The sequence below is a fragment of the Rattus rattus genome, chromosome 5 (genome assembly GCF_011064425.1).
Source record: "Rattus rattus isolate New Zealand chromosome 5, Rrattus_CSIRO_v1, whole genome shotgun sequence".
Lineage (NCBI taxonomy): Eukaryota > Metazoa > Chordata > Mammalia > Rodentia > Muridae > Rattus > Rattus rattus.
In genome coordinates, this window is record NC_046158.1 from 52579222 (window position 1) to 52723400 (window position 144179).

Below are 144179 nucleotides of genomic sequence, written 5' to 3' on the forward strand. Positions count from 1 at the left end.
AATGGGGCATCTACAGAGAGGTGGAACTGCTGAACAGAACCCCGCCCTCGTCAGAGCAAACATATTAGAGTACTCACAATGAGCTGCTGATACCCACATCTGACTCTTCAGGACACCGTGGGATTGAATTTTACGTGTTCGTGTCCGTGCTGGGGAGGTAGCTCAGTGGGTAGAATAAGCCTCGTGCTGCGTAATTGAGGGAGCTTCTCGCTAAAGACTGGAGTTCAGATTCTTGTCACCCACATAAGAGCAGAGCAGCTATGGTAAACTGTTGTAATCCCAGCACTTGGGAGGCAGAGAAAGGGAACCCCTGGGGCATGCTGGGTAGCTAAACTAACAAGAATCAGCGAGCTCTGGGATTTCACTTTAAAAAATAAAGTGGACAGTGGAGGAAAACCCCTAAGGACAACTCTTGGCTTTGGCATGCACATTTGCCAACACACAGGTACATACACACACACACACACACACACACACACACACACACACACACACACACACTCGCACACACGCACACACACATGCACATACACACACACACACACACACACACACACACACACACACACTGTATACCCATAACACAAAGACTATTCACATAAAAAGAAGAAAGTGAACGCCCAGTGTAGCATGTGCTGCTGGTCTAACCCCATACTTCTGCTCTGGCCATCCTTGTGAGCAACACTGAGATAAAAACCTTTTTAGAACGTGCTATACCGCTTTAATTTTTTCCTCTAAGACAAAACTCCCCTATTTATAAATGCCCATAACACTGTCCGTAAGCTTTATGTGTGCGCGGTACCAGTGCTTGTGCTCAGAGCCTTGCATCTGCTGGGCACACACTACTACTGTGCTTTATCACCAAGCCCAAGATGCCGTTTTTATATCAAATGTCACACTGCACCGTGATTGCTACGCCATGTCTTCTCTGGCTACGTACAAGCACATCTGACTCATATACCTGAGGATCCAAGGGCGTAGGAAATGCTATACTCAAAGTTAGTAGAGTGACTGAATAATGCATCCCATGGAGAAAGACGGGAGATACATACCCTGCTATTTAAATCATTTATATTTCTATTTCGTTGTCTTTGAATCACGTATGGAAGTACGAAGAAGACTCGGTGATGGTGACATAACTCTGTACTCTCTGTTCTAGATAATATGCAAAGATAGTAAAATGCTGGACGGGTTTATCCATTTTTAATTCAGGAGATTGGCAACATGGCTGCCTTTGAGGTTTTGCAGAGGAAAGGGGATGTATAATTTAATATATCTTCTGTAGAATTTCCCCCTTCTCCCTGATGGAAAAAATATGCAGTTTTTACTTATTTATCTGTAACCGTGGGTGGGCTCTATTTTTTCAGCTGACTCTTCCTATCTGGATTTAGGGTCTAAATTGGGGCTTGGTCCAAGGTTAGCTGAAGCACTGGATGAGACAGCTTTGGCTTGTGTTTCAGTAACTATTGATTCTGGGACGGCGCCAGGTCTCCAGGGACTGGAAAGATTCCCTATCTGAGGCTACTTGGCTACAGAAACCCTTCCTCCAGGCCGTGCCAACTAAAACACAGTGGGAATAAGTGTTGTGTGGCAACCGGGTATAAACACAACAGTTGGAATGCTTCAGAAAGAAGCCTGGATTTCCTGGGTAAGTGTATTCAATGTTAAAACAACAATAACAGTGTTAAAAACACATTTGGGGATTGTTAGAGTGCCTTGCCCACTGATTCTCAGTATTATTCTTAGTGGCTTATTGGATGCACTGATGTCTCTGAGAACGGGTTCGTTAGGGCCTGTGCCAGGAGGCTACAGAGACACAAGCAAGATAAAACGGAAACCTGAATTAAGACAAGGCCTCAAATAAGGTGTCTACGAAGCCTACTGAACCTGTGCCTTAGCTTTTAAATTAGGAGATACTGGGAGGGGGCTTTGACTTTTAATGCTAAACCCTGGGTTTGAATAAAGCATACCTCTAAGTCCGAGGGCAGAGGCTCTCACAATGTTTTCTACCTAAGGACTACCCGAATGGACAGAGGTATAGCACATGGTTGATCCCTCACTCCTAAATAACTATGTCCAAATTCTAAGCCAGTCACAATGACTTAGGCCTGTCACCCCAACCCTTCAGAGACAGATGCAGGTGTTGTACCCTTGTAAAAGGAGACACCCCTGTGTGCTGCAGGAAAGGCCTCTATGAAAAAAACACAGAGGGTACAGGCCCAGATGTGTCTGTGACTAAGAAAAGTGGAGAAGACAATGAAAGAGCCTTCCACTGACGGTTTCACTAGGACTGATGGTTTAAGGACAAACCACTGACTCTCGTATCTTGCTGTAACAGGTGGAGAAAATGAATTGCCTGTGTTTAGTCTCCCTCTGACTTCTCTGCACGCAAGAAGGGGGTGTTTGTACATAGAGAATGTAATGTTTGACAATGGCTGGATCAAAGACTGGGTACACCAAAGAAAAAATTAAAAGGTAAAGTTCTATGACCACGGAGGAGGTTGGGACAAAGGTCAGTGGGTTAGCCTAGTCTCACTTGATCTAGCCTTGTAAAAAACACTCCTGTGAGTTTGTATACTGCCATGGCTCCAAGCCCCCCTCAATATCCTAGCGTCACACTGACTGTCTCCTGGTGCCTGGTGACTCTGCCTCCTCCCTGAGACCCTGCTAGGATCTCTTTCAGGTTCTAGAAAGCCTGGGAATTGCACTAACATGACATGCACAGCTATGGCACACCCGAGCTGCTGCTTCATCTGAAAATGCTTTACTGGATTCTAAGTCTCTCCCTAGCAACCAACCCTTGATACAAGAAGAGAAGAAAATGAGGATGGAGTCCCTGAAAACTAGTAGAGAAGGACCAGCTGCTCTCAGAGACATCACAAGGGTCAGACCATGATAGAAGACAAAGCCAGCACAGCTGTGCGTCCTGTTGGTGCCGCAGGGGCTCAAACGAGCCTCCAAAGCAAGGTTGCAAACAACTCTGTTTCCGTCTTTGCTGGGAGTAGGGCAGGTAGCTAGTATGATAACCACTTTACCGCTCAGAGGACCTCACTTTGATCCCAACAAGATTACTCAAAGACATATATATATATATATATATATATATATATATATATATATATATATATATAAAATTGTGTGCCACAGTTATAGCTATTTACATATAATGAGTCATAAACCCAGAAAGTTAAATACCTTAGTCAAAGGCTTGTAACTAATAAGGAACACAACCAGGAGGCAAGCTCAAACTCAAGTATATCTGTCTCCCACACTGTTCTCTTATGTACTCGTCCTCCAGCCCTCAGTAGGGAGATTGACCACATATAGATCAGAACTCACTTGTATCTGACAGCAGCACATGTGTGTCACCCGTGGCCCAAATGTTCACTCACCTGAAATCTTTTGACCAAGTCAAGGTACCTCAAGTGTAGCTCAGATCATGTAGCCGTAAACACTGACGGGTGATTTTCCATATTCTGTAAGGCTTTGATGCCAAGAGCATCAATGAATATTTACGCTGAGTGTCCATTGCAAGTAGAGTAGAAGATGGACCATGTCACCCACTGGCATTTTGAGTGGTTTTTATATTAGAAATAAGATAGGGACCCATGTCCTCTGTTGTCAAGCAATGTCCTTAAAAGATTAGGTACTGTTCTTACTCTGACGGTTGATTTAAAGGAGAGTTTCCAGGTATGGTTCAGACACAAATAAAATTAAATAAAATTTCCCTGCATCACCTGCTGTCTCTACGAGTTAGGATACTCTTAACCCTGTGCCTGTGTTTAACCCAGTCCACTCTATTTGGTAAACGCCAATGCTCTCAAACATTCTGCCTTCTAGAAATCAATGTAAATATGATTCTACCAACATCTACCAGGATAATAAGATCTGAAAGGTTATAATGGTTCCAGACATGCTATGAACAATAGCTATAAATGTGACTCGGTGATTGATTTGACCAATCACAATGAGATTCCTGGGGAAAATGAGCTATTTAATTTCCTTGTGTACTCCAGTCTGTTCTAAAGCATCTTTAGTTTGGGGTTGGCTCGGACCCATTGTGTGATACTCTATGTGTTGTCAGAGCCTGCAAAAGAAAAAAAAAAAAAAAAGAACTCAATTTCATCGCTGCTTCCATTTCCCTCCCAATTCCCAACCACAGCAAGGACCTCAGTCTTTAATTTGCACATGTCAGCTTTGAACATGCATCGAATACTTCCCCAGGCCTGGGAGCACAACGGCCTACAAATTGAGTGTCCTAATGCAAGAGAAACTTACTTCCTCCTATTTCTGGAATCCAGAAGTTCAAAGATGCAAGGTGCTGGCACAGTTGGTTCCCTCTGAGGCCCTGTGCTTCTCCCTTAGCTTCTGGTAGCTCTAATGTCGCCTTTCTTAAGACATATCCCTCTCAACAAACCACACACGACTCTAGAGATAGAAGAGTATAACAGTTGTCAATATATGTATCACCCAGTTTCAGAAATAGTACATGCCAAAAAACTTACACATACCCCCGATAGGCCTTGCCCTAATCTCATATTCCTTTCTTCTTTATGAACAAAACAATGTAGGCCTCTGTTTCATGAAGCCAACATTTAAATGGAGGAAATGATGGATAATGACCAATGGAAGCTGAGAAAAGAAATATCAGATCAGGAAGGTACTATGCAATAGCTTGAAATATGATGTCATGGCAGACAGAAACAGAATGGCTGTTGGGATGGAAAGACCATGGAGGGTTTCTGGAAAGTGAGATACCAGGGAAAGGAGAGGGTTTAGGGATGTGAAATGAGGAGGAAAACCATTCTAGAGTAAGACAGGAGAAAGTTCAAAGGTCCTCAGGCAAGAAAAGCTATGAAATCGAGGTAGCCAGAACTTTGTAATGGATGTGAGAGTAGGTGACAGAAACAGGCTTTCCGAACTGGAGGATGACATGAGGCTTTGTTCTCAGAGTGTGAGGCAGAACCAGATGCTCACCAGGAAGTCAAATGACCTCACATATGTCAAAAGCTGCTGTGTGGAGAAAGAGGCGGTGCTGATGAGAAAGGCTGTGATGGGGACTAGAAGCTATAAGTGGAGATGGGCCCAGAGCTGAAGTGTTCTTTAGAGGGTCTACAAAGCTAACTCAGGTGTTCGTGTGTGTGTGTGTGTGTGTGTGTGTGTGTGTACTTGTTTGCATCCTCTGTAGAACAGTATGGAATCCTAACTGCTGGGCCATCTTTATGGCACCTTCGAATGAAGATTTTAAAATACACTTGCTTTATAAGTCTTTGTTATAAAAAAAAACAAAAGCAGCCCCATCCCTCACTGTAAGAGTCAACTTTGCATTAGCCAAGATCTCTTCTCTAGTTGGTAAATCTTTCATGACACCTTTTCCCTTTGCTTTCTGCTTATTGAACAGACTGTTCCTCACAGTGTGATTTTAGCATTGGCTGTGTGGATGAGCCGAGATGTCTGCTGCAGCCATCGTTCCTCAGATGCTGTCTACTGTATGCTTTAAGGCAGGGTATCTCACTTGGCCTGCGGCTCACCAAATTGGCTAAGCTGGCTGGGCAGCGAGACCAAGGATCCCCCCACCTCAGCCTCCCTAAAGATGGAGTTACAACGTGCATCACCATGCCAAGGCTCTTCTGTCTTCTTTTAAACATGGGCTTACACAGCACATTGACTGAGCTATGTCTCCCCCACCCCTACACACACACATGATTTATTCTAGATTCTTTTATTCGCCTATAAAATAGAAAGAACTAAAGTCACCTTATGGAATTCTATTCAGTTTTAGAACGAGATGATATATGTAAACCACCTATCCTACTGCTTGGCACACAGCGGCCACTAGGTAAATGTAATATTCTTTGACTTGTCCACCCAGGGGCTAAATTCCAAAACCCACGAAGGACCAAACTCCAAGAACTGACTTACGATCTGAGAAAGCCTCTTTTAAAATATCTCGGGCTTCGTTGCTTAAATTAATTCCAAACTTTTTAAAGCTATTAAGAGGCAATGGATGATTTGACTCAGCTATGTAACGTGAGGCTGTGTAATTAAACGTATATATCCTGAAATTAATTTTACATTCGCTTTTATAACACAGTTCACTTATATAGAATAACACATGGCTCTTGATTAAACAGCAGGCTGCCATTCAATCAAACAGCTCAAGAAAGACCATAAAACGTGAAAATGCCGCATCAGCATCAAAATACGGTTGTGGGATTTTAATATGCACTTCCTTTCTCTTACCTGGGTAACATAAAAATGGATGAGAAAATATTAAGAAAATGCGAGCATTAAGCAGATCACATTCCTGCTTAAATGTTATGGGGTCGTCTAGATTTATGGTAAATAAGACAAGAGAAATTTAGAGATTTGTCTTTCAAAGTAAGATTGTTAGGGCCGAGATAATTTTGGCTTCAAATTTTCAATTATGAAAATATAAAAAAAAACTTTTACAGGCATTTGAGTTTATTATTTTCCATATTTCTTCTTTTATCTTCAAAATAAAATCTACTGAACTTTATGATAGAAACATTTTCTGAATCTCAGCTACAAATAACCCACATTCTTGCACAGTTACAGGCGTAGGGAAAAGACTGTTTACAGATCCAAAAGATAACCAATTTCAAAGCTCCGGTCCAAATTGGAAAGTTCTAGTGCGTAGGCTTCAGATAGCTTAATTATTACTAAGCCATGTAAGCAATGATGACCCTTACCTTGTGAACACCACTTAAACAAGGGCCCTAACAGCTTACAACAGTCACCTGGTGTCATTTCACTAATACTATTAAATGACAGTCATCGGGCTATTTGTTAAGCAGTCCTTTTTCTTTTCTTTTTTTTTTTTTTTTTTTTTTTTTCAGAGCTGGGGACCGAACCCAGGGCCTTGCGCTTGCTAGGCAAGCGCTCTACCACTGAGCTAAATCCCAACCCCAAGCAGTCCTTTTAATGATCTGTGTTATCCTCCGCTAAGTGTACCCCTTCCCTTAACATTTCTGAAGCTGCATTTGTCTTTATAACGCACGGAAATAGAAGGACCAGGAGAAGGGCATAGTAGACTGCTATGTGTGACCCAGATTTCCTGTTCTGAGTGAAGGTGTCATTCTCAAAGTTGTCATGAGTCTTGTCTATTGACAACTCAGACCTGAGGTGCTTCTGGGGATTTGCCTTTGACTAAAAGGAAGCTGCCTTGCACAGGGTGGCATGATCTTCACATCTAAGCCTGGACAGCAAGGAGCTCAGCTCTCTTGCTCAAATGTCCCAACTCAGAGGCATCTCTGAAAAGACAAGCCGGCCCATAGGATCATGTGAGACTTCTGTTGTGATCCCATCGTGGCTCGACTTCCTTTCCTCAGTGCCTCACAGGTGTTGCTTGCCACCTATGAGCCCTCTGCATGCCAGTCTGTCTCCGTGTCTGCTGAGAACACAACCTAGGACTTGCCTATATTCCTGTCTCTTCTATTCCCTTCCCTAGTAAGCTATATAGAAGGGAGAACACGCAAAGGTGAGGATCCTGATAACTCTCCAGGCAGAGTCTCACACAGATTGCCTTCATTCTTACTGGAACTGAGAGACGAATCAGATTCACATAGTGAATTGGCTCAGAAAGGCTGGATGAACCGACTCTCAAATCCTTAGGGTCGAATGCAGAACTATTATCCGATTGCTACCAATGGTCTCTGTGGGGTGTGACTACAGTGAAACGTGGGGTCAACCCAAAATTAAAGATGTGTGACTTAACTCCTGGGCTCCAGAGGTTAAGGGGAGCCATGGAAGGCCAGCACCGAATCCACTGTGGCCAAAGCCGACTCGGAGCGGCTGTGGTGAAGCAGAGGACTCCAGTTTAGAATGGAGCAAAGACACGGCGCATTGTGGGTGGCCTTTTGCATTCCGGTGCTTGTCATTTAGGCTGGGCCCAACCATTAATCACATACAAGCAAACACAGTGTTCAAACAGACCCTGTGTGCTGTGGGATTGGGTGACTGAATAACTGAATCTTGGATTTGCAAACATGACCACGAAGCTCACAGAGGCCAGAGCTGGAAGAGCGGAGCGAAACCGCTTCGAACGAGTCATTTCCTTGTAACACCTCCGTGAAAGTGGAATGATCCAGAGCAGAGGACCAGTGTGGTCAGTGAAGACTTCCAAATCTAATCGCCCACGAAGGCAGAGAGTGCTTCCTTAACATCAGAGTCAGCTATCTTCCCCAGCACAACCACCATTCTTACACAGTGCGATGACCTCTGGGAGCCTCTCTAGGTAGGGCCAACTAACTACCATCACACGAATACAAATGATTAATTGACTTAAATGACAAAAGACACCAGGAGAGAGAAAGCCTTTCAACGTCACTGGGTAAAAGTGGCTCTCCCCCTGCTGTTACGGTTTGGATAGGAGTGTTTCCCTCCGCAAAGGCTCATCTCATGTGTGGCAGTTTGAGCCCGGCAGGTGATACAACTTTAGAAGGGTGTGGCCCAGATAGAGGCCTGGGGAGAGGGAGTAATGTATCTCAGTTTAGGAGGTCCCTCTGTGCCTTGCGTTTTTTGGAGTGAGATGAACACTGTCCACATATCCCTTCTCCCATGATTCTCTGCCTTACTCTGAACCAAGAATCAGTAGAGGGAAGGGCTGAGGGCTGAAGTCTCAGGGGCCGCGAATCAAAACAAAGCTTCCCCCTGAAAGTTGTGTTTTTGTTTGTTTGGTTGGTTGGTTGGGTTTTTTTTTTTTTTTGCTTGTTTGTTTGTTTTTGGTTTTTTGTTTGTTTTTTGTTTTGGTTTTGGTTTTTTTTGTTTGGTTTTGTTTTGTTTTGTTTTTTTGCAACATTTGGTCACAATGATAAGAAAATCAACCAACCCATCTGATAGACCGGCAGGTTCTTCTCACTAGCATTCAAAAGGTACAGTATGAAATAATTCCATTCATCCAGTAAGTAAACTGGTTTCATTTCCTGGGTAAACTCTGTTGAGAACTCGTTTGACTAGGCAAGACGCCGGGCTCCTCAAAATGCAAACTATTATCTGACAATTCAAACAGTCCATAACTCTCTTTGTTAGCATTGCTCTTGCTAAAATTTAAACAAAGCCATAAAATTCACCAGGTTTCCCCCTTTCCTTGACCGTTAGGAAACTTGGAGCCAAATGTAATATTTAATTGCAGTGACAGTTTTCAGCTTAGGTTTTCCTAATGAAATCGTTCTTCTTTCCGTACACCACCTTTATCTTATTTTCCAACATACGTGAAATATATTCAATTTCAGCAATGTATTTAAGAGGTTGTTTTCAAGCTAGGTATGATGGCTCGTGCTTGTAATTCCAGCACTAAGGAGACTGCGGCAGGATAAAGGCTTTGAGTAGGAGGCCAGCCTGGGCTGCAGAATGTGTTTTTGACATAGCCTGGGCTATAAAATGTGATACTGTCTCTAAAGGGAAGAATCAGAAGAGGTAGGAGAAAAAAAGTTTATCCTTGGTAAAAGCCAATGAATAGTCTGGAAATGATTTTTATCTAGTTTGTCTAGTAATTCAAGTCTGATGTGGGGGTGGGCCAAGGATAGTAGAGTCAGTCTGTAAGTGATTGACTTCTGAGCAACAAGGAGAACTAAGATGTTTAAGTTTAATTCTTCTCTGGATAGCATGAGTTTGCTGAGGAGTGTGTGAAATGGAGTATATAATCTACCACAGAGAGGAAAAGCATCTTTCCAACGTGGAGTCCATTTTCCAAAAGTGAACAGACATGTACCAAGCAGTTCTGTCAGAAAAGCTATGTCCCAAGTCTTCTTTGACCTGCGTTCTTCAAAACAATTTAATACAATATTAAAGGTTTCACTTTACAACACCTTTATTTAAGGCTTCTGATGGGTCTTTGAAATGGCTTACTGCAACGGATGTGCTTTTGGTGTGAGCCCAGCTTCCTAACCTGCCATAAGAAAGGTTCACCCGAACTTGAAGAATACACTAGCATCGAAAGCCCTCAGCCTACTTGTCAGTCTATAGGCCTCATGCCCTTCAGTGAATCCGGGTAAGACAAAACGAATCTTTATAAAACTGATATTATTTGAGATTATTCCATATATAAATACCTGTATCAATTTTTAAATTTCTGTCCACATTCTTTTTATGTTGGAATCTAAGACGGTAGGATACACAATTAGACATAGTGCGGAGTTTGATGTAAAAAGCAAAATCCTAAATGTGGTGACTTGGCTTATTTTTGATAGTTCCATTGTGAACTAGCTAAGTCTTCAGTGTAGCTGCCCCCATGATTTGACGCAGGGATCTAGGCTCGCTATGTCTCTAGTTTCATCATTTTAATACATGCTCTTTTTTTGTATCAGGAGAAACAAGAGTCAGTGTTGCTTATTTATGAGAATGACTCCCCTGTGGTCATCCCAGCAACTTTGCACCTCTTGAATACTCAGTGAACAGCAAATGCTTCTGTCTCAGGGAATGGTTGGTGTGTTGCAGGTATGCGCAAATGCCGTGTACCTCATTTGCTGTACATATAAGTAGAACCAAAAAACGCTAATCTTAATTTCTTTGATTGGTGGTACCACAACACCATTATTTATATATCTAAAAGCAAAACATAGCTTTGCTTACTAAAATAACTATCTCTCTAAAGTTGTTTATAGATGACTTGTGTAGAATCAAGATTTTTTTTTCAAAGACATTATTGTATTATGTAGATGACAAGAGCCACTGACATATTCCATACGGGCAGGAAGCAGGGTTTCACCTGAATGAGATCATGTTCAGTGTGCCAGGCACCAGGATTCTTTCAGTCTTCTGAGGAATTTGCAAATCTCTGCCCTCCAAAAGGAAACTAGGAATCAGGGGCATTGTTCACAAAGACAATAGAATGCTTTTCTCAAACATGAATAAGACCATTAAGTGAGCCTCTTCTTTGTGTTGGAAAAAGGATGCCAATGCCCTGGCCAAGAGCCAGGGGCACAGATCCTGGGCAAGGCTCTGAAGGGCATCAACTGCATAGAATAAGAACTTGAGAGGAAGAGGGGAGTCAGCACTTCAGCTCCTGCAAAAGACTAAAGATCTTTTGGGAAGACAAGTACTTAGTTTATCTTTGGGTCAACTTCTGGGAAAGAAGCAACAGATCATGTTTATTAGATAGATGTGAGAATAAATAAAGTGAGAAGGTTTTGATAGAGGACTACATTTTGGAAGATAATGGCGGGGGCTCAAATCGTTGACTGTAATTGTTATTTTTGATAACTCTGAGAATTGGGGCGATGGAAGAGGAAGTTGGGATGGACCCTGCCAGATTTTCTTCTAAAGTCATTGCAGAGTCATTGTGGATATTTTTTTTTCATGAGGACAGAAGAATGGATTTTTATTTTTGAAACCACTGGGAAGCTGCTGCAGCAATGCAGCCTAGAGATGCTGACTTTAGGGACTTTGACCGTGGAGAAGATAGGGATCAAATACTTGGCAATGGAGTCCAAGGAAGTTGAGCTATTGCTGGTGGGAGTGGGAGAGTCCTAACTGAGTTGGGAGCACTTCCAGGTTTCATGCTTGGGAAACTGCATGATGATGAGCCCACGGTCTCTGGGGGGAAAATAGAAGCAGTTCCACAATAGAGAAATAATGGGACAGGACAGTGCTGTGAATGGTGGATTTGAGCTCTCTGTGGCATAGAACACACACTCAATAATTATTCTTGGCTTATGTGCCTTTTCACTTGTTAAAGGAGAGAAATGGCTATTTTCAGCTATCTGGGACTCATCTACATTGTGCTGAGATATTTTGAAAAATATTCTAAATCCACTAGAAATTAAAATAATAAAGGATCAATCCCCATTTAAACTTGTCTTCTATATTGATATTTGGAGGCAATCATAATCGTTAACATAGCGTTATCCTGTGAAATTAGCTACATCTCCTAGTTTTGACTACTTGGGCCATGGCTAAGATTTCCCATTCTCTGGGTTTCGTGCCTATCCATCATCCATAAGTTACATTAGCATCTATGGCACCTACTGAATGGAGCTTTGCCTCAGCTAGCCTTTCACTTGCTACACACAAAATTCTGTAGCCCTGAGGGTACAGACTGGCTCCCCAAAGCAGTGCTGGGGTATGGGGAGCAAGTCCAGTCCTGAGCAAATGTGTGTTGTTGACATGGGCATAGCCATGTCAAGGAATCCAGTGCCTCAGACCCACAGGACTGACAACCCCTTCCCCAGGTGAGGTTCAGAGGGACAGCAGAGCCTTTCTCTGGTCTGGGTGCAGGTGTTAATAGCGTGTGCTGAAAACGCCCACAGTAGCTTTCTTCTCATGCTTCCAGCCTGAAGAACAGACACTGCTCCTCGTAAGATTAGCCAAATCTGCTTCCTCGTTTAGCTGTGTGCCCTAAACTGAGTCTCCTTGTTCAATTGTGTGCAATAACCACATCTCCCTGTTTAACTGTATTTAATAAACACACTGAGCTTCTGGGGTACTGCTGCTGCTTCTTCAGAGAGCCTAGACCTCCTGATCCCAGCTTCTCTGTGACAATGTGTGAGGTCTATCTGTGAAGTAGTATAAGAGTGAGGCGGTAAGATCCTGCCGCTGGCACACATAGGTAATCGCTTTGTGTGGTTAGAACGTATTCCTACCAAAGTCTTGCCCATTGGTTACATTAGGGCGATCAACTATGTTCTTAGTCTCCCCTTTCAAGCTTCAATGTGACATTACATCAGAGCTCTCTAAAGGAGAAGAACCCATAGTCTATGCACACATATACCGCAAAAGAAGATTTATTGGACTAGCTTACATAAAAGGGGCCACATAATTCTACAGCAAGTAACCCCATTTCATAGAAATGCTTGCTCCATCCATGAAACTGGGCACCCCAGCAGCCCCAGCCTAGCAGGAAGGCCCGGATGTTTCATGAGCATCATTTGTAGTAACTTCCTGTTGTGATGCCAAAGAAGCTGGAATCGGATGCCATTCAGTCACAGGATAATGGAAGCAAACTGGTAGAAGCAATCGCCCGGAAGGAAGTTTGCAGGTTTGGACATGCTGCCTTCCTCCTGCCTTCCTCCACTGTCCCCTGTCATCCAGGCTGCCAGCCCATTGAAAGGTGTCACCCACATTCAGAACTGCGCTTCCTCCTCTCCCTCAACCCAGACACGGTAAGACACGCAATCAATCCTCTCTGACACACAGATGCAAGGGTCCATTTTACCAGCCTGGGTGAGACATCTCTCTTAATCCAGTCAAGTTGACAACCAAGGACTATCATAGAGGCCAAATTCGCTGTTTGGTGCATTAAAAGCATTCAGTCAGTGTTTGGTTTTAAAACAAAACAAAACCCGTGGTTTATAAGTACATTAATTGAAGACCAGCTTTAATAAGGAGTCTTCAGAATCCGAAGATGTGCTTGAGTGGTAGAATACTTGCCTCGTATTTGTGAGGGACCTCAGGGGACGTAAGATCATAAACACCGTGTTTATTACGTCTATACCTTAATCTCACGCTCTTACTATTGTTTAACAACCTTCACGCTGAGGGTATGGACCCCTGCTCTGCTGATACATACAAACACACTGTTGAACACTATTTCTTTCTTACCAACTGTCCGGAAATACCTAAATGCATCACCTACCTATAGCCAAGGATTCAACATACATGTCTGGAAGCAAACAGTTCAACCTTGTGTGCGGCACATCTGCCCAAAAGTGATGTGTTAAGGGTGCTTCTTACAGATGAGGAGGACTTGGCAGGGAGGGGAACAACACATACTTAATTAGAAACATTCAAATTCACTCTTAATGGAATTCCGCCGTCTCCAGCAGCCACGGTGAGATTTGCATCATGATGTATTTTCAATACTATCTATTTTCATAAACGTAAACTTTCTCAAATATTGTTCTGATGGAGGCTGACATTTTAAAATATGTCCCATTGTCCTTTTCTGTGCAGTGGACCAAGCATGGAGTGTTCACTCCTATATCACTGTCACTGTACTATCAGACCAGATGGCTACTTCATCATAGAATCAAGAATTAGGAATAATTTATGTTCTTCCTTGCTCTAGAATGTGAAACTAGGAAGCACTTGCTGCATGCACAGCAGGAAGAACCGCTCAAAGCAGCAGACAAGCCTCTGCCGAGGGCATCTGCACCGTGGCTTTTTGTCTGCAGGAGCTGAGGTTTGTTCCACGGAGCACTGAACTCCAGGGCCACAGAGAAATTGTATAGGCATCCCAGTGAGTGATGCTTCACCTGCCACCCAATGAAGCCGAGAGCACCTCTCCACTAAGGAAAGCAAGTGGCAACGAAGCCGTTCTAAAACGGGAAAGATCCTATCTAACCTCCCATTGTTTCAAATTCAAGGATTCCTCCCTCCATAGGGGGGAAAATGTTGGCTTAATGTTCAGAGCAGTTGTTTTTGTGTCTGTGAACATTAACTGTTAGGAACGGAAGAGCTATTTATCCTCAGCTTGCTGAAGAGAACAGTGGAATTTTCTCTTTATTGGTCTATAAATAAGCAGTGTCTGAACACACCCTTCATTGGGAGAAGAGCCACGGCGACTCATTACACACACCAACTGGCTCGTCGGCATCCCTTTATTTCACATTGCTGCGAGCATGCAAATGGAGGCATAGACAAAGGAATGCCTCTCGAACTCTCACAAGTGTCGAGCCAGAGGATCAACCGGCGTCCTCCAGGTGAAAGAAAAATGCGTGCAAAAGAATGAGCATCTCTACTGACAGACGCTAAGGGAAGAGTCATTTCACACAAACCCAGAAGTGACAAACCCAATGGCTGCCGGGCTTCTAGATCATAAAATCATTTATGATCAGCAAAGTTGCGTGGGCCATTTGGGCTTTGTCTACATAATAACAAACCAACTGGTTAAGACGGTGAAACACAAACAAGAACTCGCTCCAAAATTTCAGCTCAAAATCTGCGAGCCAACAATCTGTTTGCATCCATTTTTACACGTCAGTTATTTGTGGTCATGACCGCACAGAAAAGCCTTTGAAAGCACTTTAATTATGTGGGCAGTGTAGTCCATTCTTGCTAGTTGAGTCTCCTTCACTCGCTCCCAAGTATTAGCTTTTTTCAGGGTAGAGACCTCACAAAATAGTCATAGCACGCCATTTTGCCGTGCAGCAGAATGAAAAGGCCATCATCCGTGTGAGTGGGAGACAAAAAGACCCAGCAAACTGGAAACAGGAGGCAGCTAGCTGGCAGTAACCCCGCTCCCTTTCCGAGGAAGGTATTCTCTCCGCTTGTTCTCTGTGTGTGACGTGAGTCTCCTACTCATATTAACGATGGGACCTCTTCCATCGATAACTTGGACTATTACCAGTGTCTCAGAGAGATTTTATTGGCTGCTGCAGTTCATTGAGAATTAATTGATATGACACACTTACTCTACATGAACTTGGGGAAAAGTCTATCAAGTGAGTGATTTAATTCATTTTATGTTAATTATAAATTATGCCAGGAAACACCATTATGGATGGACTTGTTTCCAGCTCTCAGATTGCATGTGTGAGCAGTTTGTACTTCTGACACGCTGGTTACTCTGACTTTGACCGAGCAGCCAACACCTTAGGAGAGGCGCTCATCTGGCACGCTAGGCCTGCTAGCAGTGTGGCAAGTTCTTAAACAAATTAAACCGGAAGGAGGCAGCAAAATGGCCCACTTATCTTTATTTGTAACCAACATTATTTAACAATATTTAACCAACATGATGAGAGACAACCTTCACATTGGGCTATTTAAAAAAAAATTTTTTTTTTTGCCCTTTCTCTGTATATATTTAAATAATCCCCTGTTTTGTGAAATTGGAGGGGAAGTGGGTGGGGGTGGGGCTGCTGCCAAGTCAAATGGAAAATAGAAGATTATTTTAGGAGGAGCATGTGAAGACTGGGTTGTGAAGGAGGCTTCCTGAAGGCTGTTATTTTCATTTCCTGTGCTCTCCCGCCTCTGAGTAGATTCTTCTGGATGCCTTTCTCAGCCGGCACAGGCTCGTACTGTTATTAAAAGAAGCCCATCAGAACTAGGTAGTTGTTATTCAAGAGCGTAACTCACATCATGGGGGATGGCATTTCTTCCCACTCGTGCTGGTCCACTGGTTCTAATAGCAACCTGGAGCTCAATTTCCCCCTTAAGAACATTGCATTTCATGTGGAATGTCAATTATTAAAATGCAGTGTCCCGTGTCTTACTTCTCACTAGATGAATTCATTTGCAAAACTTGCTAATTTATGCAAATGATCCTTAACCTGTCACTGCCTGGAATCTATTTCACTGGTTCCTAGGTTTTGGTAGCTTTTGAGCCTAGATGAGGAAATGCACTACTGCAGAATTTGTAGGTTTGTAATCATTATATTGGCGATTGAGTTGTTGTATTAGAAAAAAAGTAGCACTACTATGAATAAATTAAAAATATGGTTTTAAGTGGAAGCCAGCCAACAGCTAAAGCTGAAATAAAAAAAAAGAAATCTAGAGATTAATTAAAGATGGAATTGAATGGAAAGATCTGTTATCCATGTCTGCTGACACCCTTGAGTAATGTCAGAAGCTAATGACCTCTTCTCTTGAAGAAACTAACTGGTTAATAATCCGAACAGGGGCTATCAGTTGCCGAAGGAGGCAGATTCACCAAGCAGGCAGATAAGAAACCTGTATTTTAGTGAATGCAAACACAAGAAGGGTCCAAATACCAACTGAAATTTTTGATCAGTTACATGAAAGACAAGACAACTAAAAAGGGAGTCTGTGAGGAAAGGGCACGCAGGAGGCTGAGGCAGGAGGATCACAAAGAACTGGACTACACGGCAAGACCCTGTGTCTGCAACCATGTGGTGGTGGGTTTCTGTGTGTTCCCACATCTGCACAGGAGTGTCCTTGTGCACATAGAGATAAGAGGGGCCCAGAGGGGCGGCGTGGAATGTCTGTACTGTGTGTGAGTTCACACATGCGTCTTATATATAGTCCTGTCGCTCCTCTCCGAGTTGGTTGGCTTCTGTGCACACCTGCACATCCCTACCGCTGCGGCTTAACCAGCAGTCGGGAGAACACATTCGGCCATTTTCACCTCCACCTGCCTTCACCGGTGGTCAGGGTCGAAGTCACTTTCTGCAAACCTTGGAGCTGCTTTCCTCTCCTCCCCGGAGGTCAGGAGGATTCCTCGCCTGGGTCAGCATTTTTACTCAGTATTCTTTATCCCAGTGAGTGTGTGAAGGCCAGTTGTATATCAGGTGAGCTCGAGAAAGCTAACCAGGGAAAAGGCCTGTGTGTGTGGGCGCCTGTGTGCCTATGTGTACACCAGTGTATGACTGTGAGAAGGAGACAGGCTCGCCCTGGACCACCAGGACCAACTAGGCAGCATTTCTGCATCACACGTGACACTCAACTCTGCTTGCTCACCCTCTACTCCCTGAGTAGACATCGACTCACCTAGATTCTCATGGTTAGCATGCATGGTTATACGTATACTAATGAGCTATTCTTCCAGTTGCTGGAATTTTCCTTTCTCAAGTGTTTTGGAGGTTCCAAAGTGAGAAGGGGCATCTGCGAATATTTGAATGGTTTCTTTCAACTCTATAGTGGATTGCAATTAGAGAGAAAAAGAGACTCTGCCTTGGGTAAAATGTGCAATTTACCACTTCAAGGACCCTTCCAAATTCTAAATAATAACAAGAGAGTGCCCGTTTAATCCCTCACTTGCTCCCATTTCGTTCAGAGCCGTGTCTCTTTAAATCTACTGAGGAAGATATTCCTTCTGGCCCACAGGATGCCAAAATGACTCGATGATTTATTTATGCAGCGCTTGGCAGCCCATAGTCCAGATTGTGGCTGAAGCTGAATTTTATGAGCCTTCCCCTAGTGAGTATATTTTAAAATTGTAATATATATATATACATATATATATGTATATATATATATTGCAAACCTCAGTCGTGTTTGGCCTCGCCTCAGGCCTTGACAACAGTGGAAAGAGGACTAAGGAATTAAGATCACTAAGGACTCAGCTTGTGAGACTTACTGTGAGAGGTTGTAAGGATTGCTAAGCTTTCTGTAGGGGGAGGAAAACAATGCTATTCTAACTAAATGATTTGGTGGAGAAAGAGACCTGTTCCATCTGTAACAATTTACTTGGTCATTCAAAAATTGTTCATGGTATTTCTTTCAATAGCCTGGGAATCACTTTCAGCACAGGGGACTGTGATTTAAAAAACAAACAAAAAAAAAAAAACAAAAAAACAAAAAACCAATGTCCCATCTCTCTCAAACATCTCTGAGGAGGAGAGCTGGATGGTAAGCAAGTAAATGAACACTGTGGGGAGACCGAATGATTCAAAATCACCAAAACAATATGCCCCAGGGGCCCAGAGACTAGAATCCATCTCACTGGATGCTTGTGTTAGTGGATAGCTTACCTAAGACGAAGTTAGAACACTAGAAAATCTGGTAAAACGGTTTCCTAGACAATTTTCGTTTGGCAAAATCCAGCTCAGACGAGAAGGGTTTAGAACAAAACTCGGGAGCTGACAGCATGAAGACTCAGGCAGCGTGGGTCCAGAAGCAGCTCTGCAGCCCAGCGTTGTGCCTGGAGCTCGTGCTGTGTCCTTGAAAGACGCTCAGGCTTACATCATGTGAAACAAGGCTACCAGGGAAGGGAGGGCTTTATTCATGAATGGCAGAAAGTGACCCCACGGGTTTGAGAGCCTGCCAACCTGGTTGTGTCAGTTACCGTTTGCAGGCCACTGTCTCTCTTCTGGTTTTTGTTTGTTTGTTTGGTAGTTAGTGCAACTCACACGTTTACAACATTTGTTTTCTATATCAATCATATAAGGTATTGCACTCCTCATAGAGAAACAAATGTTTTTAAAAACTGACGAAATCAATTTATCAGCTAGCCACTTACTAAAAACGTAGCAGGCACACACTTGGCCTCTATAAGAGAAGCCATTTTTTGAGATTAAAGTCATCTTACTTCTCTCGCTAGTTAAAATGTTCTGATAGTCCATTATTTTCTTTTGCATTTTGACTGTATGCCTGTTATTAAAACTGAAGTCATGCCTTCAGCATATTAAAAAGAAAAAAGTACTTAAAATATACATGGTTGTGTGTCAGAGAGGAGCTAGGGGAGATGACGCAACTGTTAAAATTAGTTCCTCCTTTTACAGAGGACCCGAATTACCTTCCCAACATCCAAATGGGGTAGTTCATAGTGGCCTGTGACTCCAGCTCCTGGCAGATTTATCCCTTTGTCCTCTGCAGGTACCTGCACACATATGTGTGTGTACACACATAAAGACATGCACATGTACACATATAATCAAGATAATTTGGAAAAAACCCTACATGGGTAGAGGAAGAGCTCACATTGATCTACCTAGCAGATTGCCCGCAGCTGTGGTTTGTTGAGCAGTCAAGAAGAAGATGACTCAAGTTCAAAGACACACTCTGGATCTGATTGCTAACCCAGAGAAATAAATCTGACTTCACTCACCACTGACAATTGAGCGTCAGTCGAAGCCTGGGGCTGAGTGTAGATCAGAAGAGATGAGGGTTCTTTTCATTTCCACTAAAATCACAACCATGGACACATGCTGGCACCTTCAACCATCTTTAGAGCTCTAGGGAAGCTCTGTTGACCAAGGAACAAAACCTTCCTCCTCCAACCCAAACTCACTTAAATCATTTTACTAACCCCTTGAAATAAACAAAGACCTATTTTCAAAGCATAAAATTTCAGGAAAAGAAAATCACACATAGACAAAAGAGACATGTAATGTTAATTCAAGGGTCAAGACATTTTACTTAATTTACTGGGTGCTGGCAATGTGTAAGACTATTGGAGGAAACATGGAATAGATACTTCCCTGCCTACTGCATATCTAATCGTAAGTCAAGGGAGACCCTAAACACTGAAGTTAATGTTGTCATGAGTCCATTTTTGAATGGTTCTTCCCTTCTTGAGATTTCATTTAGTTTTCTGTCTATGAGTGTTTGCCTGAGTGTACATGGACCACATGCCTATAGTGCCCAGAGGCCAGAAGAGGACACTGGATCCCCTGGTACTGAAGTGACAGATGGTTGGGAACAGTCATGTGGGAGCTGGATATTGAACCCAGGTCTTCTGGAAGAGAAGCCAATGATCTTAATTGCTGAGTCAACTTTCTAACCACCAGTCAGTGTTCATCTTTGTTTGAAGACAGTATTACTGGGCCAAACATGAAGCTTGATGGGAAAGCATTGGCTTAACACACTTAAGACCTTAGGTTCAATTCCCAGTACAAAAATAAATTTCTACAAAAGGTACATAATTTCTCTGCAGTGAATTCAAGAATTAGACCCTCTAGCTGAGATTGTTTTATGAACAAAAATATGTGTGTGTGTGTGTGTGTGTGTGTGTGTGTGTGTGTGTGTGTGTGTTGTTCACTGAAGGCTCTCAAGGGTAAATTTAATTGAGAATTACAGTAATTTTGTGGTCTAGAAGAATCCTGATGGGGAGGTTCAACTTCACTGGGGTTCTATCAATCACGTCCACAACTAGGAGTTTTGCTGATGCCTCAGGAGAGCCTGACTATAGAGAAAGACATTCTGGAAAGTGTGGGCGAATTTTCTCTCTCTACTCTAGACAGGGTGTGGTGCTTCTGAGATGATGAAGGATTCTGGGTTCCGAGGATGCCGTGGGTCACAGTCTGAGACTGTGAGCTGCTTTATCTCCCAGAAGCCGGCTCTCCAGCTCACTTAATGCTTGGCTCTCCTGGAACGCTTTTTTCATACTTTTCTCTTTAAAAATATATTTACTTTTTATTCTTTGAGAGTTCCATACATGTGGATAACGATTACTTTCTCACCCCTTTGGCCTTGTCTCATCCCTACTCCCTCTTCCTTTTCCCCAGTAAGCCCCCTTCCTACTCACATTTCTTTTGTGTAGGGGACAGTCTGAGCCTCCACACGGTTCCCTGCATGAACACGGTTACAGGGTTTTTACGGGAGCGCGAGACTTTATAAAGGGTTTTCTTACCTAGAGTTAAACCTCTCATGGAGATTTCCCTCCCCTTTGGGGCCACACTGAATCATTCCCTCTTCTGCACGATGGTTAGATTGTTTGGCCATTATAGAGGATTCTAAGTCAAGTTTCTCTGAGGCAGGTCAAATGAGAGGATTAGTGGGAATATCTATTGTGAAAATCAACTAAATCTAGATTTGTATTGTATAATTACAGTGCTCTGCATGAAGCTGGGCAGTTATTACACTGTTTGAGCCTCAATTTCCTCACTTGAGAATGGGAGTAATGATGTCTATAGGAGCGGTGAGCTTTAAAGAAGACAGCACCTAGCGTGCAGTAGGCACTCGGAAGTGCCAGCTCCCTTCCTCCTCGACGCTTAACAACCCTGCCTTGTAAATGCGTCTCCATCCCATCTATCACTTCAAGTCACGAATATGCAAAGTTGGTTTTATGACCCAGTTTCATCTGACTGCATATTTTATCTGAAAATTTCCGAACACGTCGCTAGTATCATGAAGCCGCCCTCCAGTGCTCTCTTTGGGTTTCTTTTTTTTTTTTTCTTTTCGTTTATTTATTTATTTATTTTTCTTCAAGACAAGATCTTACCAAGAAGCACAGGCTGACCTCTAACTCTCCATCCTTTCAGTGTGCCCCGTGCTTCCACCTCTGTTATTTTAAGGCTGCTGTATCAACAGAAAGGCATAGACTAGTGTTAAAGTCAAGCCCACACACCTTATCACACTGCCATAATGGCGGGTGGGGTCTCTATAGACTATTCTCCAAAGTGAGAGTAAATCCTCTTCTTAGTTCCCACTTCACTAGGATCTTTGGCAAGCTAAAGTTAATGCAAAAAGTGAAAACTTTGGGGCTAATGCCTGCTGAGTTATGATGCTAATACCACCGAAAATAATCAAATTCCTTTAATTAGGTCATTATTTTCCCATCTGGGGTCTCCTTGTCGCTTTCACAGAGATAAGGGTTCTCTTCCATTTAATTAAGGTGGCGTCTAAGAAGCAGGACTCCGAGTCGACTATGATTCCTGTCGCGGTCTCCTTTCCCAACAGCTATCTAGACAGGATCAGTGTTGTTGCTTCAAGAGTTATACAATGGAATGGGGGAAAGTTATAGGTAATCCCTTCTTCCAAGTAGCTTGAAATAAAAATTAAATGGGCCTTGAGCGTTTGTGAATGGCAGTGTTTCATTGGGCCCATGGAACACTAAGTGGGGCTCCGAAACAGGGTGTTAATTCAGGCCTAATCATTTAATTCCTCTCTGTTATATGCTGTATTTATTGCCCTCCTGGATGCTTTCTATGGCCTGATAAAGAGAGTGATTCTCTGAAGCTCAGTCAGGGACCGTTTTATTTATATCGTTAGTTAGTCCAATAAAAGCACGGGCTCCAGATTCCTGCTGTTATTTTTCTGTTTTGTAGCCCTGTCGTTAACTATGAAAATGCTGATGGCATTCTCATCTTCCGGGCTGGAGTTGCTTTGTGCTTGAGTGGGGGCTTGTGGAGGAGTGGGCGAGGTGGGACTAAACAGGGTAGAAAGTCAAGTTTGGAGGAAGGCGAGTCTGGCTTCCGCAGCGAACAGGGGCTCTCCGTTGTTGTGCGCCTTCCTGGAGCCAAAACTTGGCGGTTATTTTAAAAAGTAAACCCAGGCCTTTTGAAGGCGCGAGTCTGGCTATGAGCAAGAGCAGTTTCCAAGTTCACTGACACCAAGCCTCACCTCGAGTCTCCACGGAGCCAGGGTAGTTCGGAGCTTGAACAGAAGGACGAATCTGTAGAGTAGTTCCTGTCTGCGGCACAAAGGGGAGGTGATGAAACCCAACAGCGTCCAAGAATCACATTCAAGCCTCCTTTACGTTCCTAAGTTTCAACCGCATGGTTTTATTTTTTCCCTGAGTCTCCAGAATGTTAGAGAGAAATCCTGAATAGGGAAGCAACAGTGCGAAGCAGATTTATAGAGGTCACTTGATTTACAGCAACGACAATCGGAACATAACGTACGTATGTTCATGTAACACACTGTTTGTAATTGCTCGTGCTTCCACTGGAGTTAATGTGTAGCTACCCATGTAATAACAGATATTATTTCACAGCAGATATGCAATTATCTCATCTCATTGGTGTGTGGTGCATAAATGAAGCAAATCATTACTGTTGTTTTAACACCAAGAGGTGGGGATGTTTTAAAGTTTGACAGACCTTTATATCAGCCTGTCTCAAGCTCACACTTAGAAAAAGAATATGAAAAATATAAACATATAGTGGCTTCTGTGCTTTCCCTAGTATTTAGATGCCTGAAGATTAACACGATAAGGTTATATTTAGGAATACGGCTGAAATTACATCAGCAAAATTTCTTGAACGTATATGCACCATTAACTCTATATTAACCCAATGTATTAACACCATTAACCCAAAACTCTAAGTTTTGCCTTCGTTGAAAGATAAGAAATGCATTCACTTTGACAGCAAAGATGTGTCTACTACTTCCTATATAGTAAAGTCAACCAACCAATGCCTAGCCAAGACCTTCAAGCACTGCATAGAATCCAGTGATGGTGGAGACCTCATCTGTTGCAATAGAGCAGGAAACAGTGGCAAAGGTGCTAAAATGCCCACGATCCCAACGCTATCTGCACTAAGTGAAGTGAGTGGTTTGTCCAGTAAACCTAAATGCAGAGATGTTCTTCTGTGTTGTGGGGGGAGTAGGGACTGCTATGTGTGGGAAGAACTATACATCGAGACTTCATTGAGTACATCAGAATTCATGAATCATCGGCCTTATACTGTCCCAGTTGGTCTCCAAAACAGATACGGGACAGGCCCTTCCATCGTACCAATGTGATAGGTGGCTATACAGAAGCCCATGGGATTATGGGAGAGTCTGGTTTTCTCATCCCTAACCCAGTACAAATCTATGATACCAAGAGAGGGGGAAAGCTATCTAAATGAGTGATGGGGGGCTTCATTCAGGTCCCTATTATTTCAAATTCTGTGTGTGTGCCTCATACTCTAGTGTAAAATCATCCATGTTGCATCGAGAATGCTAGGGTAATTATTTTTTAAGTTGAAAGAAAAATGGGGAACATGTAGGAGAACTGTAGAGAGCAGGGACGACATTAGAGGCCGCCGGACTGTCAGGGGAAGAGGATCGCAGGGTAGCAGACGTTGGTCAGGATGTCTCTGGAGCAGAGGGCCTTCAGAGGGCGGCCCCAGAACATGTGCTTTAGTGGTCAGTCCCCACATGGGAAAGGCCCTACATGCACAGTTTGCTTTGAAGAAAGTGAGGGATAACTGATGGTTTAAGGCAGAGAAAGGCAGGTGCCATTAAGTGAACTTTTATGAAGAGTTCCTGGTGACGTTTCGAGAAAGAGTAGCTTTGGTTGGCACAGGCACATGTTATGAGCCCAGAGCCATTGTCCACGCATGAGGGAGAACCCATACTGCTCAGGAGAGCAGACAACGGCAACGACTGACTCATTCTCTGGTGACTCAGGGGAACTAGTTTTAAATGAACTTGAAGCATTCAAATCCACAAGCCATGGCTACTCTCCCTTCTTGAGAAACACTCCAAATTCAAGTTGGCTTGCAACATACGTGAAAGGCAAAACTGGGTTATTATGCAAAAACTCTGAGGTAGTACTCCATCCCTAATTAATGCGTACTACATACTTCTTACAATGTTGGTGAAAATATCTTGCTCAAGCAAGAAAAACATTCTCATCAATATTCTAGCCTTTTCCCTCAAATATCAATATTCTTGTTAAAATAGGGTTTGTGATGGCTGCTTTAACACTTCTTTGTATTTTTCAATGTACCAAAATAGATCAAATGAATACTAAATTTGGAGGCAGTACAGGGTTTTTGTTTTATCGGTCGCATAAAACATGGCATACAGTAGGATACTAGGAGGAATGAAGAATGGTGTTTGGGGCTGACATTGGAATCTTTGCTATAAAAAAAATTTATAAAACTGTGTTTCCAAGGGTTACAGTATTAAGTAATTGAATAATGGAGTTTTAAGATGAGTAAGCTGTATTTCTTCCTAGATGATCTTGGGCTAAATGCCAGCTAAGTTAAATTAGCTATTGTCATACACTGTCACACTGGCTGAGTAAACTTAATGAACAAACTCCTTCACACCGCTGGACCTTGGGTTTCTTATCTGGAAAATGGAGACTGCCCAGTGCAGTGCTACCTACACAGATAAACCCTGGAGATACTGGTCACGACTCAACTCGTTCCCAAAACCTCTGTGTGCCCTGGCACTCTACAGCACCCCGCATTTTCCTCGGCAACACTTTAGGCTTTCTTTTATCCTGCATTCAAGTTACAGGTCCTGAGCTCCAACTCACCATACGCAGTGGCCTGGTTTAAGTGTTGCCGACACCCACAGCACTCCATTTTATAGTGAATGAGGTAAGGATGCTAATACGTGTAGTCTCTCGGATAGCTTGTTTGCATTCGGACAGGATCTAAAGGTTTACTCTAAAGCATGAAAGGGTATTAATTTTAATTTCCTCAACTGGCTAGGGAGAAAGATTCTGGCAAGAGGTGGGGGAAGGAAGCCAAAAATCATGCCTACATGTAAGAGCCTACTCTGGGGGGAGCCTGGCTTTGTGTTGGTCCCTGAGTGGCAGCAGCAGCAACAGCAGCTGATACTGTGGCTGCTTCAGCCTGTTTCTCAGATCTGCTCATCAGAACCACTCTTCTGGCTAATACACATGTGGCAGCCTCTTTCACATCCAGCATGTGTGAGCAATGCTCATGTTGGCTTCCTCGTGTACACTTTCTGTGTACTCTACCTGGAGTCCTGTGTCCTGACGTCTAATGTTCTATTTACAGTAGGAGCCCACTGGTACCTCCTTTTGGGCATCCGCTGACAGTCACACTTCCCATCGCCAGAGAAGGGAGCTTCGCTGCATGGCTCTGGGATGAGCTCTTTCCGCTCAAATCCATCCAATGGTGGCTCTCGCATCCTTGGGCCCTGGCGCCTACCTACAGCTGTGCTTACTGAAGTGAGACTGTAATTTGCTACAGCATGCCAGAGTATTAATAGACAATTATTTATTGCAAATCTGAACCATTTATACTGTTTACTGGCTGACACAATGTAAAATTTTGATCCAAATGTTAATGTGTCCATGACATTGCATAATTCTGTTCCATGGATGGTTTTTCTCTTCTAAATGAATCGAATTTGCAGTACAAGGAAATGGCATTTTTAATGGATGAATGATTTACAGCCTCAAACTTAGAAGGGTTATTATTTGTGTAACTAGGGGAGAATTGACTAATTGCAATAACACAACAAATTAGACAAATTTAAGATTGTATTGGGAACAAATTTCATGGGGAGAGAATGGAAATAACTCAGAAAGTTCTTAAATGGTAATTGAATAAATCTCACTTTAGCTTTCCGGGCCAATTGTATTTGGAGGGTGGGGGGATCGGGAACCTTTGAGACCAAAGCGACTTATAAATATTCAATTGAATAGAACATAGATAAAATTACCTCTTCATAAGGAACCATATGTGTGGGAAACAGAACTTTCAAATCTCCAAATCGCCCACACAATCGCTTTTAGCAGTTGAGCGAAAACAAAAGCCTTATACCTATGTGATTTATGGGGGGAAGACACCGATTTTTAGCATATTTACCTTCTGTTTGTTGAGCGTTCAACAACGATGCCAAGGAAATGATTTCCTAATAGGAATCTTCATGATTTTTCAAAATGAAAAGAAAGAGTGCATCAGCAAAAGTAATATCTTTTTCTTTCTTAGGTATTCCTCTTAGGTTGTTTATATTGATTCCTGTTATTCTTTTACCTCTACCCACGGAGATTGTTAAGGTAAAAAGTGCCTCAACACAGCTCTAATTAAATCTCTGAGCACTATGCTGGGATGTCTAAACACGAGGACGCTCAATGTGAAGATTCCTTCAGCGTTGTGGTCCATGGGGAAGCTCATACATTAATGATGAGAAAAAGATGGGTTTGGAGGGGTGCTTTAAGAACAATAAAATATTTGTGTGTCCTTCCAAATGAAATACAAACTGTTCATCTCTTGCAGAGAGGACGAAACTCCCCTCTCACGGGCATCAGCAATTGCTTCCTTGTTTTTCCTTCCTGCTCCGACCGACCACCAGTCATATTCCCTTCCAGTCTGCTCGCTACAATTTGGCTAACACTCTTTCTTAATGTGTAGCTTATTTTGCTTCTTTCCTTTTCAAAACCCTCCAAGAGTGATCAGAGTAAACACATGCGTGTTCGTGCGGTGGGCAGTAGTCTGTCTGAACTCCACACCCACGTTCCCTTGTCATTTGCTTGTTGGTCCCCCTCTTCCCTGATTCTCCTCTTCCCCAATAGTTGGCTCACCCTACAAGGGAACAATAAACTCCTGTGACTTGTAATACTAGAGACAGATAATGTGCTTATCTCTAATTTTGAAATCTCTGTGTATTTCTACTTCTTCTCTCTCATGGTGCCCTATTCACTCTGATTAGCTCTGAATAGTGCACCAGAAATATGTTCAGAGGGCATCTACCCTGGGAGGCTTCTGCTGAACCTATGGACCAGTAGATTGGCACTCCATGGGCCAACTAAGTTTCCACGCTTCTTATCACTGCACATGTGGTAGTCCAGGGGGTGGCACTATTGGGAGGTGTGGCCTTGTTGGAGTGGGTGTGGCCTTGTTGGAGGAAGTACATCACTGTGGGGGTGGGCAATGAGAACCTCCTCCTAACCATGTGAGAGCCAGTCTTCTCCTAGCAGGCTTCAGATGAAGATGGAGAACTCTTGGATGCTGCTTGGATGCTGCCCTGCTCCCACCTTGATGATGATGGACTGAACCTCTGAAGCTGTAAGCCAGCCCCAACTGTTGTCCTTATAAGAGTTGTCTTGCTCATGGTGTCTGTTCACAGCAACGGAAACCCTAACCAAGACAACATCAATCCACGGATGATGCATCCATTCTTTTTTCACTTCTCTGAGTCCGGAAGCTTCTGGAAGGCATGGCTGCCTTTTGGCTAGGTGTGGTCATAGAATAAAAACGGGAAGAAAAAGTGAAACTGGCCTGTACTTTGTTCAGGAAATGAACATGGCCCTTTGAAATATGTTTTTAAAAAAATTCTTTGTATGTTATTCCTTCTCTCACACTGACTAGCTTATAATCAAATCCATTTAAGCCCCATGAAACAACAAAGCAAAATATGACAAGGGTTACAAGAAACACATGGTTCAATGCTGGGCTTCAAAACCAATGAGGTTCGTTACTTTAAAAATATCATCAATTCATTTACCTGCTTTGAAACAAAAATTGACCTGGAATTATATCTTATTCAAACACTTAAGCCTAAAATTTACTAACTTTTAAAAAATAAAGACAGCAGGGAGCTCAAGAGATGGTTCAATGGTTAAGAGCACTGACTGCTCTTCCACAGGTCCTGTGTTCAATTCCCCGCAACGACATGGTGGCTCACAACGATCTACACTGGGATTCGATGCCCTCTTCTGGCATGCAGGTATACATATAGATAAAGCACTCAGATACATAAAGTAAATAAATAAATTTTAAATGAAGACGATAATGCTTACCTTAAAGGATGCTGGGATGATTAAGTGAGATCATTCAGAAAAGAGCCAAGGACACAAGAAAGTGCTGAGCACTTTATCTGAAGACACTGCACACCTCCCTCCTCAGACCAGCCCACTGGACGGTGTGCTTAGTTTCTCAGTGTCATCAACTGGAAACATCTTCAACCAATAGTCTTTCTTTGTCTTGTCAAAACTTCAGAGACCCAAAGATAGAACCAAACTTGTCCTGTGCAGGTAGCCAAGGACTTCTGTTGAATAGGAGTTGGAGGATTTGAAAGGATCTGATTTAGTTCGGAGCAAGCACCCACTGGGTCCTTGACTCTCCTGTAGCACCTGTCCTTTCTCCCACAGACCTCCATCCAAAATGTCAGTGAAGACAACGATGCAGCCATCTGTTGAAATGGGATCCAACTGGCATCTTAAAGGTAGTGCCCATGCTGGATCCTAGGGCCAAGCCCTGCTCATCTAACTGATCTGAGTAATGAAACCATGACTCTCACTCAGTTTCTCCTGGTCTAGGGTTTACATGACAGTCTAGAATTTGGGCTGCAAACAGATAAGACTCAATCAAACTGTGACTTCATACAAATTACTTAATCTGTTTTACAATTCCTGATTCAACCATTTTATATGGATTATAAAACCCACCATGTAAGCTCCCTTTGTAAGTCAATTGATAAGAGGCACACAAAACAACACAGACTCGTGCATAGACTTCTTTCTCTTTCTTCCTTCCTTTCTCTCTTTCTTTCTTTCTTTCTTTCTTTCTTTCTTTCTTTCTTCCTTTCATCCTTCTTTCCTTTCTTCCTTCTTTCCTTCCTTCCTTCCTTCTTTCCTTTCTTCCTTCCTTTCTTTCTTTCTTTTTTTCTTTCTTTCTTTCTTTCTTTCTTTCTTTCTTTCTTTCTTTCTTTCTTTCTTTTATCATGTTGCAGATAACTCATCAAATCTGTGGCATTTTAAAGCCCATTACATTAAGAGTACCTGTTTCGGAAAGGTTTTGTATCCCTTGTTCTCAGCTGATACCCACTGCATATTCTTTGAACAATGCATTGAGACAATGGTGAATCATGCATTCAAAAAAAAAAAAAAAGGCTCATCAAGCCCAGAGAACTAAGCCAATGAGCACTGAAGGGTTTGGCGAACTGCGAAGTCAGGCAGCTACCACCTTCAGCATCTCTTAAACAGCATCTCTTAGTCTTGCTTTCCCTGCTAGCAGATAAAGTTCATATAGAAAAAGCATTAACAAGAAAGCAAACATTGGCAGGCTCTAACAGGACAAAGCCAGGAAAGAACGTTACTTTGTTTAGTCTTCTGGGCTCTTTGTTTAGTCTCTCTCTTGAGCATGTGTTTCTAGAGTATAACTACATACATGTAATGGTAAGCTGAAGGAGGAATGTGAGGGAGATCATGTTGTATTAGAAGGCTTGCAGCATGCACTACTACAGAAGAGTGCTTGGGGGCTGGAGAAAGAGCTATGCTGGGAGTGGAGAGTGGTTTCCAGCACCCGTGACTGGCAGCCCACAACCACCTGTAACTCCAGCTCCTGGAGATCCAATTTTCTCTTTTGGCCTCCATGGGCAGCCCCTTCACTCCCACACATAAAAAATCAAATCTTTTTCTCCAAAAGAGTACTTACAAGTCTTTTAAATAGCTGGAATGACACAATCATCTCATACACACTATTTTGGGTTAAAGGAATCAAACTTGTTAATTTTGTTAATGAAGCGATGCCATTGGTTTCTGCAAGCTTCCTTAGAAGCGTCTTCGGTTTTCCTAACACTTGGAGCCTCTAACATAAGGAGACCCGTGGCTCCCTTTCTTGACTCCCAAGCTTCATGACCTTCCCGAGTCACTTATCCAGTTTTGAGCAACACAAGGAAACAGTTTCTTTTTCATACCAAGTGTATTTCTCTCATTTCCACTTTCCATGTAAGAAGGAAGCTATAAAAAGGGATATATTGGTCAAGAGCTAGTTTTTAATTATGTCCAATGGAAGAATTCTGTGGGAGTTGCACAGAGCTCGCTGTGTGTCACTGACGAACATCAAGAGGAATTCAGATTTTATATTATTTGTTCTAAACCAGAACATTTTACTTATTATTCATAATACGTGTTGAAAGCAGACACCAAAATGGCTCATTTGGAGCCTCTCTGTGCTTGTCCGCTAATGCACATTAACGCCAGTACACATTCTGTATTACAGATCCATAAAATGCATTTGCATAATATTGAAATTATAATCCCAAATGTGTACTAAAAACCTTTATGAAAAATTGTTACTGCTCAGCTACGATACTGTGGCTAATTTTTAATCTTCAGCCTCTCAGCTGCGAGTAGAGATGGGGTATTCTTTAAATAAAAATCTCACAAGTAAGAGCCTGGAACCTTCTCTTTCCTCTTTAAAGGAGGCTATTGTTAGGGAGAAGAATCCACTACCCTAAGGGTCAAACAGTTGGCTTCACAATGATCCTGCGGTTTTGTATAGGGATGGCTTGATCTTTAGACTAGTTCAAAGTTCAACTTATCTGCATTCTATCAGCAGAATGAAGGTTTCACCACACAGGGAAGTGACTCTTCCTAGTCCCTGAAGAAGCCCTCTGGTGATTATCCAAAGTGGCTGAGGTGGTGGTAAATAATTCAGCATAGATTTCCATTGTGTATATACTTGGCACTGGGATGGATTCCCGAGAAAGTTATAGAAATTAACCCTCACAATCATTTAAGTAAGTAACTCCCCATCCCATCTCACAGGGGCTTGGCAACCTGTCAAGTCCTACCCCTCTGATGCTAACCATCATCTGTTGACTCCCCAACTGTATCAGCTTAAGTACAACAAACACCACTGTGAATATCCCTGCTTGGCTCCTCAAAGGATTCCAGGGCTGTATTTTCAGCCATTGTGAATAGCCATGCCTGGCTCCTCAAAGGATTCCATGGCTGTATTTCAGACACTTCCCTGAAGGTTCCACATGAGACTTTAGACAAATATCACTAAGTTACATTTCTGTCAGGCCCACTTGACAAACATTTTAAGAGAAGAATCTGGCAGGCGTTTCGTAGGGCTCCACAGAAAAGCGAGCCTCTGTTCCCTCTATCAGAAGAATGTTCATATCTTGTTCTTAGCCTTCCCAAGCAGAGGCCTGTGCTCTGCTCAAACTCAATTGTGAAGAAATATTCTCTGGTGATCTCCTATGAAACCACCTCCCATCTCTGCTTTCCTCTGAAACATCCGGTTGCAAGAAGAGAACAAGAAAACCCAATTCAAAAAAAAAAAATCACACTTCCTGAAGGAAAACCATGTCTCCTAGTGACTCTCAGGAAATAGTCAAGGGGAAACCAGGGACCCAACAACCCCGTGCTTACTTTATTTGGAACTCCTAGTCAAGGGTTTCCTCATTTCTATATGTCATTTATTTGGTTTTCATATGTTTGATTACAATGAGTATTATATAGGCAGAGTACAGAAGATACAGTAGTTCAAAAGTAATTTCTTATTCTTTGGAGAATATGTCTGTCTTCTATTTGTTCAAAACTGTAAACAATCATGCATTGTGCCTAGAAATCTATATCTGGTTTCTTATTCGCATTTTAGAAGTCTTCTTACAAGGATGGGTAAAACTAACAGAGATATGCCTTGACTTATTTAATCACCCTTTGTCTGACCTAATTGTTTCTATTTATGTGCTATTGCAGACATGACTACATATGATTATTACTTCATGGGTTTTGTTGAAGTGTGTGAATAATTCCGTAAGAGAAAATACTGAGAGGGTAAGTTTAAGATCACAGGATAAGCACACATCATTTTTGGTAGATTTTGAGAAATCACGTACCACAAAAAACAGTAGCAATTATACTCCTCCCAACCCAGCAATGATGGTACCCAGGAGCCCCTTTGTTTAACCTTCTGGAAGCAGAGGGTGGGGAAGGTTGTTCAATCACTTGAGCTAGTGGATATCTCCTGGGGAGCTGATCTGCTCCTAGGAAATGACAGGAAAGGACTATGAATTTCTTGACAAGCCCAGTCTATGAGTTTCCAATGACTTTACGGTAAACCTAAACATGTGGGTTTCCTGTCTGCAGCTAAAAATCTCCAGGAGGTAAATTCCACAGCCTTCTTGGGTAAACCATGTGGGTTCCTCACGACTCTTCTCAAAGTCAAGGCATTTCTCCTTCTGTCTAACATAATTCTTCTCTCCATATATCTACTTTAAAAAAAAAAAAGGTGTGTTAACATTTCCCCAGAGCATGCTGTAATTTCACAGCTAAAATATGCATCCTCCTTTAAGAAATGTATCTCGTAAGTTCTTGTAGAAATCTTTAGTGTGTAGACAAGGGATAACATGTACTTTTTATTTTACCCTGCATTTGATTTAGCAAGGCCTGTGTAGCAAGGCACACACACACACACACACACACACACACACACACACACACACACTCTATAATTATAGAACGATGCGATTTTTCTCATTGGATGAAAGTAATACAGTTTGTTTCCTCAACAGCACTCCAATATTGGTTTTTGCTGACAGAACATGTCTGTTGTGTGTAAGATGACTACAGGTCATTTCTGAGTGTATCTTTCTCCTGCTGTCAAGATACAACAACTATTTTAGGAACATTTGGCATTCCCAAAAATCCCTGCGTTGTGCAAATTAAAACATCTGCTTATACTTTGACACCTTCATTCTTCAAAGGTTAGTTGGATTTGTGCTTGCTCTGTTCAACAAGACCGCTCTTAGAGCCCAAGGATACACACTTAATTATTGGGAAGATATGTTTGACAGAGCTGTGGGAGAAAAAAATTACCCTTCATATTCAGACCAACATTAACATTTTTATAGGGCGAGATTGCCTGAGAGTCAAAGAAGGGGGGAAAAAAAACTCCAGGAAAATAAATATGAATCTGTTTGGTCACTGGTCTCCTGCTGATTTACAAGGTGCCAAACCCGTGACTCTTTGCTCTGTTCCCCAGAACTCATCAGCTCGCTGTTAAACTGGCATTTCTGATTTCTGCTGAGGTTAGAGACAGCAAAGTAAACTCCGTTTCCCACAATAAATAATGGAGGACGTTATTCTTACCATCCAAACAGGCTCTCCATCACAGCAGACAGCTACAGCCAGGTGCATTTAGCCGCGCCTGTCATCGCTACGCATGCAAAACATGGAGGGTCTGCTGCGAATGGGTTTCTACCTGAGCTTTTTGTATCGGAAATATTTTTCCATCCTCCACTGAAACCGAGCCATAGCCACCCATCCCTACCACCATAATAAAGGGCCAAGGTGCCTGCAGCAGCGCCAACATCTCCTGATTGGTTTGTTTATTTACGCCGGCCGTCAGTGCCAGGTAGCAGATTGTACACTGGAAGGCTTCCTGAAGCTCCAGCCAAAGCCCGGTGTTTTTCTCCCTGGGCAATGCCGAGACAACACATGTCAAGAGGCAGCAGTGGCTAGCACGCCAACCCATCACTCACTAAGTGCCACCGCCCTGCCTGGCCCCCTCTCCCTGTAGTCATTTCGCCACTATACCAGAGACTGGTGCAAACCTTAGCTGTTGTTGGCCAGGGAGGGAAGATGGGGGAATCGTTACCGCAAGCAACAAGGATTTGGTGAGGCAGAAGCTAGCAGGTGAACAATGGCTCTTTTGCAAGGCTGCAGCTGGGCGTGTGTTGTTTGCATATCGGGGACCCTTGGTGAAAGTGCTGTGGCCGGCTGTGTGGGCACACTGGTGGGGGTACGGCTCTGAAGTAGGAGATGGATGCTCCACCGCGCGTCACTTCCTATCTAATTTGAGCACAAGTCGAGGGCAGGCATTCTCATCAGGGACCTGCTGCAGAAAAGCTAGCAGCGGGCTGGTTCTAAGATTTACTTGCATGCGATCTCCAAACTTGCCTTTTCAAGATCTCACGAATTCCCTCGGAAGATGATTTAAGAATTTAACAAAAAACAGCAGCAAAATCAAAGCCGTGCGGCGAAGGGACAGACGTAAGGCTATGATTGAAGTGAGTGACGAACCCCGTCGTAATGAGGTGTGCAGCTTTGGATATTAAACGGTTTCTCCGTGGTACTCTTCCAGATGTGATGGAATACATTTATTTTTGTGCTCATCTGAACTGAAATAATACAAATGAGATACTAAAAAGACATCATTATGTGCAGAAGTAGGGCAAAGAATTTAGAATCCCAGTCCTATAGGTTTAACAGCTGCTCGAGAAGCCATTCGAAGCTGCCTCTTGCCTGCAGGTTGCTTAGGAACCTGTCTAGGGCGTATGGACTGGCCATGATCTATGTGTGAATCCTGCATGTTGATAGTTCAAGGCTACTTTATTTCAGGCAAAAATAAATAGCTAGTAGTAAGAAGTCTGTCTCCTCCGAAAGCCGCAGTACGGCTGAATACATCCTCTGCACTAGCGTAATAAAATGGGATGAGTTTAAAACTACCAGATGGTACCCTGTACAGTGCCTGAAATAAAACAGAGAATTAGGGTGCCCCAAGGTGTGCACAGGAAAGGCAATTACATGAAATAAATGGGCCTCAGGCCTACAGAATGCTCAAGTATGCTACACAGGAGACATACAGTACATCTGGTGAGCAGATTTTATCACACACTGGAAAGCCATAAAGAACGCTGTTGACGATCGGACCCCCGTCTCACAATGACATTTTACCTGTGTTGGTATTCAGTGCTGTTTATTTTAAAAGGTGCTGTAATCTCAATGATGTGTTTTAAAAGCCTCCTTAACATTGTTCCCTACTCTGCTCTATTCTGGGGGGCATAGATTGTTAGGGCTCCGAGGCAAATCTCTGGACAGATAGCCACTGTGGCCATAGGAGATCAGTCCCGATTTCATTCATTTCACTGTGACTTGGACAATAGGCTCACACTTGTCAGGTCTTCCCGTCTGAGGAAAGGCCGACATTATTATGCTCCTTCCCACAGCCGCGTGGCTCTTGGTTTTCTTTCTCCACCTGCCCCGCCCTTTTTTCTGAACTCTCAAAGAAGGGCGACTTTTTTCCCCTGGTGGTTATTTTTTGAGGAGCACTTGGCGACACCTAGCCCCTTCCTTCTCTCTCCCTCAGCAGAAGCAAACCCGTAAGGTTTGGAAATGTGGTGCTCCGTTTCCATTGTGAGGAGACCAAGGGACGCAACATCCATTACCGTTTTAAAAGTTGCTGTAATAAAATCCTCTCAGTACTTAAAGAGAGCTTTAGTGTCCCTTCTAGGACTCATCCTTGCTTTGATAATTGGGTAATTGCGTCCCCTCCCCCTCCAATAAATACTTTCACCCAATTAAGTTTAAAACTATAATAAATTTTAAAGAATTATGGCCTAAAAATTCATACCCTAGAACCAGCATTAAGTATGAATATTTATCGTAAGCCGTGGAGCGATGCTGCCTGTTTACAGGCTCGGGTACCTTTCTTCAGCCTCCTCCCTCTGGGGCTGCTACCACATCGTAGCACGGCTTTCCTGAATCCATTTCCTGAATCCATCTGAGCACAGGCAAGACTAGGGAGCTCCCTCACTGCCGAGATGGTTTTCAGGTAGCTGGTCTGTCACACTCACGTCCCTGTCTTTCTCTGCTTCTAGTATGCACTTGGTCACTCACTCGTTCATCCATTCATCTGCTCCGTGATCTCTGACTGAGTGAGTGCTTATGACCACACTTGTGTTTGAGAGTGCACAGAAACGTGCAGAAGGATCAAGCCAGACCTGTGAGCTCAGTTTACCTTCCACTCCTTCCTGTTTGTTCTACAGACGAGTGTGTCCAGGTAAGTTGGCCTGGCCTGTGTTATGCAATCCTCTGCTGTCTAAGATCACATATTCTAAATGCTAAAGGGTAACTAGATGGTTCAGGATGCTGTCCCATTGCCCATATAGGTAATAAATGCAAAGCCATACCTGGAAGATGGCCCAGGAATTCCCATTTCAAACTCTGGCCCACTGGAAATATAAAATCTCTATTCCTTCCAGTTGGAACTAGAAATACAATCACACACACCCCGAAGCCAATAGCCTTTTGGTAATAATAATTCCCAGTAGCCCTGGAGCCAGGATCAGTCACAGCTGAAGGCTTGGTCTAGGAGAAGGGAAAGGTGCTACCATAACAACAGAGTGGGGGATGTGGAATTGACCTCAGGGAAAGATACAGTTCAAAAGGAAGAAGACAATGATGTCAGGGGAGGTGAAGGAGGACCAATTCTAGGACCATGCAGACCCCAACTGCTCTCCCTCCAGCAGGGCTTCCTCAGACCTGCCACCTCCTTTTAGCTAGTCTGTCCTCTTCTGCCAAACCAACCTAGTGAACTGCACTACCCGAGAAGGCCCAGGCGTGTGCTTCCCTGGTTAGCTGTCAGCCCCACCATGGGAGCTAAGCCTTCTCTGTCCATTCCCTCAGATTCCTATTCTGAAGAGGCATGTGGCAGCTTGAATGTCCAGGTAGTGGTGTTTCCAATGACTCATGGTGGGCAAGCAATGACATAAGATACATAACACTGACAGAATTTACATGTAACATGGACCTGGGTACTGAGCGCTGTGGATCCAGAGCCTCCCAAGCTATTGTTAGCACCAGTAAAACTCTAGCTTCGGCTTCTATATAAATAGGATGAATTCCTGAGCACATCAACAGAATAATTGATTTAAACAGTTAGGATTATAATAATCTGAAAAAAAATCAAATAAATGTTCAGGCTTTTGAAAAACCTTTCTGGTCTGCGGGGACACTCGTGGAAACAACCTGGAATTTCTTAAGGAGAAACATCCTACATTTTGAATTTTAGCAGCTAAGAGGGAACTAAGCCAATCTGGCATCTGGCTTCTTATATCCCACATGGAAACCACACCGTGGCTCATTCATGCCAACATATTACTGTGTTAATTGGTTTCAAAGACTTCATTTAAATAAATAAAATACTACATTCTAGAAAAACATCTCATTGGGTCTGGTGGACCTTAGACCTGTGACCCCTGCCCCAAGTACTCAAGAGAGAGAAGAATCAAGTTCAAGGTTAACCTGGTCAACTTACTGACTAAGTCTCTGCTTCAAAATAAAACATACAGAAAGGACTGGGGAGATAGTTCTTTGAGGGGGTGAAGAGTATTTATAAGGCTCTGGGTTCAGTAACAAAACAAAAGGCCCAAGAAAGGGGCAAGAGAAGTTAGCAAGGCAGCATTAGTCTCTTTGGGATCTAGATGCAATTTTTATATTTGGATTTTTTTTTTTCATCAGTTCTTGAGTGCAAGAGTTTTTAGGCAAAGCCGAGGAAAGACAGTGGTAACTGCCTGAGGTAGTCTGAAGCGTACAAGGTTCGTCTCAAGGGCAGCAGGTTGGGCCACAGGTGGTTGCTTGCTGCCCTTCTTTAGTTGGTTTGATGCCTGCCCTAAGGGTAGAATTTTCTGGAAAGAGCTATACAATCAGAATTAGCCAAGGTTCCCGGGTGCCTCTCTTCAGAGGGAAGTAGCCTAAGCAGGTGTGGAGAAAGGTCGTTTCCATGGCAGCCGTCACTAGGCGCTCTGCCAGGGAGGCTGTCTGGCACTTAATTGGACTGGATGCAAGATGTCAGTGTCTCTGAATGGCCCTGCTGTAACAGGAATAATGTGTGAGCAGCCTTCCACCTCCCGCTCTCACAGAGCAAAACATGGCAGTGTGGAGAGCAGATTGAGGGTGAATGGGTCTAACACCCACCGCTGCTGGGTCTCTAGCTGTGTGAACTGGGGAAGTCATTCTGTCTTCCATCCCTTTCAACCTCTCGGCTCTGTTCTACAGAGTGGGCCTGAAAACACAGCTGTCCTCCTCACGGAGCCAGAGCGAGCCGTCAAGGAGATAGACCACATAACAACACATTGTCGGGCTCAGAGTAAAAACGCAAGGATGTTTAGCCGCTGGTGCAAATAATAACTCTCTAGATATGGGTGAATGGATTACAAGTGGGCGGGGAATCGGAGGGAAGTGTGGTCCTCTCTGAGTCACTATAGGAAAGCATCTTAGGAGTTAAAAATCTCCTAAAAAGGCACCATGGGGAGGAGAGCTTGCAGATAGGGGAGCTAAGATTAGATAGAATCCATTCTCCACCTGATGCTGCCAGGGGGTTCTGTTAATAGTGCTAAAGGGCACTAACGGACACAGACGAGCAATGAGTGTTAGAGAACAAAGAGATGAGAAGCCATTCTAGAAGCTACGTTGGTGACTGGAAGCCATAAGAATTGAATGGCAACTTACCAGCTTGGAGCCTGACCTGCTGAGGGTGAGCTGTGGCTAGCAACTCACAGTTAGCTGTAAAGGCAGGGTAAGGTTTTGCAGGAAAGTATGGCCTATTAGGAAGGGACTGAGGTCAAGACATCCACAAGCTATGATCACAGGGCTCTCGGAAGATCATCAGAACTTTCAAAGGTCTTTAGAGACTAGAGTCTCAACTCAAGGGGGAAGGTTTTGTGTTCAGAGGCACTGAAGTCCTGTCTAAAGGAAATGCAGGGACAAAGGGTGGAGCAGAAAGAGAAGAAAAGGCCATCCAGAGACGGCCCCACCTGGGGATGCATCCCATATGCTGCCACCAAACCCAGTCACTACTGCTGATGCCAAGAAGTGCTTGCTGACCGGAGCCTGATAAGGGTGTCTCCTGAGAGGCTCTGCCAGAGCCGTACTGTTACAGATGAGGATGCTTGCAGCTAATCATCAGACTGAGTGTGGCACCCCAGTGGAGGAGTTAGAGAAAAGACCGAAAGAACTGAAGGTGTTTGCAACCAAATAGGAAGAACAACAATATTAACCAACCAGTTCCCCCAGAGCTCCCAGAGACTAAACCACCAACCAAAGAATACACATGGAGGGACCCATGGCTCCAGCCGCATATGTAGCAGAGGATGGCCTTGTCTGGCATCAACAGGAGGAAAAGTCCTCCGTCCTGTGAAGGTTTGATTCCCCAGTGTAGGGGACTGCTAGGGTAGTGAGGTGAGAGTGGGAGCATCCTCATAGAAGCAGGGGGAGAGGGAAGGGGAGAGGTGGTAACCAGGGAAGGGGATAACATTTGAAATGTAAATAAATAAAATATCCATTAAAAAAAAGCAGAAGAACAAAAGGAACTTCCATTAGAAAGGCTGTGATGAATGTAAGTGACATAGGATGCTGCCTTTCCCCTCTTTTCTTTCTCTCTTCCTTTCTTCCTTTCTTTCTTCCTTTCTTTCTTTTCTTTCTGTTTTGATGCAGAAGAGTAAAATACATTTTAATTTTCAGGGAAAAATATGACTTGCAGTAAACTATGAGACATTAATTGACCCGGAGATAGTTCCAAATTGTTCTAATGAGAAAAGAAAAAGAAAAAGGCATTCGATGCGTCAAAATCCACCGGCAGCCATCTAGTGTGGAAGGAAAACAAAACCAGGATGGAGAAGTATGTCATGCCAATCCCACCAATCAAACATCTCAGATTCAAACGCAGAGAGATAAGGCCAGACCTTGCTATAGCGAACTTCTCAGATAAGAGAATGGTTTTTAAAAAATTCCAGGTTATATGTAAAAAGAGAAAGGGGGAGCTAACCATACATAAGAATAACCACCAGTCTAGGAAAAGTTCATGGGCACTTGCTATTCTTTCATCATTTTGTAAAACATCTCCATTCTCATCACCCTCTCCCCTACTTGATGCCTTCTCGCCCTTTGACCTCATTATTTCTCTTTATTGGTGGTAAGTCCTCGTTCCTGCATCCACACCCAGTTATTCAATGTGTGCTCAATGTGCCTCAGCAGCATAGAGGGCTAAGTGTTTGCAACAGCAAACGTGATTCTTGCTCTCAGACCTTGCAGTCTGGGAGGAAGGCATTTTTACACAGATAAATAAATATGACTGGAGGCAGGAGATCAATATCATGAGTCCTACGAAGGCAGAGCTTTGAGGATATGACCTATGAGGCAGGAGCTCTGAGTTCTCACCGGATGGACTGAGGGGGCTTTAGGATTCCAACAGCAAAGGTGAGATAACAGTTGATGCTTACCATACGCACGGAGGAGAGGGTATGAGGCCTAGCACATGCTTAGTAAACATCAGCAGGCAGCCTGGTGGACAGCAGGGAGGACAGAGTTGTGGAAGAAACACATTCCAGTGGTGGAATTCTACATGTCAAAGACATTGTTCTCAGAAGTGTGGCCCAGAGAGAAGGACAGTTCTGAGGCAAGATGATGATGGCTGGCTGGCCTTCTTGTTGAGTGGATAGCAAAAGGAGTGAAAAGAGAGGGCTTAGCTTTGACAGAAACTTGATGGGGTGGGTGTCAAAGGACCCGTTGGTGTGGGAATATTGGAAGGACCAGAATCAAAAGTTCTTTTCAGGGCTCCCATGTCTTTGATCTTTCTCTCCCAGAAGACAGTGCCCAGCATTCTTGGTTTCTGAAACAGCCTTCTGTTTTTGCTTTAGTGAGGACGAACTCTCCTGTTTCTGCTTCCAGTCCCAAGGAGAAAACGTAATACATGACTTTTGCTAAGAAACTTGGCTCTTCATCCTGACACTCATCTCTCCAAAGGGTTAAGTGATTTATGGGACTTGGGTCAGATCTGACTTAAATGGAAGGTTGGAGACAATGAGAAGCTTACCTGCCTCACTGAGTTCCTCCCCCACCCCCCACCGTGAAGGAAAGGGAAAGAGATTTCATTGAGGTGTGTACAGATGTTAGCTTAGGGAACTGAAATATTCCTAAGACATTCTTGGCGAGAGAACTTAATGCTTCATACCAGCAGGCAAAAAAAAAAAAGAAAAAAGTTTGAAGTTCTTTCCCTAGATAGTGAGTGAGTTTTAAATAGAGACTTGATGTGGGAAGGTTGACATATAAATCTTCCCGGGCTTCCACTTGAGGACCACGTTTGATCCAACAAACAGCACTGAGCCATTGTGACAGAGGGTATTTACGGATTTACAGGATCTTTATGTGGATCTTGTGCAAACATGACTGAAAAAAGCTTGTGAAAATTCTGCTCTAATAAATGAGTGCTTGGCTATCTGTGTTTGTTAAATTAAATGGCTCAGCCATTGTTCTCTTGTAAATACCCAAGGGTACCGGTCCCCATTTGGGAGAAATGCACTGCAACATTTCTGTTAGGAAAACGAAAAGAAACAAAACAGTTGGGGGGGGGGCTGTAGGGAATCACTAACTTCTGTTTCCTTTTTCACACTGCTAACCTGATAAGAAATATGCTGCTGAGTGTGAGGACCTAGGGCAGCCATTGCTGAGACCACGCCTCTAACGGTAAACAAGTGGAATCATTTCATGTTTGAAAGACTCGTTTGGGACACAGGTAGGTAATGCTAGAATCCAAATATTTTGTCACACTCACCACTAGGAGTCAAACCTAGTTGCTCCGTAATTGAAAAATTGTGAAGTTCTCATTCCTAGAAAGACTGGAAGGTTTTGCCATCTCACAAGCCCTCTTCCTTACGAAGAGAAGATGAGCCGTAAGTACCCTTTGTCACGAAGGCACATTACAGCTTGGTGTTTTCATGGAGCGTTCGTCATGGTATGGGATTAAAGTGCTCCTTTGCATTCAGTATTTGAAATCAAATCTTTTATAAGTGAGTTGTGGTAAATTAAGTGTGTGGGGCAGGGGGGACTGGACTAAGGGTTTAGGCATGGCAGGCAATATTCTATCACTGAGTTATCTCCCCAGCCAAGATGAAGAATTTACTACACACTCAGCTGCCATCAAGTACTGGGACTGCCTAAAACTTCCACTGTGACATAAGCTAAGGCTGTGTCTCAACTCAACATCAGTGACAAAATCTCTTCTCATTGTCCCAGATAGCTCTAGATCACAGAGATCAGTGTTTTAGGATAAGGGAGCCTCTCTACTCTTCGTTTCTTTGCTATGCCGATGCTGACAAAGGGCTGAGTGTAACTCCTCTTCTCTGAGTACTAGGGTGAGAACACCAACATACTAACAGCTGTCTCCAGAGCAAAGTTTGTCATTAAGGCAGGCCATTGTCACTATCACCATCACTATGGCCCTCTCAGACTGTCACTTTATTCCCCTGTAGAGATGCAGAATTCTCTCACTTGCTGCTACAAGCTTAACAAGTCTGAAGACATAGACAAGCAAGACATCTTGTTTCTTTTAATCTGCCCAAATAACTTGAAGTCAAATCCCAGGCTAAATGAAGAAAGAGTTTTCTCTCGAACTGTCAAGAGGAAAAATGGTTTTCTAAATGGATTTCTTCTATGTCTTAACTCTGACACATGATCAAAATTATTATTTAGGCAACACACACACACACACACACACACACACACACACACACACTATATTCCATCCAAACTCCTTTGGATAAGGATAAGGGGTTGAGAATAAAAATTTAGATCCCGAAGGATAACACGTTAGGAATAGAAGGCTTTAAGGCCCAGTTTATATATAGACAACTTGGTGCTGATGTGGATATCTGGCATAAACCAAGATGGCTAACACTGGATATACAGGGGCCTATGAGCCAGCCTAAAATGGTTGACACCAGATGTCCAGGAACCCAAAGTAAACAGTGATCCAATCTTTTCTCTAACCAGCTCAGGCAGAAAACCACTGTGGTGGTTTGAGTGAGAATAGCTCTTGTAGGCTCATATATTTGAATGCTTAGATGTGGTAGAAGGAACGATGAGCTTTCCCTGAGGGTTCCAGCTCTTCCTACCACTGTTCTCTAGGTGGAGAAACCTTCACCTGGTTCTAGGATACAGCATGCTCAGGTCTAAGGAGTCACCCCCTTTGGTTACAGTCACTAGATTTCATCAGGTAAACAATGAAGACCAGCAAAAACCATTGTGGTGATTTGAATGTGCTTGGCCCAGGGAGTGGCACTATTAGGAGGTGTGGCCTTGATGGAGTAGGTGTGTTCTTGTTGGAGGAAGTGTGTCACTGTGGGAGTGAGCTTTAAGACCCTCATTTTAGCTACCTGGAAGACCCACGGTCAGATTAAGATGTGGAACTCTCAGCTCCGCCCTGCACCATGCCATGCTTCCCACCATGATGATAATGGGCTGAACTTCAGAAGCAGTATGCCAGCCCCAATTAAATGTTGTCCATTGTAAGAGTTGTCTTGGTCATGGTGTCTTTTACAACAATGGAAACCCTAAACAGAGGCAACCATTGAGCAGGGTAGCAGCTCGATTAGAACTGTGTTCCAGAAAGAACTCTCTGGACTCAGTGAGGACTGATGAGCTGGAGCAAGCAAAATATGAAAGCAGAAAACATAGTTGTGGTCTGTTGTATGCTGAAACATAGTTGTGGTCTGTTATATGCTGAAACATAGTTGTGGTCTGTTGTATGCTGAAACATAGTTGTGGTCTGTTGTATGCTGAAACATAGTTGTGGTCTGTTGTATGCTGAAAGTGAGAGATGGTGAGGCTTTGGAAGCAGTCATAATGAAATTGGCCAGTCTGATATTAAAGTTAGACTGCTAAGATCAACCATGTCCTAACACACCTCCCCATGGCTCCAGGCCTTGATATGCCCACCATGGTGGTCTTGGTACCCATGGCTCCTTCATTGTCCCAGGTGACTTTTCATGAAATATGAAACCTGAGTACACATGTCACAAGTATGCCCACAGATTTTTTAATATGCAATACACACCATGAGAGATTTCTAGTACTTAGAAAGTTTTGGCTCATTGACGTTTTCCTTATCCTGCTCATGAGATTGCCCAAACATCTCCATTATTTCTATCATATTTTGACCTTAACCACAGTCATAGGTTATAGTTGCACAGTGATTACCCATCAAACATTTTACATTTCTTAAGATGAGTAAAGTCAAGAGAAGCCTCTATATAGATGAGATCAATGCAAACTCATATATAACAATAACAATAGTAGTAAAATATTATAGCATTGTATTTTATACAAGCTGCAATTTGTGTGTGTGTGTGTGTGTGTAGATATTAAACAATCCAATGCCTACATTATTCCTATTAAATAAAGAGAAAACCAGGGTTCAAACAAATTAAGAGACTTCCTAAAGTTTTGTAGGCAGTAGACGGCAGAGCAGAAATTCAAATCCACACCCCTCTTACGTCAGACCTCCAGCACTATCATGATCTTTGGTCCAGCATCTCAACATTTCCTCACCAATGCTAATTTATTTTCGGTCTAGCTCCATAGTGTAAGGTCAGAGTAGAACAAACTGCAAGCATCCATTCTAACTCGGTGGTGGAAGACGAGTCTGTATCTCAGATCACGAAGGATTCTCGTAGATTTTAATCTGACGCTTGGGATCTGAGGATTTATCCAAGGATCAAGATCAGATAAACTCTCAGACCCAGCACACCATATGCCTAATCTCGATCCAGCGAGAGAGAAATACGTATGATTTCCTTCTTCCAAGAGTTCATGACTAGATCATGGGTTCCAGTTATATAGTTATGGCACTTGTGAGACAGCAGTCTTCATAAACTTGAGAAGAGAATCAAATGGTGCTTTGCGCTGTGGTGACAGCAGTCTATTAGTCCCCAGATCGTTAGCAGCCATATCTGCCAAAGGAAGGATTCTATCAGCCAGGACTCTAAAAATCAGACCTACACCGACCTGCCACATTGAAATTTTTTGGCTAAAAAGTCCCAAATTCCCAAATGGAGACGCTGCTTCTGACCATCGGCTGCTGAGCATTACAAAGAACTTCTAAAAAGTCTGATGGCATAGAAAAAGTAAACAAAAGATTAATATCCAACATTTATATGCAAGCCATACATCATTAATGATCATTATGGAGAACTTGCTTAGTTCAAATGAGGTTCCAGAAGACTGGAAGCGTTTCATTGTAACACCAGTATTTATAATAGCCACCCTGGGGAACAGCAGGCCCATCAACGTGACATAGCTAATATGCAAGGTAATGGAAATAAGTAGAGGTGAAACAGAGCCGCACGGACACTGAATTATCTTGGGAGCCAACTTCCATGCAAATAATTAGAACCGGCCCTGCTTATTAGCAGAGTGGAGAGGACATTGCCTGAGACACCTTAGGTCACATTTTAACTTCCCACTTAAAACGGGCACAGCATGTGGCCCTGCTTCTTAAAATCACAGCCAGAAACGTTCAGTGGAACTGACAGAGGACAAAGAGCTCCTCATGAAATCCAAGGAAGATTCTCATCCAGAGTCAGGAAGCAACATGGTGACGGCCAAGAGGAGGTCCAGATCTTGGTTCCTGTCCCTGTAGAACATTTTCCCAGTCCCTTAGCCTGCCCTTTTGCAGTGTCCCTAGCTGTAAAATGAAGACTCTATTGGCACAAGACAGTACGAGCCTTGTAAGTAGATGAGGGGAGAGGGGGAAGGGGGTCACACAGTGCAGCGGGCTGAGCAGCAGGCGTGGAGGGTGTTCATGCCATGGGTGTGTCAAACACTGGTGAGGAACGCCCTTGACGAGGGTCCTTCAGCTGGAGCCTGTTGATGCTTTGCACCAAGTTAGAACTGGTGTGCCAGGCAGCCATTCTCACTTAAAAGAAAACAGAAAAAGAAATAGCTGTTGAAGAAGAAGAAGAAGAAGAAGGAGAAGAAGAAGAAGAAGAAGAAGAAGAAGAAGAAGGAGGAGGAGGAGGAGGAGGGGGGGGGAGGGAGGGGGGGGAGGGGGGGGGAGAGGAGGAAGAACCTCAACTTTAAAATGCTGGAGCTAAAACTCAAGTTTCTAAACCCACTAATGCTGCCTGCATCACACCTCTTAAGCCCCACCCCCCCCCCCCCCCCGTGGATATTATGGTAGAAGATCGATTGGGAATTTGACAAGCTAATCACTGTACTAGCTACTCTGTAACAAAAGCAATTTTAAGAAGGAGGGCTTGTCTGGGCTCACAGTTTGAAGGTGCAATCTCTCATTTTGGAGAAGTCACAGAGGAAGAAGCAGGAGGCAGCTGATCGCTGTACATTCATAGTCAGAAAACGGAGAAAGAAGAAGACTCACACTCCATTAGCATTCTCACTTTTACGGAGTCTGGGACCCCAGCTTGTGAAATGGTAGCTTCCACACTGAATGCGAGTCTTCTTCCCTCGGTTACCCTCTAGAGTCTTCCTCAGAGACAAGCCCAGAGTGTTGTGTCTGGAGTGATCCTATCAATGTGGCCATCAATATTAACCATTACAATGATAATTATTAGTGACATGTATACAATTATATAGTCAAATACGTACTATGGTGGCCACGTTGAAATGAAGGTTTTCTAGTCTTATTGGTATTATTCGTGTATAGTTGACAATTACAAATATAATTATATATAATATATTATATGTGTGTGTGAGTGTGTGTGTGTGGTGTATGTGTATGTGTGGTGTGTGTGTGAGTGGTGTGTGTGAGTGTGTGTGTGAGTGTGTGTGTGTGTGTGTGTGTGTGTGTGTGTGTGTGGTGTGTGTGTAGGTGTGTGTGAGTGGTGTGTGTGTGTGTGTGTGTGTGTGTGTGTGTGTGTGTGTGTGTGTGTGTGAGTGAGTGTGTGTGTGTGTGTGTGTGTGAGAAACATGATGACTAGATTAAGGTTTTGTGGAGTGCAGGGGGATAGTGGTGAACCAAGCCCTCATACATGCTACCTGAGCACTCTACCACTGAGCTACACCCCTGGCCCAGATAGATGCCCTTCTAAGGAAGGAAGCAGACCCAGGAAGTCTACAGGAAGCTAACATTGAGCTTCTGTTTTCACACGTGTGCAGCTGGTGAAGATAATTCTTGACTAAACTTAACTGAACCTCATGAAGCTTTAACTTTTAAAGACTCACGGAAACCTTAATTCTTTAAAACAAATAGTACAGTGTTGCGATCCAGCAGCTACTCACCGGCCTCTTTCCTTAACAAAAGGCTTTCATTACGAACGATCCTTCCGAAGAAGCATTCTTTTTTTCTTCTCAAAAGTGTGGTGAACTATGGATCTTTCTTGTAACTTTTCTCACATTTCCTCCTTCATCTCACCTTGATGCACAAAAAGAAACAACTCAGTTACTGCACTGTGCTAAGTGGGAGGTGGTCCAAAAATGACTTACGTGTTCAACGCTGCCATGAAGTAGGAAGGCAACCCTGTGTCTACCTCGAGTATAAGACAAATGTCAAACCCTAAAGTCGCCCAAACTTGGGAGTAATGTGGAATCTCTGACGCCATTACCAAAATTTTCTTCTTTACATTTTAACCATGATATCACATCTTGCTGTCATTGCACACCGAAGACTGCAGGAGCCCTCTGTCCTCTGAGAATATTATCAAAAGGCCATTTTCAAGCTCTGGGGGACAGAAACTCTAGTAAGGCAGAGAGCAGCCAGGTTCTGATTTGCAGAGATGTGGGCTTCTTGTCCCTATTTGAAATCGAAAGGAGTAAGGGAATAACGGGATGCTGAGGTGAGCTTTGCACCACTCTCCCTTTCTCCTGCTTCGGTTCTAGGCCTTGCCAATCTCTGATGGTTTGCATGGTTTCCAGATTCTAAAGAACAGTTAGGAAGCAATGTTCTTTATGGGATGAGTAACAGAAAGTGATCATTTGTGGTGACTTTTGGCAAAGGACAGAAGTTTCCACTTAGTTAAAAAGCCTTAGGCACATGGGAACCTGTTGTTCCCATTCCTGGGGCTCACTCCCACATTTCTGTTTTCTGTGCCTCATGTCATCTCCAGCATTCTCCTGCATCAGGGAGATGTGGGACTCTCAGGCTATAGAGCAGCGATTACAACCTCTGGGTTGTGACCCTTTACTGGAGGGTCAAAGAACCTTTCCACAAGGGTCACATTTCAGATATCTTGCGTATTAGATTCTACATTGCAGTTCATAACAGTAGCAGAAATGCCGTTGTGAGGTAGCAGTGAAATAATTTTATGGTTGGGGGTCGCATCAATATGAGGCACTGTATTAAAGGGTCACGGCATTAGGAAGGTTGAGAACCGCTGCTCTAGCACACCAGAAAGTCACGGGGAAGGATGTGAGAAACGGAACCCTCTCTGGGTTCGCTTGTAGCACTGTGATGATTCTAGAGTTGATTAGCAAACTAGGGCAGAAAAAAAAATAAGTGGGCGTCCAGATGCAGGGGACGTCTGCATGCTCTCCAGGCGGTATTCCCTCTCTTCAAGGAACCTGGGAATTAGAAAAGGAAGTCTGTAACCCCCTAAGGGGAGCTGGAACAAAAGCAAAACAAGAAGAGAAACTTCCCTCCAGGTGCCCTTTACAAAAGGGACATTCCTTCTCAGAAGCAGAGTTCTCTGGAAACGGTGCTTCCTTGGCCCCTCAGAGGGACCGAGTCGGAATTCTCAGAAATGCTCACAAAAGGAGAGTCTTGGGATCCTGACCATTTGTGGTAGCCTTGATATTAATTATGAAAAAGGAAGTGGAAGCCATTAGAAAATTCCCAAGAATAGGTTATACAGGGACAGAAGGAAGGCCGTTACAGGCGTTTAATACATGCACAATGTGCCTCCATAGTTCTCAAAGAAGCACATGAAGCTTGCCGATCCAAACCACTAAATGTCATACTTGGTGGTGTGGGTATTTATAGAGCTTGGGTACATGCCTAGCCACACACAAAACGTTTCTTTCAATAGTCATCAAGAGAAGGCTTATAATAGTCGTTAAGCAAAGGCATCACATGTAGGAGTGGGATTAGTGGGGTCAGAAGAGGGTTTTGTGATCCTCAAGTGGAGAGCTTACATTTTTATTTAGTTAGCTATTTACTTTTTAATTGCATTTTTATTTATATTTTAAATGTTATCCCATTTCTTGGTTTCTCCTCCAGAAACCTCACTCACCCACCCACTCCTTCCCATCTCCCCGCCCTGACATTCCCCTACATTGGGACACGGAGCCTTGACAGGACCAATGTCCTCTCCTCCCATTGATGGCCGATAAGGCCATCCTCTGCTACATATTCGGATGGAGCCATAGGTCCATTTCCGTGAGAACTTACATTTTAATCCTTGATTAAAAATGGAAAGTCCCTCTAGCCTTTCCCAGACACCAGAATCCCAGAGGTGGGATTTTAAAGGCACCTCAGCTATCAGGAAAGTTGCAAGACTTTGGGACAACTCGTAGTCCCTTGCAAGCCCAGACATAACACTTTATAGAGAACCAGAACCAATTACATTGGAGACGGTGCTGCAGTTGCCAAGTATTGTACAACTTCTGATGGGTTTGGAATGAAGAATAGAAGGCAGGCCTAGAGCAAAATGAGCTGAGTTGGGAAAGGGGAAATAGATTCAGAATGCAAAAAGCAGGGCTCTTTGATGGGCTGAAGGACTGACACATGGAAAATGTAATGCATTATTGACAAACACGTATGCTGGCTGCAAAAATAATTAACACAAGCAGAAAAGAAACAGGAATGAAATGGACCAGAAAGACTTTGAAAGATTGTGAAGTGGCCGCTGAAATTGCCAAGCTAATGTCAGAGAGATGATTAAAATTTTCCAATAGAATAGGTGCATAGGTACTTAGGGGAACGTGATGCAAACCAAGAGAGAGTGGATCATTATATGAATCTGCACGGAGGCACCAATCAGCATTTTATGCGCAACTTTGCAGAGCACACTTTAGCAGATGGAGGAAGCTCTTAAAAGCTGATAGCTAAGCCGAGTCTGCCTGCCTTTCTGTTCCATAACAACCATCCCTGAAATGGGCACTTGTTCAATGCATAACCAGTTCGCACAATAGAATTGCAGAAATACCAATGTGCTCATAAAGATACCTCCAGAGAGAGGAAGGGAAGGCAAACATTCCGTCTAAGTGTGTATCTGGATGGCTGGTCCTCGTCAGACTGGACGGAGACTTAGCAACCAGAACTCAGAGTGAAGGTTGAGTGACAGCAAGGAGCAATCCTTCTGCACACGGAACTGTACCCAGGCATGCACGCACGCACGCACTCTTGCAGAAACTGTATGGCTGCAATAACAAAAACAATTAGATGGCGGATGGTGGGTACTCTAAAAGAGAATAATTCTTCATGATCAGAATGACTTTTTCGCTCGTTCAACAGAAAAAGACTCTTATTTTTTTATTTGTTGGCAAAGCCAAATTAGAAAAAATATATATCTTTACAACCACAGGAGACAAATGAGTGATACCAAATATCACTAAAAATGCTATTAATCTACAAGTGATATAAAATTACCATCTCAGCACAAAGAAAGCCCATATAATCTGAATTTCCCGAGGATCATAAAAACGAATGAGAAGCGAAATTGAGAGTAAGTATGCTTTTGAGATGCGGTTAAGGGTTTCATGCATTGTTAACAAATGTGGCCAGACAGGGTGGTGATTTACCTTGAATAGAGATAGAAAACTTCCAAATGGGACCAAACCATCCTCCGATGAGTGTCTGATGACACCTTAGAGGGCACTCTCCTCCTTTCTTCGATATTTAAATGTGGCCGATTAGCTATTGACTTTATAGCCCATTCCCCTCTGTTTTGATTTGATCGTTCTGTGTATTCCAGAAGCCAAAGATAGCTCTGGGTGGAGTGAGGGAGAACACGTCAAGGGTGGAGTGACAGAGAATACGTCGAGGGTAGAGTGAGCGAGAACACGTTAAGAGTGAGAGAGAACACATGGAGGACACGGATCAAAATGTTCTGGTTAGTGTACCAGGTGCTGGGTGACCCATGAGGAACACACAGGATGGGTGTCTCCGTCGCTATGGGACCGTCTCTACATCTGCATAAAGTCCCCTTTCAGTTAATATCATCGCCTTGCACTCTGGTCAGGGCATCGGGATCGCAGTCAATTGGCTGTCTATTTTTATAAGCCTCCAGAAGGGGACGATGGCCCAGCCAGTGACTGATGGGAAGTAGTGACTTGGGGATGTTGAGGGTGAGAGAGGTCAGTGAGGATATGAAGAGGGAAGCAGAGTGAGGTAAAACACACGTACAGAGACAGGAGGAGGAGGAGAAGTGTTTGCAGTTCTTCCATATTTTTTTTAAACAGAAGAAAACTAAAGGAAAACAGAGATGCAATCGTTACTACCAATAATGGTACTAGAGAAAATGTGGAAAAGGACATGCATGTGACCGTTTTCCCAAGGGTATCATGGGAATGGAATGCTGAGGTTACTGGGAAAGCGTCTAAGGATGCTTGCAGCGGTCTCTGACCATTTGCAGCTATCCAGGGAAAGACGTAAGGTCTGGCTGCCTTCAGAGACTTTCTCTTTTATTGGCTTCATTTTTTTAGTATCTAAATTATTCAACATATAAGACCTCTCTGTGCAATGAGCAGAAACTCTCCTCTTAGAATGTCCTGTTACTCAGAAGTACAGCCTGGCCCCACGTAACCAGATCAAAGTTAACTTGGAATTGCAACTGAAGCCCCACTAAACCAGGTACCTTTCCCTAACATCACAAAAGCGAGAGACACCAAAGGCATAGAGATGGTGAGCACAGCATTTTATACTATGGCACAGAGAAAAATCCAGGTTTGTGAGGTCTAATGCCTGATTTTGTAGCACAGTCTCAAGAAACAATTTAAAACCTGGATGCCAGATCACACATGAAATGGGAAATTTATCTTGAACGATGAAGAAATCACAGCATCAGGGACTTCCTAATGCTGGCACCTGCAACTTCAAGACACTGGGTGTGGAGACACCTGTCGGTAATCCTGTCATTTGCTGGGCACAGCCAGGAATCTCACCTCCACTTTGAGATCAGACAGCAATAGACCATAAGTTCCAGATCAGACTCTGTAGCAAAAATGGAAAACACAAATAAACAAGATAAAACAAATAGGAAAAGCTTTAGTTTAGTTTTGTTTTGTTTTGTTTGGGGGTTATAATTTAATTGTAACATTTCTCCCTTCCTCATTTCTCCCTCCAAACCCCTTCAAACTCTCCCAAATGCACCCCTCCCCGGTTCTCATTCAAACTCATAGCCTCCTTTTTTGATAATTGTTCTCATATGAACGCACGTATATATGTATGTATGTGTGTATGTGTATATGTTTATACAAATGAATTTCTAAACATGACCTATTCTGTCTGTACAATATTAGTGGTATGCATGTTTTCAGGGCTGACTATTTGACACTGGACAACCAGTTGGTGTGCCCTTCCCTGGGGACGTCCACCTGTCCTGCCCAGCTTTTCTCAGTTGCCTGTAGTTCTTTGTGTAGGGTTGGGATGTCATGGGCTTTTCTCTGACATTTGACCATTGGTGTCATCCCTGCTCTGCTCCCAAATATCAGCCATGTTTTTCAGATGTAACTGTCATCCTCACCCCTCAGCAAGGAACTTCTTTTTGTAAAAGAAGGAGGCCACCACAGAACAGCACAGCCCATCAAAATGCACACTTGTGGAGCCTGGTCCCAGTGGATATATCTATAAGACATCCGAGTGCCTAAGGCATAGGGAATATCATGGAAGAGGAAACAGAAAGATTGTAAAAACAAAGAGAAACAAAAAAACAAACAAGCAAATAAAAACATTTTTTAATTTTTTTTAATAATTGCTCAAAACAGTTCTATGACATTCGTTTCCCTACATTTCTGCCTTAAGAATCCTTGATTGATTCTTTTACACAGCAATGATTTTGTAATATTTTCTACAGAGAAGATGAGTGAGAAATTCTGCCTTTCCTTTAACACTGTGGATCCAAATGTGTTAGACTTTCCAGTGGTTTATTTAATGGTGCTCTATCTGTAAATTCTGCAGTCGTTTCTTACTGAAGGGTAAAGCTTTTGGAGACTGAAAACACTTGCCTCTGGCTGCCTGCCTTAACAGGCCCTTGCTGTCTCTCTCATACCAGTCCTACCATGGGGTCAGGGAGCTCTGAAGTTGGAAGCAGGGTGGAAATAAGTAAACCCTTATAACTGAAGGCAAATGTAGGCCAGGATCTTCAAGACAGACCACCAGAAGTTGTTCTCGGAATCCAGATGGATGGAGAGAGGATTCTGTCTGTCCCCACTACCATAGTTAATGTTCTGTTTCCTTCCTGGGGTAGCTGCAATCTCCTGCAGATGACACAGAGGGCTTGGAAAACACCCGAAGTGTCAGCTTGTCCACGGTGTCATGAGTCACTTTCTTGTAGTTGTCTCTGGACAAATTATGAAAGAGAAATTGCCCCTTCAGGGGATCCCCTTCTCCTTGTAGCACCTTTTGTTCTTGGCAAGGACCTGTAGGGACATTTCACAAATAGGACCATCAAGTAACAAATCTGAAGCTCAAAGGATATTTTCTAATCTATAGATACTAGATTTTCATGTTTTGATTGATCTTGCTAGAGAAAAGGCTATGTTTTCTCTAGAAAATATTTGCGAATTGTCAAATGAAGATTCAACAAAAAGAAAAAAGGGAGGAAAGAAAGAAACAAACAAACAAATGAACAAAGGTCAAAAAGTAGAGAAGCAAAGGATTGTGGTGATGTGGTCTCCAACCTATCCCGGAAGTCAGAAGAGATCTCCTCCTCGTCCACAGACAACACAGCCCTATGGGATTTGTTCTTTGTAGAGTTTGGTAAACAACCTCCCTTATGAAGCAAAATGCTTGGAAACTTTTTAACCTGTCCTGTGCCTCATTGACTGAACCTAGATTTTAAAAAGATGTAAAATAAAATACCCAAGATTTTAAGGACTTTAGTTAAAACTGTGGGACTCAAAGACTTAGCAGTGAAGACACCAAGCTGGAGAATTTCCCTTCAAATAAACCAAGAGGCAGGAATGTCCACATCTCTGCCATGAGCACAATGGATTTTGATCATTTGCCAGCTATAGGATTCGTGACTAATTTCTTAACTCTCTTAGCAGTCCTGGTCGCCTCACTGAATGCGATGAATGTGTGTGGTAATGCTTAGCTTTGCAGGATGAGGAAGCTCCTAGCCCTGCGCCCTATGTATGGAACTTAATAAATGTGATTTCCTTCCTCTGGTTTTACAATATAGGCCCTCACATTTTTTTTTCAGGCAGTTTTCTATGGTGCCTTTCATCTTTACAAAATGGTCCATTTATGTAAGTCAAGTTCCTGCTGGAACCCAAGAGACTCCATTGTTTTTTAAATCCTTTCTAATGCCCGACTTTTGCTTTATCTTCTTTGCTCATAGAGCGAACCCTGAACTTCCATTTCCATGCCACGTGGGGTGTTGACACGAGCCCTCGGAGCAGAGGAGCTGGCAATGTTAGGTCATTTCTTTATGCAGCTTTTGATGCACAAGCTTCCTAGAAAGACTGGCCGCATCTCTCTGAGAGGAAGTGTGAGGCATCATGATACATAGTAAACTTCATCTCATCCTGAGACCTCCCCAGGCAATGGGCATTTCTAATTTTGGCAGTGACAGTAAGTAAAAGTCATTTACTTACATATCTGATGGCCTGTGCCGAAACTCTCTATGCTGATCGGGTGACATCCACTTAGCTATCTTACATCCTTTCCTCTTGAATTGGACGAAGCCTACTTTCCTTAAGGTCTACCTAAAACATTCGTTTTAGGGACCAAAGGAGGGCCTTACCCATCTCCTGGCTGTTGAATGTGCCAGATTCTATTTAATTAGTTTTTAAAATTAATCTCCTACCTTTAGAGGTCAGAAGCTGGGAAGGAGAAGCCTTAGGAGGTAGGATCCTGGATTCAAATGAATTGATTAAAAGGGCAGTGCTTGCCTTTCAGATCCTTGGCCTTGCTCATTCTGAAACACTTGGTTCCAAAGATGAAATGAGATGAACAAAAATCAATACAGAGACATGCCGGAGTACGACAGCTATCTATGGATCCAGTTCATATCAGCAATGTCCTCTGCATGCAAAGGGACAGGCTAACATATGACAAAATCCCTCAGACTGACTTGACTCCATGAACTTAAGGAAACAATGGAAGTGTTTTTAGAAGTTAATCTTGAGCAACTAAGGTATGTGGGATTGGTATAGAAACTTGGGTCCTTTGAGGTAAGATGCTAACTAAATCTTTCTAGTTATCCCCTGTTGATAAAAGTTTGGGGGCACAAAGTGTACCCAGTTTGTTTTCTGTAGGATATGTACTGAGTTTTCTTGACTTGTAGCAAGACTAGTTTTCATTGAAGTTACTAAAAAATCATCACCAACTGTCAGGGCATGGTTGTGCATGCCTGTAATCAAAACTCTTAGGTAGGTAGGTGGGTCAAGAGTTCAAACACAGCCTCAACTATCTAACAGTTTGGCCTGGTACTATGAAATCCTATCTCAAAACAACACATGCACATAAAATCATTGATTGATGACTAGAATGTGTTATTATAAGAAAAAAGTCCCCGTTGTGGTTTTAGACATTAACAGATATTAAAAATAACTTAGAAGCTGAAGCAATATAAATAATATAATATAACGCAGGAATTTATAGCTAGAAGAACCCAGGCTCAAGTCGCTGGTGAGACTTGCCTAACTAAAGCCAGCACTCAACCCTGCTGCTATAACGTGAATGCGTCTACTTCAGATTCACATGTTGGAAACTCAGTTCCCAATGCAACAGTGTTAAGGGTTGGGCCATGTGTTGCATGGGATGCAGCCACTATAGATTGGGTTTGCAGAAGTGAGTTTTCTCTTTTTGCCCTACAAGACTGCTACACCCTTCATTTGCAAAGGATCCAGTATTCCAAGCACCCTCTTAGCAACAGAAAGACCAAGTCATAACCTGCTGATGATTTGATCTTGGACTTCCTGCCCTCCTGAACTAGAAGAAATTAATCCTATCCCTCATAAATTTTATGCCACTGGGTATTCTGTTTAGTCAACACAAAACGGACTGAGCCATCAGCATTAACTTCCAGGTGTTCTGATGTCTAATGAAAGTCAAGTCACAGAGTAATATTTGTATATCATACTGGAATAAACTGGAGAGGACTTGGAGACATTTATATTAGATAGGTGGAAACATTTACAACATTTCCTTTCAGTTCCATCATGATAGCAGAAATAAAATATAGAGTATTAGCAATGGATATTAAATATTGAATTTATATAAAAGCTTGAAATAATTTTTTGCCCAAAAAATTTAATGGGGACGTTGATCTTGCTTCTGAGCATATAACTATATACTAAGTTTTATGTCTGAAATGGCTGCAAGCAAGTCCCGATCAAGTCTTTTTAATGATCTCTTCAAATTCTTGATAGTCACTATTGATGAGAAACTTTGTTCGTACAAGTAGGTAATAAAAAGTTTAAAACCATTTTTTTACAGCCATTCAAAAATTTACAACAGTTGAAATTACCTTTAAGGAATCCAGGAGCTCTTCTTCTATATTTTCTTTGACAGAGGGAAATGTTGGAATCTCCTGTGATAATGAGAACGGGGGTTTAATCCAGTCAAGGTTCTGCATTCCAAGCATCTCAAGAGCAAAGTGCCTGGGCACGCAGAATGTATCTTTGCTGCTAAACATTTGCCCTGCTACTGATGTAGACTCTTAAAGGAGCATAACTACTGCAAAGGGCGGTCAGTGTGAGGTATACGTGAAGGGAAAGGTGTGGGGCTGTTTTGTTAGCTCACCTTGCGGGAGTCCTACCTGACCTCCTTGCTTTCCCAATTTCCCACCTTCTTGTTCCAGACTAGACTTGTGCTGGTACAGCGTCTCTTGGGACTCTACCGACACGGGCAGCAGTGGGCTCTGCAGTCAACTCGTGGCCTGGATAAAAAGGAACACTTCCTTTTTCTAAGTGTACAGCTTCATGTGGGTGTGTGCACAAGTGATGAGTGTGTACATTTGTGTTTTAGGGCATGTGTGACCAGAGGTCATCATAGAGTGTCTGTCCCCATAGCTTCTCTCTTATTTTTTTTTTTGAGAGAGATCACTCACTGATCCTGGAGCTCACTGATTGGTTAGGCTGGCTAGCCAATGAGCTTCAGAGATCCATCTATCGTAACTCCTGAGGTTATGTCACAGTGCCTGACTTTCTCCTTGGTGCTGAATGATCGAGCGCACAGGTTCTTGCTTACATGGTAGGCACTTTATTGAATAAGCTATCTCCCCATCTGAGAATACCTTCTTGATTATGCCTGGTGAATCGCAGATGTTCCTGACGTTTATGATACTGGCAGCCTGCAGGGACTACGGAGCAGGCTGTCTGAGCAGTAGATTGACAGCCATCTCAGAACTTCAGATACTCCAGCCCTTGAGCACCAAGGGTTCGCTAGCTCACATACGCCGGTGACTCTTTGATGGCTCAGATGTCAGGGAGACCAACAGTACAAATGACTGGCCTATACCTGCAAGGGACAGCCAAGAACTGGACCATTTCCACGTAGTCTGTGTTCCTTCTACTTATCAACAGTGTGACCAGCATGGTGTCAGCAGTAATAGACAGGATATGTCTGAACTTTACAGTGTGCCAGAAAACGTGCTGCCTTATACTCTCTGTGCATAATAAGTAAATTTAAAATATGGTCCTAGAGTTCCCAACAATTACCTTTAATAGACATTTTATTTTACAAATCAATTAAACGTAATAAATTTTATTATACCCACTGTGGGGTTGCAGAGGTGCTGAGACCTTCTCCAGGAAATGCTTGGTGCCACTGTGACTGAGGCAACTGATCGAGCCAAGCAAATATCACTGTGGATGGAAAAATAGAAGCAGGCAATTGCTTTTATCATCTCTTTTTGCCCAAGCCCCCATTCATTATCTGACTTTGCATACACTTCGTCTGTTTCGGTTCCCCTGGGCTGAGCAGTTTATGTTATAAAGAGCTGCAGCTCGCGCTGAAAATGCCCTTCTTCCATCTTCCTTTTTAAAAAAGAAACTGCATTTTTCCCTGAGCCTGGGAAGAAGTGCTGACTGGCCAGCCCTGAGTTTCTGTTTATACTGAGAGCAACTGCAGCACAAATCAGCACCAAGTTTCCCTTGATTTCTGCCTGGAACAATATTATCCTATGGGGACTCACTCTGGGGTCCAGAGGGTGATGTATAACTTGCTATTACATGTTTGTGCCCAAGAGGGCAATTTGAGCTCTCCCAGTGCTGCCGGAGAGTGAATAGAGATGAGATGGGAGGGGTACCAGGCAACCGCAGTCTTGTCGTAACCCAACAGCATCATGCATTTACTGAAGCCCTACTATGCTGTGCTAGCATTCGTCACTGTAATGAATACCTGCGAGAAACAACTTGAAGGAGACGGGATTTGTTTGGGCTTCTGGTATTAGAGGTTTTGGTTACATGGTCAGCAGGCTCCGTTGCTGTGGACCTGAGCTGATACAGACTATCATGCTGGAAGCAGAGTGAAGCAGTTACGTTCCTGGGAAATAGGATTCAGACACAGACAGAAAGGAGTCCAGGGCAAAGTACAGTCCCCAGACCTGTTTCAGTGACCTACTTCCTCTGTGGAGGCTCTACCTCCAAATCCCGGTCATCTCAGTGCCATCGTGCCATGAACCTAGCAGTGAATTAATACACAGTTTACAACAGAAACCTCGTGAGCCAATCCCCAGCCAAGACCAGATCCATCAACTGGAGAGCAAGCCTTAAATACATGAGCCTTTCCGGGATACCTCCTACCCCATTCATATCACAAGGCGCATACACAGCCAGATGAGTAAGAAAGTATTATCTGCTATAGCTAGTAGGAATCTCAATAATTCCACCTTGGATTTATAGGGTCATAAATTTTCACAGAATGTAGCTCTAGATGGCATCTGAGGACAGGACTTTCCTCTCGGGGCACAGTTTCTGAATCCTCTGCATAGGCATCTATATCTATACCTTGAGCCCCATGTGGTATTCACTCATCTTTGGAAGAGTTCTTAGTGCTTGGTGTGAGCTAGTGGCAATGGCAGATGCTGTATCAGTTCTGTCAGACGTTAGCTCTATGACCTTTGGACAAATCACTTACCTTCTTCAGCTCAGTTTTATTAATTCCCTGACTTGTTCATTCATCCAACCAGCATTTAGGCCCTACTTTGTGTCTAGGGACTCCACTAAGGCATCAAAACGAAAGATACACAAACCCCCTAGCCTCATGGAGCATAGCACACAAGTGAGAGAGACACAGAAAGATTCCAATAAATAAACAAAAAAAAATGCGAGAAGGATTACGAAAGACATAGATAAAGAGACAAGATAGCAAAAAGGGCATTTGCATTCGATGAAGTAATTAGTGAGAATGTTCTCAAAGAGGTACTATAATCTTAGGAAGGATAATATACTTAGGCATAAAACCAGGATAACAATGTGGTCTTCATTGGGTAATAATGAGGTTTAATTAGACAATGCATATAAAACATTTGATTTAGTGCTTGGCATAAAAGAAAATTTCAATAAATATTTATTATCCTTTCTTCCATTCTGGACTGGATTTAGCATAGATTTAGTCCATAGTGCTCAGTACACAGTACTTACTGTATGGCTTTGTATGTGCCTTGTGATATGAATCGGGTAGGAGGTGTCTCTGAAAGACTCCTGGACTGAAGGCTTGGTCTCAAGTTGATAGATCTGGTCCTGAGAGGTGACTGGCTTACAAGGGCTCTGTTGTAAACTGTGTATTAATTCTCTGATAGGTTTGTGGTTTGATGGCATTATTGAGGTGACCAAGACTGCCATCTAGAGCTGCATTCTGTTAAAATTTATGACTCTGTAAATCCAAGCTGGAAATACTGAGATTCCTACTCGGTATAGCAGATAATACCTTCTTACTCATCTTCTTGTCTTTGCCTCTCAATGGGTATTGTGGTTATTTCTTACCACTCACCTTAGTCTGTCGATCACTTTCTCCAGTGTAATATCTGACGGGGACTGGAAAGATGACGTCATAGGCTACTTGAGCTGGCATATAAGCTAGAGCCAGGAAGGCCCATTCATTATCCAACTCCATCCATGATCTCATTTTGCTCCCAGAGCTATATGGCTCCGTGTCAGTTTTCCCCACTAATACTGGACTGATTTGGAAAAAAAAGAATAACTCAAGGAGAGAATTGGCTCTTGGGCTTTCTCTTCTCACAGGGCCTAGCCCTTCAATAAGAGGAGACAGGCAACAAATATGTATTGCAAAAAAGTAAACGGCTGATTGACTAGGTGGAAAAAAATGTTTCTCTTCATTAGCCGTGAATCTTTCACTCAAGCTCCTTCTGTGAGAAAATTTTAATGGGATGTTGTGACTCAGAGTGTTGTAAATAGCACTGTTTTCCTAGGTAGGGTTTGCTTATAATAACATTGAGATTGTAGTACCGGTTACTCTTGGGGGTGAGGAGGGATTTCCCAGAGACAGGGAGAACCCTGTAGACAACTACTATTTCAGTATCAATAAGCCAGTGAAAATTTAAAATCTGTAGATGATATCCACCAAAATGATTTTAAATGGAAAAAGGCCAGCAGATAGAATTGAGCATTGCATACTGGGGAAGGATGCAGAACAATATACTCCGCAGTGTTCCAGAGGGGGACTCCTGAGTTGGGTAGATCTCACTCACTTTCCATGCACAGGTTATGGACTATTAGAGACTGTTTTTCAGAACTGATATCTTAATGTCATTCATAGGCAGTCTTGGGTCTTCTATAAAATACAATTATCTGAAAAGGATGGGGTATTAGCTAGCATTCTTTCCGTTAGAAAAGCATCTGGGTATCTCCACAGCTGAAGTTCTTACATCTTATATGTTTTTCTTCCTCTCCCCTTCCCTCTTTACCTCTCTCTTCTCCTTTCCCTCCTTCTTTCTCCCTGTCTCTTTCCTTTCCTTTCTACGTATGCTCATTTCTCTTTTATCTAAGTGTGAGCCTGCGGTATTTGTGTGTGTGTGTGTGTGTGTGTGTGTGTGCATTGTTGTTGTTGTTTCATATGTGTTCTATATGTGCATTGGTGTGTACTAGTGCATGCACCGTGTGTACACACCAAGGCAGGGACAAGATATTAGGTGTCCTGCTCTGTTTCTCTCCTTATTCCTCTGAAAGGGAGTCTTTCACAGAACCTGGAGGTAGGCCAGAGACCAGCAAACTCTCTAAATGCTTCAGTCTCCATCCCACCCCCACAGCACTTGAGTTGCAGATCTGTGAGTGGTCACATCCAGCTTCATGTGTGTGCTGAGGATTCAAGTTCAAGTACCATGCTTGCATGACAAGAACTCTCACCAATGAGCCATTTCTTCAGCCTCTATCCACTTCTCTGAACAACTGCATAGAATTGGCAATCTTGACATTGTTGTCATGGACTTATGACTTTTCATTCAGAAGTGGCAGTGTAGTGGAATTTCTTGGAGATATTTTCTTCCAGTAGACCTGGACCATCTGCTGGGACAAATATGCAATAGAAGAGACAATTTCCCCAGCATCATCAAGTCAATTTCATGGATCTTGAATGTAGAAATTGGATCAGTTAGACTTTTGAGCCACGTACATAAAGTGATGGCATTGTCTCTGTGGCTTTGTCAACAGATACATCACCACAGACTCTGGTAGTGTCTCACAGTTCTCTTTCTCATTCCACCCTGGTCCACCCTCTTGCCAAGTCTTTCCATGTACTCCAGGGAGACCCTAAGGACTGCCCGTTTCCTCATGCACCAGCCACTTAGGCCTTCAGGTGGCCCCACTCCTTCCCCTGCTATCAACCTTTTTCCTTAGGGCAGGCTGGTAGAAAAGCTCACAGTAGCAACCTCTGATGGTGCCACATTGGGGATGCAGTGTTTATAACGAAGACGAAGCTGCCCAGTCTCCCGAGTCTTCAAGCGCCAGAATAGGAGCTCCAGTTCCTCATGCCTCCATCTCTCCATTTGCCTCCTGCCTCAAACAAATGAAGAAATCACCACCAACACCAACCCTCTCCCCTTGCTCTAAAATGAAAAACCGCCAATGAAAGTGATTCAGATTCAGACAGAGATCGCTACAAAAGAACTGTCACTCTTCTAGTTCATTCCATAAGTAGCCACATTCCAGCCCATGCTCAGGAGTACCACAGTGTTATGAAAAAGGAAAAAGAAGGTTGTGTTTTCCTCACTACCCTAAATGCACCCCTGGCCACCTCAGCGATGCCCACATTCACTATTCCTTATACACATTACTCACGAACCACCCCTGCCTCCTTGCTCATCGACAGTTCTATTCATTCATTAACCACAGGTGCAGCTGAACATCACTAACTACCCCAGACTCAGTGGCTTAGAAGAGTAATCATGTCTTTATTTGGTTGATCTAGTTTCTTTGTTCGGTTGACGTAGTCTCAAGGCAACAGAACTTGGCTTCCAGCTAGAGAACAGGTCCGGACCTTGGCCTCATGCTTCTTGCTCTCCTCAGAACACCAGGCTGCGGATGACATCGCCTCCCCATGGCAGACAGAAGCACACTTGCAGGTTCTTCAGGGGCCCTGCCTACTAAGAGCTCGCCAGGCAAAGCAAGTCATGTAACCATGCCCAGCCTCGGTGGAGGAGGAAGCCATATACTCCAGAAACAGATACAGGGGCTGGAGTTGAGGAAGGATAGGGAGAGAATATTTGAAAGACAGTAATGTGCCACAAAGCTCAAATCTAAACGTCCATACTTGGAAAACGTGCTGCAGATGTAGTCAAGATTGTGCCTAACACTGACTGCTCTGACATGTTTGTGTGGAAGGATTATCCATGCCTCGCATTGTGAGACCATGTGTACAAATACCTCACATCAAAGCATTACTGCTTGGTTTCTTGGTCAGCTCCCAGCTGACTGCATTTGAAACAGTCATGGTTTGCTCAGTGAGAGATTCTTGGTTTCCAGACAACTCACACGCATTCTTAAAGGAATCACGCCTTTCTGCCTTGCCTTGTGTTCTGAAGTCTGGATTGCCCTGAGATCCTCTTTCCTTATCCCTCCTGTGCATCTCTGTTCAAAATTCTCTTTGCATCCCAAAGTGTTTTTGGAGAATCCTCTAATGGCTTTGTAAACTTGGAGGGAGGAAGAAACACAAATATCTTTTCTTAGTGACTTTGTACTTCTCTTAGCAGAAGTTTTGCATGTATGTGTTATGTGTGCCTGTGTGTGTTTTGTGATGTACTTATTTCTAGTGGTGTGTCATGGGTTAACTAACATTGAAGACCCACAACACATATGTATTCCCTTGCAGGTGAGAAGGAACACAGCAATATGTGGGGGGCCCTTCGTGTCTGTTATTCTGCACTGCCATGGATCTGAAATAGCCATATAGAAATGTTCTTTGGTGGGGATGACGACATTGCTTTTAGCAACATGTTTAATTCTTTAAAGTCAATATTTGCAGAACACATAGGCACAGCATGATGCTGCCTTGGAGTTGTTGATTAATCCCTTTGTGAAGCTCCCCCCTATAAGTTTCCTCTCTATTTTCAGCTTGTCATTAGCCCCGTAATGGGGTGTGTGCCTGTTTGTGTGAGTACATTACCATATTTCCCCAAAGTCTGCTGAGAACTATGATGAGCTTTTACTCTGGGTTAGTCATGTAATCCTTCTGGTTCCCATCCTGTTCCACAATTAGTAAGCATGGTCAGGAATGACCTAACTTAGTATTCTTGGGAAGCAAGTACCTGAAGGAAGTAAATATGAGTGCTTTCTAAAACATTGCTTAAGGAGTTAATGTGTCACTGTGAACCATATAATTGGGCTATTTGATACTGTTTCATATACAACGCAAGGAGGTACAGGGACACACGGAATGCAAATTAACGCTACTCTGTGAACTGGGGGAGCTGCAAATAGTACTTGGGAATCCCAGCCTGAGCAAAGGCTGGTCACCAGGAATCTTCTATAGCCTTGACTTCTTTATCCTATCGTAGTTTTGAGATGGCAGCAGATAGAATTAGAAAAATATCTGAAGGGGCTGGAGAGATGGCTCAGGGGTTAAGAGCACTGACTGCTCTCCAAGAGGTCCTGAGTTCAATTCCCAGCAACCACATGGTGGCTCACAACCATCCGTAATGGGCATCCGATGCCCTCTTCTGGTGTGTCTGAAGACAGCAACAGTGTACCCACATACATGAAACAAATAAATAAATCTTTAAAAACAAAAAGAAAGAAATTGCATTGTTCAGACACTTCATCCTCTCCCTTTAAAAAAAAAAAAAAGAAAAATATCTGAAAAGCTAATTTTATAAGAGGAAAAGAAAAGACTTCCCAGCCTCTGAACCACTTCCCATCCCTCCTTTTTAGAGGTTTAAATAAATTTTAATCACAAATCCACTGGGCCATTGATTTTTTTCCCCAACCCATCCACTACAATATGGTATCATTTTCATCTTTCTGTTTATGTGCTTGCTTATGTCGCCTGCAGACTTTCCGAGACATGTTAATGTTGCCTTCCTTCAAATATTAGGGCTTTGCTCAATTTTATTTTCATCTTCAAAAATGTAGCATCTGAGAGTCTTAGCTTAGGATCATTAAGTGCCAAGAAATTAGCTGAGTAAAGTGGCTCATAGCACTTGGGACAATTATAGCTTCTTGCAAAGCCAAAAAGGATTTTGAGTCAAGGTCAATCGGTAAGTCTTTTGTTAAATGCAAATTCCATTAAGTTTTATAAAACTCGTTTGTTGGACAAGATGCAAAAAAAAAAAAAAAAAAAAAAAAGTTGCAAAAACCATGAGAGAAGCCTAGAAGTCACATAGATTCCCCTAGGCAGAGGTCTTCTTCAGATTTCCGCCTGATACCGGAAGCCAAAGCAACAAATGCCCCTTGACTCTTGAGCCCTCCTTCTTCCCAGCCCAGCACATGAAGCCCACAGGCCTCACAGCAGGCCTATTTCTTCTGTGCCAGCAAATCTGCTAATGTCCCCAGCGGCTTCCTTTACAGCCGTGTGATCATCTGTGTATTATTAACTAACCGCAAATTAAAGTCATTACTTGGTGCTTAATTTTATGTAACATTTCTTTGTAATGTGTACAAAAGAAATTTATTTTTAACAGGAGTTTGGTAAATAGCATGTGCCATGATTAATTAGACAATATAATGGGTCTGCGGATTTGAAATTAAATTCAGTACAATTGTTTCTTAAAAACAATTTCTAAAGTGGCATTTCAAGGTGTATGAGTCTTCAAAAGGGAAGAAGTGGGAAAGTAGGAGTGGGAGGGAGGGGAGGAAGAAGAGGAAGAGGAGGAGGAAGAGGAGGAGGAGGAAGAGGAGGAGGAGGAGGAGGAAAAAATGAAGAGAAGGGGAGGGAGAACACATATATTTTTTAATTATATAAAATGTTATTTGAAATCCATTTTATAGCAAGGAAGAATAACCATGAATAAACTAACAGAGAAACAGACCCAGCACTTAGAAGTCCATTGGATTTCCTCATAGTTCCTCCCCACAAATTGTACATGCTCTCTTTTTTACTTACAGATCAGGTGAATTCCCCAAGTACACCTGTGACCTTTTCCTTTGGTTTGGGCACCTCTCCCTAGGTCTTTACATAGCTCATATCTTAGAGACTCTTCAGACTGTGCAACTGAAGAAGATTCCTGCTGTAGCCCAGCCACCACTGAACAAGTCATTCTGAAGACTGCCCTGCTCTGTGTTTGCTGTTTTGTCTTCTCCCATGGAGTCCAGTGTTCCTCTACCACAGATGCTTGTCTGCCGTCTCTCCAACACCACTAACAGTGCTTGGCTGTCAGGTCTGACTCCACAGGTCTGAAGTCTCAGGACCACAGCAGGAGGACCACCAGTCTGAGGCCTTCCTGGTCTTCACACTGAGTTCCAGGGTAATAAGACCCTAACTCAAAAGTGTAAAAGTGCAGAGGACACAGCTTACTGGGCAAGAATGTGCCCATGCATGAGGCCTTAGGTTCAATCGCCACCCAGGGGAAACAATTAAAGAAATAGAAAAGAATTAGAGCAATGCTTGGCACATTACAGTCGCCTTTATAAACCCTGTGAAATGAAAAATGGTTGCCTCTGTCACAAGCCAATAACTGGCTGTGCTTTTAACAGAAAAACACATAGTTGGCTTTCAAAACTTTTCTTAAAGGCACAAAAAGAGGTGTTTTTTTAAAAAAAAAAAATTGAAAGCCTAGGTACCTGATTGATGCCTTCCACAGAAATGAAGACTGGAAATGTGAACAAATTAGATGGTGAGGAGACCAGGAAGTGGAAGTGATAGTTAATTGTATTTGGTGAGAATGTCGGACATACTCAGAGAAGGGAAATCTTTAAATCAGCCTGCGCCTTCTATGCTACAAGATGGCGTCCAGTTGGTGTGGCCCCATTTATGTCACTGGATTAAGCCACTGTCTTTTCCAGTGATAAGTTAAGAGGTTTGACAATTCATTCAACCCTCATCTGAGACCACATTCTTGGCCTCGATGAGCTCTCTGACGGCATGGGGAATCCAGAAAGAAGTAGCTGAACTAGTCACAGTGATCCACAGAGTTCTCTGATCAAGGGATTACAATTTAAAGAGCATCGTTGTCACGTTCAGCATCGTGCTGCATGCCACCCTGTGCTGCAGTCTCTTTCTCTCCTGGGTTCTTAATAAACTCAGAATTAAATCTTTACCAAGTCAATGGGAACCGGTTTAGCAGAACTAATAGGATTTGTTCCTTAATTGTGAGTGGGGTCTGGAAAACGCCTTTACAAGTTTTAAAAATTATGTGTCTGAGTGTGTTCTGGGTGGAGATGTATACATGTGAGCGCAGTTGCCCGTGGAGTCCAGAAGATCCCCTGGAACTGGAGTTACAGGTGGTCGGGAGCCTCCTTCATGGGTGCTGGGAGCTGCACTTGGATCCTCTGCTGGTGCAGCAAGAGCTCTTCACCCCCGAGCCCTTTCCCCAGCTCCCCATTTTCTCATTTTGTTAATGTGTTTAAACTCATGAACATTCAGGCCTAGTGTGCAGAGAGCTCCATGTGTTCCCACATATATTTTTCCCAACCTGCTTTAATAGATGTTCCAGCTTCCCTCTAGGCCACCACCCACCAGAGGTAGTGGGAAAGAAAAGCTTTAAGAACACGGGGGAAGTAGACCTGTTTAGAGATAGTTCTTTGGGGATGAATCCAATCTTCATTGTCAGGATATCAGCAGTTCAGTCCAGTAGCAAACACCAAATATGAATCAGCAGCTGCAGTCCAGTCCTGTCAGCAGACACCAAACATAAACCAGCAGCTGCTGCCCAGTCTACTTGGCAGTCACCTCACATGAACCAGCAAGGGCAGTTCAATCCAGAATTCTCAAGGTTCACCAACCTGCCTGAGGCCACCATGGAAGGGGCAAGAAACCACAGGAACCTCACAAGAAGTTCTTTTGCAAGTTTCTGTCAATGGCATCACCACAAGTAGAGTTCAGCCACACAACGTGCTGCAAACCAATACACACTTGTCGTTAGTAAAGAATAGAGAGGTAGAGCAATGGGAATCAATGTTCCAGCTCCCACTGTCTGTGGGACATATTTATATTCCTTCTGAGCACCATGTGTCCTTTCCCATGTCTGCTTCAGGAAAACATTCTTTCACCTGTGTGCCCCAGCAAAACATCATTTGACATAACTGACTTTCCAGAGAAACCAGAAGTTTCCACTTCACGCATCCAACTGGAAACATAGGCAAGACATTTCATTCCCTTATCTAGAAATATGGTCCATGTATAGCCATATGGATGAGATGAAATTGTCCCTTTTGGTGCAGTGACAGGTTGCATTTTCATATTGTACCTTTGTATTTCAAGATGTAATCAAGAGAGTAGTAAACCCATATTCCAGATTATGAGCAAATGACTCTGGATTTTCCTCTGGTGCTTTGAATTTATATTTTACATTTAGAATTTGTCCTGCTATACACAGGGATGGATTTGGAGTTCTCTCTTTGCATTTGGCTATTGACAGAGCCTAATGCATCTTATTCAAAAGTCCATGTGTTCCTTATTAGTTAGGGACGCCACTTGTATCGCACATGAGGTCTTCATATACTGTCAGAATTGATTGAGGTTCACTTCTGAATGTTTCAGTTTTTACACTTGTCTGATAATTTATGTGTAAAGCCAAACTTTAATTTTAAAGAGGTTTGGCATGTTTTAGTACTATATCACTGCTTTTTTTTTTTGAGGGATTTCCCAGCTACTATTTTGTGTTTATTTTTTAATGATTTATATGATCAATTTTTCTAAGACTAGGGGAAATTTTTTTCGATGACGTTTTACCAGAGTTGCATTAAAAGTTTACATAAACACGGGAGTACCTGAGACCTTAATAGCACCATGCTTCATGAACATGGTTTACCTTCCTAATTATTTAAGGCCACTTTCTATCTTCAGGAGTGTTTATAGTTTTCCCCATATCACCTTTAAATTTACACTGAGGCATTTTATTTGGTTGCTCGCTATTGCGTGAAGTCTTTATTCTATGGTATATTCCAAACTGGCTTTGTTCGTATCTGTTGATTCAGTTATCATGTTGCTATGGTAGTATTGGTTCTGATTTTTTAAACTGTTGTGTGAATATTGTAGATTAAAGCAAAACTGTGTGTGTGTGTGTGTGTGTGTGTGTGTGTGTGTGTGTGTTGAGAGAGAGAGAGAGAGAGAGAGAGAGAGATGTGTTTGAAGATTACAATTTCCAGCCAACATGAAAAGAGACAAGATTTTTATAGTGAACACTCTATGTTTACTTTTTTTAAAAAAAAATCTAATGCAGTAATGCATCAAATGCATTGACAGACTAAACACATTAAATGTGCTTTGTGTTCAGGCAATATTCATTTTCTAGTCCTGTCCTGAAACAATGGCCAACTAGTGTTAAATGCTGCAAGAACCTTGGATATATCTCTAAATACTGGAATGAGTTAGACCTCCTGGCGTGATGCTTAATTCCAGGTCTGAGGAAGGAAAACTGTTATCTAAGGATAATATTTCAGCATGCCAGAGCATAAGGAAGCCATGAAAATATCTAAGGTTCTTCCTAAAGGATTCAAGTACCAGCTTAAAGAAGATCCTACTGGTCAAAGGTTGAATTATCTGGGCATCAGTAGGATACTAAATTATATTAATTAAAATAGATCAAGTATAGTTTAACTCACAGGTCCAGAGATAAAAAGCCACACACTCACTTTAAAGTATGCTATAGAACAAATTCACTGTATTACAGGAAGAAAATTGGTCTCAGAGTTACCAAAAAGTCAAGGGGAAATTTCTCATTAGAGAATTTTTCTAACTAATAAATGATTTAGGAATGACAGAATTAGAATATCACCATTTTGCAAGCTCCTAATTAATTAATGGCTCTGAGCAGTGCTCGCCAATGTGTGCTAACCGCACCAAAGAGAGACAGTCGGACGTTCTGTATCTCCTAACGTGCACAGGACTCTGCATGTGGAACATTCTTGACAAAGTAAGTGAATCCAAATCTGAAAAAGATTCTAAGCCAAACCATAAACGGACAGTTTACATCGACAGAGGACTGCGTTAAATATCATCTCAGAGCTGTTAGTAAAATCCAAACAGGAAAACCGTTTCTCCAACAACTACACTCCTCAAAAGTTGGAAGCCATGTGATCGAAGCCCTACCTATTCATTTACGCACACATTTGTTTATTTTGTCATTTCTTATTTAGAAACACGGGGGAGAATCACACTTTGTTGTTTGTAATTTCTCTATAAGCAAACACTTTGGAAACTTCTGAAGAGATGGCCATTAGCATTCTAATAAGTTTTTTTTTTTTCTTTTCTTTTTTTTTTTTTTTTTTTTTTTTTTTACCTCCTGAACTTTTTCAGGGGGAAAGCTTAGTGTTCAGGGCAATGGATGCCAAAAAAAAAAGTGCGTATTTGTGCCTGCTAAACCTTTTCCACCTCTGCCTGTAGCAACATAGTGCCTTCATTTGTCCATGATCTCAAGTCACAGAGGGAGGAAGTAGATTGTTAATGACAGAGAGCAGAGGGAAGCCTCCATTTTAGGTAATTTACAAAGTTGGAGAAATTTAATTGGAGTTTAATTGTCCAGTTCCTTCTTTTTGATTGCTAGCAACAGAGCTCAGACCTTTAACCTGGTAGGGCATCTGTGTAGTGCTTTGGTTTCCTTGACTGAAAAAGTATTGGAAAAGCCATCTCTGAGTGAGGCAGAGAAGCCAGAGAACTCTAAAAGGCAAACCAAAGGCAGTGGCCAGTGAAGCTTGAACCCCAGTGATCCCTCTGCTCCTGTCATGTTAATAGTCCATGCAAACTCAACAGGAGGATAGAGTAGCCGACAGGCACTGAAACAAAGAGGCCTCTACCTAGAACTGGTTATCACTACAAACCTTGGGTTCCCAGCACTTCTGCCTTTTGTGTTGAGGAACTGTGGGGACTTCAAGCTTTAAGAGTCCATGTTCTGGTCAGTACAGTAATATGCTAAGAACAGCCATACTTGTGTAGTCTGTACACATGTACAGGGCTCTGCATTCTCCGTGGATTGGAGGCATTTGATGCCTTCACACGAATGCTCAGCTTCTTTTAATGGCAAAAAAAAAAAAAAAGAAAGAAAGAAAGAAAGAAAGAAAGAAAGAAAGAAAGAAAGAAAGAAAGATTTTCTTGGACTATGAAAAAACCTGTCCGTCTTCAGATAGCCCAGGATTGAGAAGATAGCTGCCTCCCTACTCGCTGTCCAAATAAGTTGAAAAATGGCTTCAGACTCACATCTAACATTGCTATGTTGTAACAGTAGCACAAGCCTTCCTGTGCACCTCCCACATGTTGCCTGGCAAGCTCCCTGGTTCGGATTTATGTTGGCAGATACAGTGTCCTCTGTGGTGAGAGGAGGATTTCTGATCCCATGAGTCATCCTCTACTGCCTCCCGTATAAACAGTCAACATAGAAAATCGTAGCGTCTCAGTAAGCATCAGACTATCCCACACTCTCAAACCAAATGTGACCAGGTTTGTACTCACTGGCAAGGTTGTATAGCTCTGGCATTATCTTTGCCTTAATGAATGCTGTATTGCGGAGCTGTTCTCCCTATTTCATAGGTAGCATGGGTAGGACCATTCTTAGAATGTGCTCTTCCCCAAGACAGCCACCCCAACTTTCCAACCAAACTCCAGTGGAATCCCGGAACTCCAGAGCTCCACTTATGAGACATGGGGCTTGGCCAGTTTCTGGAGCCTTTGAGATGCCTGGTGGTCAGGTCTATGCACTTGGCCTTACAGCCTAGAAGGGATAATATGGTTCCCCAGGTCAGTGGGAAAATACCATGAATGAATTCTGTGGAGCTGAAGACAGGTGGGGAAGTGGAAAACAAAATGCTGGTACTGCAGCTCCCCAGGTCCTTCGGTACACCAGCACTAAGAGCACGCCCCCCCCCCAGCCCCGCTCACAATGCCTGCTCCCCCAGTATGGCCTTGTCAAACCAGTACAGCACCAGGTCAGACAGAGTTCAGACATAGTCAGCTTGGCATGTACTGGCCCACAGGCTTGAACCCCTACAAGGCCATTCTGAGTACCAACATTGGCAGTATCACAGCCATAGTCTATGACTTCATCTCATGAACTGCCCCCCACATCAAGTTAAGAGAGACTTAAATCCACCAGTCCTGATGAATGTGCCTTTTACAGGTCCAGATTCAATTCCAGCTTAATTACATCGGCCTTGACCAACCTGGCATCCATGCAAAGAGGTTAAAGCTCCTACAAGAACCGCAAAGGACTGAGCAGTGAGACAAGTGCAGGCTAAGAGAGGTGAGGTGGGTCCGTGTCCATCTCATCGCAGCCTCGCTCCTTATCCACTGTCTCCAATCTGCCCCTCAGGGAAATAATTTGGTCTAAATAATCTCAGAATAGGGGTCCAGAAAAAATAAGTTTAAAATGACTAGCCCATGTACTAACCCATGTACTCCAATCCAACAGAGATTAAACAAGAGAGAAAGGAGACAGATTCCTCCAGATCCAATCCTCCTATCTCCAGTTATATTTTATGGAGAACTTACGTCATTCACAAAAGAGATGTAGTTTCCCCAGGGGAGACAGCAGGTGTACATTTCCTCTCAAGGTTATTTAATTGCTGTCAGGAAGACATATGATTAACAAAACCAAATGCTGGAAATATGAAGTATAGACAATTTTAAAGTTGTTTATGTAGTTGATTACCGTATATCATACAATGTGTTTATTTGCCATAAACCTGCCTATCACAAACTGTTTCCACACCTGTGCGTTGGTACTAAACAACCCACCGCTTAGATCTGCACAAATCCTTGGCTCTGAGGATGGCCAGGAACACAGAGTCGCTCTCACTGGTGGCTTGAGTCACCTCCCAGGCACCAGCTTGACCATGAGCTTTGACACCCTCCTTCTGAAGCCAAGGCCTGCTGTCCCATAGTGTCCTCTGCTTGACAATAACCCTCTATGGAAGAAAAACAGTATGGAACTGGCAGGCCTCTACAGTCCCTCTTTGTCCGCCATGCAGTTGCTGCCCTGATCAAGGCTGATAGTTTGTCGCACACTGACACTGAAGAGGCCAGATTAAGAGGAAGCATTTTGAAAGGTGGGGAGTCATTTGATATCTTACATGTGTGTCTGTGGAATCTTATAACTTCTAAAAATGAGACTTGATTCATATATATGTTATCGGTCTTTTAAATTTTTCGCTTCTAGTTTTTATGAACTGTACCAAATGCCAATGGGTCGCCGAATGGACATTTAAAAAACAGAATGGATGCTTTGACACAGATCAATTGAGAGGCACTGCCTTGGGGACTGAGGGGTGGCCCCTGGTCAGCTGATATCCCAGGACTGTTCCCAGTTTTAAAAAGTCAGCTGTTGGCAAGAATGTGACCCACAGAGATGATCTTTCCAAAGCATCACTCGGAGACAGAAGCAGACCACTGGTGCCCTGCACCTGCTAGGCTCACGTCAGAGCAGCTCGGCTCCACAAAACCAAGTCCACTCAGTCCTCGGCTAAACTCTCAAGCCATGAAGTCCTAGCAGTGTGGTTAACAAAGTGAGGACTGGAGGGGAGAAACAGGAGGTGATGAAGGAGGTGGAGGAGAAAAAAAAAAAACTCCACAGACTCACCATGAGCCAGATATTGCCCTACATGCCCCACCGAGTCTACAGCCAGGGAGCGGAAGGACATGAATGCTGATTTCATCATGATTTTTCCTTCACATTCACTCTGGGCCCCCAGCGCATGGGGTGGGAGAGTTCACACTCAAGTGAGTCTTCCCTCTCTGGTTGAATCTCTCTAGAAATGCTATCACAAACATACACAGATTTGTCTCTGAGATGACTCCAAATTTCATCGGGTTAACGTGAATGTTCATCACCACAAGCATTTACAATTATTGTGCGTTTACAATGATTTCTGGAATAGCTGTGGATTTTTACCAGTGATTAATTAATTTTTAATTGAGCACATTAGAAAGTGTGCTAAACATGTTTTTTAAAAAAAGAGTAATTAAGGAATTGAAGTCTAATACCTAGGAAATCAGTGATTTCTATTTAGAGGTTGGGCATCAAGCATAGATGGAGAAATGTTAGTACAGAACGCCATGGAAGTTTATGGTTTCACTCTTTCTGTTTTGCATTTGGAAATTCTTAGGCCCGGAACAGAACGGAAAATGGAGAAGAGAGCCCAGCATGCCTTGTGCCGTGCCAGAGGAGTACACGTGAGTTGGCTTCCTGTCATCATAACAAAAACCTGAGGTGATTTAATGAGTGAGGTGATCTAATGAGAAGAGGGCTGTTTGGGCTTACGGTTGCCATGGCTCTCTTATCCAAGACTGGGTAGGATCCATGCTTTGGTCTTTGGGAGGGTCTGCTAGGGAGTAATGGCAGGGAGTAAGAACATAAGAACACAGTAAAGGACACTGCTTACCTCATGGTTAAAAGACAGAGAGGGAAGGCACCATACAACTTATTTAGAAAGCACCCCTTCAATGACCTAAGAGCCTCACAGGATCACCCTGACTCTCACATCCTAGGAGTACTCAGCTCTTTCTAATAGCCATACCCTGGGGACCAAGTTTTAACACATGCTCCTTTGAAGAACACTTACCAAACCAAGCAAGACATGAACTGAGACCCAGTCTTACTCTACTAGTTTAAAGTTATTCACCAACAATGGACCGTAAGAGTGGGGAGAATTCCAGGTGTATTCTTTGTCCCAGCATTGGCACTGAATATGTTTGAATTTCATAAAGTGTATTTCACAGAGTCCATCTCCCCCACTCTGCCCCCAAGTTGAGTAGACTTCAATTCCCTCCTTCTGTGTCTATCTACATTATCGTCACTGTTGGAAGCCAGAATTCCTGGCCCACCTTAAGGTGGTCAGAGAAAGTGAACTGTGCGCAGATTTTCAGTGTGGTTGTAGGGGTGGATTCAGGAATTTGCCTTAGGGAATCATAAATGGTGGTAATAGAACATTCGCTCTCACACATCTTTCCACGGCCCTTGTCCCTATTCAGAGGCTGTGGACAAGCCCTGGCTTGATTTGGCAGAGGTCATGTTTGGTTTCAAACCCAAGTGAGTACGGTGGGAATTGTTTTCCCTCAACTAGTTAGAATCTCTTCCCCTCTCCGCAAATTCAAACGCCTAGCAGTAAAACAGCAATGTTGAACCCCAATCAATTAATATTCACTGCTGGCCTGGAACATTCCAGAGCTGTGATTCCTGCCCTTGGGAGCTTTACCCTAATTAACCATGATTCTCCAGAACCTTTCCCAAATTAAGTGAGTACCCTTAGAGGTGAGGTCATGGCTGTAGATCTCTCTCCTGAAGGTAAAGAATAGAGGAAAAAGAGACTAAGGCAGCATCGTCAAGATGCTCAAGGTTAGTTCATGGAAAGCCAACGAAAGTCTATGTGAGGCTTAATGTGGACATTTATAATGAGCCATTTATAGAGAATATATCTCCCCTCTACCCTTCCTTCCTCTCTCCCTCCTTCCTTCTCTTCCTCTCTTCCTCCTTCCTTATTCTATCTCTTCCTCCCTTGCTTCCTTGTTTCTCTGCCTTTTGTTTTTCAGCTCAGCTCCACTCTTGCAAATGCCATAGGAAAACCCTATGCAGACAGAAGATCTGGGATAGTATTAGTCATTCCATTTTCATTTTGGCAGGCAGAAACGACTACTCTTGGGCCTTCCGGTGGCCACTGGTACCTTTGGGCCTTGAGCTGGAGCAGCAGCCTAGAGCTGTGTTTTAGCTTTGCCTTTTGTCTTTGGTGAGCAAAGTATAAAACCCTTGGTGAGGTTAGCATGAACACGCACACGTCCTGAAGTTAGAGTTGACGAGGTGGGCAAGTTGACTCCATTTAAAGTTGATGTCCTTTAAGACTTTGAACTTGGCTCCTTCGAGTGTTTATCAGGCATCAGTAGCCGTAGCGTGAGTTCTCCTTGTTCTGTGTTGTTATCTAACCCTCCTTCTGCCTTGTCCTGCTTATGATACTTGGCAGGTGCTTATTTCCCGGGAATTCTGGAATTACTCCCTTGAGAAATTACCATCATGGAGATAATTGCTTCTCAATGTCATCTGTATCGCATTTTCAGGACTAGCTGGATTTGGTACTGTTCTTGGATCTGGTCATTTCTATAGCACAATGCAGTACAACCTGAAACGTCCATAGCCCCAAGGTCAGAGAGGGCACAACTCACTTCTTACTGTTAATTCTTACATCCTTAGTTAGAATGCAGAAATAGATCAGGTACTTGAATAATGTCTTCAAAGGGTTACTATTTTTGTCTTCCCAAGAAGATAACAAAACAGAGGTTGATATTTCGAGAGTACAGGAGGAAAGTGAGAGCTAGGCAGAGCAAGTCTTCGCCGGAGCCACACCTGTTGGAGAGTCGGGATCTGTTGAAGCCCTCAGCCTGCAAGCCCAGCATTCTTTTGAGATGACAGCTGCCTTTATGGGCTTTTTCCTGGATTTTTTTCTTCAGGATGTTTGATGTTTAGAATGTTTTACAAATGTTTTGAATTTACCCAAAATGGAACTGGTTCTTTTTTTTCCCAATCTTTCCCTCCTCCCATTTTTTTAAAAAAATTACCCTTGACACCAGATCTCCTTCCCCCTCTCACACTCAGACCAACACCAGTCCTCAGTATGTTTTGCTTCCTAAATATATTTCTTGAAATTTTTATTTGTGTTGCTTAAATCAATTTGCTTGTTAAATAATTGTTATAATGGAATGTGTCCAATTAAAAAGGATACCAAGAGTATAAAGCAATTAGGAGATGAGTCAAGGTTCCTTTTAAAAATAAAGATTTTGGAGAGGTTTCTTCAAAATAAAAAAATTTTAAATTAGCTTGTGAGTCATCATATTTGCCTTAATATGTTGGGTGATATGAATGGTAATCACAGAGAAGTTATAAATTTGTGTATCAATTTTCTAAGTAAAACTGAAATGCTTTCTGGGACAAACAGTTTAAATTTGATGTATTACCATTCAAGAACAAAAGACAGTGATACTTTAGGTGGTCTGGTATGATGGTTTGTATATGGTTGGCCCTGGGAGTAGCACTATTGGGAGTTGTGGCCTCGTTTGAGTAGGTATGGCCTTGTTAGAAGAAGTTTGTCATCATGGGCATGGGCTTTAAGACCCTCATCCTAGCTGCCTAGAAGTCAGTCTTCTACTGTTTGCCTTTCGGAACTCTTAGCTCCTCCTGCACCATGCCTGCCTGGATGCTGCCATGCTCCCAACTTGGTGATACTGGACTGAACCTCTGAACCTGTAAGCCAGCCCCAATTAAATGTTGTCCTTATAAGAGTTGCCTTGGTCATGGTGTCTACTCACAGAAGTAAACCCTAAGACATCTAGTTAGTTTGCCTCACATGACCACATTCATGAAGTTTGGCAAGCAAACATTATAATTTACAGATTGAAAACCTGAGATTCATTGTGACGATGTGCCAAGGTTCACACAACCAAGGCACCTGCATGCACAGGGGTGTTTTTCCCAGCAAGCTTTACCAACATTCCAAAGCATTTTTCCCTCACATTTTAATTCTGAGACAATGGGAAACTTCAGAACAGTGTTGAGAACACACTGATTTTAGCAGAAGACTGGCCTGGATTCACTGAGGCCCAATTGCTTCTTATTTATTTATTTATTTATTTATTTATTTATTTATTTATTTATTTATTTATCCCATGAGGTGCGCATATATGTATATTTGTGTGTATGTGTACATGTGTGTGTGCCTGTGCCTGTGTGTGTGTGTGTGTGTGTGTGTGTGTGTGTGTGTGTGTGTGTGTGTGTGTGTAGACCTAAATACATGTGGAGGCCAGATATTAGATGTGTTCTATAGTTCTGTCTTACTTTTGAGACAAGGTTAACTGAGTCTGCTGCTCATTGATTGGCAGTATTGCTTTGCCATCATGTCCCTGGACTCCCCCTTTCCGGGGAGCACACTTACTCATGCTGCCATACCTAGTTTTTTTTTATGTGGGTACTGAGGATCCAATGCCTATTCCCCATGGAGCCATTTTCTCAGACCCAGATAGATTTGCTTCTATTCTTCAGCTTTTCTTTCTTCCTCCTCTTGGTCTAAAGATGTTACACGTGCTTCAACAATAAGAACAAAGACCTTAATACATTTTCTTTACTAGTAAAATAACAACCCAGAGGAGAATGAAAAAATCCACCAAGATCCATTTTGTTGAATTTCTGAGACTCTTGTGCAAGGATTTCTTTTTGTCTTGGATACAAATCCTTCAGGACTGTTCACACTGCTCATACTTTCTCCTCAAATATCCTTATGGTTGTTTTAGAAACCAGAAACTATGTAATTTAAAGAAATTCAGAGTCAGGCTAGCAGAACTTAAATTTTTACTGTTTTAGATTAGGTCAGAGCAAAATGCAATCTTCTTTGTCAGGTCTCTGATGTCTAGGCAGAGCATTTCTTCTCTCCCCAAGTTCATGTGATTGGGAGTGCTTTGGACTTTCAGAAATCTGGGTCCTATGATCAAAAGCACCCCTCAACATGCAGACCAAGACAGTGAGTGGGAAATTCTCTAGGTGACGTTGATGAAAATGAATGCTAGGGCAGCGATTTCCCCGGCAGCAGAAAGGCTCCAGTGTTTACACGATCCCATGAGCACACATAGCTTCATCCATATTTTCCAGCTAAAACTCACCTGGCTTTGCTCAAGCCTCCAAGTGCGGTGAATTCTAGACAGCACCTAATATTTATTCGCGGCATTGTCGAGAACATCTTTGCGGTCCTTGCCAAGGTCCGTCACCCAATGTGTTTATCCAGCTGCCTGGCGAAAGCACAGTACACAGTCATCATTTTACTCAGTCACCTACTCAATATTTTCTTCTGTGATTAAATTAGCTCATAAATATTACACTTTTAAATGCCAGAAAGCCCCAACTCATCCAGTTGGATGCCTGCTTGTCCACTCTCTAATGTTGCCAAGCATTCGGTCATTTCATTATGGAGACTGAAATGATGAGAGTTATTGCATTTACTTAACATGCACAACAGACAGCAGGACCCTTCCAGGACCCCCATTTACTATGCCACGCAAGGCTGTAGAAGAAATGTAAGATGTACAGAAGACCTAGGAAGGTTATCCTGGATGCGATTTGGCTATGTAAAAACAAATCTGCCATGTTTGTCTAAAGCCAAGGACAGAAATGCTGGCTTTTTTTTGCCCCTAAAGCAGGCTGGTACAATTTTTACCCAACCAAGTAGAGTCTTACACACACACACACACACACACACACACACACACACACACACACACACACACATACAAGTGCGCACGCATACCTTGCTATTGCTTCTGAAATGAATGAGTGGGTGTTGGATTCACCACTCGTGTAAGATCATGAGATATCGATGCTCTTTCCACTGTTTTTTTTTGTTTGTTTGTTTGTTTGTTTGTTTTTTCTTTTTTTCGGAGCTGGGGACCGAACCCAGGGCCTTGCGCTTGCTAGGCAAGCGCTCTACCACTAAGCTAAATCCCCAACTCCTCTTTCCACTGTTGATTGAATTTTTGAAACTCCCTCCTCACAAACCTCCATACCCACTCTAAGTGTTTTTGAAGTATCTTATAGGAAGCATCCTTATATTTGTCTTCATTTTCTAAGTTTTTCAAACTGAGGGCAAGAAACAGCCTTTGTTCTCCCACGGTGACAATACAATACATAGCCACTTAGCTTCTGGGACCCTGCAGGCACGAGTCAGATTCTATAGGACCCTCATCAAATCTTTACCTTCTAGATGAAGTATTTAGAGATGGCACTGCACAGCAGTTAACATCTCAAGAATTATATCCAGATTGGCTCAGTCATTCTGGGAACAGCTTTGGTGAGCGGTTGCTCAGAATGTTAATGCCTTTGAAAACTTTTTTTTATGGTCATTTTACTGTTTTTTATATCAAAACTAAAACTTAAAGGAGCTTGAAAAGTGGGTTTTTAGATGATCACACAACGGCCTGGTTTCAGCTCTCTGCTTTTTACTTTATGTGCACAGAAATTAAGCAAAATCAATCCATATTTGAACAAAGACTATGGATACAAGCGAGCCTTGGCTTCTGAGACTCCTCAGAGCAATGACTAGCTGGAGTGTTTGGAATGCATCGGCCCTGGGAGGAGAAGAAGTTATAGCAAACAACATATGGGCCCTAAAGTCTGGAACTATCCAAGACAACAAGAGAGCTATTTTCGCTCTACTTTTTCCTTATTTTTTTCCCTCCAGAAGACGAATAACTTCTAATCATATTTTATTCTCATTTTCAGAGAAAGATCTAGAAAGAGTCAGGTTGGTCCAGACCTGCTGGCGAGCCTGCAGCCTCAGCCACCAATTACCTAATACACTTGTGACATCTGCTTTCCTTGTTGTGAGAAAACACAGGGAGGAAGTGTGTAAGTCCACTGAATTGTTCCTGACTCTTCTATTCACCTTTCAGCATGCTAGTTCCTTCCCTTGGCGTTGATATCATTATGCATTTGTCAAAGATAGACTGTCACTTTAGGGCCTCTATTATGCACAAGAATTGGCAGCAAATGTTGCCACTGGGATTTGCTTATGTCCTCTGTATGTTATTGTACTTCTCTGGCACTCAGTGAATTCCGTACACCCACTCCTTTGATGTTCATTCCAGCCCCTAAATGTGGAAACAATGACTGAAATTTTGGATCAAAGCATCCCGTAGATGGCAGGCAGCATAGCTCTCTGATAATTCACTAGAACACAGAGTTCCACCCCCCACCCCACCCCCCGCTTAAAAATCTAGGCCAGTAGTCCCCCAAGCTCTCTGGCTTCTCCAGGCCAAAGGCATGAGAGGAAGTTAAAGAAAACGAGCTCAAAGTTGGAGTCAAAAGAAAGACACTGAACTAGACAGTGCCGTTGAAGCTCACGGGTCGAATGGAAGGTTGACTATTGTTCCAATGGTTAACCCGTTTCTTTTCACTACTTCAGCTGGGCAAGGTCTCCCCCCCCCACCCCCCTGCGTTTGAACAATCTCCAGGTCCCATTTCTGTATATTGTCAGCTGCACAAAATGACCTATATTTTCCGAATAGATTTTTAAGGCCCAAAATATCCATGCATTACAGAATGTTAAAAGTAAAAAAATAAAATCAAATAAAAATAAATAAAAAAAATTAAACTCATGAACTAGCAAAATTTCAACAAGTGATATTTTTGCAAACTGGAAGCTCTCTGGAGCATACATTTAGTTTGTTTTGTTCAGGGGGAAGCCAGGACAAACTATGACTTCATTGCATTTACGTCACACCTCAAGTTTGACTCGGTTAAGAACTAAGGCAGGTAGCTCCCTAAGGCCGCTGGGAATCAGATTGAGCACAGATATGAAACTGTTGGGAGCTATTTGGGGGTTGGGGAGGGCACCTTATAAATCCAGGGCGTTTACAGCTTAATTTTTGCCTTGCTACACTTGGAATTTAGAGTGTTCTCGTTACAATCAGTATATAATGTTGGAAACCTCATAAAAGGATAACTCTCCTTTTAAATATAGCGAAGAAAAGAATTGTTTGAGGACCCTCATCTGGAAAGAAGAGAATTCTCAGTGGAGTGGGACGTTTGAGGTTTGGACCAACTCCCCCGAATGGGAAGATAGTCTATAAGACTGAGGGCGTGTGTCCAGTCAAAAGGTTACCCCTAAGAATCTTCAAAACCCAATGCGGGGCTGGGTGGGAAGGTTTTCCCACCAGATGTATGCAACAGTGCCATCCAGCGGCTATCGCAATAATTACAAGTATATCTCATTTTCAAAGGTAACGTTTTATAACCATATATTCTTACATTTGTTTTACATTTATTAAAATTGCAGCGTATCTCTGACTCTCCTAATCTAGATGTTTCTGCAGGCGCAGAAGAGGCGGTGCACGCACTGCACACCCAGCAACACCGGAAGCTTCACTTCTTCCATTGGTAAACGGTTGAGGGAAGGCATTGGCACCCCTGAACATTTTTATTATAGAGCCTCACTAAGAAACTCATCGATATTTCCCCAAGTTGTTAAAGATGAACCAAGAGAAGGAGAAAAAGGGAAATGGGGTAGTGAAGAGGATAGATGAATGAAAAAACGTGAAGAAGCAAAGGGAAGAGAGGCAAGAAAAGAGAAGGGAGAGAGGAAACCAGGACTTCCCACCTGGCCTTACTAAGTCTTTACAGTTGAGCTTTTAACAGGATACTATTCCCAAGAGGAAATTCAAAAAGATAAGCACCTTGAAACATCCTTGTTTTTAATTGTACCCTTTCAACTGCCAGGAGTAATTAGGTAGGCAAAAAGAAAATTGTCTACATTAATAAAAAGAAACCAATACCGGGGAACGACTGTCTTTGTTTGAGAACAGCGTCACATGGACAGAGCAGCCTAAGAAGTGTCTCCTGCCTGGTCCAGGCAAGAAACTCTGGGAGAAGCTTGTGACATTACACCAGCCTGGGAGTTATGCACGGTCATGTCAGCGTTGAGCACACCAGGTGACCTTCCAGGTACCCCTCCTCCAGAGAGACTGCCACCTCCACACATCGCTTCTCTACCTTAGGCTTCACAGCTACTGAGGCCTTCCTCCAACCACCTGCCTCCTTAAGAAGTTTGAGAGGACACTCTCCTCCATGATACAAACAGTACCAAAACCAAACAGGTACACAATTCAATGCGGAAAGCAAGTACTAAAGCCAAGATTTAATTTCACTGAAATAAAACCATAACAACAAAAACCTCCAAGTGCCCTTTCTTTGCATAACATATTTCATCGCGCCCAATGCAGTGCGAGAAATGCACTGGATTGAAGACAGCTACATAGGCCAAGCCTGTGATTTACATCAAGCAAAGAGCCCTGGGAGAGAGAGGAGGAAAGGCCGCCTTTGACTGGGACAAGATTCCTATTTGTGTCAAGGAGAGTTAGGGAAGAGCTGGTTGAGCCAGAGCGGCTGACTGTAGCCGTTATCCAGTTCACATTGCTCTGGGGAAAGCCTTTTAACTGCAAGCTGGATTGTCCAGATGCTGAAGCATGCCCCCTTCTCGTGGTTTGGCAGCACGGCTCTTCTCTCCGAGCTTCCTCTGGCTTCTGGCTCCTCTTAGCCATGTTCACAGCGGGGCTTTATCCGGACTGTGGAGCATGGGGCAAGCTCAGGTCTCATCTCTCCTTTTATCTGCAGGAGTCTTATCCCATGTGCACCAGACCCCGCAGAGGATGGTTTCCGGAATGCAGCTGGAGCCCGTGGAGAGTGGCTGTGGAGCTCTTCTGTACAACATAGGAGCCGCCTGTCCCAATGGCCTCAGCCAGAGACAGGCGTTACCGGCTCCTACCGGCTACTGCCAGAGGAGAGAGGCTGGGATGAGCACTAGGTTTCTTTCCTGCTTAAAGAAAAAGAGGGAAAAGAAAAGAAAAAACAGACCTGTTTTGCAAAGCTTTCTTTGGTGCTTTAAGATGTGAGGAGGAGGAAGAGGAGAAGGAAGGGGGAGGAAAAGAGGAAGAGGAAGAGGAGGAGGAGGAAGAAGAAACTGCTATACATTCAGTTGCATTACAAGCATATCCTCTCCTCGACCACAAGTTTTACTACAATATATAATCCAATAATCCAGTTAATTTCTTTGGAGAGATGTTATATGTACAGGCGGCATTTGGATGGAATCACAGGCTGTAAAGCTGTCCGCTCCTATCGGGGTTTAGAATACAGAGGAAGAACCTGTTTTACAGGCTTCCTAGGTTTTTTACATGGTCAATTGCCTGGCTTTTGTAATCTGGAACATATCAGAGCATCCACGGGACTATATACATATGCATATTCATAAATATATATACATATACATACATTCTATAAGATGCTGGCAGGGTTTCTGATTTACTGATAAGGCTGGTTTGAATTTCCCCCAAAATGTTTAGCTATAGGACAATGTATTAAGCGTGTTCTTAAAGGTAAATAACTGCAGCCAATAAAAGTTGGGCCCATAAAGGGTCCCATCTTCTCCCAGTTTTCTGCACTGAGAATTACTACCAGTGTAATCATGGCTCCCTGCACACTAATATTTCCTCTGATACAGTATGATCAATGTTGTGGAAAAACATTTATTATATTTCTTCTAGCTACTTAAAGGCATTACTGAATTATGGGCATCGCAAAACGAATCCACTGTGCATTTTTTCTTTATGTGACGTTTTTACAATCTTCATTTTCTGCTTTGCAGCCACTGAGCTATAGAGATCCGCACTCCGTCCCTCTTACAACTGCCACTGTGACCACCTTCTCCTTTCTGCTTTATTACATCTGAGAAGCACTTCATACAAGGATAACCTTCCCTCTCACTCTGGCCTGGATCCTTACTGAAAAGGAAGAAGCAATGGGAGAAATCAGACAAGTAGTGTCATTCGAGACACTCTCTAATTCCCCTAACAAGGCTTATGAAGTTTCGGCTGAGGAAAAGGACGAGGGGCGGAGACAGCATGCTCCAGAGTGGTTCCGGAAGAGCTGACAGGCTTCGAATGGCCGTGGGTTGTACGGTTTTGACATTTAACAATTTTATTAACGTCTTTGCTTATTATTCACCTTAATCTTCAGGGTCTGCAGCCAGGAATGAGCGCGTCCAGCTAACAGCCCCTGTCTCAGGCCCTGCCAGGGGATGAATCAATTAACAGGAGAAGCCATGATGCAAACGTTCTGGGGTCACTTGGGAGGCTGTTTGCCTTTTTGATAGAGAAAGCACACCATAAATAACATCACACCTCAGGAAATCATTCCGGGAGGCCCAGATGCTAGCAGGATGGCTGCCGGGACAGAGGGGATCGTTGGCTCCCTATGTGGATTTCCCTCACTCCAGTCAATGGAAGATTTGTAGTAAAATCAAAATATTTTAAAGGAGGACAGTGTGCGGTAACAGAGGCATGTTTAGCCTTTTTTTTTTTTAAGTACCAGAACCCATGATTTATGACCCACAGTTACAACCAACTTTATTACAAAAATGACTTCACCCATAATAACCTTATTCAGGGCTCCTTGGAGAATGATGTAGTGCCCCAAAGCATTATAATCTAACAAATATTCACAAACAATTCCTCCCGCTGTCCCTCTCCCCACCCGCTCAGAGGTAGGGTAGGGTCCCTTTTTACCAGCTGGGAGAAACAGGTCCCAGGCAATGTTCTGTAGTCTTTCTGTGGAGATTTGCCAGGTTGGGCGTTTCAAATCACCCAGGACAGAGGCTGCCTCCTGGCTTTGAACTTTATCTTCCCCTACCTGTGCCCTGGGGCATAGCACACAGGATCCATTCACCTTCACAGCCTCGCTGAACATCCCTGTCTCCTTCCCTCCCACCAGACTGAGAACTCAGACACCCAGCATCTGGGGGCAGCTTCGTGAAGTCCCCTCCCTTTTTAATTGCCATGGTAACCGACAGCTGCATTAAAGTGGCCAGGGCTGGGGGTCCAAGCAATGTCCCTCGGGTGTGCCTGGATCTAGGAACTGGTCCTCTATCTTATTAAACTCAGGTGTCAGTCCTCTGCAGTTGTGTTAAATTTACGCCCTCCGAGTGGATTAGTGGGATTACGCGTCCATTTGCATCAAAACAGCTTTCTGTCATTAAACTGCCATACAGTAAGCATCCTTGGGACAAATTAATGAGCTCTAAATATCATCAAGTAGAGAAGTTCACTTCACCAAGACAGCCACCACGGGGTTGGAGGGGGTGGCTGCTCACTGTCCTCACCCAAGAGAACCATAAGTGCCAGCTAAAGACGGTCTCATCCTGCTTCTCCATCGCAAGATGAGCAGCATGATTTAGAGCCCTCTGAGGAGCTGGCGAGCTCTCCTCTACCCAAGCCCTAGAGCTCATCTCTTCCAATCCCTTATTCCAGACGTGCTGTTAGCATTGACCTTGTCTGCGGAAAGCCGCTGAGCAGCCATTGGCTTCTTTCCTGTGTGGCAGTGCCTCGGTTTCATTTCTCTTTCCTTGCTTTCTGAGGTGGAGGAACGTCTGTGTGTAGTGTGGCCTGGTAACAGCATTCACACAACACAGTGTCTGTCAGGTGTCGTAGCTACAGAGTGTGTCTCTGCTCTAAGATACCCTCCTGAGCATTTGTTAGTGGACCGGTTGGCCCATCCATTGAGGGCATATCCTCTGGAACACTGGTTCTACTGGAAGTTCCTTTTCCAGTTCTGTAAAAGTGTGTGTGTGTGTGTGTGTGTGTGTGTGTGTGTGTGTGTGTGTGTGTGTGTGTGTGCATGCCCATGTGCCCCAGTACATCTGTGGAGGTCAGAGGGCGCTTGAAGGACTTGGTTCTTGACTTTTACTGTGTGGCTCCTGGGAGTCAACTCCACTTGTCAGCTGGCTGTACCTGGAAGCTGGAACCTTTGATTGCTGAGCCACCTTAGACGCCTCTAGGGGAGACTTCCTTTAAGACCAAATTCCTTCTATTCACAAGCAGAGTCAGGGCTCACCCTCACACATACATAATAGGTGTAAGTAGAAATTATTTATCAGAAACCAATAAATAAAGCCCCAAGCCTTCTCTTCTGTAGAGGAGACAGAGGCTGCTAGATGAACTTCCTCTACCATGTTATGATCTCATTTCTGTGCAGCCTTAACAGGGGACAGTAATGTATGATTGAGACACTGCTACATTTAGGAATGACAAGATAGGCATTATTAATAGCTTAATTGACATTAAGGCAATTACCCCTACCCTTATTACAGTTTGTAGAATTACTCAGAAAATATTGGCTGAGGCCTTTCTTTCCCTAGAGCTACCCAAGGATACAGCATTTTATTTCATGCCAGATCTCGGCTCTGACATTAGATACTTAGCCATAGAATGATTCCAGTAAATCATTATAAATGCATTATAATAAAGATGTTATGAGCTATCAGATATTAACCCCCAACCCCTAAAGAGAGATAAATAGTTCAGTTGCATGGTTCCCACTATTGTTTCATCAGAAATAAGCTTTGCAAAGAGCAACTGACTAATGAATTATAAAATGGTGTGTTGAGCTCAGATAATTAAACAATGCATTTTAGTGTCTAGAGCAAGATGAACACTAAATCATACACAGATAAAAGAGGGGAAATCTAAACCCAGGCCCAACTCCGAGTCTCAAATAGAGTTAAGGTTGGTCTGTAGTGCAGCAATGTGTCAGACATTTTCTCACCTGATTACAGGGGCCTGCCAAATAGGACGAGATACAAATGGATTAGCTCAACCAAGAGACAGAACGGAATTCTGGAAGTGTTAATTTCAGATAAACCTACAAGGCTATTTTTAAAGGGGATTTTACATGGAGGTTACTTTTTTTTTTAACCCCCAAAGCGCTTATGGACCAAAAATATAAGAATGCAGAAGTTTCCAGGTTTCCTCAGATTCTCCAACTTTTCCTTTTGACCTCTGAGCTCACAGTGAAGCACATTAATGGGAGTTTGCAGATCAGGGTAAAAACCATGGTGTTGATGGTTTCTTGGCCTTGTAGCATTGCAAAGACAAAGCCTGCTGTGGGGGTGAGTGAGGTGAGGTGAGGTGAGGAGGCCTATTTGAGCTCCAGTCATGCTCAGGTAGGGCTCGACACCCAGCAAGGCTCCATCTAGTGGTCAATTTTAGATGATCATGACATTTTTCTCTGGCTTCGCCACCAAGGTTAAATATGTGTTTTAGTCACCCACCCTCCCAAAAGACATGGGGACCGCCTTGAGATAGCTTCTCGTTTACTGGTCAAGCTTCAGACTCCTAGGGATTTGAAAGAGAAGCTGCTTCAGATTATTCAGGAACAACTATTGACCACTTGTGCCTGGGACAGGGCTTCTGTCAACTCCTGGTCTGCGGTGAATTACTCGGTCTTTTCCTGTCATCTGGCTAATCTGGGCACCACAACTGGATCCTTCCACTTTAATTTAACTGGCCTTTCTAAAGTTTATTTTCTTCAGAAGTACAACAAAAATAGTAACAATAATGCTTACCCATCACATCATGTAGACATGAATAAGTTGGGCCATGTAAAGTCCTATTCCTGCAAAACTGTTCTCTTTATTTAATTATCTCATATTTTTTATCCTATGTCTCTCCTTACCCTTTCTCTTTTCGTCTAACCCCACCTTCAATCTCTCTCTCTCTCTCTCTCTCTCTCACACACACACACACACACACACACACACACACACACACACACACACACATTTGTGAATCTAATCCTTGAAATATTCTCCGAACTTACTTAAGCAGTCTTCACTTGGGTCTCGCATGGGGTTGTTTGTGTTACCCATTCTAGGTAAATGCTACCTACCCCTGAGCAACATTCATCACCGCAGCTATTGGTGACAGTTAATGTCTTCTGACTGCTTAATATAAGCTGGGCAGTCTGCTAAGTATCATCAGCTTGTTAAATTTTCACAAGCATATGAGGCGAGTACTATTTTAGTCTTCGTCTGAAGGGGAATTAAAGCTTAAAGATGTTACGTAACTTGCTGAAGGTCATGCAAGCTCAAGCAGAAAGCCACGCCACTTGCTAAGAATCGGCGCGGATCTGGAGTCTCGTTTCTTCCGGTTGGTTTTCAGCTCTCTCTTCTCTCACACTGGCCTTATTAAGGGACCTCATGAGCGTGTGCCCACTCCTAGCTGGAGTGCCACCTGGTTTACAATTGCCCATAAGTTTCTTATTTTGCAACTCCTGGGACATTATATGAAACTACCCCAAAAGATTTCTATGCCTGTATACAACTTTATTTCATTTTGAAAGAATATGTCTGCAGAAGGTGACACACTTGGCTATGCATTCAGGTTGGAGCATTCCTGCACACTTGACACCCTGGATGGCTGGTAGCCGCTCTCCACCTCGCTGTCACAAGAGACTGATAACCTCCCAGTCTTGCTCAGAACACTGGTGCTTCCTAATGACCCAAGACTCACAGACCTCACTCCTTCCTTAATTGAAGGTGTGAATGAAGGGGGGAAGCATTCCAACCTCGGGGATAAATTAGCTTAGCAATTTAAGATTGCTGTGCTCTCCGATAAAAGGCAGGTGTGAGATTGCTGAAAATGTTGTGTTTGGAAACAAAGGTCCATGCAAGGGGTTGCAGTGAGGTTATTGGGGCTCTGTGTAGCAAAATGACACTCTGTGAAACGGGCCGGCAAGGGGAGGGGGTTGCTGTAAGTCATAATCTGTTTGCTTTAAGCTGCCTCCACCTGTATTTCACAGCACATCGGTTGGACACTTTTTGCCACAGTCTTCACACGTGGTCCTGATGCTGACCAAGTGCTGTTGATAGTCACTGCTAGTGTCTCAGGGTCGGGCACACTGTCCTTTGAGGCACACAGCTGCTGTGCTACTTGGCTCTTTTGCAGTTGGACCAGCCTGTGGTCTGTCTACTATTTTGATCGGAGCTACTATGTGTGCCAAAGCATGTCCACAGAAGACCCTCCAGCTCTCTCTCCCGGCAGAGGTGACCTCGGCAGCACATGTGAAGAGGACTGAGTACTGGGTAGCCTGGATTCCTAAACGATTTGGTGCAGCCCCATGTTGGACACACAGCATCAGCAAGAAGTAAACTTCTGTTAGACTAAGCACTGACATTTGGAGGTTGTTTATTACAATAACAAAACCCAGCCAATCCTGACTAATCCAGGAGCTGACATTTTGTTCAGAAAATATGGGCCTCTTCTTTCCAAGTCATAAACTGGTATTCCTTTTCCAATAGTTTGATTCACTCACTAAATAGTTCAAACTTTTCATCCTGTCGGCATACTCTCGGATGCCTAAAACCACCAGGAAGAGCTTGAATGGTACCAAGTGCTGTCTTGTCCTTCGCTACTGACAAGTATTGTTGCTGTTTTCTAATAGACAAGGCTCAGGGGTTGGGGATTTAGCTCAGTGGTAGAGCGCTTGCCTAGCAAGCGCAAGGCCCTGGGTTTGGTCCCCAGCTCCGAAAAAAAAAGAAAAGAAAAAAAAACTGTAAGTCTAATAGACAAGGCTGCTCTTTTCAGCATCGCATAGAATCACATGACAATGAAGGGGAAGAAACTTTGAGGAGGAAAGAGTATAAGATGGCGAAGAATAAAAAGAAAATGTAGGTGGGAAAAGACCGACACAAAATGTAGGCACCTTCTTTGCAGTTAGCAGTAGCCAGTTGCTCGCAGGTAGGTTCCACTCCTGGTGGGAGCTTTCAGCGTCTTTGACCTTCCGCATCTATACATCTAGCTTGCCATGGTACTCAGGAAATATTGGCTGAAAGGGTAAGTAAAGGAAGGAGTCTCCCATTTTCACAGTCTTGGGCGCCTGTAGGGGTAAGTGGTCTGTGACTGTAAATGGGTATTCTATCCCATACTGAGAGACAGTCCTGAAAGGGAGAGGGAAGCGAGGGATAAGTGAGTTTGAATAGCTCCTCATAATCTTTAAACCCAAGTCCTTGGAAAGAGCAGCCATGAGGTCAGAGCAATAATTCTTTGTCCTAGAAACAGGACATCACGGGTAACTCAGGGCAGTCCATTTTTAAACGCTCTTCGAATAAACTGGTTACCCATGCCCTTGTTTTGCTTGCTTCTGGCTGGGTAGAATGGAAGGTACTGTGAGCGCAGAGGTGTCTATGACCTTGAGGTGAAGAGAGGTGGGAGAAGGGAGCTGAAGATGATTTGCTGAGTAACCGTTTTTAACACTTTCCATGGAACAAATGTGCCGTGGGGTTGAGAAGGAAGAGCCGTGATTCATTCACTGGATAAGGCACCTGGGAACCCTTAGTAGATTATTCAGCTGGTTACAGGATAATTCCCCTTATCGGAGATCTGCAGAATGCCTGGCCCCCACACCCTACTCAAGGATTCTTGCAGGCAAATTAATAGGATCCAGAAGGTAGCTGAACCTTTCTCTGGTGAGAAAAGTGAACATCTAGGTTTCTAGTCAGAGGAATTTATAGGTACATGACGCCATGTCTGTATGGGTGTGCACGTGAGCCAGTCTGAAAAGCTCAGAGGCCCAGCACTTGACATGAGAATGCAAAGAACACGACTGTCTGTCAGCTGCTGCCTACTTGCTACATGGGGACAGCAGCAGCTACGACAGACAGGAGCCATGAGCCACATAGGGAGCCCATCTTGAGTCACACAGAAACACGGCACAGGCAGCGTTCCATCCAAACAAGCTACAGTTTGAAAGAAAATAAAAACCCCTTGGCTTGAACATCTCTGAGGGATGAACACTAAAGTTCCTAGTTTAAATCCATCGTTTCCTATCCGCCCTAGCAAACTGTACTCCTTCCTCACTGTTTATCAGAAGAATAAACATTCTTACTTCCCTAGCTTGAATACCCTAAATCATGAGTTTTACTTGTTTCTCCCATTGTTCTGATGAGTTTTATGTCAACTGGACACAGGCTGAAGTCATCTGACTAGAGAGAATCTCAAAGACGGGCAGGGGCTTCATAAAACTAAGCTATAGGTAGACAAGCCTGTGTGGCGTTTTTCTTAATTAGTGATTGGTGGGCAAGGGCCCCACCCATTGTGTGTGGGGACACCTCTGGGCTGCTGGTCTTGGGTTCTATAAGAAAGCAAACCACACAAGTCTGTAAGCAGTGCCCCTCTGTGATCTCTGCATCACTCTTGTCTCCAAGTTCTGGCCCAGTTTGAGTTCCTACCTTGATTTCCTTCAGTGGACTGTGATTCAGGATATGTAAGGCAAATAAACCCTTTCATCCTTAAGCTGTTTTTGGTCATGGTGTCTCTTCCCGGCAACAGTAACCCGAACTGAGACAGATTCTTTATTCAAACCCTGTCCCTTAAATGCGTCTTGAATTTGTCCTTGTCTTCTTGCCTAGGTAGTATATCTAATTCTGAACCATCGCCTTCCTATTGAAAGCATAAAACACTCAAATAATGAAATACTGACGATCCTGTAATCCAAGCAGAAATGATGAGTGTTGCAATAACAACAGCTGTAAGTGCCAGAGAGTTTAGGTCTCATGTAATATTGTTGTTATTAATAAAATTAATATGTTAAAATTATGTTGAAGGATACAGACTTTTGTTGAAAAGGAGTCTCACTGGGTAACCCAGAATAGCTTCAAATTCATAATCCTCTGCTCAGCCTCCGAAATGCTGAGACCACAGTTCTATAAGTCCCCTGACTAAATTCTATTATTGCTTTGGAGATGAGATTTCTCTTTTGCCCTCTTCTTCCCCCTACCCAAGCAGCTGGGAATATCTATACTCTTTAGCTCAGACTAGGAAGGAGAAGAGATTGCCCTTTAGGCAAAGCAAGTGTAGAGACAAACAAAACAAAAACAAAAACAAAAACAAAACAAAAACAAAAGAAAACAAAAACAAAAACCATTGCTTCTACCCCTTCACCTTAAACATCTTTGGCCTGGGTAGAGAAGCAGGAGACAGCCGTGGAAATGGTCCATGCTTCCCACGGATGAAAGCCTGGGAGTCGTAGGACTCTTGTCCTAATTTGTGGAAATAGATGTAAAGAAATAAATCTTGGAAAACGATATGGCTGATTGGAGGTTAAGTTGATGTCGCTTGATAAAACTGAAATTCTAGAGAAAGTTTAACAGCTATGAGAGAGAGAGAGAGAGAAAGAGAGAGAGAGAGAGAGAGAGAGAGAGAGAGAGAGAACCATAGAGAAGTGTTTGTTGTAGCACTGCTTTCAATGGAAGAAATAAACTTTCAACAACCACAATGACCATTGACAGAAGGAATGAATAATAAAAAGGTGGAGTTATTCTGGGGATAGATTATGTGCAGCACTGAAATGCAATGGTTAACATAGCAGGAAGAAATTGGAATTTAGACCTCAGACTCTTAAGTGCTAACTCTACAGAGTTGAAATGAAAGCACTTCATTTCTGGTTGGGGGAAAAACTGAAGGTTAGGATAATCGTGAAAGCAAGATATTGTTCACGCTTCCAACCTGGCCTTTTCCCCATGCTTACATAGGACGCCCTATATGATGTAGTGCAAGTTTCAGTCTCTTCTAGGAAATGGAAAAAATCCCCAATGCTGGCACAAAGGAACAAGCAATGGGGGGTGGGGGTGGCGGGGGGAGAATAGGATGTTGTTCTCGCCTTTGTGATCTCAGCCTAGATGAAGAACAGAATCATATCACAAACCATGAAGAGCAGTGCCCAGTTCTCATGGTTGCCCTGATCCCCAAGTTTACAGTTGGGTACCTCAGAAGCATTCCTGGCTCTCCACATTCTCACCAAGAAACAAGGGGTCCAACTAGAAAGAATTATCACCTTCAAATTGTCCTTGCAACAAATCTAAATTTTAACTCCAAAATCTGAGCTGTCTTAATGTCACCAATATAATATGCATTGTAAAAGGGAGGGAGTTCTCATTGACTTTTCCTGATCCTTTTGTTGATATCCAGACATTTTCCGATTGCCCAAGATCACATAAGAAACTGCCTTCTGACATAATATTAAATAGCTAACATTCCTATGCATTTACAGGAACAATCTCTGAGCTTTCCAGACAGTGTCTACAGAAACATTTCTACACTAACTGGCAACCTGGGTATAGTCTTTCAAGCCTCAGGAGTCAATGTCAAATAGGATGGCCTTGACTCCATCTCTGCTGGGCTGTGTGGGAGCAGCATTTCCCCAGCAGGGATGCTGACCTGTCAGCATGGTCTGGTGAGCAGCAAGGGAGTGGGAGTAGGAGACTCCAAACTAAGTTCTAATTGTGTGTCTGACCCCGGGTGGTGGCATCAAAGGGACCTACACTACTGCTGTACAGCCTCCTCAATGGAGGGGAAAAGTTACAAAGGGGAAAGGTTCTTTGCAAAGCACATCATGTTCTAGTGGCCAAATGCTACAGTCACTAAGGAAGCAAGAGGAGACTTCCTCAATGAGGACTAAGTCACTCAAGCACCCCACACACACTGGCCAGATGCACCTTCCATGCAAACGGCTCATGTCCACTGTGCACCTTTCGAGAACATACATTTTGTAGTTATTAATAGTTTCTTCATGCGATCACTCATGAGTGAAGGGCACTGCCATCTCCCACATCTTTAATGGCGAATAATTAACGATGTGTTGGAAATTAACAATTAATAGTGCATGTGGACAATGGCAGAAGGTCAGAGACTCTAAGGAAATGTGGTGTTTGGCTTCTTGGGTGGAATCTCGCCATTTCTACAAGAGGTCCAGGAGCACGGTGCCTGGGAAATATCTTGCTGTTGCCATAACTTTCCAAATGGAGAAAAACATCGACTCTGGCACCGGTACGTATTACGTCATTTCTCTGATGAACCATGGCGATTCCAGTGCTTTCCTCCAGCTCAGGGAAAGCCATCACTGCAGGTTATGCTTGCCAAGGCTCCTTCCTACGACTCACCCTGTTCACGGAAGAGGAGAAGCCAACACTAGCTCCTTTTATTATGTTTATTACTTTTGCTAAAAACATATTTTAGCTTAGTATTAAGAAAGATAACCTGGAGTGAAGGACAAATTTGCCATTTAGTCCTAAGATAAACATTTTAGTCTATAAAGTCTGATGAATTTCTGAAGTTGCCTCTTTTTTGAATGAGATATAAATTTATAACAATTATAGAAATCATTTGTGCATACTTTTGTGTTTATGTGATTCTTTGCAAGGACCATTGTAGATGGGCAAGCTAATAAATAAAATGCCTTCTTTCTATGAGAGATGAAAGCCAGAGATGCTACCAAATGGGGCTTCCACTAGTCTTGCTCTATGAAACTTTTCTCACATAAATATCTCGAGTATGTCACAATCTTAAAAATAAAGCCAGAGAAAAGTAAGTCAGATTCAAATGTACAAACTGATGATCTAATCAAGGATATCCACCAAGGGTAACCTGCTATAAAATGGGAATAGGATAGATATATTCTGCTTCCACCCACAGAGTAATTACAATTATAATTACATTACCTGTAATTATAAACATAATTAATTATATTCCTGCAGTGCTTTAGAGCTTACAAAGTACATTCACAGGCATTAATTATTTAACCTCGTCAGTATCTTGTGCTGCAGACATAGCAGAAAACCCACAGAACAAAACCAAGGGCTTCACACTGAGTTCAGACCTACTGCTTCCAGGTGGCCATTTTCCCTACTTCTCTCCTGTGACTACTTCCTCACGCCAAGCCAAAGCTGAACGTGAGAAAAGTACACAGGTTCTGAAACACTGGTGATGCTGGCTCTTTTGTCAAACAACATGGAGGGAGAGGAGAGAGAGAGAGAGAGAGAGAGAGAGAGAGAGAGAGAGAGAGAGAGAGAGAGAGAGAGAGAGAGAGAGGAGTTTAAAGGTGTGCTTAGAATGAGTGAGAGGGGACACCAGTCACAAAAACCTCAAGGTTCCAATTTACTTCACGTGTGAAGTACAAGTTAGCAGGTCTCAGGTCTCAGCCTATGTATTCACAACTAAAAGTAGTCCACAGGATCACAGACAGTTAAGGTTCTCGAAAATCTAGTAGATGTAGAGTGCTGGGAACGCAGAGTGTTCCAAATATCCACAGCTGATGGCTGGTAGAAAAGAGATATCAGGAGGAGACCCTGCAGACAGCCCTTGCCTTTTGCATCTCGGGATCCAAGACTGACTGTCAAGGTTCTCCACATTCCCGCTGAAAAGCCAGGTACTGTGTTACATCTCTGGCACAACCCCTCTTGGGTTATCCATCGATCCCCACTCCTCCTGAGATAGCTAAAGTGTATGGCTGGAGACAGCCATTGCTATGTTCAAACTCCTTCATGTCCTAGCCCAACGCCTATCTTCTCCAGCTATAAAGAATAACAAACGGTGGCCCTGCTCTAGAAACTACAGTCTTTTTGGCAGAGGATATTTGCACTCCAATAACTGCAGTAGAAGCTGTGTGATTCAGTGCTCTGAATGGAGGTGCCAAAAATCTGGGCCAGCAGATCAGTGACATCCCAACACTTGTTAGATATACAGATTCTTGAGAGTCATTTGCTTTCAGGGAAACTTTCAAAAGAAGTGGAAGTGTGAGGGGTGGCTCTCTAGACATCAGAGAAGTCAGACACACGAAGAGAAAGGGAGTACGGAGGCGTACGTCCCAGACCATGCAAGGAAATAGTCACTGCCTGGGATCGGAGTGGGAGGGGAGTAGCCAGCAGTGAGTTTTAAATAACTGTCCTAACTAGTCAAACCCCTACAGGCTGTGTAGACCTGTGTCACCACTTGATTTGCAGAAATGTTCCCCACCCCATACTGTTTTTATTCTCTGGTGCGTAGAATTGAGCTAGGACCTCACACATCCAAGACAAACACTACACCCAGACATCTCTCATCCTATTCTTGGACCCCTGCTGAGGAGAGCATGGGCACCCTTGGTGTTCATTAGAGACAGTGACAGGAGAGTGTAGAGAAAGAGAACGAACTGCAGGTGATATGGGGCTCAAGTTTCCATGGCAAGAAAACCAGTTTAAATTCCAAACTCAGCCACACCGTGATCCCAGTTTGAGTTTGGGGGATGTGGGACCTATATCGGGATGGTTCTTAGACAAGCAGATTGTTGGCAAAGAGACAAGCTTGTCAGCCATAACCCAGGAGAGAGATCCAAGAGGAATCGGATCCAGAGCAATGGGATCAAAGAGGAAGGATGATGTGCTGGCTGGACACACAAACTAGTTATAAGAGGAGGGAACCTCAGTTGAGAAAACGCCTCCATAAGATCGATCTGTGAGGTATTTTCTTTATTTGTAATTGATGGGGGAGGTTCCAGCCCATTGTGGGTGGTCCCACCCCTGAGCTGGTGGTCCTGGGTTCTATAAGAAAGCAAACTGAGCAAACCATGATGAGCAAGCCAATAAGCAGCACCTTTTCCTGGCCTCTGCATCAGCTCCTGCCTCCAGGTTCCTACCCAGCTTGACCTCCTGCCTTGACTTCCTTTGATGATAAACAGTAACCCGAATAAACCCTTTCCTCAAATCCATAAAAACTCTAATTAAGACAGATGATATTCCAGACACTGTAGGGGTCGGAAGGACAGCATTGGAACAGAGATGAGATGAGAGGACAAAGGGACTGCTAGTGTCAAGAAGTTCTGGGAGCTCGTTCCAGCAGGAGGGCTGTTGGTAAGCAAGGCAGAGAACAGCTATAGCAAACATGCCAGCCTCTTCTTCATACTGCACATAAATGCTGGTCTACAAGCTCTGCATAAATGTTTAATTTTTACAACAGTCTTCAGAAGCCATTACCATTATGCCACCATTTTACAGTTGAAACCACTGAAGTCCCAAAAGGTATAGCAATGATGGCTGAGAAGATGTCTCAGTCTTAATAATGTGCTTGCTAGAGTTCAGTCCTCGGGACCCATGCGAAAGATCTGGGCATGGCTTTGTGTGCTGGAAGCCCAGTGCCAAGGAAGTAGAGACAAGAGCACCCTGGGGTTCTCTGGCTAACCAGCCTAGCCAAACAATTGGTAATGCCAAGCCAGTGAGAGACTGTTTCCAAGAAGCAGGAGAGATGGCTCCTAAGGAATGACACCTGAGTTTGTTCTTTGGCCCCCATACACATGCACGCACATGCACGCACATGCACACACATGCATCGCACACACATGAGTTGTAGTGACTTTCCCCAGAACCACATAATACATCTAGGCCTGGTCTAATGTGGTTATAAAATAGTTTGCTCACTCAGTGTTCTGGGTATTTGTTCCTACTGTTCCTAGTTTCAATAGGTTCTTCTAAGGTTTAGAATCTAAACCAAGAAGCAAACAGAATATACCCAAGGAGAGCAGAAGGCCCATTAATAAGGTAGTTTTGACCTTCTCCATGAATCACAATTCCCCATAGAGCGCCATCCACCTGCCAATGCTGGAAACTCAAATTAGAGATTAGGGTTCATTCGGTTTAGGGTGAGACTCATGCAGAAACATTAATCATCTTTTTGTTTGTTGTTGTTAAAGCCTTCCATGTGTTTAATAAAGACTGCACTAAGTCTACCTAACAAATCAACTGACCGTCCTACTAAGCAGTATGTGTTGCCTAGCTTGTTATGAAAATTATTGAATGAAGATACTCCCACAGCTCTCAGAGCTCTTCCCTTCCAGGTGTGGAACTGAAGGAAAAGACAGAAAGCGTATTGACTGCTAAGCAGAGGTGGCGAATACAGTCCCTGACCCAGAATGAATCCTGAGAGGAAGATGCAGACTCCAGTACAGTGCTGATCTTAAATAAGGCAGATGAGGAACCCTCTGGAGACTGCTGTGCAGAGCACATCTCCACTTCAGAGGTCAACTGGTGTAGACCATCCGTCATTCTGTACCACCTTTCTCGGCGGTAGGACCTCTTGATGGCTTATGGATCCAGACCCAGGTCAGACCCTGGCGCCTACTCTTCTGTCAGTGGGACACATCTTGTTCTTGGCCAATGGGAAGAGAAGAAAAACACTTTAGCAGCTGCTGAGTTCCAGGGTCTTTATTTGAACTTCCCTGGAACAGGCGAGTTGGTGGTATTTATGACTTAAAAGAATTTCCATTTGTAAGTTTATCTTCTTGTTAAAAACCAGCCATTCCCTAACCCCAAACAAGCAAAAACAATAAATCAAAGCTTAAGGAGCAAAGACTTATCTCTACAAATAGGACCCATATAGTTGCCAACATACTAATTTTTGGTATCAAGTATAATAAAAGGTTAAGTGACTGGGGGCAGGGAAGAGCTCCCTTTCACAGAGATGCAGAAGGCATGAGAATGAGCCCAGATGTTTTCCAGGATAAGGCAGACACCGCTGGGCTAGCATTTCCCTGTGAGTTCCAGCACCGTGCATGGGCTTCACTTCTGAAAGATCTTCATTCCTGCCACTGCTATTCTCAACTCATGTTGTCGGTTCCTGATCCCGATGTGGTCCCCTTCTCTTTCACAGAAACAATGGTGTCAAAACAAGTATGTCTTGTTTGCAAACACTGAACAGATGTAGAGTTCTACCGTGTCCTCAAATGGTGACAGGTGAGTTTGACGGAAGCCAATTGGTGCCACAGGCACTACGGGTCTATGAAACCATAAAAGGAACTGCTCACTGCCCAAATGTCTCCCCTCCCCATAGTAGTCTGTGCTCTTCAACCCCATGCCTGGGCTCAAGCACAGTAGCAGGGCCAGACAATGGCTTTCCACCCTAACGCCCACCCGGCTTCTGTTCTGATCCTGTCACGTGCTGGGAGTGTTATTTTCCCAGTGCTCACAATCAGCCTTATTTACAGTCTTCTGTCACTGTACATCTCCTGAACAAGTCACCATGAAGTTGGAAAAGAAATTTTCTGGAAAATACCTCAATATTATTTAAAAAAAAAAAAAAACTCTAGATTTTTTTTTTAAATTCAGGAGCATTGCCTAGTCTCAGAATACCTCTTTTTTTCCCCAGAAAATCAAATGTTACTGACAATAGATAACTTTGAGGAGAAACACATTGTAATGAATGATGAGACATTTTGTATTTTCTCAACTGTTAATTCTAACTACATAGTAAACTGGTAGCAAGAGGATTATTTTTTTCAGTTTCTCCAAAGTTTATTGGCTTCTTTTCCTCTTAACTCTATTTTGGTTCTTATTTTCTAATCTTATTCCATTCTAATCAAAGTATATGATTTGTTTAAATTTCAATTTCTTAAAATATGTTGGAACTTTTTATGATAACTCTATACATTTAGCACACAGCTCTTACCCTATGTATTAAATGAGGCTTATAATTTTGTTAGCCATATATTTAGTATCCATATTTTCTTTTCCTCCCATCTTTTCTCATAGAAGTGTTTTTAATATATTACATTTGTATTAATTCCTTTAAAATTTGACACGTGTGTAACCAATGTATTTTAATTATACCCATTCCTCCCTCTTATGCCCCAGCCCTTCACCCCTCCTAACCAGAATGTCTCTTAAATACACTCACCTTTGGAATTTAAGTACCATAGCCTAACCCACTTTGTCTCATTCACTCTGTACCACATGGAAAGGTTTCCAGTAAATTATAATGGACACACACACACACACGTGCACGTGTGCACATGCTCGAGCGCACACACACACACACACTTATAAAGTTAGAAGCGTACAAATCATGCTCATGAAAATTCTGTGTTCTAGTACTATCCTCTTGTGGGCATTTGATCTGTGAGTCGCCCCCGTGTTAGAAATGGCCGCCTTGTGTCTGCGGTGGTGTGGAAAGATGGAAGGAAGTGGGCTGTCATCAGAAGTTTCTTCCAGAGGAAGTCAAGCATTAGTTCACAACTTCTTTCACAGGAAAGCTCACAGATTCTAAAGTTCAAAGGGAACGCGCCATAATTCTTTTCCCCGAGAAAATTTCCTCCTGTCCACCTTTCTTGAGAAATTTAAAACATACAAAAAATTTTTTTAAGCAAATTCTCACAGCCATACTTCCCAGAATTAGCAGCTATTGGCGCCTGGTCCATATCTTTTTCAAATGATGCATTTCAGAGTCCAAGCACGATCGCCTTCAATTAGTCTACTCCCCATTGGCCAAAGCAAATTGCTTTCTGGAGTTGAATCCTTTCAAGTGAACAAGAATGTGCCTTAGCATATCCGTGTGTGCCACAAATAGCACATAATGCCAACTCTATATGTCTTATGACTAGATGGCATCGTCTGCTAGAGTTTATGTAACTTTTCCTCTTTGTATTAATATTGGGGTTTTGACAATTTATCCTGGTTGATTGTTTTGTTTTTTCCTCCTCTCCCTTTCCCTCTCCCTCTCTCCTCTTTCTCTCTCTTTCTTTTTTCTCTCTCTCCCCCTCCCTCCCTTCCTCCCCATACCAGGAATCAAAACTTATTCGCACCCTCGGTCTACCACTGACCTGTATCCTCAGCCCCCTTTTACTGTCTATCTTGACCCAGGTCCTAAGTTGCGCATGCTGACGTTGAACTCACTCTGTAGCTCAGGTGGGCCCTGATCTTACAATTCTTCTTTTTCAACTTCCCAAGTACCTGGGACCACATTCAACTCCTGGCTGAATTACATACACCTAGCTCTACACTTTTCTTTGTGTGTGTTTATAATCTCTTACTGCTGGATATTTAGATTCTCCTCAGGTTGCCTCTCTCTCTCTCTCTCTCTCTCTCTCTCTCTCTCTCTCTCTCTCTCATATTCTATAGCAAACAATCTGCAGCAGTCTCTCTGTACACACACACAAGTGTTTCTGTAGAAAGTAACCCAAGCAGTAAAGTCTGTGGGCCAAAGGCATGCAGAGTTTTTATTTTGCTAAGGTCTTGGCAAACATTTTACGAAGTGACTGGATTACATTTCAGCATGAAATGATGGGGCCATTCGCCTTATATGCTGTCCCCAGCACGGCGTTATTAGTTGATAATTTCCCCCCACTAAACGGTTAAAAAATATTAGAGATTGAAAAGACTGTTTAGTGGGTAACACGCTTACTGTGTAGCACGAGGACCTGGGTTCCAGTCTCCATCAGCCATGTAAAAGCCAGGTTCCAAGGCACACAGCTGTCACCCTGGAATTGAGGGATAGAGATGGGTGGATCCAGGGGGTTCCTAGACAATAGACAGTGAATAGCCCAAACAGTGAATTCTAGGCTCACTGTCTCAAAAAATAAGACTGATCAATAGAGAAAAACATCAGATGTTAGCCTCTGGCCTCCGTGTGTACAGGGTGAGCATACCTTACACCCACGATTATGATACACACACACACACACAGAGAGAGAGAGAGAGAGAGAGAGACAGAGACAGAGACAGAGACAGAGACAGAGACAGAGACAGAGAGAAAATTAATAATAATAGGATTAGAATTTGGAATTTGACTTACTGATAGATTTCTTTCCTAGCGTGTGTGAGGCCTTGGGCTCAATCCTCACTACAAAAGCAAACAAATGAGCAAACAAAAAACCCTGTCGACATTGGTTTTATTTTTTTATTTTCACAGCACAGCTTTCTTGACATAGTGATTTTTATCACATCTTTTTTTCTTTTTTCTTTTTCTTTACTTTGAAAACCTTTTATTATTTTCTTTATTTACATCCAAAATTTGCCCCCTCTCCTTGCTCTCCCTCACAGAGTTCTTCCTATTGGACTATTTGTGTTCCTGCTATCCATTTTCAAGAGTTCCATGCATGCCTTAGGTGTTAATCATTTTAATAATATATACATTGCAAATTAGTCTTCTTAGTTTTGCAATGGTGACAGGCAGTACAAAGAGCACAGTGACAAGCCTGTCCTCGTATCTATTCTCCCACCCCCATTCAGTTTCTCTTAGAAAACAAAAACAGAAACAAACAAAAAACAAAAATGCCCTAGTGTATGCTCCAAAAAGTTCTATGTGCGTACAAAAAGGTGGTCTCTGTGTTCCTTTTGAGCTCCCTTTTATAAATTTAAATGATAACACACTGGGTATTTGCTTTCACTGTGAGTCTTTGGCTTACACACCCAAAATATAATTCTATATCAGTTTATAGATAGCCATGTTTGTATGTGAGCATTTGTGTGTGTGTATGTGTGTGTGTGTGTGTGTGTGTGCACGTACACCCTGCATGTACATGTAGACCATGTGTTGTTCCTTAGGATCCATCCACTTTATTTTGAGACAGGAACTCCCACTGGGTTCTGCATTCACAGACTAGAGCTAGAAAGCTGGCCATGGGGTCCTAGCCATTTACCTGTCCCCATTTCCCCATGCTGGGATTACGGTGCAGACCATTTGAGTGTCAGAACTCAAACTCAGCCCCATGCTCACGCAGTAAGTGCCTCATCAGCCAAGCTATCTCCATAGTACTGTGGAATTGTTTCTTTTAATTTTTTTATAATTATTATTTTATTGACTGTAGGGTCACATTTTTACCAGGATATATTTAACCACTTTCTTAATACCTGACAATTAGATTTGGTTGCTTTCTATTGTCTGTTAGTAAAAATTGTGTTTTCTTAAACAACTATGCATATTATTTCCTACGAGCACCAATATCTCTGGAGGACTTAAAAGTGGAAGAACTAACTAGACTCAAGACTGTTAGTCTTTGAAAACTGAGCGTAGCCAAATCGTGCTCTCTCAAGGCTGTCCCAAATGCATGCCACCAGCCATGAGCATGCCACCTGCCTCTAAGAACGAATGTAATGACAATGGGATGACATTCATCCCACGTTTGCTGTGTTGCAAGGACTGTTTTCAATTTACTGCTTGTATTCTATTTTTAAAAATCCCATCAATGAAATAAAACAATACCATGAACTTACACATGGCCTTCTTCCAACTCCGATAACCAAGAGCCTTAGCCACATTGATGTGGTGTAGAAACTCACACCCTCTGTGTCTTCCGTATAGCCCTAGTCCCTGTAAATGCCACGCACCATTAAGCTTCATTCACAAATACTTAGGATACCAAGAATTAAAAACAAAAACAAATGAATCTCATTATTCTTCCTTGCACATTGACATGATTTTGGTAGTTTTTTTTTTTAAATCCCAAATAATCGTCCCTCTGCATTCAAGCTCCTCTAACATCCTGACCCACACGTCTTTCCATACTCGGTTTCCGAGGGTAAGAATCCAAACAAGGTTTCGTCTGACTGCCATGGCTCTCAAGTCCCTGTTAATTCCTAACAGGTCCCATTCTTCTTGTTTTCTCACCATTTACTTATTAAAGAAAAAAAGAGAATCATTTGTCCTTTTCAGCTGTATTTTATCTTTGTTTGTAGTAGACTTAGGGGTTTCTTTCAGTTTCAATGTTTTCCACAAAAAAAAAAAAAAAATTTACACAATCAAATTCCAGTCCCTTTTACTCTGTAATGTGTGGCATCATCTTTTTAAAAATAAAAGCCTTTCATATACCAAAAATATTTATGTATTTTTCTCATATGTTTAGAATTACTTTATTTACATTTTTGGTCTTTAATGGGCTGGAATTTATGTTTGCTTAGGTATGAGACAAGGATCTCACTTTTTCCGGGATGGAGTAGGTCCATTTTCTATCTTCTTGTTCACCCTTGATTTGCATCTCCGACACAGACTACATTTTAGTGTCTACTCGGATCTGTTTCTAGGGCTGTTTGATTAGTCCACACATCTGATCTCACTTCCTACACCACATTGTTTCAATAACTCCAGTTTTTGATATGTCAGGCCATTGTTAAGACAAATTTGTTTTCGATTTTCTTTTAAGAGCAATAAAATCAGACTAGCCACAGCCCTCCATGTCCAAACAAGAGTGGACATTTGGCAGACTAGGGCCTGCGATGGGAGCCTGTGTTGTCCCGCTAGATAAAGTTTAAAGGGTCGATTTCCTTTGTTTAGAAAAGGTTTTATGAAGATCCTTCTCCTATAAGCACAGTGTTCACGGTGTCATTTCAGGTCACGGGAGATTGTTTTTTCCTTCTCCTCTTCTCTTCCTCCATCCTACTCCACATGTGCTGGGGCAGAGAGAAGCAAGGGGGGGAAGGAGTCAGGATTAGGAGCTAGGAAAGGGTGAACACGTAAGATTTGGGTTTGCACATGAAGAACTGGAGGGCCCAGAAGTGGCAAGAAGACAAGCCACACTCCACAGATGCTTACTATTTGTTGTCCTGTTGACACAAATTTAACAGATTAAAATTCCGCAAAGAGCCAATAACTGAGTAATTCGTCAGATACACCATGTTTCATTAATGTTTACAACATGGGAAGGATGGGAGCTAAGAGTGTCCTGATCTGCCCTCAGATGAGACAGAAATGTTCTTGCTCCAAGGGAGGGAGTGTGTGGAGCCTAAACAGAGACCCCTTTCAAACCCTGGAGACCTCCCTGTGAGAACTGCTATCCAAAGCAAGCAGCACCTCTCTCACACGGAGCCTCCAAAGGTCTTTGTACAGCTTCATAGGGCTAACTAAATGATGTTTTGATGTGGTACTCCAGAACCAAGTAAAATGCACTCTGCAAACATTAATACAGTGCACAACATAACATTTGAAATATGGCTGGTTAAACCCAACACAGGGGACTATATCGATTCTAGATGTCATATTTGCCAAATTAAAAGTCCATTGTCAAGTGCCCCTCTTGAATTGCTGGTCAAGAGTGTCCCAGAGACCTCCAAAACAATACAGGCTACTGCCTTTGCTCTTGGCTGCTCGCTAGAACTTGATGGTAAGAACCTATTGCTGAAGACAGTGTGCATATTGGTCACAGAACACAGAACAACCACGTTAGTTTCTTTCATGCTGGTTAGCTGTCATACTTCCCAACACTGGAAGGTGTTGGGTAAGGTGGTGTGTATGTGGGGTCATCAATAGTCCTACCAAGGTGCCAACTCTGTGAACCTCAATAATGGCCAACATGGCAAGATATGCCCATGGGCACAATAGTGGCATGAATGGTATGGGTTAGCCAACCAGTTTCTAATTGTTACTAAGGTCTGTCCCACAAGAGGAGACATGTGCTATAAATCTGGCCAAGAAGTCACAGTTAGGGAGTGAACAAGCACCGGGAATGAACCTACTACTATTATTAAGCTAAGCGGACATATCAACGTATCAAGCTGCCCTGTAAGTCTGCCTGCCTCTGCCTGGAGTTTAGTGCAGGTGTCAGATCTCATGAGAGAAATGTCATTGTGCAGAAACTCACAACTTGCCCAAACACAGTGAGTGTCACTGGAATACTGAACCACAATTGGCATCCATCATATCACACGCTTTCCCCAAGGCTCAGAGACGCCATGGAAGAAAGAGAAGAAAAACAAACAAAACCACTGAAAACCTAAGAGACAGAAATCGGGGAGGACCAGAGAATGCACAGCAGCTGCGGTTTGCTTACACACGATCAAGCTGGACCAACATTCTAGAATGCAGTGGAAAGGGATGTATGGGCTCCTTCCTGCAGCTGAGGATCTATGGAGAGTTGGATGCCTGCTGCATTAGAAAAGACAGCTTTCTTAAGGATGTTATTTCTGGTAAAGCTACCGTTCTCTAATGGATGGCCCCAGAACCAGAAGTAACACAAACTGGACTTACTAGGTTAATTTTTGCAAAGAGTACAAAAGTTGTGGGGTAGGGGCTTGGGAGGGGATCTGGGAGTATTTAGGAGTAGAGTTTGGGACTGAATATAATCAAAATTCATTGTATGAAATTCTCCAAGAATTAATTTTTGAAAAGAAGGAGATGTGGTTTGATCTACTGCACAAGGAAAACGACCATCTTGACTTGTTGAGACTCTTTTTCCCTGAGACACAAAAGATGGCAAGCAACTTCACATCCAAGATGGGCTATGGGACGTTGACTCTTGGGAGAAGAGATACCAGGAGAAAGAAGGAAATCAACTAACACTGTATTTTCTTTCTTTTTAAAAAATTTGGATTTGTTTCATCTTATGTATATGTATTTCCAAAGTCCTAAGTCTGAGAGCTTTAACCAGAGGAGTAAAACAGTCTGCTTTACATCTTACAAACATGTCTCTATTTGTTGTACGGAGAATGGATGGGGGAGAGGATGCTTAAATGACAACATGGTGAAATGATGAGAGATTGCTTAGACTAGGAAAGAGGGAGGAAGAAAAAAACAGATTCAAGTGCAGTGGGAAGTTGATGGAGTCTGTCAGCATCCTGAGCTGAGGAGAAGGAAAAGGGGAAATTCCACAGGACTCTGAGCTTCTTCCTGTCACCAGCCAGAGGTATAGAAATGTCTGTCACCAATACAGGAGAAAAGAGTGGGGAGGGCACCAATTGGAAGTGGAAATGAAACCATCTGGGTGAGCCACGTTGCAGGAATGAGCCTGAAACTCAAATGGAAATTGCCATGTAAAAGTCACTGCATGTGGAGAAAAAAAATAAAATTGCTGAAGAAGGAATCTGAAAACAGACCTGAGGATCTAGGACCAAGGCTGAGAAGCCCCTGTACCTGAAGGATGAAAAGGGGCAAGAAACTCATAGTTTGGTCCATGAAGGAAAAGGGAAGCAGGGTGTGTTGCTCTAGAATTCAGAGAGGAGAATGCTTCTCATTTGGAAACACTAGCTTCATTTGATTTTTCAGTATTGAATTAAGAGCCCAGAGCATTGTACATGCTAAGCAAAAGCTCTACCATTGAACTATTACCCCAACACTGCGTGCTGCCAGGATTCTTGAGGGATATGAAGGGATTAACCAAGGAGAAACCCCTCTGGCCACCAGCATCTCAGAAGTCTTCTGTACAAGGTGTAAGCAACAGAAACTCAAGTGGCTGTTCAGGCAGATTTGCAAGTCAAAAGACCAGTGCTGCACTTCTAAGGCTTCTGGCAAATTCTGATTTTGAGGCAAAATCTCATCATGGGAGGTCAGGACCCCAGCTGCTTCCCACAACACCACCATTCTAGCATCTTGTTGGCTGTCCTGTTTCTCCACACTTGGTTCTGATATTACACACCAGTTCAATGTTTCCCCTCCAAACACCACTCAAAATTGGCATCATATCTTTCCAGGACACTTTGTCACAATCTAATAAAATGTAAAAATGTTCGTGTACTCTAACCTGGCATTTTTATTTCTGTCTCTCAAGAGCAAAGATACATGTTCAGAAATATCCCAGAGAACTATTGTTTGTGAAAGTAAAAAATTGAGAACCATTTAAATGTGTGCCTTTAAAGAAAAGAGAAGTATTGAAGTATGGCATATCCATTCAGTTGACTGAATCCCAGAAAAAAAAAATGTTTTCTTTCTGAAATATGCAGATCTGAAAAAGTAACTGTGACAATACTGTGTGACTGGTGCCCATCACAAGATGCTTTTTTTCTCTCCATGCCCTGTACAAGGCAGATCATGAGTCAGACTTTAGCCCACCCATGCTTTCTCCTAGGTTCTCTAAATGTGAAAGTCAAGACTGTTTTTATTTCTATAGCCAGAGACACTGTTGAAAATCTAATTACATCATCTTTTTCTATTGCCCTTGGACTAAAGACCAAAGTCCTTATGTAGAACAGCGAAGGCCTGCACCATCTGGTCAACCTCTGACTAACCACCCCTCTAATATCGTTTTGTCTGCTTCCTCCCCTGGCTCCAGAAACACTGCCATTTTATGTTCCTTGGGTCTGAATGTCTTTTTTTCTACCACAAGGCTTTTAAATGTCTCTGTCATCATTCTTCAAATATTTCAAATGCCACATTCTGAAGGGAGTCTTCAAGATACCCCAAGCTATATCTGCCCCCTATTCTGCTTCACATCATTGTGGGTATGTCTTTGTTGACCTTTCCTGTCACATGTATTCATGCATAAGCTGTGTAATAAACATACAAATAATAAACTATTACACTCAAACCCAAAGCCAAAGAAAAAGAGACTGTGCCTGTCCTGTTTATGACTTTAGAATCTAGCAACAATACTCAGGACACAGTGGGTGTCCACAAATGCTTACCAGATGAATAGGACTGGAACTGTGGCTCCCACACAGGAGGGCAACAGTTACACAGGGTTGAGTTGAAAATGGGGATTTCTATGTGTCCTGTTAGTTTTAATGAATCAATGTATGTGACTTTCAGATTTAATCTAGGAAGAAAAGAGGAAACAAAGCTAGCGTGTGGTACAGAGGCAGAAACACAGCAAATGTAATCACAACTAAAGGCCAGTCTGGTCCACACTAGCCAGGCTAGCCAGGAGTGAGGCCCTGTTTAAAACAAACATAGTATATCCTTTTTCTCCACCTAAGCCATGGGTGAATTCTATAAACTTTACTTCAGAATTACATCCCAAATCTTCCTTTCATCTCTACTAACACCACCTGTTCTAAACCACCATCAGCTTTTCTCTGGGCTATTTGAGTAGCTTCCCCATTGGCCTCTGCTTCCACCTACATTCCAATATAGTCATTTCCCAAGAGGTGGACAAGACAACCCTTTACACAAATTATAACCCAACACACAAACACACAAACACACAAACACACAAACACACAAACACACACACACACACACACACACACACACACACACACACACACACACACACACACATGCACTTTAAACTCACCCCTTTCCAACATACCTAGGAATACACCTGGAACACAGTTCAAAGTTCTCACCCTGGTCTTTCCTGAAGATCTCTAACATAATTATAGCCTTGTCAGAAAATGCCTCTGCCCTCTGAGGTGTTCCCCTCATATCTCAGTCTTCTTCTCCTACCTCAGGGCCTGTCCTGGAAAGTGTCTTTGCTGACAGAGCTACTTACACACCAGCCATCTAATCCACGGGACCCACCGCCATCACATCATTCTGTGGTAATGCTCAGCCTGCTGTTTTTCTTGCTTATCTCAAGTGGTTTATTTACTACTGCAATCCCTGTACTTAAAACAGCACTGGGTCCCTAAGACATGGTGAATAATTTTCTGTTGAACGAATGTCTGCCTTCCTTAATTTATCACACAGTGGTTCTCAGCCCTGTTACCTCACTGACAAGACTTTCAGTGGCTTCCAGAGGCTCTTTAGCCCCATCCTCTTGCTGCTCCCTCTGCTTCCCCCACTGCATCCTTCCAAGCCTGCTTCCTCAGTCTGTGGCAGCTCCTTTTCCTTCCCTTTCAGCAGGATTCTCCCATTCTCATACTTGCAACGTCCTCCCTGGTTTGAATTCTTCTGGCCTGAGAAGCACCACCTCCTCTGAGACCCCCAACAAATTCTGTTTCTTAGCTACCTGCACCTCTTAGCCCAGCTTTCCACTCATCTTTAAAATGTTCAGATTCCACACATTAAGCCTCCTTCCTTCCCAACTAGTTTTGCTTAGGAAAACTTTTCTTTAAAGCCAAAAGCTATGCTTCGTCTGTGCCCCTGGCCCAGAAATTGGGTTAGAGTTAATCTTGTTTTCTCTGTGTCTCAGGAGTAAAGACGTCATCTTGGCCTTTGAGAGTCCACTCCATAATGATCTTGGATTCAATATTTTTCCATTTGCATTCCAGAATCCTATGCTTCTTATTCACCACAATTCAAACTTTACTTACTCCGTAAATGCCCCCTCTTAGTTCCAAAGTCATAGAATCACAGAGGAGAAAAGTGGAAAGATTTCTGAAGTCATCTCTATCCTTTTTTTTTTTCCATTTCATTTTGTTTTTTGTATTTTTGGGACAGAGGCTCGCTATGTAGCCCTGGCTGGCATGAATCCCCTATGTGAACCAAGCTGTCCTCAGACTCACAGAGATTTCAATTTAGTGAGTGCTGGGATTAACGTCGTGTGCCATCATGCCCAGCACCTAGCTCATTTGTAAGATGAAGTGTAATTTGTTCAATGAAGCAGCTTAGCATTCATGTTCAAGCCTCCTCCCACACTCTTTCTTGTACTCTCCAGCAGTCTTTCTTAACATGGAGTCATGCCGATCACACTCAGAGCTAAAAGGACTCTCCTATTCTCTCTCTTGAGAGCCTCGAGAGCTTCCACAAGCCCCTTAAAAGAGGACACCTGCTCGCTCTTCCTGAATGTGCTACTCTGAGATTGCAACTCAAATCTTGAGCCTGGCAGCTGAGGCTCTAGAATTCATAAGCTGATACCTCACTGCTAGTCACAGAGATCAGAAGGGAGATCAATTAAAAGCAGTGTTAGGAGAAAAAAAATATATGAGATCGATATAAAAAAGGCTTCTGATTATTAAAACTGCCATGTGATGGCATGATTCTTCTAGGAAATAGTGAGCTTTGGACGAGACTAGTGTTTAAGAATAAGAGTCTAAATAATACTTCAAAATCATTCTGGGAAGAGCACTTCCCTGGTGGTGGAGGTGAGCAGAAGTAGTTAACTTCGGATTCCTGTTAGCTCCTACATTCACCCTCTTCCCTTGACTCAGGGTCAGCTCCTCCACCCCAGCCCAGCTACCCTGTACAGTCAAGCGTTCTTTCACTTAAAAATGTATTTTCCTTTATTCTCTACTAAAAGTCATATATCACCCTTGTTTCCCAAAAGAATTTATTTAAAAGAGCAACTCTTTTGTTTTAATTTGCAACTTGGAGCCAGGAGTTCATGTTTTATCGATCTGTTTTAACAAATACTCAAAATTATTATTTTGCCTGCCTGGATATTTCATCTGCATAAATGTCTGTGTGCCATGTGTATGCCTGGTGCCCACAGAGGTTAGAACTAGAGGTCCAGACGGTTGTGAGCTACCACATGGGTGCAGGGAATCAAACCCTGCTCCTCCAGAAGAGCATCGGTGTTCTTAACCCCTGAGCCATAGCTCTAGCCCCTCCCCCACAATCTTTCCATGTTAAACATCTCCATTCCTCACCTACAATGTAATCATATAGATAATGAGTTGTTGTCCATCTGTAGAAGATTGACATCTTGCTTCCTCTTTGAGAGCATGAGCCATCTCACATTTGTTTTGCACACTTCCACCCACACCACACCAAGACATGAAACAAGTTCTGCCTTTACTGTGGCCATTTCATGAAGCAGTATGGTATACTGTGTATATATGACATACAATAGATGGAGCAGTATGATATACTGTGTATATATATGATATACAATAGATGGAGCAGTATGGTATACTGTGTATATATATGACATACAGAGCAGTATGGTATACTCTGTGTAAATATATATATATATATATATATATATGTATATATTTGACATATAATAGATGGAGCAGTATGGTATACTGTGTGTGTATATATATATATGTATATATATGACATACAATAGATGGAGCAGTATGGTATACTGTATAGATAGATAGATAGATAGATAGATAGGACATACAATAGATGGAGCAGTATGAAACTAGATAGAAAGAGGTGGGTGGGTGGTGGGAAATGGAGACCAAGAGGAAAAGGAATCTAGCAATAAGACTGCAAGGTAATAAGACTCGAGTAGTTCCTTAAAGAGCAGGTACCATTGCTTTGAAGCAAGAGACATGAGACGTGCTCAAGCAATATCAGGCAAATTAAAAAAGCTGCCCTAAATATTTCCCCAGGAGATAGTTATGTGATGATAAGCTTACAATACTTTATTGCTGTGCCTTTGACATATGATTTAACCCATTGATGCAATGTCAGGATTCTCTGATTTGCCTCTCTCTGCCCTTGCCTATAGGAAGGAGACGCTAAGATGAGAGCAGAAGTACGTCTATATTATATTAGGGTCTGACAGAGACAGTGAAGTCTTCCTGCAAAATTATGCTGGGAAATTATGAGGCCCATCCCTGAGGTGTGGGATCACACTGAAGTCTGGCTCCAAGTGTTCTTCCTTACTTAAGCTTCTAAGGCCAAACGATAACAGACAAATACACTGCTGGAAACTGATGGTGTGGTGCTTCACTCTTCCAACTATTTCCAGAAAGGTAGCTTTCACTACTGGAAAAATCTTTAATACAAAGTAGAAGAAATTTAGAGATCCTCGCCCTGGCCTGATGGGTGGTCAGTTCCTGATATGAGTCAACAGGCTCAGTAACAGGGTATTCTTAGCATTCTAGCCCACTGAGAGAGTTCAGGTAAAGGAGAGAGAAAAGGTCCCCTCCCCCGGAACCTGCAGGCATGCTCAGCAGAAGTGAGCAGCCCTGTCAGCTAAGCTGCCAGCCAGCTGAGGCTGCTTCTCATACTAGAGATGCTCAATTATTTTTCACCAGAACATATCATCTCTTCACTTCATCATAAGGCTGTTAGCTCACTTTAGAAAGAGAAAACATGTCACGGTCTCTCTGTGACTTCCCATCACGCATCTGAGTCAGCCCAGCCACAGCTCATCTTTGGCAAGTTTAATGAGTTTTCTTTCCTATCTCTTTTCCATCGCTGAGATCATCTTTAAAACTTGTAAAAGGAGTGGACTCTGCCCAGTGCTCAAAATCTTTCCCTCTTCTGCCTCCCGGTCATGTTGACCTGGCCTTGACAAACCCTGCTATGACTTTAGCCGCTAACCTGATGCTCACCTAATGTGCTGTGATCTAGTCTGCCTGGAATCTTCTTACTGATGAATGTGGCCTACAGAGGTAGGAGACATCATAAGTCAGGACCCAGTACAGCCTGTGTGGCTACATCCCTTCACTCTGTCAGGCCTATCCTACTGGCCTAGATTCAGACTGGCTATGACGTGCATTCTTACAGTTACCTTGACCTTAAGAAAAATAAGTTCTCAAAAGTATTTTTCCTAGTTTGATGGGTTTAGATAAGCAGCACCTTGTTTTTCCTGGACCAAATGGAGCAGTCAGCCTACTATTCTCCCTCATGTCCTCTCATACCGTTTATCTCTGCACATCCTTTGAGTGTATCTCTAGTTTGTCTCCAGAAGGACTCCCCCGTCCCCCTCCTGCTCTCTCCTTGATCCTGGTTGCTGTCCAGAAAGAATGCAGAGCAGACTTCAATGCTGGGCCAGTACTTTTCCATTATATCATTTCCTCAGCATCTGACAAAGTCCTAGCCTCCTTTATAAAACATCATTTGGATTAAATAATAACAGTCCTCATCTTCACACTTGCAAGGTACAGTGGAACCGAACCATACAACTCAGCCTTTCCCACAATCTAACAAACGAACCAAGAGTATATGATTATTCTTCAATAGCTTTCTTTGAAGGGAAGAAGACAGGGTGTTCTGGGCCTATTGGGTGAAGCCGACTTCCTTGACACAGGCTCTGTTCTCCCATAGAACAGGCAGGCTACCCTGACCTAACAAGGCCATCTAAAACTTTCGCCTTAGGAACAGACAAACTTTGTGATTCCTCTAAAATGAAGAGTCTGCTTTGAAGCGGGTGTTCCAACAGTGTGTGGGATACCACAGCTCTGACCAGCAATGAGTCACGAGTGGCCAAGGGTGGGTGTTTCACTGATGGCTAAGGGGAGTCACTCATCTGAGGTTATGACGCTGAGTGAAGTGCCTAATGATAGCTTCTCTAGCCATTTGGGATTGAAATGACAAGCTATGCCCTCTAAGAGGTTTAGCTGAAGGAGACACACGCCAGCTTATTGAAAACCCTTTCCTATTATCACCGATAGCAATTAATTACAAACAACTATGCTGATTTATGGACACCTGCTTAGCATCAACCACACAGGCCCACCCCTCCAATTATTTAGTGATACAATGTCCCATTCATTTTGCTCAGGGCAGTCAAGACTTTTCTAATTTCCTGTGGCCACCTTAAGCTCTGTGTATATCTTCCTCTTCCAAATTACCAACAGGCCTCGAACATATTTGCCTGGTTTTGAAAACAGCAGGAGGCACCGTTTGAACTTTCTGAAATGCAGATACATGCGTGAGCACATGCGCGCGTGCACGGAGGTCACTCGATCCAAGCGCAATATGATAAGGTCCTTTATATGCAAATGTCCTGGAGTCTTAACGCTCAGGCGTACACGACTTCCATTTTCCATCTCACTTTAAGGCTGTATCACAATTAGATGTGCTTCTTATTTATAACACCATTTTTGCAGCAGTAAAGAGATCCAGGATAAGTGACGAGCAAAGTGACTTCAGAAGTCAGCCTAGGACATTACTCCCCACTCCTAGTCCTTACCAATGTCAAGTGCAAAATTTAAATTCACAGGCACTTCCCTTATTGAAATGACTTCAGCACTTTTGCTGTCTCCCATTGATTTCTATTTACTTTGGCATCTACAGGCAGGAAGAACATATTTTTGTGCCTGACGAAGCCACCTACGATTTCACTGGGTCCCTAGCATGCTGGAATACAATGCTGCTGTGAGCTCACATGAGGATTAACATAATACGAGAACACTATGTATGTGGTTTCTCTCCAGACCTTCCCTTCCCATTGGCATTCCCTTAGAGCCACCTCTCTGCTGTATTTTCATATCAATAAATGATCTATAGGGCTCTAACCTAGCAGTAAATACGCTGTCAGAAGCATTTTAATACTAACTGGCTTGTCTGAAAATATGTTATCGGTCAGATGATATGGGTAAGGGGTAACCTCGACTCCCTCCTAGCTTATGGAAAAGTCCATAAGTCTCTGTTTGAAGTGTGTGTGTGTGTGTGTGTGTGTGTGTGTGTGTGTGTGTGTGTGTGTGTGTAGGAGGGAGTTGTTTCTGCTCATCAGAAACAACAATAGTAATTTTTTCCTATGGGCCAAGCAGGCTCCAGAAGAGCCCAAATAAGTTTGGATTCATTTCTAGGTTTGGGGTTTGTTTTTTTGTTTGTTTGTTTGTTTGTTTATTTTTTGTTTTGTCGTCTGTTCTTCAAAAGCAATTCATTTCAGAGTTAGTTCTTAGAGTTCAAAAATGGAATAAAAGCAATCAGAAGGTAGCTGTAACTAAAATGCAAACATGGTATATTTGATTCGTCTAGCAAAGGTAGTAAGCCAGGAAGTTCAGGAAATATTTGCTCCCTCTAATTTCAGACTAAAATGACTTCAGTGGTTCAATGTCCCCTTGAACCTCTCTTTTGGGCACTACAGGTGGAAGCAGGAAGTGTCCCTGGGACAGAGGAAGAACTCTCAGGCTGTGTCACCATAGCTAAGCCTCTGCTTTCTCGGGAATGTCGTAAAACAAGGCATGTAAAGACCAGTTTGGAAGCCTCTTAGGCACACTGAGGTCACCGGCTTTTCTGAACTTCCTGGCTAACCTTCCATGGTCCACAGGCCCTGACAGGATACAAGGAACCTGTGTGGCTCAACGTTGGGTGGGAGGAGGGATGTGGTACCAGGCAGGAGGCAGGAGGCGGCCGCCCAACAAGAACACCTGAGAGCAGGGCATGAGCTGTTTTAATGACCACAGATAGCCAGGGCCTCTGTTTTATGTCTCATCGCAATTACTGGGAAGCCAGGCTGGCGAGTGGTGAAAGCATCTGTCGGGCCACATGCATGTTCGCCACGGGTGTGCTGCTCCTTCAGATCTAGCTGCAACAGGCGCCAGACCAGCCCAAATGTATTTCTTTGAAGAATTATGTACAAAAGCCACTTCTTGGAAGTTCTGAGTTACTCTAGAAGGATCCTGGGTACTTACTGGCCATGCCTTTGAAGCTTTGGCTAATGAGACTGATAGAAAACCACTGGCCAGGCCCTGGTGTAAGTGGACATTTCCCAAGGAGAAATTTTATGCAGAGGAAAATGCTCACATGGAGTCTTCCGTCATAGAGATAAGTGGTTTCCCAGACATCTGTGGCTCTGGGACATTGTCATCTGGACATTGTTCAGCCAGGTCTTAAAACACGTCACTTCTATTCTCCCTCGGGCACTCAGCAAGCCTTTCCTAACTTCTATGTTCCAGGGGCTGGGAATATAGCACTGAGTGGTACTGGCAGGGTCTTACTCAGATTCTCAGACAAGAGACAATTAAGTAGTGTTAAGTGGGGTGAGTATACAGAAAATAAGACCTCAACCTGAACTGACAACAGTGCTGCTTCTCAGAACAGTCACACAGAGGCCACCATCAGTTCACAGGGCCAACCTCAGAATAAAGGAGCTGTGAGAACGTTTTCTCTGAAAAGGGATATGGAGTCTTCTGGGCCCAGATGTGGTTTCTACTTACATCCTTTGAAAATTTCCAAAGGAGCTTGTGACCCCATATGAACAACAATGCCAATCAACCAGAGCTTCCAGGGACTAAGCCACTACCCAAAGACTATACATGGACTGACCCTGGACTCTGACCTCATAGGTAGCAATGAATATCCTAGTAAGAGCACCAGTGGAAGGGGAAGCCCTTGGTCCTGCCAAGACTGAACCCCCAGTGAACAAGATTTTTTGGGGGAGGGCAGTAATGGGGGGAGGGGGGAGGGGAACACCCATATCGAAGGGGAGGGGAAGGGGTTAGGGGGATGTTGGCCCAGAAACCAGGAAAGGGATTAACAATCGAAATGTAAATAAGAAATACCCAAGTTAATAAAGATGGAAAAAAAATGAATCAAAATGTGATTGTCTAGCACCTCAGAATGCAGGCAGTGAATGGATTATGTCTGTCTTATGTCCATTTACCAATTCTTTATACATGCTATTCTTAAAAGCTCTTGAGAAGTAGTGATTGGGGGTTCCAGATGCATTTATCCATTATGTAGATGTCAAGATAGCATTTAGTGTACTTACTTGCTCAACTGATTTGCTCAACCCAAAAATCACATTTAGATCTCCTTTTTTAAAACAACCTGGAAGTCTCCACATCCCTTTTTAGAAAAGGTGCTTTCGAACTTCCTTTATCCTTCTCTATTTCCCGCCCCAATTGCCAGAGAAAATGTCAGTGGTCCTATGTCATAAGAGCTTCCCTGGTATGCTTTAAGGGGTTTCTCCATTGTCCTCACTTATGAGAAAATTAAACATTAAGACACAAGAGACTTCCATAGGATCACACAGCCGATGGGAGCTTTTCTGGACAGCACTCTGCGGGTGATCCCTTGAATGGCCTGTTCCCTTTGTCAAGGTCCCCCTTCTCTGATGCCTGTTGGAAGACTCTGACTTGAAACCTGTATCCTAGGGAAATCTGCCCAACGTCTGTCGGAGGAGAAAGTGTGTAACACAGACACTTGCAGAGAAAGTCCCAAAGCCAGAGAAGGAAAAAGCAAAGCAGACCCAAGCATTCATGTTTCCTCGATTCTAGACTTTCAGGAGAAAACTCTTTCTACCAAAAGAGATCTCAGGGAAAGACAAGAGCCAGTAATAAAAGCAGAGCGGTTCCCACAAGAACCGCAGGGCCATTGGTCCAAGGCTGAATGACTGTACACACAGAACATGGAGGAAGAAGCTGAAGGGCACAGCTGGGTTCACATCCCTACCATCAACAGTCAACCGCCAGGATCCCTGGGATTCCCGCCCCCAACCCACCCCCGCACCAGGAAACAGACAGCAGTGAGGCTTTGAAAGGGCAGTCATGGAGATGCTTTCCCAGTTGTCTAGATGTAATATGTAACCCTTACCAGACCAGTGTGAAAGATGTCATCAGTTCAACCCCAAGCATGTGCGGGAGAATTGCTTTTACAACAATGAGCAGCGGGCATCTGCAGTCTTGAGCCGCTAAATTAACCACCTGCAGTTATCAAACCAGAAGGGGAAAACACGGGCAAGGAATGCAGGTGAAAGCTATTTTCGTGGATAAGAACGAGTTCTCTGACCCAAGAGGTGTTGAAGCATCGCTCGGTCCAGATGTGACAGAGGGAATTCAGACATCCAGGTGCTTCAGACAGACCACAATGAGCTTCAAACCTAGTCATTCACCATGGTCTCCTGAGAAACTTTCAAAGAATACGTCTTGCTATGCCTGTGCTGGATGGAGAGAACCACCAGGCTGGGAACAAGACTTAAAGAATCGGTAATTCAGAGATTCTAGGGCTCTGTGAGAACTGGTAATCTTTACAGAGGATGGCTGTGATCCCTGTGTGGTCAGGAAGTCTGTGATTTCCTACCAAGGTTCTGAACCTCATCTACCACATATGTACAGGGAGAAAGTGACCTGTGTAGACAGCCAGCCGCTGGGGAATGGCTTTTCCCCACCACACAGTATAGTGTTTTGCATATTTGCTGATGTTCCCCCCAAAAGCATGCAGAAATGAATCATTATTGAAACAATTTACTTTCAGTTAGTGCATGAATGCCTTCCCAGGATGCCCTGATGCTTTGTTTGTCCTCCTATAAAAATTATTTATGACCCAAGTGTGATCTTTTAAATCAGAATACTTATTCCTGAAATCAAAGCTCCGGCATGCTAATGCAAGTAGAAACCTCGATAATTTTTCAAAGCCGTGTTGAATATTCAAAAGCTGGAGCTAAAGGAAAGGAGTTAACATTAATTAATATTTGAAGCAGTAAAATAAAAGCAACAGTGAAGCTAATTTTGCAGGACAATTAATCATGAGTCTTGCTAATTACACATGGGATTTTTTGCAAATGATTTTTTTTTCCTCAGGTAGCAAAGTAAAAATGATAATCCACTACCCATCAAAATCATTGGCTCCTCACCAATGTCCCCAGCAAGAGCAATTAGTGGGAACAGGAGAGCCCTAGTAATTGCATGTCAGGAGAGGAGAGCGGGAGGATTTTAATTGCTCTAAATAAAGACCACTCGCTCAAACCTACACCTGATTGTCCAAAACAGCTCTGCAAGCCAGAGCAAGCACGCCACGGCTTCCAGGTGCCCGCACAAAAAGAACTCTGTGGGAGCACTCTTCTCCCAGCAACCCCTGCAGTTTCTGGAAGAAAATATCAATATGCGTTCATGCTCTGAACTGCAGTGTCATCACTTGGCTATAAGAACCAAAAAAAAAAAAAAAAAAAACCACCCACTTGGGAAAATGTCCATATTCTTTATATTTGCCAAATATTTATTGCTGACATTTTTTTTTTGAAGAACTTTAACTATCTACAAGGTGCCAAGGGCTTCAAATTTACTGAATTTTAGGATCCCCAATAAAATGTTTTTAACAAGACATCTCAAGAGGGCATAAAATAAAAAATTACCATATTCATGAGTGTGAGCCTCTAAGATTGCAATGCTATAAACTGGATGTTTATAATTTGCTTGTGGCTTTCTTAATTAAAAACTGGTAATTAGGAACTCAAGTACTATTTTTTTTTCCTGCACTTCAGCTCCTATACTTTCTCTGCCCCTGTTACTTCTCAGTTTAATACATGTACACACGGATGCACACAATTGCCAATGATCAATAATATTTAACTGTGTGTCTAAAACCTAAATGATGATGGATACATTTAAATATTGCTTTCCAGGACATTATTATTCCAACGGCCATGCTGGGGCTTAAACATTTAGTTTAAACACGACAGCTACCATTTCTTGCTCTTCCTATGCACCATTTGCTCTCGGGTTTTAAACGGAATTGCTGAAGAGCTTACTCATAGCTATTGTCTCCCCCAGACCCTCTGCCTACCGTTGCGTGGTTAACTGTACCATCCTGAGAGTTCAGACCCCCAGCTCTTCCCATCATTAGCTTCGTGGAAGGGAACGGTAACCTTAACGGTCGCACTTTCTCAGCACGGCCAGAACTGTGCGCCTTGCCCACTGTACCAGAACCAAGAGCAGCAAAGAATCCTGGGAGAGGGAGCCGCTTCCTTGGCTGAATCGCTACAGATCACAGGTGTGTGTCTGACGCCCAGAGGTGACGTAGATCACAATGCTAGGATGGTGGTTTGAATGGGGAGAAGCTTTTCGGTGGAAGCAGATCCTTAAAGTCCTACGGTTTTGCAGATGTCGCTCTCACAGCAGCTCCTGTACCTTGTCTCCTTGGCTAATTGTGTTCAGTTTTTCTTACATTTTAAAGGAGTCTACAAAGGTGGAAATTCAAAGAGTGCCCATGCTGGAGTTAAAATCCCCCCGCCCCCGGTGTGGTTAGATGCGCACACCTCACAAGACCTTATATTTCCTCCCTCTCCTTTTATCTTCCACCAAATATCAACCAGAGACCAAATGGCTATTATTTGCTTAGAAACATTTTACCAAGACATGAAAAATATGCTGTTTAGCTGTTTGAGAAACATCTTCAGGAGGGCCTGGAATGAAATGACCCTTCCCCTCCAAATAGAATAAATCTCCACCACAGAAACCAAGCCGTAGGGTACATCTCAGAGGGGACCAGAGAATGGGGTACAGCAGTAAAACAGTGGAAACAATAGATTTTTTATAGCTCATTATCACGAGGACATGCTATTATTCTGAATTCTAAAGGAATGAAGTGTTGGATTCTTCGGCTTTCTTCTTTGGGTTGTCGGAATTCTTTGAGAAGTCCGCAATGTTCGTCCCTAAATTGTTTGTTTCCTGGCTTGTCTGGCGTGGCCATTAGGAGTCCGCTAACATGCTATTTATATTGTCACTCATTACTGAACAAGGGAGGATGGGGGGGTGGTGCTCGATCAAAGCGGATAATCTTCTAACATAAACGTGAATGAAAGGGTGCTATGGTAATAGGGCTTGGGTGTGACAACAGCTTCCGAATCAAGGGTCAAACCACTTCAGAGTTTTCCTAGATTCTAGCGACTCATTAAGGGAGCAGAGTAGGGCTGAGCGTGACCTTTGCCCCTCAAAGCCCCCAGGACGTTTTGTGCCTTTCCTTAACTATAGCATCTGCAGACCGGTTGGCAATGTTTAACACCATGCAGACTCCCACCGCAGTGAGCAGATCTAGTCTTTCGGCCCCTTGATGGAGTCCATGGTGCCACATCAATTAAAGGAGGCAGAGAGGATGGCAAACAGGCTCCCTATCCCCTCCACTCGGAAAGGAAGGTATACCCAGCAAAGGAATACATTTGTGATCACCTATCAAGCAAATATCAAAACTCAACAGCAAACAAGAACAAGAAATAAAATCTGGGGAGTGGGACGCTGGACAACAATCCATTTCTACTGGGCTCAGTGACTCCTTTTGGTTCTTCATCCCCGTCCCCTGGGTCCCCAAGTTTGAGGACGTCCACGAACCGTCTGTAGCTTAAATAGTGTGAGTATTGCGTGTTCATGCATGTTCACGTTTTTATGGGTTCAAGTGTATCACTTTTGTGATACTCTCTACCATTCTAGCCCAGATAAGACTTAAAACCACTAAAGGAAGATGACTGCCTTGAGCTGCTCCATTCTGACTTTTCTGATAGGAACCACTTGGTAACACTGTCTCCAGATGAAAGATCTCCAAATAACCTGTACCAACTGCCACAGAGGAAGAAACAGCAGATGCCATTTTCTTCTGTGATGGGTAGAGCCACTATCGACCTTCGCAGAAGCGGCTCTTTTATGAATCTGAGCTTGGCTGGTTACTACCATACCAGCATCGTAAATTGTGAATTGTTTTGATGGTTGAAAATGAGCTTTACTGTGTTCTTCATATTGGGCCCTTTGATAGCTCTGTGTTCTTAAGGTTTCTCAGTTCAAATATCAAATGACTCTTCCTTTTTGAAAAGATAATTTTTAAATTGTGTGTGTGTGTGTGTGTGTGTGTGTGTGTGTGTGGTGTGTGTGTACATCATATGCGTTCAGGTGCTCTCTGAGGCCAGATTATAACGGATCCCAAAATGTTGTGAGGCCTCTTGCAAAAGTAGTACGTGCTTGTAACCACTGAGCTATGTCTCCTTTTTTTTTTTTTTTTTTTTTTTTTTAGTATTTTGAGATAGGGTCTCACTATGACCTTTTAGGTTTGAAATCCTTCTGTGACCACCTTGTGAGCAGTCAGACTACAGGTGTCCATTGTCTTACACCTTTAAGGGTATGGCAGGGTCAACATAACCCATGTTCACTAAAATAATGAAGTGGATATGTAAAACCCAAACCCTAAAATGTCTAAAATGAAAAGAAAATGTTGTATGATGTTGAACAGGGCCTGGTGGGTGTATATACATGCGCAGTGTATGTGTGAGTGTATGTAGCATAGGCAAAAAAAAAAAAAGAAAAGAAAAGAAAACCACAGACAAACTAAACAGGATCAAACTCAGGAGCATATGATTACAAAAGAAGCCATCAACAGCAACGATCAAGGTGGGAGAAAGCATTTGAACTATCCATCTGTCAAGGGATACATGAGGGAGTTGCACACTTCCACAGGCAGAACGGGCCACCGCAAGATGCTCCCCTGCCCTCACTGTCCACATCCAAGTCACGGCAAGCATTTGATTTGATATTCAACAACTCAGGTTGTAGAAGCAGAAAAGAGAGACTACCTGGGGGGAGGGGTGGGCCAACAAGAGGGAGTGGGGGAGGGGGTGAAGGAGGAAGATGAGTAGGAAGATAGGAAAACGGAATAAATGTAAGAAACGCCCCCAGTGAGACCCACCACTGTGGTAACTCAAAACTAATAGTAAACTAGAGACAAGAATACTTAGGTACTGCCAGGAAACATCGCAATTTAGCTGTACCTCTGGTGACCTCAAATCCTCACACTGTATTATAGTTACCATGGAAGTGGATACCAAGTGGTGCTTTTTTTTCTCAAAATTTGGTGTATTGACCCAAACTGTATAAAGCAATTATGTGGTTATTAAGCAGATGAGTCCCAAGAGACGTTTCTAGCAGCGAGGGAAGCAGACTGTGCACACCAAAGGCAAAAGCAACCTTTGGAAAGGTTTCCCTGGGCTGGGTAGAGGTGGTGGGTGGCTTCCAGGGAAGGAGAGTCAAACCTTTCTGAAAGGAGGCTGAGAAACACCTCAGGCCTCTGCAGTTAGGGTCCCTGGAAGAAAGGCCTGGCTACTCCCTTTCTGTGCCAACTGCCCAACTTTCCAATACCAGGAATAGATGGTTACCACGACAACAGCCAGGGCCTGGCTCTAAATGAAAGAACGTTGTGTTGACGACCCTGAAAAGCCAGGAAGGAGAGAAAGAGAAACATCAAAGTAAGGTTGTTTGGAAAGGGAGGACAAGCCCTGACGTTCCAACATCCGCTGTCTCTTGACTTCCGGAAGGTTGGCGCTCCAGAGTCGAGACCTCCTTCCTTACACTGTAGAGGGGTCATTCCGAGGCCCAAGTCTCGCCTTTCCCTGCTATTATTCACTCCTCCTTCGGCACCTTGAACTAAACAGACTTGCCCTCTCCTGTCCAATGTCAACTTGTCCGTCCCCAGAGCTCTGATCACAGACACAGCCATTCCCCATCTCCGCTTGCATTTCTGGGCCTCTTCCCTTTGACCTTTTAAACAAGCCATTGACCCATTTTCAAACAGGGAGCTCTCAGAAGGCACCGGGGAAGGGAGAGGAGCAGCAGCCGGCCTGTCACCAAGACGAAATCGCCAAGTAGCGGTGACCACAAAGGCCTCTGCCAAGAGCAGGAGAGGCTAAAACCCCAGAAAGAGCGGCCCATCTTTTAAAAACCGGCCTTCTCTGTTCTGCTTTCTGGATACTGGATCCATTGTCATGTTTTCCTACTTCAGTCTGGCAGATGTTATCTGGCGAATGATGTTGGGGCTTTAGTATGTTTTTGTGGTACTGAGGAGTCAAATCCAGAGCCCCTTGCTTGCAGGCAGAGACTGTGCTCTCCTGCACAGCCATCTTCATGTTGGTGCAGAACTTCATAGAGGCTAAATTTGTGCCTATAGGTCACATGGTTAGTCAAAACAGTAAAATCACCCTTCAAACATGCTTAAGAGGGTCTTAAAGCATTTCGTACAATTGCAGTTGGAAAGGAATGAACAGGATTTGTCAGCTGGCACGGTTTTTGTTTTTTAAGAGAGCCAACAATTTTGCTTGGATAAGCAAATTTATACCTGGATAATAAGTTTTGAGGAGAAGATGGAAAAGCCAAAGAATTATGGTTCACAGGAGCTGAGACAGTGAGAGAGTTAAGCTGCTCTTCCAAGGAAAAGAAGTAAGGAAAATCAAAGCGTCTAGGGAATCCCAGAAGGTGGCAAAAGACAGATGTTCAGAGACAAAGTGACTGAATGAAGCACACGAGGCAATGTATATGGGTAGAAGGAATGACTCCTAAAAAGACAGATAACGGCTTAGGACGGGGGTTCTCAACCTGTGGGTCGCGACCCCCTTGGGCTTGCCTACAGAATTTATAGAGGTTGCTTAAGACCATCAGAAAACACACACATATTTACATTATGGTTCATAACAGTAGCAAAATTACAGTTATGGAGTGCCAATGAAATAATTTTATGGTTAGGCATCACCACAGCATGAGGAACTGTATTAAAGGATGGAAGCATTAAAACGGTTGAAAACCACTGGCTTAGAGATATTCATTTTGGGTGACATAAAATACACCTGTGTCCACAGAAGGCTCGGGTGAAAGTGTATTGAACACACGACCTGGAAAGACTTTCTTTGAGTCAAAAGTCAAAGGGAGGGTTGCACCCCCAACGTATGTGGGTCACCATCACTGGATGCAGAGGGGATCCTCTACAACGGACAGGCAGACAGACTCAGAAAGAGAAGCCAGAAGTGTCCATATGAAAACACATCTCCCTACCCATATGATCCCCCTCATAGAATTCCTGGAAAAACTGCAAGTACTGACCGAAATCCATCCCTAGAAACAGGAGGAACCTAGGTAACAGCTGAGTCAGCTCTCCTAGGTTACTGTCTATGCATAAGATGGGACGAGAGCCTAACAGAAGAATGCATCATTTATCCCTCACTGCTGTGTCTTGCCTATGAGTTGTCTCTACTTTCGAGACATCTTTAGAAGGTTTGAAATGTACCTTCAGACCCAGGACATCCAAGTTAGCTTTAGTGTGTGATCACTTAGCCAGTTAGTCAACAAAGATGCATTCGTGATGAACATGGCCTGGTACATTGTCACCCGGTTCTTGTTAGATTTGTTATTATTGGAAGCACACCTCGATCTGTTCTATCTGTTCGATCTGTTCACGGTAGGAGTATTACATTTTGTAGGAGAGGAACTGAAGAACACAGAAGAAGCTCAAACAGCAGAGGTGAGGTTGGATCCCCATGCCTTACAATAGTGACACCTTTCCTCGGTACTAATGTGTTATTTCTACTGTTTATTACTACTGGGGAGGTGGTCACCTAGGCTAGAGACTGGGCATCGCTTTACCTGAAATCTCTCAGGGGCAGCAGGTCTGAATGGTTCAAGATTCAGCCTCTAAAGCAGAGTGACTAGATTCAAAGGCCAGACCTGCCATTGGCCAGTTCTGGTCAGATTATTGAACTTCTGTGCTCCCAATTTCTCAACCATAAGTAGGAAATAATAAAAACCAGCTATAAATAACTCACTGTATTTTGGATCATGTTTTACTTTAAAATTACTCAATCCTACAATAATCCTTATAGTCAGTGACACAAAAACCATCAGCAAAGTACTAGAAAGTCTTTTGTAGAAGTCCATAAAGAGAATAATACACCACAACACAACTTGTCTATCTAGGCTCATTCAACATTCCAAACTCAATTAAAACAATTCAGTGTTTGTCTTGATTACTTTTCTATTGATTAAAAAAAAAAAAAAAAAAAACACCATGACCAAAGTAACTTATAAATGAAAGCATTCGACGGGGCTACTGTTCCAGAGGGTTGGAGTCCATGCGGGTGGAGCAAAGGTACGGAATCAGGAAAAGTTGAGAGTTCACATCTTGACCCTCAGTCAGGAGGCAGAGAGGGGAAATTGGGAATGGGGCCAGTCTTTTAAAACTTCAAACTCACTATCAGTGGCACATGCCCCCTAACAAAACCAAATCCTTTCCAAACAATTCCAGCATCTGGAGTTGGCTAAGTGTTCAAATATTTGAGCCTATGGGAACCATCAAACTACTACAGTGAATTAATAGACGGGGGGAAAACAACATGCGAACTGAACACATAAAGAACTTTCAGAACTTAAAGATAAAAAGACGAGTAAAGAAAATCTCTCTCATTTTTGAAAAGACAAAGGAGGAATTTGGGTGGCACATAAGTATTTGAAAAGATGCTTAACATAATTAGTTGTTTGAAAATGCAAATTAAAATGGCACCGAGCACCAGTGAACATCCATTCAAATGAATAACATTTTAAAACCTGACGCTAAGTGGCCACAGGTATTGTCCCCCTTGTTGCCTTCCTTTCCCAAGTCCCTTCTACCATGAAGCCAGCAGCTTTCCCAAAGTCTCCTACGTGGAGGTTATTCTTGCCACAGAGGTATTTATGGTTGTTCTGGAAAATATAAAGCCTCCATATAACAGCCTTCTGGTTATATTTATGTCCTCGTGCATGCCCTGTCTACTTCAAAAAGATTGAGGTGACTTTATTTTAATTTCATTAAATAAATATTGAGTTCCTTTTACATGCTATGGGGCAGGAAATATGAGGTGAAATAAAAGCCCTGCTCGGAGGCAACCCAGACTGATACACGAGATCACAAGCAGTGACAAGTGACCTGTAAGGAGAGCATAGTGCAGCCTGTGCAGACTGCACTGAACCCCGGGACAGGAGCTCAGCATCCCTCCTCAGAACCTTAGAAAGTAACAGGGACCACATGTTGTTGTTGTTGTTGTTATTGCTGTTGTTGTTGTTGTTGTTTTATGTAACTAACACTAAAAAAAAATTCACTTCACTACATTTCACCAAAACGAGAAGTTTTTCCCCAACAATATTCAACCTAGAATTCAATTCAGTTCTGACTCTATCTACCTGGAGGTGCACAAATTGAGAGCTTGAATCTCATAAGACCATCCTATTTCCCCTGATTCTCAAACTATGGATGGGTCCCCTCCCCATATGGACCTCGTCACAAAAAGGGTTGAAGTTGTTCGATAAGAACAGGACAGATTGTAGGAACAGGAGCGGTATTGCTGGAGAAGTCTATACAAACCAGGTCACAAGGGGTCTAATGCCTGGTGTGAAGAACCTTGCCCCAGAAGCAGAGGCAGGCCAAAAGCTACTCTAGAAAGACATGTCTGGCAGACTATGGGGCTGGATGAGGCTAGGTGACAGACGGTACAGTTCTACAGCACTCCAGGTAAGAGAAGGTGGGTAAGCGGACCTAGACAGATGCTAAGGTGTATTAGAGAACCTGAACCACCAAAATGAACACATACTAAAAGAGGATTCCGTAAAGTGGTCCAATAAAGCCCATGCTGACTCATACCAGAGAGGCAAAGAACCTGGAAATTCTAAGTCCATGCAGCCTGAGGTCTCAGTAGACCCTATCTCCCACCAAAGGCCTGGAAGTTTCTGGAGGGTTGTTTGGTCTCCAGTCGATGCTGGTAGAAGTTGATTCTAATATCCACAAAGCAACAACAATAGCAGCAGCAGAATAGACGAGCCCATCGTGGTGAGACGCCCAGTCACTCCAGTCACTGTTTCTCACAAGTAATGTACGCTTTTCCACCGGCTGCTTCAGCGATTTTTCTTTGTCCTTCGTCGCTTGACTATGACGCATCTAAGCATTAATTTTTATTTTTCATCTTGATTGTAGATTCTTTCTTGTCTGTTTGTTTGAAGTTTTGAGTCATTATTTCTTCTCCAAAGAACATTTTAGGAGCACTTTTTCCTGAGACGCTGATAACACAAATATTAAAGGTGTCCTTTATGTGCACTGCGTCTCTCTCAATCTCTCATTCTTTGCCAATTTTGTGACATTACTATTACTCACTCTACTCCTCCATATGCTGTGGTTTCCAATGCATCCTTATTGTTTATGTGATCAGTTATGTTTACATAACTCCTAGACTCGTTCTAGATTAAAAAAGATCCCTTATTTTCGTTTCTTACTTTTTTGACATTCTTCTTTCCCTTTCTCCTTTCCCCTCCAGTTTCTAGCATGTACCTTCTTTCTTCTGTCTGAGGGACATTTTAGACTTTTCCAAGGCCACATCCTCTTTTTATTTCAGAGAGCCTCTGTTCCTTTTTCTCTTTGAAGGCTACTGTATGACTCCACCCGATGGAGACACTGTAGGCTTCCCCAGGCAACTGGACCCCGAGTATATCTTTCTAGCCATCACTCTAGATTGCAAGGTGGTGTTTAGTCCCATGACCTCAGTTTAGGGGCCAGGCCAGAGGAAGTCCAAAGAGAACATCAATTTCCACCTTTCCTAGGTTTTTACCCCCATCTTATTAGAACAGAAGTTGTGACTTCTAAACCTTTTAGATCAATGGTTTTCAACCTTCCTAAGGCTGCAACCCTTTAATACAGTTCCTCATGTTGTGGTGAACCCCAACCATAAAATTATTTTTGATGTTACTTCATAAATGTAATTACTATTATGAATCATAAGGTAAATATTTGTGTTCTCCAATGGTCTTAGGTGACCCTGTGAAAATGTTATTCAATACCCCCCCAAAAAAAGTGTCACAATCCACCGATTGAGAACCCCTGCTTTAGATGCTACAAATAAAGTAGAGGACCCTCAGTATGTCTTAATTTATAGACACACACACACACACACACACACACACACACAGAATCAATCACACATAGATGAGTCTGAATAATTTCTATTGGCCTCTCTTTAAGCTCACTGACTTTCTAAGCTCACTGACTTTCTAATCTATTGTCTTCATTTTTATAGTCTTCCCCACCCACAGTTTTTAATTCGGTCACTGGTCACTGTATTTTGTAATTCTAAAATACATTTCAGTCAAATTATTATTTTACAAGTCAGTTGAGGCTTCCCCCTGCCACCCCCACCCCAGTGATTCTTTGAATGTCAAAAAGATTAAATGCCCCCCGAACATTTGTATTATTCAACTATTAAGCTCTGTTAATTTTATGCTAGAAATTGGTATTCTTCTTTACCAAGCAAGTCAACCTGGTTTAGTTCAAGCCAAAAGTTCTACTTTGATCCTTCAGTCTATGTGGATCTTTTATTAACTAAATTTTTTCTTTCAAAAGTTTTGGTGTCTCTTAGCTTATGGAGCCTTTTTGATGATATTTTGATCCATCCCATGTATGCACCACCTGGTGACTGAGCTGGGCCTTGGACTATGTGCTTCACTCTCCCGGTATCCTACATGCCGATTGAGATGTGACCCATGTATGCACAGCCCAAAGAGAATTGAGGTGTGACCCATGCATGCACAGCCCAAAGAGAGCCCTGAAGGGTATAAATATTCTATAGCTGTTCCCTTCCAAAGTGGCTTTCCTACGTGGTCGTTCTGTCAGCTCCTGCCCTGAGATTTCCTCAGGACATAGCTCTGTCCTCCAGCCAAACAGGCAGGGCTTTAGTTGTCTACAGACAGGGAATTTCCCTTACAGACGAAGTCTAGGACCACAGCTCTGTACATTAGAGGAAAGTTTACCGCTCTGAACATTTGGCTTTCGTGCCTAACCTTCAACCACACAGTTACTGGAGAAGTACGGTTCAAGGGAGTAGAGAAAAGGTATTTTAAAAAAGAGAAGTGGGTGATCACCCCACACAGTCCCTGTGTGCTCAGAGTTCTCTCTGGTTTATATCCAGATGCAGAGGGTCTCTGCTGGGGTCCTCCTTACACCACACTGCCTATTTCTGGATTTGAGGTGGTGGTGGAAAAACAACCCCACAAGTAGTGATACTTCAAATTCTGGTTTTCTTTCTCAGCTAACTTACTTGTGCACTTTCAACTTCAAAGTACTGATGCTCGAGTTTTATTCAGGTTTTGTCACTTCTCACAGTGGGAACAACATGTGCTTAGTTAGTCTTACTTACAGAATCTATTACTTAATAAACAGATAGTGTCCAAGCTTCAGTTTCCTCATGTGTAAATGGCAGTGACAGTGACCATTAGAGTCTGTGGGGAACAAAGGCGGCAATAAACATTATAATGTGTCCAGCATGGTAGGTGTGCTATTATACCTATTGGTTGCTGTTGTCGCCGCAGTAGAGCTAAACAGGCACATGGGAAGCAGTGGGAAAATTAGACAGAAATAGCACCTCCCACAGGAAAAGACACAAGTCTGTTATCTGACTTAAATAGTTCATCTCTACAGAAGGCATTTAGCTTTGCTTTCTGTGTTGAAATTTTTCTTCTACATGGTCTGTCCGCCACACGGCAAACGGTTATAAGAAATGAAAGTGTGCCAATGTGTGAGCTCTGTTATTAAGTGTGCAGAATCTCTTCAGGGGACACATTAATGTCTTGAGAGAAGATAAGGAGGAGCGAGGCTCTGCCAAATGTCACTGCCTGGATACAGATGTGGAGTTGATGGAGGTGAGCATGTCACTGCCTGGATGCAGATGTTCAAGAAGAAAACAGAACTAAAGGAATTCAGTTATAAAACACACCATTCTAGTTAGAATTTTTGCTTGTGAAGATGAGAAACAGGAGCGCATAGGAGCTCACAGAGACTGAACCACCAACCAGGGAGCCTGCATGGGACTGACTGACCAATGCCCTTCATGCATTTGTTACAGTTGTGACACTTTCTCTTCTTGTGGGACTCCTTACCAGTGGGAGCAGGAGCTGTCTCTGACTCTGTTGCCTGCCTTTGGGTCCCTTTCTCCCTACTGGGTTATCCTGTCCAGTCTTAATAGAAGGGGAGGTGCCTCATCTTACCGCAACTTGATATTCCACGGCTGCTTGATATCCACCAAGGCCTGCCCTTTTCTGGAAAGAAATGGAGGAGGAGTGGATGGTGCATAGGGAGGAACTGGGAGAAGGAGCAGGGGAACAGCAGTCAGGATGTATAGTAAATAAAATTAGAAGGAAAAAAAGATGTTAAACTGGAGCTAGAGAAGTAGTTCCACAGTTAAGAAGAGCGCTTCCTGAAACACCCACACCAAGTGGCTCACAACCCATGCCTTCATCTCCAGGGAACCTGATGCCCCCTTCTGGCCTGCATGGGCACTATACAAACACACACACACACACACACACACACACACACACACACACCACACACACACAATAAACACACACACACACACATACACACAATAAACACACACACACACACACAATAAACACACACACAACACACACACACACAATAAACACACACAACACATACATACATACAATAAACAATAACACACACAACACACACACACACACACAACACACACACACACACTTGGGTTTTTAGGCTGGGGACCAAATCCAGGTCCTCATGCTGGTATAGCAAGCATTTTACCAGCAGAGCATTTTCAATGGCCCTGCAAAGATATGTCTCAATACACAGTCATTGATACTGTAGATAATCCTTTGGTTTTGGTATTGAAATTATTTTACGGGACCAGACCAGCTGTCTGGAAGGAACAGAATCCATCCCAGCTACTTAGAAGGGGTTTAGGCGAACTGAGTCACTTGGAAAGGGCTCTCACCTGTCGAGTGGCCGGCAGGATGTGCAGTGTGCTCCAGGTGCCCAGCTTTCTGAGCTGTCTGTCGCCCATGCTAGGGTGGGCTTTGGTGATGTGGCTGTCTGAGTTTCTACTCCTGTGAGAAGCCATTTGCCCATGTTTCTGCAAGTAACCCCAATAAAATTCATTGGTTCACCTAGTTGAAAAAATATTTTATATCCCCCATATATTATTATAGCTGATATTATAAAAGTTTTGACTTCAGTCACAGAATAGTGTGTGTGTGTATGTGTGTGTATGTGTGTCTGTGTGTGTGAGTGTGTGTGTGTGTGAGTGTGAGTGTGTGAGTGTGTGTGTGTGTGTGTGTGTGTGTGTGTGTGTGTGTGTGTGTAGGAGCCTGTCTGGTAAATGTTACATTATGTCTTCATTTACTATTTTAGAAAAGCTAAGAATTGTTTAATAGTGATATGAGCTTTGTATGTAGATAGAAAAGGTTGAATTGTGTTGAGTAATTGAATATCGCACCAAAAGATTTATACTTCAAATCGAAATGCATTAGACGTGTTAATATGCCTAAATGCACAAAGGGAATTTAAACACGATGATTAATTCGTCAACTGTTGACAAATAACATTTTATACTTAATGTTAGAGGCAAAATGTTTTCACGAAATGGCCAGTTCTAATAAATATACCAAACGTGCATGTAAATGGCACGCTAGACTGTCGCTTGGCACCTTCTAACTCTGAATCCAATCTTCTCTATGTTCCACGAGTGCTGCGGAGGAGGGTAATGAGGACACAGAGAAAGCATTGTCTGAAGGGGAGATATCCCGGGCTTGAAGATAGGTGGGATTGGATCACCCACTGCTTTGAAAGCTGCAGTTAAATCAAGCAGGAAGTCACTGACTGTGCATTGGAGCATTGCTGAGTGAAGCCCCAACATCCTGGGTCCTAAGCTTTTGTAAGAGTTTCTGTGGTCGCAATCATTTTTCTCTCTTAAAGATATGTATGATTTGACTAGTATGTGCCATTTCAGAATTGTCTATTTGTGTGAGAACATGGATTCCCATCCACTTAGCTGGAAGTAGTTAATGAATCTACTGATGAGTGTGTACAACTGGTTTCTGGACCTTTCCTTCTGAAGCAAGTCCTAATGACTCACCTTACTGCATGATGACCACTACATGACTGGGTATCCAAAGAATAAATAACACTGTCAAATGGAGTTGTGAACATAACAAATGGGAGGAAACAAGCACTCACCGTAACGTGGGCAATCTCCCCACTCTCCCATGCTCAGCTCATTACACTCGCCTCTGTTGGCATGCAGAAGTGACCTAACCCTCCCCCTTTCCGGCTCCATAGCATTTGGAGAATCAGCGTCTCTTTATCACGCGTTGTTTGCTGAGGTCTATCTCAACTTTTTAAAAACCAAAATTTCTCCGATCAAGACTCTTCAATGTGAACAAGGCAAGGATATCGAATCTTTCATGACGACCTCACGATGGACTACAGTTCTGTAATATCCCATATCACACTGAGTCAAGGACAGAGTGTGGTCCATGGTGAGCATGTTTTGATGCCATTTGAAAACTCCCTGCATCTTATCTGTTGTGGTATTTTTTCCTGAGCAATTGATGCATGGAGCATGGAAATCAGAACACTCAAGCTATTCAGAAAAGTAACCAAGTGTATATCCGGGAAGTTTGAGCGATTTGACTTAGAATCCAGTTCTGCTTCTAAGGAGTTGTATGACTTTGAGCAGATAATTACCTCAGTCTTCTATCTGTACGCTGGGCACTGCATTAGCCTACAGGGTGGTCAGAAAGCTGTCATATCATGATGGCAGAACATTTAACACAGACTTAAGGCATACGTCCCAAGGGAGCAACGTGCATATTGTTTTAGGTTTCCTTACCATGGTGACGAGAAAACGTCTAATCGTGTGTGTAGTGAGATGCTGAGGGTTTGATACAAAAAGGCTCAGTCTGAATTAAATGACTTGTCAAAATAAAATACCCTACCATAATCCTTAAATGAGAAACGATGGCTAGCCTGAAGAGGAGGATACATTTCTCTCCGAGGTTAGTGCTGAAGAAGTAACATTCATTAGAGACAGTTTTAGAAAGAAAGAAAGAAAGAAAGAAAGAAAGAAAGAAAGAAAGAAAGAAAGGAAGGAAGGAAGAAAGAAAGAAAGAAGAAAGAAAAAGAAAGAAAGAAAGAAAAAAGGAAAGAAAGAAAGGAAGGAAGGCAGACAGGAAGGAAGGAAGGAAGGAAGGAAGAAAGAAAGAAAGAAAGAAAGAAAGAAAGGCAGACAGGAAGGAAGGAAGGAAGAAAGAAAGAAAGAAAGAAAGGAAGAAAGAAAGAAAGAAAGAAAGAAAGGCAGACAGGAAGGAAGGAAGGAAGGAAGGAAGGAAGGAAGGAAGGAAGGAAGGAAGGAAGGAAGAAAGAAAGATAGATAGATAGATAGATAGATAGATAGATAGATAGATAGATAGATAGACCAATCGATCAAGCGAGCTGTCCGGACTCTCCCCCCAGCACTGCCAAGGTCACTGAAGCATTTGCAGGAATGCAGCTGGTGAAGAAAGGAGAGGTCACGGCCATGAAGCCCTGTGCCCAGCGACACCCAGGAGACGCAGCTGCAGAGGCCTCTGTTCCCTTGCTGCAGGCTCCTAAGCCGATGGAAACCCACAGACCCCTGCCACTGAGGCTTTGCACTGCCTTGTTTATTTACCCGTCAAGAACCATAAGGACCTTTACCGCATAAAATGCCAAGTGTGGTGGTAATTGACATCAAACGATCCATGTCTACCAACAAATAAAAGACTAAAGTAATAAACATAGAGAGATGAGTGTTTAATGACCTTCAACAAATTTTTATTGTAAGATCCATAACAGTTAACTATATACACCGACATCTCTGGCCTGGAGCAGGTTCTGTTTTCAAAGTCAGAGGGAGAGGACCAAAAACAGCCATGCTATAGTGGTTCATGCAAAGCTAGCTTGAGAGCTTCAGCGAGGCACAGGCTTAACCAAAGTTAACAGACTCCTCAGATCTTCACCATGTCCATAAAAGCAGGGTTCCATCGTGAATATCCTTCACGCACACACCGGCACACACATGTAGGGGGGAAAGAGAGGGAGAGGGAGGGAGGGAGGGAGGGAGGGAGGGAGAGAGAGAGAGAGAGAGAGAGAGAGAGAGAGAGAGAGAGAGAGAGAGAGAACACTTGCTACTTCCACAGCTAGAGAAAATACATCCCCTTGCAGGTACTTTCAGAATGTATATAAATGCAGAGACGAAGCATGAGAAATACCTTTCCCTCAAGCTGCTTTTAGACTTCCCAGAATTCCTGACTACTAGCCTTAATTTAGTCTTTACACAGGACTGCCATCTGGGTTGGAAGGTCACTTTGTTGCTATTGAGACAGCTCTAGAATGCTCCCACACATAGATTTTTGTCTGTTTAACAGACTATGACCACAGGAGAAAGCACCAAACGTCCTCGTTGGCCATGATGATCCCTACAGGACAGAGGAGCAAGCATGTGCGTTCCTTTCCTTTCTGACTTGTTCACTGGCTTCACTTCAGTTCCCCTCTCTCTGCAGTAGGTGTTCATTTCAAGACTGGATTCGTAGATTCCCTTGGGACTCATTGACTCTCGGGTTTGTAAAGACCCCAAACTAAGAAGGCTGTGGGCCTCTCTCCTCTCTGCAGCTAGAAGCAAGTCTTTCTTAAACCTGCAACTCTCACAGTTTGTCTTCTAGGGAGTGCAGCTGCCAAGAGAATAGGTTACTTATTATTTATTACTGGGAAGGAGAGAGTAATCACACCCAGGCAGATAGTGAGTGGTCAATGTTCATTAAGTTCAAGATTCTAATAGGCATCTGGGAGACTAAATTAAAAACTGAACATTCTTTTTGCCTTTGTGTTTTCCAAAATATTATATAAATGTTACTTTAAGTAAAATAAAGGACTTCAGAGTATTCACTGTCAGTCAGCTGACAGTGCTTTGAGGCTGAGGTAGAGGGATATCCATTTGCATGAGAAGATAAAAGTTTCACTGTACCCCAAAATCTCTAAGATCATTTAAAAATGATATAGACTCTATTTAGGCTCTAGTGTAGTCCAGTTCCTTGTTATTTGCAAGGAAGGAGCGTTCTAAAAGTTAAATTAAACTTAGGGCAGAGGCTCAAAGCCTTGGAATCCAATCTGTGCCTGCATAGAACAGCACACTTCCCTGGAAAGTGCTCCTTTTAAGGCACGATTCAGGAAGCTGTGGCCAGGCTGTGACAGACACCTGTGCTTAGCATAGGTATAGGACGAGGCACAGAATGGAATCTGCAGGAACAAAGCCTGGGGCCTGGCCGGGGCAGGGTAGCATGTGACCTAGCATGTCGGTCTAGTGCTTTCTGGATCCTTTCTGTCTTGAGATGAGGTTGCTTGAAGCCCAGTGCTTCTCTGGTGGAGAGACTGAAAATGAAGGTAACCCTCGAGCTGCAGCTCAAGAAGAAACTGATCCACAGGAGAGGTCGGGATTGACACACAACAGGGAGAGAGGACAAGGAATGGAGGAAGATGCTGGGGCCATGGGTCCCTGTTTCCAGATCCGGATGCCCCTTATCTCCATCAGACAGACTTAATGGGCGTGGTTGTGACTGTGCTTGTGTTTTCTTCTGGTGCTCCCTGCCTCTGCTCTCTCACAGAAACCTTTATGTGATATGAGATGAGAACCAAGGATCTCACCTTTCTCCACGGATGCTGGCTTCCGGCTGCCTTTTATTTGAACAAGCCATCCTTCTACTTTGGCTGCATGACGTCCTATATTGTGATGACTACTTGCAGATTTCATTTGTAATCCATTAATTTACCTCTAGTTTTTATGGCCAATATCATGGTGCTCCAGTTAGTGGGTCTTCAGGGGTTGTGTTTATCTCTCACTGCATCGTTCTCGTGACCTTTAACCTTCTTTTCTGAGTTATAATATTATTATTTCGAATGAACCTTACAATTTTTCAGGTTTCAAAAAAAAAAAAAACCATGAGAACTCTGACTGTATTCAGTTTTTAATCTCACACTTTGACAAACATGGCACTTGTACCTAACTACGAGGTATTTGTGATGCACCCAACACCCTCATATTCAGAGATTTGTGTTGAAAATGAACACTGATTTTTATCAAGTGATTTTCTGCCTCACAAAACTCACTTTTTAAATTATTTCTTAAAAAAGAATACATACTGTTCTTGATTAATATTTCTGATATTAACCCTGCCTCTATTCCTTAGGCACAGTGACTCTTAAGTTATTCTTTAAAGACTGAGTATAATTTTGGTATGATGGCTTTAGTAGGACAGGTATGAAGAAAGTGGATTTACTAATTGACTGGTCAGAAAATGAAATTGAAAATCGTTCATCTCCATGGTCATTCCAACTTGAGACCACTGTGTTCGTTGTCCTCCTGAGGAAAAAACAAGGAAACAAAAGGACCAAATTAATTTATTCCAGAAATGATGGGTTCCAGCAATAAAATATTCTTGAGTATTAAGTTTGGATCCATGGGAGTTGGGCATAGCCTTCTACAGAGATTCTTGTATTCCTCTGTCTCGTGAATACAACGGCAGTCAGAAAGCCAGTCCAATTCGACTCATGTCTGGATTGACACACTGGGTAGTTTAACACCAGAAAAACAGGCCTTCTGTGCACCCCTTGGAGACAGTATACCGCCTATGAACACTTACTTGAGCCAGCAGCTTTAGCAGGGGCAATTTCCTGTGATACAGACCATGTCTACCAGACCCACCGTAGAAAGTGCTCCGGTGTGCTCCTTGACTGGTGGTGAACACATCCTTGCTACTCCATGCTTCAGTTAGAAAATCTGACAGGTCCCCCAAAGGAGGACTACCTACCTTTTCTCTCCACCTCCCCCTACACACTAGTAAAATTTTGTCTAACTTAAACCGGTCTCCACAGACAACCATGCCTCTGAAAAGCAATCTCTAGGCTTTTGCAATCTTCCCGGTCAATAAACATTTCCCAGACTCTAGCCTCCAGTCTTGATTCCGTCTATTCTCTCTCTTTTATATTTTTGAAATGTTCTTGTCAAAATCCCTTGCCCAACCCAACCCACCCAAAAACTGTTTAACCTTTCCAGGTAGGGCCTTCCTCATTAGAAATGTACGCAAACAAGGAATAATTAAACAAAATCTAATTTTCTCAGCTTCCACTTTCTGAGTCAATACTAAGTATACTAAGTGCCAAGGACAAGTAAAACAATAAGTGGAAATGGGAAGAAAATGAACCCATTAAAACAAAGATGGACACAGCCTGGGTTTGCACAGAGACCTTCTGGGATACCTCAGGGAGCAAGCACCGGAAACATAAAATTGCTCCCTCGGGGAGCTTTACACGGCTTGTGACTTCCAAAGGAGAAACTCACATTTGGAAGAATGTTATCTTCAAGTACAAAATTCCAAAGTTTGTGCTACTTGATGCTTATATAGATCATTTTCCAAGAAAATAAAAGTGATTTATACCTGTTTCCTCAGTATCTACACATCTCCTCCCTGACCACGAACTCTGCTTCCCTACACACACACACACACACACACACACACACACACACACACGAGCCTTTTATTGACTTCAAAGGGAGCTCGTTGCATAAAGGGAGACCCACAAGGCTGGAATGGCCACGTACTGCCATTAATCTCTGAGCACTTCTCAGAGCTAGGGAGGCAGGAAGTGCTGTTATGGCCCTTTAAAAACAAAGGAATTGGACATAAAGGTTAATCAACTTTCCCAGAGTCAAAATGATTCCTAGGAGTTGCTTCAGTTCTGAAGTCAGACTTCGGAATTCGAGAACTAGTCCCCAACCCTTATCCCCACTAAACTGCAAGCAGTTGACTTAACCTCTTTGTGCACCTACAGTGCAACACGGTTGTGAGGATTGAATCAACACATACAAAATATTAAAATAGTGCTTATCACAAAGAAGTTATTTATTATATATTATACATATACATAATATACACACACATATATATATGATAAAACCTAAAAGATAGGCCTCACGCCTAAGCTCATATTGAATTAGAAAACACCCTAGAACTGGCTCTAGGCTAGTGTATTAAAGTTCAGGGATGGGAGGGATTCCCTTCCGCCCCTCTTCTTGTAACGTCCTTCTTTTTATGACCTCAAGTATCCTGATCTGAAATTTGATGCCGCTGAGATGGTGCATTTCCTTTACTGTTTCTTCTTGTTTTATCACAAGGTCGCAAAGATGACATAGGGCCCGAGAAGGTTCATTTCTAGGAAGATTACCAAGCTACTTCCAGAGAGATGCTGCCTACAGGTCTGGAGGGAGAAAAGAACATCTCATTCTTATGGCTGGGCTGCAAAATAATGTTTATACTTAAATCACATTGTCAGGTCATTCTTCAATTCCAGTTAGTTTCACGAAGGATGGATTGCTATACAATCATGATTACGAGCTTCACTTCGATAGAATCCATGCACAAAACAGAACTGGATATGATAAATCTCAATTTGCGAAAACTTGCTTCCTGTCCCAAGCAGGTGCATCTTCATCATTTGGGAATCTGCATTGTAAGTATGTAGACAACAATGGAAGCAAGAGTGATTAAAAGCCCTTACATACATCACTATCCCATGCCCTCTGCCACCCAGCAAGCCTGAGATTACCTTTGGTTAACTAGTTTGTCAAAATTCTAAATTCAGCTTCCTATCAGATAATTAACCTTTCCCTTTAACATGGCTCCCTGGGCATTATGTCACCTGAGGTGATGGCAAAAGGTCACAGATCAAATGTAACTGTGACTTCAGGGAACCTGTCCAAAGTTGTACATAGTTTTAATATTAGTTTAATATGTCTGCTAACTTAATACATTTTAAACAATATTGTCTGTTAGCACTACTATATAGAATGACTTAAGACACGTACTCAGTTTATAGATGCTTTGTGCAGCAATGGTATTAGGCAAGCAAATGATATTATTTATATGTTTAGCTTGTTCCGATACAGACAAGGCCCGGGAAATCTGTGTTTTGACTTGGAAATACACCCTTGTCTAGGAACTGCCTGCCTGACTCTCCAGAGTAAGTCTCTGGCAGCTGAGTTTCATGGGATCAACTACCCAAAGAGGAGGAGGATAGCACAGTCATAGTCTCTTTCCTGAAGATCTGGCATCTACCCTGGTGAGTTTTCAAATGAAACAAAGGTAACTGGAAACCTGGACCCTGGAATCCAATGCTTTTATCAAGCTCATAATACTTTGACAGAAAATCAACTGTCTTCCCGAAGAAAACAATGAAGACCTGGTGATGTCACAGGAAGAAGGCTCAATGTCCACAATCTATGTAAGGCACTGGAACCTGAGAAGAGCTGAAGCATCCTCCAGTAGAGAGGTGGTGTTGCCAGGGATGTCTGGAAAGGTGCTCTTTAACGCCTGTGGCTCCTGCCCTGAAGCTACCTTCTGAGGTATCTGGTGTCAACAGCTCTCACTCTCTAGCATTTGTTTAGCAATTTTTTGGTACATGACACACTGTTACAAGCTGTCATCAGTCTTTGTCAAATAGATCTCCTGAGCTGATTTTCACTGTGGAACCTTTGTGTCTTTAGGTGTTGACCTGCCCAGTCACTTCTTCCCGCTTTATCCTAGTTTCTCTGAGTTGGATTTCTAGAGTCTAGTTGTAAATAACATTCTGCTGTGTGGTTCTCTCTGTGGACAGACTTAGTTGACATGATGTCTTCCAATCCATGTATATTTTTAACTAGTTTTTTTTTTTTTTAAAACAAGTGTCTGGATTTCCTTCATCTTTAATTCCACTGTGCATCAATACCACATTTTCTTTACATATTGATCTGTTGATAGACACCTATGTAGTTTTCAGATCTTGACACTTTTGAGTAGTGATTCAATAAATTCAGGCATGAAAGCGTAAGAACAGGAATGGAACCCTGAAGGTATAGGTCAGTGGTACAGTATTATACCACTTGCCTGTACAAGGCCCTGGTTTTGACCCTTGAGATATAAAAAGACCAAAAAGAGGGGGATGGAGTAGTAAGCATGAGGCCAGGATTGATACGCACCTTCAATCCTAGTATTTGGTAGGTAGAGGGAGGAGGATCACATGCTCTATGCCAGCCTGGACTACAGAATGAGACCGTGTCTCAAAGAACCAAAACCCATTCAAAAATGAACAGGGAAAGAAGAAGGAAAAGGGCTGTAGTTTCAGAGGCACAATAAAGAGAAAGAAGGTTAGGAACGGCAGAAGGCAGAGGGGTCAGTTACTAGGAACACTGGAGCACAGCCTTATTTATTTCTGGACAAACACAAGAGACAAGGCAAGTGTCAGCTGCCATGGAGACAATCAGGATTTGCCAAGAAGAGGCAAGTCATCAGGACGTATGGGATTCACTAGCTAAAGCTAGGCCCAAGGAACCATAGACATTGACATAAAAAACTTAAATTATGAACATGTACCTGGAGCAGACTTAAGGTGCTGGTTCTGTACCTACTCCTACAAGACCCAGTGGAAGCTCGACCCCCAGGTGCTCTGCCATAACCAGGGTCACGGGTAATAAATGCCACAACATCTGACAAACCACCTGGAGTAACTGGGACCCCTGGGATCCAGGTACACAGGGACCTCCACCCAGTCATGGGCTCCTTCCGGTTTGAACCTGCATCCAGAACAGACCTGAGGTGCTGGCTCTGCACCCATTCCTACAATACCCAGAGGGAGCCCGATAACATCTTTCCCAACACACAGCATGACTATTTTCCGTGACAAAACCAAGTTTAAACAATATATGTGAATCAATCCAACCCTACAGAGGCTAATAGAAGGAAAACGCCAACACAATGAGGGAAACTACACCCAAGAAAAAGCAAGAAACTAATCTACTCACAACAAACCCGAAAGAAGAGAACTACACAAACATCATTCCACTTCTAACAACAAAAATAACAGCAAGCAACAATCATTGGTCCTTAATATCTCTCAACTTGAATGGGCTCAATTACCCAATAAAAAGACAAACTAGCAGGCTGGATCTGAAAATAGGACCCAGCATTTTGCTGCATACAGGAAACACATCTCGATGACAAAGACAGACATTGGTAAAAGTAAAAGTTAAAGGCTCAAAGTAAAAGGCTAGAAAAAATTCTCAGGCAAATGGTCCTAAGAAACAAGCTGGAGTAGCAATTCTAGTAGCCAATAAAATAGACTTTTAACCAAAAGTTATTAAAAGAGATGAGGAAAGGACACTAGATACTCATCAAAGGAAAAATGCACCAAGGAAAGCTCTCAATTCTGAACATCTGTGCCCCAAATGCAAGGAAACCCACATATGTAAAAGAAACATTACTGACGCTCAAAGCACACATTGCATCTCACACAATAATAGTAGGAGACTTTAACAACCTAATCTCACCAATGGACAGATCATGGAAACAGAAACTAAACAGAGACAGTAAAACTAACAGAAGTTATGAACCAAATGGACTTAACAGGTATCTACAGAACATTTAATCCTAAAACAAACTTCTTCTCAGCACCTTATGGTACCTTCTCCAAAGTTGACCATATAATTAGACACAAAACAAGCCTCAACAGATACAAGAAGATTGAAATAATCCCACGCATCCTATCAGATCACCATGGACTAAAGCTGGTCTTCAACAAAAACAAAAACAACAGGAACCCCACATATACATGGAAGCTGAACAATGCTCTACTCAGTGATAAATTGGTCAAGAAAGAAAGAAATTAAAGACTTTTTAGAATTTAATGAAAATGAAGTCACAACATACCAAACTTTTGGGACACAATGAGTGTTAAGAGGAAAACTCATAGCTCTGAGTGCTTCCATAAAGAAATCGGAGAGAAAATACACTAGAACCTTGACAGCCCATCTGAAAGCTCTAGAACAAAAAAGAAGCAAATACACCCAAGAGGAGTAGATGGCAGAAAATAATCAAACTCAGGGTTGAAACAAAGAGAACTATACAAAGAATCAACAAAACAAAGAGCTGATTCTTTGAGAAAATCAACAAGGTAGATTAAACCCTTAGCCAGACTAACCAGAGGGCACAGAGACAGTATCCAAATTAACAAAAATCAAAAATGAAAATGGAGACATAACATCAGAAACTGAAAAAAATTTAAAAAATTATCAGATCCCATTACCAAAATCTATACTCAACAAAACTGGAAAATCTAGATGAAATGGATGATTTTCTAGTCGGATACCAAGTACCAAAGTTAAATCAGGATCAGATAAACCATCTAAACAGTCTCATAACCCCTAAGGAAATAGAAGCAGTTATTAATTCTCCCAACCAAAAAAAATCCCAGGACCAGATGGGTTTAGTGTAGACCTTCAAAGAAGACCTAAAACCAATACTTCTCAAAGTATTTCATAAAATAGAAACAGAAGAAACACTACCTAATACATTCTATGAAGCCACAATTACACTAATGCCTAAGCCACACAAAGACCCAACAAAGAAGGAGAACTTTAAACCAATTTCCCTCATGAATATTGATGCAAAAATACTCAATAAAATTCTTGCACACTAAATTCAAGAACACATCAGAACAATCATTCACCATGATCAAGTAGGCTTCATCCCAGGGGTGTGGGGATGTTTTAATATATGGAAATACGTCAACATAATCCACTATATAAACAAACTCAAAGAAAAAAACCACCATCTCATTAGATGCTGAAAAAGCCTTTGACAAAATACAACACCTCTTCATGCTAAAAGTACTGGAGAGAATAGGAATTCAAGGTCCATAAAAGCAATATACGGCAAGCCAATAGCCAACATCAAACTAAATGGAGAGAAGCAATCCCACTAAAATTAGGGACTAGACAAGGCTGCCCGCTTTCCTTATTCAATATAGTATTTGAGTTCTAGCCAGAGCAATTAGGCAACTAAACAAGATCAAAGGGATACAAATTAGAAGGGAGGAAGTCAAAATATTACTATTTGCAGATGATATGATAGTATACCTAAGTGACCCAGAAAATTCAAGAGAGAACTCCTACAGCTGATAAACAACTTCAGCAAAGTGGCTGGATACAAAATCAACTCAAACAAATCAGTACTCTTCCTCTACTCAAAGGATAAACAGACTGAGAAAGAATTTAGGGAAATGACACCCTTCATAATAATCAAATAATATGAAATACCTTGGTGTGATGCTAAGCAAGCAAGTGAAAGATCTGTATGTCAAGAACTTCAAGTCTCTGAAGAAAGAAATTGAGGGAGGCCTCAGAAGATGGAAAGACCTCCCATGCTCATGGACCAGAAGGATTAACATAGTAAAAACGACCATCTTACCTAAAGCAATCTACACATTCAATGCAACCCCCATCAAAATTCCAACTCAATTCTTCACAGAGATAGAAAGAGCAATTCTCAAATTCATCTGAAATAACAAAAAACCCAAGTTCTCAAAAACCATTCTCAACAATAAAAGAATTTCTGGGGGAATCACCGTCCCTGACCTCAAGCTGTATTACAGAGCAATCAAAAGTGATAAAAAACTGTATGGTATTGGTACAGGTCTGTAGATCAGTGGAATAGAACTGAAGACTCAGAAATGAGCCCACACACCTATGGTCACTTGATCTTTGACAAAGGAGCCAAAACCATACAGTGGAAAAAACACAGCATTTTTAACAAATGGTGCTGGTTCAACTGGATGTCAGCGTGTAGAAGATTGCAAATTGACCCATTCTTATCTCCTTGTACAAAACTTAAGTTCAAGTGGATCAAGGGCCTACACATAAAACCAGATATAGTGAATCTAATAGAAGAGAAAGTGGGAAAGAACCTCAAACACATTGGCACAGGAGAAATTTCTTGAACAGAACACCAGTAGCTTATGCTGTAAGATCAAGAAATGACAAATGGGACCTCAGAAATTTGAAAAGCTTCT